At 57.7% G+C, this 115633-nt stretch overlaps 6 protein-coding genes across 17 annotated transcripts; 2 read left to right on the top strand and 4 right to left on the bottom strand.

Moving 5' to 3' along the window:
- The first annotated feature begins 4781 nt into the window (after positions 1 to 4781).
- Positions 4782 to 20404, top strand: PLXNA3 (plexin A3). Its single transcript, XM_077889719.1, has 33 exons — positions 4782 to 4831; positions 6458 to 7080; positions 7372 to 7911; positions 8358 to 8540; positions 9524 to 9652; positions 9723 to 9823; positions 10185 to 10308; positions 10392 to 10548; positions 10628 to 10727; positions 10851 to 10965; positions 11134 to 11334; positions 11448 to 11544; positions 11683 to 11873; positions 11953 to 12098; positions 12169 to 12289; positions 12387 to 12523; positions 12634 to 12804; positions 13133 to 13226; positions 13325 to 13564; positions 13639 to 13782; positions 14867 to 15101; positions 15186 to 15328; positions 15418 to 15674; positions 15780 to 15846; positions 15947 to 16093; positions 16182 to 16341; positions 16492 to 16595; positions 16813 to 16909; positions 17168 to 17358; positions 17579 to 17748; positions 18176 to 18388; positions 18569 to 18719; positions 19537 to 20404. The coding sequence occupies exons 2-33, from the start codon at positions 6484 to 6486 to the stop codon at positions 19630 to 19632; spliced, it is 5619 nt and encodes a 1872-aa protein (XP_077745845.1). The 5' UTR covers positions 4782 to 4831; positions 6458 to 6483; the 3' UTR covers positions 19633 to 20404.
- Positions 20405 to 35185: 14781 nt separating this feature from the next.
- Positions 35186 to 36267, bottom strand: UBL4A (ubiquitin like 4A). Its single transcript, XM_077887439.1, has 4 exons — positions 36137 to 36267; positions 35875 to 35980; positions 35482 to 35696; positions 35186 to 35371 (listed from the first exon to the last, which is right to left on the bottom strand). The coding sequence occupies exons 1-4, from the start codon at positions 36182 to 36184 to the stop codon at positions 35261 to 35263; spliced, it is 480 nt and encodes a 159-aa protein (XP_077743565.1). The 5' UTR covers positions 36185 to 36267; the 3' UTR covers positions 35186 to 35260.
- A 467-nt stretch (positions 36268 to 36734) lies between these two features.
- Positions 36735 to 40737, bottom strand: SLC10A3 (solute carrier family 10 member 3). Of its 3 annotated transcripts, none has more exons than XM_077890204.1 (2): positions 40713 to 40737; positions 36735 to 38546 (listed from the first exon to the last, which is right to left on the bottom strand). In XM_077890204.1, the coding sequence occupies exon 2, from the start codon at positions 38406 to 38408 to the stop codon at positions 36975 to 36977; it is 1434 nt and encodes a 477-aa protein (XP_077746330.1). In that variant the 5' UTR covers positions 38409 to 38546; positions 40713 to 40737; the 3' UTR covers positions 36735 to 36974. The 3 variants fall into 3 exon arrangements, with proteins under 3 accessions (XP_077746330.1, XP_077746329.1, XP_077746327.1); XM_077890203.1 differs by lacking the exon at positions 40713 to 40737 and adding an exon at positions 40544 to 40633; XM_077890201.1 differs by lacking the exon at positions 40713 to 40737 and adding an exon at positions 39872 to 40347.
- A 3992-nt stretch (positions 40738 to 44729) lies between these two features.
- On the bottom strand, positions 44730 to 52268 carry FAM3A (FAM3 metabolism regulating signaling molecule A). The gene is made up of 9 exons (XM_077887966.1): positions 51806 to 52268; positions 49982 to 50095; positions 49424 to 49447; positions 47578 to 47701; positions 47393 to 47451; positions 46832 to 46882; positions 46419 to 46503; positions 46215 to 46341; positions 44730 to 45465 (listed from the first exon to the last, which is right to left on the bottom strand). Exons 1-9 carry the CDS (start codon positions 51816 to 51818, stop codon positions 45370 to 45372), a joined length of 693 nt encoding a protein of 230 aa, XP_077744092.1. The 5' UTR covers positions 51819 to 52268; the 3' UTR covers positions 44730 to 45369.
- A 52-nt stretch (positions 52269 to 52320) lies between these two features.
- On the bottom strand, positions 52321 to 71756 carry G6PD (glucose-6-phosphate dehydrogenase). 4 transcript variants are annotated; one of them, XM_077887954.1, is made up of 13 exons: positions 71349 to 71756; positions 70346 to 70473; positions 63171 to 63208; positions 62977 to 63085; positions 62183 to 62400; positions 59977 to 60135; positions 59759 to 59884; positions 59286 to 59379; positions 58793 to 58979; positions 58306 to 58541; positions 58153 to 58229; positions 57925 to 58017; positions 52321 to 52588 (listed from the first exon to the last, which is right to left on the bottom strand). In XM_077887954.1, the coding sequence occupies exons 1-13, from the start codon at positions 71458 to 71460 to the stop codon at positions 52357 to 52359; spliced, it is 1809 nt and encodes a 602-aa protein (XP_077744080.1). In that variant the 5' UTR covers positions 71461 to 71756; the 3' UTR covers positions 52321 to 52356. The 4 variants fall into 4 exon arrangements, with proteins under 4 accessions (XP_077744080.1, XP_077744081.1, XP_077744082.1 ...); XM_077887955.1 differs by lacking the exon at positions 71349 to 71756 and adding an exon at positions 71062 to 71220; XM_077887956.1 differs by lacking the exon at positions 52321 to 52588 and adding an exon at positions 57070 to 57821 and having other exon boundaries at positions 71349 to 71746.
- IKBKG (inhibitor of nuclear factor kappa B kinase regulatory subunit gamma) lies at positions 71631 to 93292 on the top strand. Of its 7 annotated transcripts, none has more exons than XM_077887965.1 (10): positions 71631 to 71983; positions 75664 to 75865; positions 79068 to 79279; positions 85080 to 85198; positions 87104 to 87256; positions 87781 to 87877; positions 89002 to 89145; positions 89407 to 89549; positions 89937 to 89998; positions 90206 to 93292. In XM_077887965.1, exons 2-10 carry the CDS (start codon positions 75679 to 75681, stop codon positions 90346 to 90348), a joined length of 1260 nt encoding a protein of 419 aa, XP_077744091.1. In that variant the 5' UTR covers positions 71631 to 71983; positions 75664 to 75678; the 3' UTR covers positions 90349 to 93292. The 7 variants fall into 7 exon arrangements, with proteins under 7 accessions (XP_077744091.1, XP_077744089.1, XP_077744085.1 ...); XM_077887963.1 differs by lacking the exon at positions 71631 to 71983 and adding an exon at positions 71999 to 72450 and having other exon boundaries at positions 85083 to 85198; positions 87781 to 87856; XM_077887959.1 differs by lacking the exon at positions 71631 to 71983 and adding an exon at positions 72000 to 72450 and having other exon boundaries at positions 85083 to 85198.
- The last annotated feature ends 22341 nt before the right edge of the window (positions 93293 to 115633 follow it).

Genomic DNA, 115633 nt, shown 5'->3' with positions numbered 1-115633 from the left:
TGCAGCTATTCCGAAAGTGCTGTCTATGTACCGGACAGTCAGGCAGAGGAGCGAATAGCTGCATGATGTTGGGAGCTAGGTCCCTGTCTCCCACTACTGGAGAAGGGGGATACGAATATAGACTGGAGAAAGCTTAAGACCTTTTTTTTTTCTTTAAGATTTTATTTATGTATTCATGAGAGAGAGAGAGAGCTCTGTGTCTCTCATGAAAAAAAATTTAAAAATAAAAAATAAAGGGGACTAAAGAGAAGTGACAACTAAATGCAATGTGGGATCCTACACTGGGTCCTGGATCAGACAAAACATTACCATTTCTGCTGCTGGCCCATACACGACGGCTGCTGCATAAGACACTACAGTAGTTATACCGTAATTTTACTGTAGTTATGAAATACAGAGCAAGATATTTAGGGGTAAAGGGGCGAGGTGTGTGCAACTTACCTTGATATAGTTCAGAAACATTATTTTTATGTAAAATAGTGGTTGCATACAATATATCTACACGCACACGTAGGAGAGAGGTGGGGGGATGGCAGGAGCAAATAAGCGAGGAAAGCAAATGGGGCAAAATATGAACGCTGGGCAAATGTGGGTCAAGGGCACATGAGAGCTCTCTGACCTCTTCTTACAACTTCCCCCATAAGTCTGAAATAATTCCAAATTATAAAATTAAAAGCAAAGCAACCCCTCCCAGCCAACGTTTAATTGGAAGAAAATTAAAGGCACCCAGATTGGAAAGGAAGAAGTAAAACTATATTTTTAGATGACATAATCTCATATGTGGAAAATCCCAAGAAATCCCCTAAAAACCAATCAGAGAAGGGACGCCTGGGTGGCTCAGCGGTTGAGCGTCTGCTTTCGGCTCAGGGTGTGACCCCGGGGTCCCGGGATCGAGTCCTGCATTGGGTTCCTCCCAGGGAGCCTGCTTGTCCCTCTGCCTATGTCTCTGCCTCTCTCTGTGTGTGTGTGTGTCTCTCATGAATAAATAGATAAAATCTTTTAAAAAAATAAAATAAAACTCTTAAAAAAAAAAAAGAAACCGGTTAGAAGTAACAAATGTGTTCAACAAGGTTGCTGGACAAAAGATCGCGGCAGAAACCACTTGGATTTCTACACACTAGCAATCAGCAGCCCAAACTGAAATCAAGAAAATTCTTTCATTTACAAATAGCAACAGGAAGAAAAAGACACTTGGGGAATAAATGCAACAAAAGAAGTACCCGGCTGGTACCCTGAGAACTACACAGTATCACTGAAAGAACTGGAAGAAGAGTAAACAGAAACATCTGCTTAGTCCGTGCTCTTCAGAGAAACCTAGCGGGACACACACAGCCTGTACGCTGAGGACTGGGCTCACCCGCGTGAGCTCACGCGAGTGTGGGGGCCGGCAATCCGGCGAGCCCAAGCTGCAGGGCAGGCAAGTGGCTGCAGACTCAGGCGGGATTCCTATGTTGCAATCTTGAGGCCGAGTTGAACTGCTCCAGGAAACCTTAACTTTTGCGGTTAAGGCCTTCGCTTGAGTGGACGGGACCCACACCAACTGCAGAGGGCACTCTTTTTTCTTTTTTTTTTCTTTTTCGGGGGCACTCTTTACTTAAGGTCACTCAGTTGTAGGTGTTGACCACATATGCAAGGTACCTTCACGGCAACCTAGATGAATGTTTGCTTAAATAACTGGGGGCTACAGCCAAGCCAAGCTGGAATCAATAAGCATCTAACATTAATCAACATCCCATGTTCATGGATGGAAACACTTAATCTTATTAAGATGGCAACACTCCCCAAATTGGTCTGCAGATTCAATTTCATCCCTATTGAACTCCCACTGGCTTTTTTTCCCCCCAGAAACTGATAAGGTCATTCTAAGATGCCTGTGGAGGTGTACAGGACACTAAATAGCTGAAACACTCTCGGAAAAGAGCAAATTTGGAGGATTCACAATTCTCAGTTTCAAAACAGTACACAACTACAGTGATCAAGACAGGGCGACGTGAGTGTAAAGACAGACATATAGGTTAACAGAACAGAATTGAGGGAGTCCAGAAATAGTCCCACATATGTATTGTCAGTTGATTTTTGATGAGGGGGCCAGGACCATTCAACGAGGAAAGAATAGCTTTTTTTTTTTTTTGCTTTTGGAATAGCCTTTTTTTTAAACAAATGGCTGAGCAGCCACATGCAAAAGAATGAAACTGGACCACAACCTCACATTATATGCAAAGACTAACCCTGACTGGAGCCAGAGACCTAAATTTAAGAGCAAAAACTATAAAACTCATATTACAAAGCAGAGCGGTAAATCTTTGTGACCTTGGATGAAACCACAGTTCCTTAGCTCTAACAAACACAAGCAACAGTGAAGGCTCCGGCAGATGTCCCCCAAATTCAAAACTTTTGTGCATCTAAGCACACTCTCAGGAAGGTGAAAAGAGAACCCAGGGGATGAGAGAAAATATTTGCAAATTATAAGGGATTAAGAACCCGAATACATATAGAGCTCGTACAACTTGACAACAGCACAGAGGGCCCAGCACAAGATGCGCAAAGACCTGGAGCAGACGCGTCACATTGCTCTGTGTGTCACAGGAGATCTACAAATGGCCAGCAAACTCACGAGGACGTGCCTGACGTCATTATTCATCAGGGAAATGCAAATCGGCACGAGGTATCACCTCGCACCCACCAGGAGGGTAGAAACAAAAAGTCAGATACTAAGGGTTGGCCAGAAATTGGAGAAAAGGGAACCCTCCTGCACTGTTGGTGGGAAGGTGACCTGGTGCAGCCGCTCTGGGAAACTGTGTGGAGGTTCCTCAGAGAGTTAAAAATAGACCTGCCCTAGACCCAGCAATTGCACTGTTGGGGATTTACCCCAAAGATTCAGATGCAATGAAACGCCGGGACACCTGCACCCCGATGTTTCTAGCAGCAATGGCCACGATAGCCAAACTGTGGAAGGAGCCTCGGTGTCCATGGACAGATGAAGGGATCGAGAAGCTGTGGTCTGTGTACGATGGAATATTCCTCAGCCATTAGAAACGACAAATACCCACCATTTGCTTCGACGTGGATGGACCTGGAGGGTATTATGCTGAGTGAAGTAAGTCAAGCGGAGAAGGACAAACATTGTATGGTCTCATTCATTTGGGGGATATAAATAATAGTGAAAGGGAATAAAGGGGAAAGGAGAGAAAATGAGTGGGAGATATCAGGGAGGGGGACAGAACACGAGAGACTCCTAACTTTGGGAAACGAACCGGGGGTGGGCTGGAAGGGGAGGTGGGCGGGGGGTGGGGGTGACTGGGTGAAGGCATTGAGGGGGGCACTTGATGGGATGAGCACTGGGTGTTATTCTATGTTTGCAAATTGAACACCAATAAAAAAAAAAGGGGATCCCTGGGTGGCGCAGCGGTTTAGCGCCTGCCTTTGGCCCAGGGCACGATCCTGGAGACCCGGGATCGAATCCCACGTCGGGCTCCCTGCGTGGAGCCTGCTTCTCCCTCTGCCTGTGTTTCTGCCTCTCTCTCTCTTTCTCTCTGTGTGACTATCATAAATAAATAAAAAATAAAAAAAAATAAGGAAAGCTCTCTGGCAGTTTTTCTCAAAATGTTAAAAATAGGTATCATGTGACCCAGAGATCCCACCCCTGGATGGAAGGGAAAGGAAAATCTGTACACAGGGGCAGCCCGGGAGGCCCAGCCGTTTAGCACCGCCTTCAGCGTGGGGCCTGATCCTGGATACGGAGGTTCGAGTCCCACGTCGGGCTCCCCGCTGCTTCTCCCTCTGCCTGTGTTTCTGCTTCTGTGTCTCTGTGTGCGTCTGATGAATAAATAATCTTTGCGAATAAAAACAGAGAGTCTGTACGCAAATGTCCCTAACAGCATTATTCACAGCAGGGAGAAGATAGACGCCCCCAGATGCCCAGCAGCCCCTGAACGCACCCGTGGAATGCGGTATGTTCATGCAGGGGAATATTATTTGGCCGTAAAAAGAAACAAAGCTCGATCTACGCTGCAACAGCATGAGCCTCGGAGGCACCGCGGCACAGGGAAGGGACGCAGCAGCGACACGCGCGGAATGCGTGGGTCCACGCGCATGACGTGCGCAGAACAGGCACATCCAACGTCCGAAAGTAGCTTACGGGGGGGGGGGTAGGGGGGCGGTGACTGCTGGGAGTCCGGGGGTACCCCCGGGGGGTGGCGATGTCCTCGAATTTGGCGGCGCGATGGTGGCCCGAGCCTGTGGATATGCTACAGGTCATGGAGCGTCTCGCTGTGACAGGTGCGTCGTAGCTCCACAGAGCTACTTGGAAGGCCCAGGGCAGGGCGGCCGCCCCGGTCCCCGCCGCACCTGGCGGCACCCCGCGAGCAGGCTCCGCGCCGCCCCGCCTCGCGCCTCCCAGGCCCCGGGGCGGCCGCTCCCGCAGCAGGTGGCCGGGCCGCGCCTCCGGCGCCGGCGGGGCGGGGCGTGTGCGCGGCGGCGCCAGCGCGCGGGGCCGAGGGGGTGTGGCGGGGCGCGCGGGCCGGGGGCGCGGGGGCGGGGCGGAGAGGCGCGGCCGCGGCCATTGTGCGGGGGGGCGGGGGCGGGGGCGGCGCGCCTCCGGGCCCCCCGCCCGCCCGCCGGCCTCCCCGGGCGCCCCCGCGCGGCGCGGTGGTACGGTCCGGGCTTAAAAGGCCCCGGCGGCCGCGGGCCTGCCCAGTGTGTGGGCGGCGGCGGGGGCGCGCGCGGGGCGCGGCGGCGGGGGCGCGCGCGCGGGGCCGCGGTGGGGCTCGGGGGCGCGTCCACGTGGCTGGCGGGCGGCCACCCGGAGCCGCGGCGGCGGAGGGACGGGCAGGTAGGTGGCCCCCGCGCCCCGCCGCCCGCGCGCGGCCAGGCGGCTCGGCGGCCCGGGGCTCGGCCTCGGGGTCGGGCCCTGCCCGTGGGGCGCCGCGGGCGCCGGCCTCGCCGGTGCTTCGTGCCCAGCGCCCCGAGGACGGCCGGTCCGAGCCCTGCTCCCGGCCCCATGGGGACCCTTTGTGGCCGAGGAGCGGCCCCTGCAAGGACTGCGGCGGCGCCTGCGCCCACTCGGCACTCGGGGCCCGGCCGAGGGCGCCCCTGCGCGGGCAGGGCTGCGGGCCGCGGCACGGAGGGCGCTGCGGGCGGGCGCTGCAGCCGCCCCGGGCTCGGGCCGCCCCCTCGGGCTTCCGCTTACAGGTGGACGTTGGGCCGGGGGTGCGCAGCCTGCCCCTGCCCCCCCTCCCGGCCTGCGTGCGCCTCCATCCCTGCGGGGCGTGCAGGAGGTTGGGGTGCGATGCGGCCCCCTTGCCTTGCGCCCCCTTTCCTTCCCTGGCCGTGGCATCGGGGGTCCAGCATGCAGACCCGACAAAAGAGCCCCGAGAGACGAGCAGCGTGAACCGGACTCTGCGGCCTCGAGCAGGGCCTGTTCCTTGTTCTAGCAAAGGCGTCTCCCGGCTCCTGTCTCCCGGGCCTTGTCCCTTCGCTGCCCTGCGCCCTAGCCGGTACCTGGGGTGTCCCTGGGGGCTGGCGCGCAGACAGGGTAGCACGAGCCCTGCCCCGCCGGTCGCCCCCGCCGGCTCCGCTGCCTTTGCTGCCTGGAGCCGCCGGGAGCTGGGTGTGGCCTGGGGGTGCCGACCTGGCCGAGCTGGGCACCCCGCACACTGGCCCCGGCCCCGCCCCCAAGGCCTCGCCTACTTGGGGACCTCGCATGCTCCCCGGGGCGCCTGGTGCCCCCCACGCCGCCCCTCCCGCCGCTGCCCCTGGATTTGAGGGAGAGGCGCTCGGCTGCCGGGGCCATCTGGCTGGTGCGCCTGAGCAGAGGCTGACTTCTGTGTCTCGGCGCGTGGCTGTGGGGACAGGCACAGCTCGGCTTTGTGTGGCGGTGCGTAGGCCACACAGCAGGCCCCGGGACGGCCAGCTCACGGAGGCCCCGCGGCGGCGAGGGGGACGTGCTGGCGCTGGGGCCGCCCCGGACCCGCGTGCCTCACACCTCGGGCCTGGGTCTCCCGGTGGCAGTGCCACTCTGCAGTGGTGTCCCCCCTCCCACCCAACACACACACTCGTGATTGTTCACTCTCTGCCTTTCCCCTTCCCCCGACTTGGGCGTGGGGTGGCTCTGTGGCCCGGGGCGCGCCCACAGCGGCTCTGGTGTGTGGCCGGCCACCGTCGCCTCCGGGATGTGCTGTCTGGGGTCTCGTTCTGGGCGGGCCTCCCGCCTTGCCTTCCCCAGCGCCTGGCTCTGCTGCCCCCTTGGGTGTGGCCCGGCTGAGGGGAGGCCTCCTGGCTCCCTTCCAGCGGGGGCTGGGGGATGATTGATGGCCCGCAAGCCTGCCTGCGCCCGCGGCTCGCTCCTGCGCCCTGGCGGAGGCCCGTCCCGCCGGCCGCGGCCACCATCTGGGACTCTGGTCTGGGGGCGGACGCGTGCTGGGGGCCGCTGATTGGCACTTGCTTTCTGCCCCGACAGGCCGGTGCCCGGCGCAGCTGCCGGCCATGCCTGCTGCCTGCCTCCTCCTGCTGGTGCTCCCTGCCGTGGCGGGGGCCGTGGGCAGCAGCAGGCCCTTCCCTGCCTTCTTGGTGACAGACACTACGCTCACCCACCTGGCCGTGCACCGGGTCACCGGGGAGGTGTTCGTGGGTGCAGTGAACCGCGTCTTCAAGCTGGCCCCCAACCTGACCGAGCTGCGGGCCCACGTCACGGGGCCCGTGGAGGACAATGCCCGCTGTTACCCGCCCCCCAGCATGCGCGTGTGTGCCCACCGCCTGGCACCCGTGGACAACGTGAACAAGCTGCTGCTCATTGACTACGCGGCCCGCCGCCTGGTGGCCTGCGGCAGCATCTGGCAGGGCATCTGCCAGTTCCTGCGCCTCGATGACCTCTTCAAGCTGGGGGAGCCCCACCACCGCAAGGAACACTACCTGTCAGGGGCTCAGGAGCCGGACTCCATGGCCGGCGTCATTGTGGAGCAGGGCCAGGGGCCCAGCAAGCTGTTCGTGGGCACGGCCGTGGACGGCAAGTCGGAGTACTTCCCCACCCTCAGCTCCCGCAAGCTCATCAGCGACGAGGACAGCGCCGACATGTTCAGTCTGGTGGGTGAGCCCGCGCCCCCGCACTCCCGGCCCCGCCGTCGGCGCCTCGGCCAGAGCCCCGGTCCGAGAGGGGGGCGGCTGCGGGGCACGGGCACGGCCAGGGTGTAGGATGGGGCCGCGCACCCTCTGTGGCCTTCCTGGCCCGGGCTCCCGCGACCGTCTGGGTGGGGGGGGTCGCGCGGGGAGCCCCGGGCAGCGGGGGCCGTGTTGTGGGAGCAGGGCTGGAGTGGGGCCGTGGGGGCCGCGAGGCCAGGCTTTGGGAGCCCATGCTCTCGTCACCCTGCTCCCCAGGTGTACCAGGACGAGTTTGTCTCCTCGCAGATCAAGATCCCCTCGGACACGCTGTCCTTGTACCCCGCCTTCGACATCTACTACATCTACGGCTTTGTGAGCGCCTCCTTCGTGTACTTCCTGACGCTGCAGCTGGACACGCAGCAGACGCTGCTGGACACGGCGGGCGAGAAGTTCTTCACGTCCAAGATCGTGCGCATGTGCGCTGGGGACTCGGAGTTCTACTCTTACGTCGAGTTCCCCATCGGCTGCTCCTGGCGGGGCGTGGAATACCGCCTGGTGCAGAGTGCCCACCTGGCCAAGCCCGGCGTGCTGCTGGCCCAGGACCTGGGGGTGCCGCCCGACGAGGACGTCCTCTTCACCGTCTTCTCTCAGGGCCAGAAGAACCGGGCCAGCCCGCCGCGGCAGACCATCCTCTGCCTCTTTACCCTCAGCAACATCAACGCGCACATCCGGCGCCGCATCCAGTCCTGCTACCGCGGGGAAGGCACGCTGGCCCTGCCCTGGCTGCTGAACAAGGAGCTGCCCTGCATCAATACTGTGAGCGCGCCCTCGCCCCTGGCCGCGGCCCAGCCTGGGTGCTGTGCGGCCTCCCCCGCCTGGCCGCGGCCCGAGCGCCCCGCGCCCCGGAGCTCCGGGCCTCGCTGGTCCTTCCTTCCCTGGCCTGCCTTCTCTCTGTTCGCGGCCTACCCTGGCCCCTCCTGTGCGCGGCCGGGCCGGGCCGGTGGCTCCGGCTCCCGCTCCCAGACAGCCCCGTCTTGCAGGCCTCGGAACTGGGCCTGGGGCCGCCTGCCGCCTCCCCCTCCCCTCCCCGCTCCTGCTCCTCAGCCCCTGCCTTCCCGTGAGGTCCCAGGGCGAGCAGTTGGTCTGGCTGCCGGGAAGCCAGTTCCTCATCCCGCTTCCTTCCAGAATATGGGGTCTCGTGGCCTCGGTCCTGCTGGTGCCCCGAAGCTCTGACTCTCACTCTATGCCTCCTATTTCACCAGCCCATGCAGATAAATGGAAACTTCTGCGGGCTGGTGTTGAACCAGCCCCTGGGTGGCCTGCATGTGATCGAGGGGCTGCCCCTGCTGGCCGACAGCAGTGACGGCATGGCCAGCGTGGCTGCCTACACCTACCGCCAGCACTCCGTGGTCTTCATCGGCACTCGCAACGGCAGCCTGAAGAAGGTAGGCCGGGGGCTCGGGCAGGATCGTGCACTGCGAGGCCCTGAAGGGGCCACGGGCCACGGGGGAAGGCGGACTTCCAGGCCGGGCCCTGGAGACCCGGCCACGCTGCACGGGCGGCTCCTCGGCCGTCCGCACTCACCAGCACCAGTGCCCGCCATGGCCTCAATTGCCGGCTGTGTGACAGCCCAGACCCATCTCAGGGCGTCCCCATTAAGCGAGCAGGGCCCTGGCTGAGCCATCATTGCCGAGTCCTCAGTTGCATGAACGAGGAAGAAGTTTGGCTGCAACCCGCTGTGCGCTCTTGTCCCCTCGCGGACACTGGGGCCGCTTCCATTCCCGGGCAGAGGGTAGCGGGGAAGGGAGAGACGCACGGGAGCTCCAGTGTCCAGCTCTGAAGGGAAGGAGTCAGGACGGCCTCCACGTGCTCACCCGCCGGCTCACTGGGCAGCTATGGAGCTGCCCCCCTGAGGTCTGAGAACAGTGGGGGGCGGGGGCAGGCTTGTAAAGGGAGCTGCTGGGTTCTTGGGGGCCTGGTCTGCTCCCCTCTCGGGCCCTCGTTGGGAGGCATCGTTCCCAAACCACACGCTGCTCCCCCTCTACAGTGTGCCTCTCCGTGCTTTCAGCAAGCTCGCAGGGCCGGGCAGCCCTCACTGCTCTCTTGTTCCAGGACGGTGTCATCCCCCTAAAAAGCCCTCCTGGAGCACTCACCCCTCTCTCCTCAACGTAGCGACATTAATCTCCCCGTCTCTCTTTCTTGGGGGCCTCTTTGAGTGGCTGAGTCACCTTCAACAGCCTCCAGGGTGGCCTTTGGACCCTCCTTTCCCTGCCTGTGGGGGCCTGGGGTAGTGGGCAGGTCAGGTGCCGGGCCCCGCGGGGCCCGGCTTCAGTTTGGTCGAGCCTGGGAAGGCCCCGGCTTGATAAGAGGACTTCCTGGGTGCGTGCGGTGGCGCCCTGGCCTCAGGCTGGCGTCTCTCGCGGCCCAGGTCCGGGTTGATGGCTCCCAGTATGCCCACCTCTACGAGACGGTGCCTGTGGTGGATGGCAGCCCCATTCTCCGAGACCTGCTCTTTAGCCCTGACCACCGGCACATCTACCTCCTGAGTGAGAAGCAGGTGGGCCCGTGGCGGGCGGCGGCGGGCGGCAGGGTGGGGGCAGGGTGGGTACTGATGCACCTGTCCCCAGGTGAGTCAGCTCCCGGTGGAGACCTGCGAGCAGTACGCGAGCTGCGCAGCCTGCCTCGGCTCGGGGGACCCCCACTGCGGCTGGTGTGTGCTGCAGCACAGGTGAGGGTGGCGGCGGGGGACCGGTGGGAGGCTGGCTTTGGAGCGGCCCTGCTCTGGGGAGGAGCCAGCGAGGCCGGCTGTTGCTTGGGGGGGCACTGCCTGCCCCCGCCCACGTGCCCGTTCCTCCCAGTCGTGCCCTTGTGGCCTCGTCCGCCTTCCCCTTCTGCTTCATCCGACTAATGAGCAGAACCCGCGTCCCCAGTGACAGCCCTTGCACTCCGGGGGATGAGGCCAAAGCGCGCCGTTGCCTGGCACTACGGGCTGGGCCAGGTGTCCCCTCTTCCCTCCAGAGCGCCAGCGCGCCCCTGGCCAGGGCCCTCCGGGGCAGCTGCCTAGCCGGCTCCGGCCCGATCCCACACAGGTGCTGCCGCCAAGGGGCTTGTCCGGGCGCCTCCGCCCCCCACGGCTTTGCCGAGGAGCTGAGCAAGTGTGTCCAGGTGCGGGTCCGGCCCAACAACGTTTCGGTGACATCCCCCGGGGTGCAGGTGAGTGGCGTGGTGGGCGAGCTGTGGCGGGGCGCGGCGGGGCGCGGGGGCGCCTCCTGCCCTGACTCGTGTGCCTCCCCCAGCTGACGCTGGCCATGCGCAACGTGCCAGACCTCAGCGCCGGTGTGAGATGTGCTTTTGAGGAGGCGACGCCGAGCGAGGCCGTCCTGCTGCCCTCCGGGGAGCTGCAGTGCCCCTCGCCGTCCCCGCAGGAGCTCCGGGCTCTCACCCGGGGGCACGGTCAGTGGGCTGGGGCTCTCCGGGCTGGGGGCGCCTCCGGTCCCCGGCTTGCTCACCGCCGCCCCTGGGCTCGCCGCAGGGGCCACGCGCACCGTGCGGCTGCAGCTGCTCTCCAGGGAGACTGGCGTGAAGTTCGCCGGCGTGGACTTTGTCCTCTACAACTGCAGCGCGCTCCAGTCGTGAGTCGTGGTCTTTCCCCACCCTGTCCCCACGTCGCTCTGTCCCTGTTCCTTGCTGCGTCCTCGTGCGGGCCTCGGTAGGAGAGAGACTTCTCTGTGACTCGTGAAGCCTCTCCCCCGCAGGTGCATGTCCTGCGTTGGCAGCCCTTACCCCTGCCACTGGTGTAAGTACCGCCACGTGTGTACCAGCCACCCCCACGAGTGCTCCTTCCAGGAGGGCAGGGTCCACAGCCCTGAGGTGAGGCGGGTGCCGGGCGCGAGGGGGCTGGGCTCCGCGGGGGCTGCCCGCTGGCTTTTCTGCCTTTCATCTCACTGGTTCCTTGGAGCCCCTTGAACCCGGGGCCGGCCCTGCTGGGTCCAGATGGCGGCGGCGGGCGTGCGGCTGACGGGCGCGTTCTCCCCTCAGGGCTGCCCTGAGATCCTGCCCAGCGGGGACCTCCTGATCCCGGTGGGCGTCATGCAGCCCCTCACCCTGCGGGCCAAGAACCTGCCGCAGCCCCAGTCGGGCCAGAAGAACTATGAGTGCGTGGTCCGGGTGCAGGGGCGCCAGCAGCGGGTGCCCGCCGTGCGCTTCAACAGCAGCAGCGTGCAGTGCCAGAACGCCTCGGTGCGGCCCGGGCCGGGCTGGGGGCGCTGGGGCGGGCGGGGGCTCCGGGGCGCCCCGCTCTCCCGCCGGGCGTCGGCGCGCCTTCTCGGGGTCACGCGGTCCCTCTCTCCCAGTACTCCTATGAGGGCGACGAGTACGGTGACACCGAGCTGGACTTCTCTGTGGTCTGGGACGGGGACTTCCCCATCGACAAGCCTGCCACCTTCCGAGGTAGGGGGCGGGATGGTCCTGGGCCGCAGTTGGCATGAGCTGGGGCGGGGAAGGTGGGAGGGGAGACCCTTCGTCGGGGTCCCAGCGCCCCCGGCTGCCTGCAGCTGCCCCCCCACCAGCGGCGCCCTCTGCCCGCAGCTCTCCTGTATAAGTGCTGGGCGCAGAGGCCCAGCTGCGGCCTCTGCCTCAAGGCCGACCCTCGCTTCAACTGCGGCTGGTGCGTCTCGGAGCACAGGTGCCAGCTGCGGGCCCACTGCCCGGCGCCCAAGACCAACTGGATGCACCCGAGCCAGAAGGGCACCCGCTGCAGCCACCCCCGCATCGCCCAGGTCGGCCGCCCTCGCCCCCGGTCTGTCTGCCGGGCGCCCGCGACTCTGGCCTCACCCTCTCGCCTCTCCTGCTCTGCAGATCCACCCGCTCATGGGCCCCAAGGAGGGAGGCACGCGGGTCACCATCGTGGGCGAGAACCTGGGCCTCAGCTACCGCGAGGTGGGCCTGCGGGTGGCAGGCGTGCGCTGCAACTCCATCCCCTCTGAGTACGTCAGCGCCGAAAGGTGAGTGCGGCCGTGCGGGTGCCTGGGCCCCGGGCCGCCCGCGCCCTCACCGTCTCCGATCGACCCCTAGGATCGTGTGTGAGATGGAGGAGTCGCTGGTGCCCAGCCCGCCGCCAGGGCCTGCGGAGCTCTGTGTGGGCGACTGTTCCGCTGACTTCCGGACGCAGTCCGAGCAGCTCTACAGCTTTGTGGTGCGTGGGCTGCCTGCCCTTTCCGCTGCCACCCCTTCTGACCCCCCACCCCCATCGGGCTGCCTCCTCCCTCCCCTCAGGGCTGCTTCTCCCACAGACCCCAGCATTTGACCGCGTGAGTCCCAGTCGGGGCCCGGCGTCCGGGGGCACACGGCTCACGATCTCCGGGAGCTCTCTGGATGCCGGCAGCAGGGTCACGGTGACTGTGAGAGATGGCGAGTGCCAGTTTGTGAGGTGGGCAGGGCCCCGTCAGCCCCGGCCTGGGCATTGGGCAGGAGGCCCCGAGGACGGGACGGGTCGTGGGCCCGGGCCGCCTGCCCTGAACGCCCCACTTGCCCACATAGGAGAGACGCGGAGGCAATCGTGTGTATCTCGCCCGTGTCCACCCTGGGCCCCAGCCAGGCCCCCATCACCCTGGCCATCGACCGCGCCAACATCTCCAGCCCCGGAGTCCTCTACACCTACACCCAGGACCCCACTGTCACTCGCCTTGAGCCTACCTGGAGCATAATCAAGTAAGACCCTAGGAGAGACGGGGAGCCTGGCCAGCATCGGTGGGCGTCAGGGACTGTGGCCCTGAGCTCCTGTCCTGGGGCCTTGCCTGGTGACCAGGGCCTTGGGCGCTGAGTTACATATCCGGTGAGCCCGAGCCCTCATCGCCAGAGGGGACAGAGTCTTCCCAACAACACAGCCCCTGGCGTTCACCTCGTACCCTAAGTGGAGGGGCCCTGGGCTCCCCAGCAGCCTTGATAACCCTCCAGAGGCATCTTGGGGGCAGTTGCAGGGGGCAGGGGGACATAGTTGGGGAGGGGGCCTCAGGCTCCCCTCCCCAACTGCCCCCAGTGGAAGCACTGCCATCACTGTGAGTGGGACCCACCTGCTGACAGTCCAGGAGCCCCGGGTCCGGGCCAAGTACCGGGGCATCGAGACCACCAACGTGAGTACCAGTGGCCCACACCCTGCCCTGCCCACCCCCCGCCCCGCCCCTGCCCCCTGTGCCCTCACGTGCCAGGCTGCTTGCCCTCGTTCCCGCAGACGTGCCAGGTGATCAACGACACTGCCATGCTCTGTAAAGCCCCCGGCATCTTCCTGGGGCGGCCCCAGCCCCAGGCCCAGGGTGAACACCCGGACGAGTTTGGCTTCCTGCTGGATCACGTGCAGACGGCCCGCTCCCTGAACCGGTCCTCCTTTACCTACTACCCTGACCCCAGCTTTGAGCCACTCGGGCCCTCTGGTGTCCTGGATGTCAAGCCTGGCTCCCACGTAGTGTTGAAGGTACGAGTGGGGCACAGAGACTGGGAGAGGCAGGGGGGTGGGTGCCCCCGGCTGACCGTGTCCCCCACCCGCAGGGCAAGAATCTGATCCCCGCGGCAGCTGGCAGTTCCCGCCTCAACTACACGGTGCTGATCGGGGGCCAGCCCTGCGCGCTCACCGTCTCCGACACACAGCTCCTGTGCGACTCACCGAGCCAGACAGGCCGGCAGCCTGTCATGGTGAGTGGGGTGGGGAGGCCGCGGGGAGGGCACGGGGGCCAGGAGGGGAGCAAGGGTGCGCGGGGAGGGCCCGGGGGCCAGGGAGGCCGGCAGGAGTACGGCGGGGTGGGCCCAGGGGTCCAGGGAGGCCGGCAGGGGCACGCGGGGAGGGCCTGGGGCCCGGGGAGGCCTGCAGGGGCGCGCGGGGAGGGCCTAGGGGTCCGGGGAGGCCGGCAGGAGCACGGCGGGGTGGGCCCAGGGGTCCAGGGAGGCCGGCAGGGGCACGCGGGGAGGGCCCAGGGCCCGGGGAGGCCGGCAGGAGCACAGCGGGGTGGGCCCAGGGGTCCAGGGAGGCCTGCAGGGGCGCGGGGAGGGCCCAGGGGTCCGGGGAGGCCGGCAGGAGCACGGCAGGGTGGGCCCAGGGGTCCGGGGAGGCCAGCAGGGGCGCGCGGGGAGGGCCCGGGGCCCGGGGAGGCCTGCAGGGGCACGCGGGGTGGGCCCAGGGGTCCGGGGAGGCCAGCAGGGGCGCGCGGGGAGGGCCCGGGGCCCGGGGAGGCCTGCAGGGGCACGCGGGGTGGGCCCAGGGGTCCGGGGAGGCCAGCAGGGGCGCGCGGGGAGGGCATAGGGGCCGGGGAGGCCGGTAGGGGCGCGCGGGGAGGGCCCGGGGCCCGGGGAGGCTAGCAGGGGCACGCGGGGAGGGCATAGGGGCCGGGGAGGCCGGCAGGGGCACGCGGGGAGGGCATAGGGGCCGGGGAGGCCGGCAGGGGCGCGCGGGGAGGGCCCGGGGCCCGGGGAGGCTGGCAGGGGCACGCGGGGAGGGCATAGGGGCCGGGGAGGCCGGCAGGGGCACGCGGGGAGGGCATAGGGGCCGGGGAGGCCGGCAGGGGCACGCGGGGAGGGCATAGGGGCCGGGGAGGCCGGCAGGGGCACGCGGGGAGGGCATAGGGGCCGGGGAGGCCGGCAGGGGCACGCGGGGAGGGCATAGGGGCCGGGGAGGCCGGCAGGGGCGCGCGGGGAGGGCCCGGGGGCCCGGGGAGGCCGGCAGGGGCGCGCGGGGAGGGCCCGGGGCCCGGGGAGGCGGGCTCACGGCGAGCGCGGCGTGCAGGTGCTGGTCGGCGGCCTGGAGTTCTGGCTGGGAACCCTGCACATCACGGCGGACCGGGCGCTGACCCTGCCGGCCACGGTGGGCCTGGCGGCGGGCGGCGGCCTCCTGCTGCTGGCCATCACCGCCGTGCTGGTGGCCTATAAGCGGAAGACGCAGGATGCCGACCGCACGCTCAAGCGGCTTCAGCTCCAGATGGACAACCTGGAGTCCCGCGTGGCTCTGGAATGCAAGGAAGGTGCCTGGCACGGGGGAGGGTGCAGGGCGGGGGGCCCGGGGCCCCGTCCTGCTCTGCTCACTCTCCCTCCTTGGCCCTCCACAGCCTTTGCTGAGCTGCAGACGGATATCCACGAGCTGACGAGCCACATGGACGGGGTGCAGATCCCTTTCCTGGACTACCGGACGTACGCCGTGCGTGTGCTCTTCCCGGGCATCGAGGCCCATCCGGTGCTTAAGGAGCTGGATGTGAGTCCCTGCCCTGCCCTGCCCGCCCCGTCCCCCGTCCCCCGTCCCCCGGGGCCGGCCCGCTGTCTGAGACCCGCCGTCCCTCCCAGACGCCCCCCAACGTCGAGAAGGCCCTGCGCCTCTTCGGGCAGCTGCTGCACAGCCGCGCCTTCGTGCTCACCTTCATCCACACGCTGGAGGCCCAGAGCAGCTTCTCCATGCGGGACCGCGGCACCGTGGCCTCGCTCACCATGGTGGTCCTGCAGAGTCGCCTCGATTACGCCACCGGGCTGCTCAAGCAGCTGCTGGCCGACCTCATAGAGAAAAACCTGCAGAGCAAGAACCACCCGAAGTTGCTGCTGCGCAGGTACCGCGAGGCCCGGCCCCGCCCCCCGCCGCCCCCACCCCTGCCAGAGCACATCCCACCCGGGCCCCTGCTCTGCCCGCCGGCCCAGCGCCCTTTCTGCCCTAGGACCGAGTCGGTGGCCGAGAAGATGCTTACCAACTGGTTCACGTTCCTGCTGCACAAGTTTCTGAAGGTACATTGGGGTTGGCGGGTAGAGGGTCAGAGGGGGTGGGGGGAAGCCACAAGCTGTGTGCCCGACCCCAACCCCACCCCGACCCCCACCCATGCCGCAGGAGTGCGCCGGGGAGCCGCTTTTCCTGCTCTACTGCGCCATCAAGCAACAGATGGAGAAGGGCCCCATCGACGCCATCACGGGCGAGGCCCGCTACTCCCTGAGCGAGGATAAGCTCATTCGGCAGCAGATCGACTATAAGACGCTGGTGAGTGGGGGGCCAGGCGGGCAGGGCTCCAGGCACGGGGGGGGGGAAGCTCCGCCCGGGCCCCAGCCTATGCTCCCCTCCCGCTCAGACCCTGCACTGCGTGTTCCCGGAGGGCGAGAGCAGCGCGCAGGTCCCAGTGAAGGTGCTCAACTGTGACAGCATCACCCAAGCCAAAGATAAGCTGCTGGACGCTGTGTACAAGGGCCTCCCGTACTCCCAGCGCCCCAAAGCCGAGGACATGGACCTAGGTGACCTGCCCTTGCCTCCTGGTCCCCACCCTGCAGCCATATGACATTGTCGGGCCTTCACACCCCCACTCGGGCTCTGTCCTGTGAGGGGAGCGGGTCCAGGGACCGGGGACCCTGAGCTGCACCTCAAGGGCTGTCTGTGGCCTGCAGAGTGGCGTCAGGGTCGCATGGCCCGCATCATCCTGCAGGACGAAGATGTCACCACCAAGATCGAGTGTGACTGGAAGAGGGTCAACTCGTTGGCCCACTACCAGGTGAGGGGCTGGGGGCCTTCCTCCACCTGGGAGCCAGGGCCCTGCCCTGAGGACAGAGGAGCTGGGGCCCCGCTCCTCCCTCATCTTGCCCCTGCATTCACGGTCCCTCCTCGGGGACCCTCGGGTGCCTCCCCACGTGTGCACCCCTGGACGTTGGCTCAGGCTCCTAGGCCTCTCAGCCTCCCGCACTGCTTCCCTCTGTCTCTGGGGCTTGCAGGTGACAGACGGCTCCTTGGTGGCGCTGGTGCCCAAACAGGTGTCCGCCTATAACATGGCCAACTCCTTCACCTTTACACGCTCGCTCAGCCGCTACGGTACGTGCCTTTGGTGTGGCTGCCTTTGCCAGGCCCGTGCCCTTCGAGGCCGCGTCACCTGTCATGGGGAGCCCCCTCTCCGAATGGCGGGCTGGCGCCTGGGGGTGCTCGCAGAGTGTAGAGGCGGGGAGGGAGGGCCAGTGAGAGCAGGCAGGTCCCCCTCGGCCTGCTGGGCTCCTGGAGCAGAGTGGGGCAAGAGCTGAGGTCGTGGCCGCCGGGACCCTACTGGCCTGAGTGGCGCGCTGTTCCCCGCCCCAGAGAGCTTGCTGCGCACGGCCAGCAGCCCCGACAGCCTCCGTTCTCGGGCACCCATGATCACGCCCGACCAGGAAACGGGCACCAAGCTGTGGCACCTGGTGAAGAACCACGACCACGCCGACCACCGCGAGGGGGACCGTGGCAGCAAGATGGTCTCGGAGATCTACCTGACACGGCTGCTGGCCACCAAGGTGTGGGCCCGCCCTGGGCCGCCCTGGCCTTGGCCCCGCGGATGGCCCGGCCCGGGGGGAGGCCACGGTCGGTCAGACCCAGCGGGCGGCTCTGAGGGCCTTGGGAACTCCCGGCCGGGCTTGAGGCGGTCCCTGCAGGGGAGCCCTGCGTCCCCCGTGCGCTGCGGGGACGTGCCCACCGGGCGCCCTCACGGCCTGCGCTCTTGCTGAGCCCCCGCAGGGCACGCTGCAGAAGTTTGTGGATGACCTCTTTGAGACGGTGTTCAGCACGGCGCACCGCGGCTCGGCCCTGCCCCTGGCCATCAAGTACATGTTCGACTTCCTGGACGAGCAGGCCGACCAGCGGCAGATCAGTGACCCCGACGTGCGCCACACCTGGAAGAGCAACTGGTACTGCCCGGTGCTGGGCCGCTGCTGGGGGACGGGTGGCGGGAGGAGACCAGTGCTTTGGCGGCACTCGGGGACTGCGGGGGTAGCGCGGCTGACGGGGGCTGGAGTGGGCGTCCGGGCGGGAGGGGACGTGCGTCAGTGTTGGCACAGGCGGAGAGGAGTGAGCGTGACGCCGAACGTGGGCTCTGTGGGGCACGTGGGACACTGGTAGCGGGGCCAGCACGGGGCAGAGGTGCTGTGGCGGCTGTGGCGGAGGGGGAGTGCAGCGACGCAGAAGGCTGGAGGTCCGGCGGACGCTGAAACACAAGCCCGCTGACGTCAGTGGGTCACCCTGGCTGCCCGTGGGCAAGACGTGCCCGGGCCAGCCAGGAAGCCGAGAAGGGAGCGGTGACGGGAGGGCGCGTCGGGGGCTTCTTCCTCTGTGCAGCCTGCCCCTGCGCTTCTGGGTGAACGTGATCAAGAACCCGCAGTTCGTGTTCGACATCCACAAGAGCAGCATCACGGACGCCTGCCTGTCTGTGGTGGCCCAGACGTTCATGGACTCGTGCTCCACGTCGGAGCACCGCCTGGGCAAGGACTCGCCATCCAACAAGCTGCTCTACGCCAAGGACATCCCCAACTACAAGAGCTGGGTGGAGAGGTGCGCCCTGCCCTGCGGCCCCGGCCGGGTGGGGGAGCGGGGCCAGGCCGCCCGGGGAACCCGCTCCGCACCCCCTTCCCCGGGCTGGGTCCGCTTGAGGAGACAGGCCCAGGACTGGCCTGGCAGCCAGGGCAGGGGCCTGGGCACACCTGCCTCTGTGACGCCTCAGGGTTCCGGCAGGTACTACCGGGACATCGCGAAGATGGCATCCATCAGCGACCAGGACATGGACGCCTACCTGGTGGAGCAGTCCCGTCTCCACGCCAGTGACTTCAACATCCTAAGCGCGCTCAGCGAACTCTACTTCTACGTCACCAAGTACCGCCAGGAGGTGCGTGCCGGGCCCACAGGCCCTGACGACACAGTTGGTGGCAAAGGCGGGGCCTTTGGTGGGCTCAGCGAGGGTGAAGGGCGCTGCAGGGTGGAGGCGATGGGGGGACACGCAGCCCACCTCGTAGATTGCTCCCGACGCCTCGCCCAACCGGCCCCCGGCTTTCCAGGGATGCTGGGGTTTGAGGGGCCTAGGCGACAAGCCGCTGGGCAGGGAACGGAGCTGTGGTTGGTGGAAGTGCAGGTGCGGGGGACGGATGGGCTGCCGGGTGCGCTGGGGCGGGGCGGGGGGAGGCCGCAGGGTCGGCGGGCCGAGCCCTAGAGGGCCCCCGGGCGTGTGGCGCACACGTGTGCACTGGAGGATGCCTCCTTACCGGAAGCGAGGACCTGCGAGCCCGGCCCGGCCCTGGCAGCCCCGAGCCCCCCCAGCTCCCCTCGGGCCGAGAGCAGGGGCAGAGGGAGAAAGCCCCACGCAGCCGGCGCGGGGGACACTCGGCAGGGGGCGGCGGAGCGGGCGGGGGGGGGGGAACCCCGAGAGGGCGGGGGGCCTCCTGGCACGGGAATGAGCCCCCCGTGCCCCCCCGAGGGAGGCGGTCAGGAAGCCGGGGCGCGGGGCGGCGCGGGGGCCACTGACGGTCGAGCGCCAGGAGGCCCGGAGCAGGGGCTGCGCCCGGCACAGGAGAGGTCGGGGTGCGGGCCGGAGGGCCGTGGGGGGAGCACACGCGGGGCGCGGGGCGGGAAGGGCTGGGGCCGGGGCGGCGGCGCCCCGCTCGGGGAAGGCCGGGGCCCTCGCCAGCCCGGCTCGCGGCCCCCCGCAGGTCCTGGCGGCGCTGGACCGGGACGCCGCCTGTCGGAAGCAGAAGCTGCGCCAGAAGCTCGAGCAGATCATCGGGCTGGCGTCGGGCAACGGCTGACGGGGCGGCCCCGGCGACGGAGGGGGCGGCCGGCCCGGCCCGCGGTCCTGGGCGGCCCTGGAGCGGGGCGGCGCCGGCCAACAGCCCCCGGGGACGCGCGGGCCCCTTCCTGAGTGCCTTCCTTCGGGCCCTGCGTGGGGCAGGGGGACGGGACCCAGCCCTGAGCCCCGCGGCAGCAATACCCCCCCCGCCCCGCGTCTGCCCGCCCCCCCGCTATTTATACCCCAGCCACCTATTTATTTAATTTATGTCCCCCCCGGCCATCTGCGGGCGGCACCGCGGCCTCCCCTGGGTTGGCGGCAGCCTCCCGGCTCCTCCCGAGTGCTCCCCGCTCCCCCTCCTCCTCCTATGGGCCCAATGGGTGGGGGGTGGGGGCCTGGCTGGGGGAGCAGCCCTTCGGGTGGGGGTGCGGGGCAGGGTGCGCCCGGGGCCCCCCGCAGCCGGGCCACAGCGTCCCCTCCGCGCCCTGTGGGGGCACCGCGTTCTGAGCACCTGCGGCTCGGGGGACTGGCAGGGGGGCCTGAGCGGGTCTGGGGGCCCGGGTGCGCCCTCCCCTCCCCGGCCCCCCTGCCCGCACCCTCAGCCGCCCTGTGGGGGGGGGCCCAAGGCCGAGAGGGGCCGTGCCTTAGGCCTTGGCTCTCCCTCGGAGGAGGAGGAGGAGTCGGGCCCCGTGTCCTGGGCCGCAAACCGGTCCCCTCCTCGTCTCTGGCATGAACTTTTGCGTTGTTGCTGTTCGCGGATTGTTCTCCGAATTAAACGTCGGGAACGTGGAGTCGGGGTGTGGCCTCATGCTGGGGGCAGGTTGGGGGAGGAGGTGTCTTGGGGCCAGGTGCGGGAGTTGGGGGGCGTCGGCCTCTGCACGAACAGGAGGCAGGGTCAGGGGGTGCAGGGTCCAGGATCCGGGGAGGGTGGCCGTGGCCACCTGTGGTCAGCAAAGCCCTGGGGGCTCCCCCTGCCAGCCCCCCAAACCCATCAGCACCCACACCCACCGGCCCGGTCCCCCTGGGCCTAGCGCCCCTCGGCTGGGGTGCGGGGTTGTGTCCCCGCTGCTGCCCCACCTGCCCTCATCCACCCTCTTCTCCGCGCAGCAGGTCTGGGGACCTGAGAGGACATTCGGGGGGACCTCGTTGGGCTCCGTGCCCGGCTCCTCACTGTCCTTGGGGCACCCACATCTCCCCGGGGGGGGCTGGGCGGTGTCTCCGTTGGGCCGCACCTGCCTGCTTCCTGCCCATAGGCCTGCTAACGTCAGGGGGTGGCGGTGAGCCAGGCGGACCGGGGCAGAGAGTTCCCACAGCAAAGAGCCCTGAGGGGGCCTGGGCCTGGCCTGTGGCAGACGGGGGAGGAGGCCAGTATGGCCGGGTCACAGGGACCAGCTGAGAGGACGGGGAAGAGCCCAGTGTGGCCGGGTCACAGGGACCAGGTGGGAGGACGGGGAGGAGGCCGGAGTGGGCAGGTCACAGGGACCAGGTGGGAGGACGGGAGGAGGCCAGAGAAGATGTGGGGGGCGAGGGAGGGTCACATCCAACCGCGTAGGCCACCGGAAGGGCCAGGTGCTGCTCTCAGAGGGACAGGGGAGCCCAGGGAGGGTTTGGAGTGCAGAGGTCAGGGGCCTGACCGGTGTCGCGCCCCCAGCAGCTTCTGCAGCCCCGCGGGGGACCCAGGCAACGGGCTGTGGTGGTGGCAGTTCCAAAACTGCATTTGCCAAAACTACTAGACTTGGACACCTAAAAGGGGGGAGGTTTACAGGATGGAAATTGAACCTCACTGAGCCGGACTTCAAACACAAACGAGAGAGGTGAAGAGAAAGCTGCTTGACCCAGAGTAAGGATTGAAGCCCAGACCAAGGGCAGTGGTCGGATGGCGGCTCCGCAGGCAGGTGGCCTGGGGGGAAGTACGTGGGAAGAGACCGCGGAGGCTAAGGAAGATGGTTTTAGAACATTCGCATTGTGAGATCACAGAAACTAAGCCAATGAATGACTAATCGAAGCAATTTTTATCCTTGGGGGGAAAGAAACCCCAAGTGAATAGGAGAGAACCATTTTGGGAGAAGGAAGAGGGGAGGTGAAGTGGGCGGTGGGATAAAAGTGAAATTCTCATCTCTCAAAAAAGTCATAAAAATGATTTTTAAGGGGTGCCTGGGGGGCTCATTCTGTTGAACATCTGACTCTTGGTTTCGGCTCAGACTGTGATGTCAGGGTCCTGGAATCGAGGCCCACATCGGGCTCTGTGCTGTGCAGAGTCTGTTGGAGGGTCTCTCTCTCCCCTTGCCCCTACACTTTGTTCTCTCTTCCTCTAAAATTAATAACATCTTTTAAAAAGTGATTCTTAAAAAGAAAGCAAGGGAACAAAAGAAACTCTTGCTGAAGCCACTTCAACTGCTGCCTGCTGTCAGGGGACGGTCTTCATTGTCATTACCATCACGACAACCGCCCCCCCAAGCACCTCTGTCTCTCCAGCCTGCAACAGGAGCAGTCTCCTTGGTCCTCAATGACAGACTCTCTGTTCTGTCATATGACCGAACAGGGAATGGATTGACCCTGCCACTTCCTCGAAAGAATCCCCCAAACCAGACACAATAGATGATGCCTGTGAAGAAACCGGGTGTCACGCACAAAGGACAATGGAAGGACTCAGCCCTGCAATTGCCCCAGCTCGGTGTCTGGAGAGGGAGTTTCCCGGTGGAGCCCAGCGGACACCCCCAGTTTAGGAGATGGAACTGAAACTCCGAGGCCCAGAGTTGGCAGGGCGGAGGGCCCGGGGAGCGGTGCAGGGAGAGAAGCCTCGAGTGAGCAGCCGGCCTCAGCACAAGTGCGTGAGGAATCTACCCAGGGTGGGGGTGAGGACCATCTAGACGAATGAAAGGGAACTTTGTCCAGTGCTCAAGCAGGACAGTGACCAGTATCTGGCCCCACCACCAAGAGGGCAAACCTCACAATTCGGGAGGCATCAGGCAGGCCACCTACAAGGGTGTTGCCTCAGCAAGGTGTGGGGGAGAAAGGCTTCCCACATTGAGCCGTTCTGGGCCCATCCCATGCAAGAAATCTTCAAGGACTCAAAAGGATCAAACCGTTCCCAGTAATTTAACAACATCGCAGAATAAAGCTCACAAACCTATCTAGGAAGACAAAGGTATCCGACCGCCAAAGAAAATCCTGCCTGGCATCCAACCTAAAATTACCAGGCATGCAGACAACCAGGGAAATCCACCCTACAAGCAGGAGACAAATTCTTCACTAAAAGGCACCCAGACTGGAGGGCACGTGGGTGGCTCACTGGTTGGGCATCTGCCTTCGGCTCAGGGTGTGACCCTGGGGTCCCGGGATCGAGTCCCACGTCAGGCTCCCTGCATGGAGCCTGCTTCTCCCTCTGCCCGGGTCTCTGCCTCTCCGTGTGTCTCTCATGAATAAATAATCTTTAAAAAATAAAAAAAGGTACACATATTGGAAAGGAAGAAGTAAAATTGCCTTTATTGTGAGGAAACATGGTCACCTACGGAGAAAATCCCACAACATCCACCGAAGAGCTGCCAGGCATCCTGGGCTTGGTAAGTCTGCAGGACACAGTATTTTAGAGGGAGCACATTCCTTCCACCAAAAAGCTCCAACAGTTGTCACAGCAGGCTTCTTCACTCGGCTAAGCCCAGTCAGCCAGAAAACTCTGATTTTACTGTTTCTGAGTTGTTTGCTCTTTTCATGCAGACTATGTATTTTAGATAATTTTAGAAATATTTTACATATTTGACAGAACATGCACACAAGCAAGGAGAAGGGGCAGAGGGAGAGGGAGAAGTGGACTCCTCTGAGCAGGGAGCCTGAGACATGGGGCTTGACCCCAGGACCGAGATCATGATCTGAGCCGAAGGCAGATGCTTAACCGACTGAGCTACCCAGGCGCCCCTATTTATTTTTAAAGATTTTTATTTATTTGAGGGAGAGGGAGGAGTCCGATGCCAGATCCATCACAGGACCTGGAGATCATGACCTGAGCCAAAGGCAGTTAACCCACTGAGCCATCTAGGTGCCCCTCATGCAAACTAATTTTTTAAAAAAAATTGGCCAAAGGGCTAGTGGTGACAGGTGTAGGAAAACCAGCATTCTGGTGAAGGTACATTTTCTGGAGAGTAACTTTGCTCTCTTTTTAAAAATATTTTATTTTTTATTTATTTTAGAGAGAGTGGGAGAGTGCAGGAGCCGAGGGAGGGGGCCAAGCACACTCCATGCTGAGCATGTAGCCTGGTGCGAGGCTGGATCCCAGGACTCTGAGATCATGACCTGAACCGAAATCAAGAGTTCAACACAACTGACTAAGCCACCGAGGTGCTGCTAATTTTGCACTCGAGTGAAAGTTTTAAAAAATAGTGGGGTGCCTGGTTGGCTCAGTCAGCTAAGCATGACTCTTGATTTGGCAGCGTTGTGGGGCGGAGGCCAAGCTGCACTCCATACTCAGCAGGGAGTTGGTTTGACATTCTATCTCAACATCTGCACCCCCCCCCCACGTGCTGTCAAATAAATAAATCTTTTTTAAGATCTTATTTATTCATGAGAGACGCAGAGAGAGGCAGAGACACAGGCAGAGGGAGGAGCAGGCCCCATGCAGGGAGCCGATGTGGGACCCGATCCTGGGTCTTCAGGGTCATGACCTCAGCTGAAGGCAAACGCCCAACCAGTGAGCCACCCAGGCATCCCTGAAATAAATAAATCTTTAAGAAATAGTAAATATTTAAGCAAATAATTCTATTAACCTATCTTAAGGAAGCGTCATTCATGCCAAGACTCACACGCAAGAGTTGCACTGAGTCCTTACTCTAATCTGGCAAAAAGTCGAAGAGAACGTAAACGTTCAGTCAAGATAGTGCATGTTTCACGCACCCATTCAAGGTTTTCAAAGAGTTTTTACCGAGAAGTTTACGTTGGACGGAGACTCTCCGGGGACACGCACACAGTACACGCCGCGTATTCCTGTGGGCGTGGGTATAGCGCCAGGGGTAAAACCAAGGGCGCGTCCCAACAGGTCGGCAGCCGCCGATACTCAAGGACACAGCCCACGGGCTGCCGTTTCCCCGAAACGGTCTTTTTAAAGAGATTTACTTATTTGCGAGGGTCCGCGCCTGAGCGGAGAAGCCGAGACGCGGAGCTCCCGCTAAGGGGCGCTGGACCCCGGGACCCCGAGACGGGGACCCCGGGCCCAGGCAGCCGCTTCACCCACGGAGCCAGGCCCGCCCCGCCCCAGCTGCGTCCCGTCACCTTCGGCTCCGGGGTGTCCCGCCTCCCAGGGGCTCCTCCGAACCCTGAGGTCAAAGGGAGGTGTACCCGGAGGCGGGGCCGCAGCCCAAGGGACACTGCGCGGATCTTAGCAAACATCACATTTATTTTGTGCAGTCACAAACACTGGGGCGCCCAACGAAACAAAGGGACCCCGCGGGCCGCGGGGGCGGGACGAACAGAAGGGGGGGCTGCTCTGGCAATGGCTGCCCCAGGAAAGGGCAGCAGGTGAGGCCCCTGCCCCGGCCCCTCGCGGGCTCAGCGGGTGGCCGGAGGCCCGAAGCGCTGCATGGTCCGCATCACCAGGGAAAGCTGGTCCAGAAAATTGATGATGGAGATTCGGAGGAGACGGGGGTTCGTAGCTCTCCAGCGGCTGGAAGCGCAGCAGACACGGCCTGTGGGACCTGGAGGCGCCGCCCCCCGCGCCCAGACACCCCCCGGGCGCCCCCGGCCCAGGCCCGCACCGCAGCCCGGTCCCCGGAAGAAGGCGGCACCCAGGCGGGGTATCCGCGAGTCCAGCGGCGCGCCCGTCCTGGGGACCCGTCCTGGGGACCCGTCCTGGGGACCCGCAGCCCGCTGCCCCTTCCCACACTTACACCGCCAGGACGCTGCCCCTCACGGTGAGCTGCTTCTCGACGGCCCCTCCGTGGGGCTCGGCGTCGGGGGCCAGGGACCCGCAGGCGATCTCTGCCTCCACGGCCGACGGGAAAGGCACGCAGAGGGCACTGGGGGCATCAGTCAAGGGACCTCCGGCACGACCTGGCGCCCCGGACCCTGCTCGGCCGCGACCCCTGCCCTGGGCCACCCCGCCCCCTCCTGCCCCTCCCCCCGCCACGCGATCGCCCCCCCCACTTTCCCTCCTCCCCTCCCCCCACCCCTGCAGCCACCTCGTGGGCGTCCCGCTCGCAGCTCGGCCCCCCGCGCGGCGCCCCTGCGCTCCCACGTGCTGGGCTGGCTCCCTCCACCGCAGCCCCGACCCGGCCGCCCCGTCCGCCGCTCAGGCACCGCCGCCCCCCGTCCGCCGCCCCCGGCCCGCTCGGGCAGGATACAACACGTAGGTGGGGCCGCCCGTCCTTCCAGCCGTGGCGGCGGCGTCTCCGCCGGGCCTAGGGGCGTGCCGGGGCCGCGTGACAGGCGGGGCTCTGCCGAGGGCAGCAGCAGTCGCCTCGCCCGCCCCGCCGGGAGAGCCGGGGCCGTCCGCGCCATCGTCCGCGCCTTCCGCGCCGCCTCCCGCGCCTGCGTCTGCCGCCTGCATGGCCGCCGCGCCCCGCCTCCGACTCCGCCCCGAGCGCCGCGCCGCGCCGCCTGCCCGCCCTCGACGCCGCCGGCGACGGACTGAGGAGGCTCCCGGGCCCCGCCCCCGGCCCTGGCCCCGCCCCCGCCCCGCGCCTGCGCACACCGGCCCAAGGGGCTGCGGGCGCGTGGCCGTTTCCCGCCAAACCGAGGCAGCGGGGGCGGCGGGGTCGCCGCGCTCCCTCCCGCAGCCCCGCCGCTCGCCGCTCGCCGCGGCCCCGGGGCGCCTGCCCTCCCCGCGGGGCTCGGGGCCCGTTGCCCCCCCGCCCCCGTCCCCGTCCCCGTCCCTTCCTGGGGTGCAGTGCCCCCGGACAAGCGCTGTGCAGGGGGCTGGCAGGTGCCCCCCTGAGCGGTCGGAGGCCTTCTGGGGCTCCCCCCCCCCGGAGGCCCACGGTGACCTGCCAGCACGTTCAGGGCTCTGGGGTTCCTACGGACGCTCTACCCCCGACGGGGGCCCGAACCTCAGCGCCCCCAGGCCAAGGGTCACATGCGCCCCCCCCCTCCCCCGCCAGCTGCCTGCGCGCCCCTGCCCGGCAAAACGGCTGTGTAAAGGGACACGAAACGGCCCTGGCGGAGTGTTGCGTCCGTTTTCTGTGTTCCTCCTTGGGGAATCCGGACGGGGGACACGCAGCGGACCTGTATCATCCTGCTGGATGGCCCCACCACACAGCCTGGACGGCCACCGCTTCACCCCTCTCCATTGCAAGCCCCGAGTGGAAGCCACGATCTTTCCCTCAGTTCCTTCAACAGCTTCCTGACTGCTTTTCTACTATTTTTGCTCCTCTACAGCCTATTTTCTACGCAACAGAATTGCCTCTTAATTTTTTTAAAAGATTTTATTTATTTATTCATAGAGACAGAGAGAAAGAGAAGGGCAGAGACCCAGGCAGACGGAGAAGCAGGCCCCACGCAGGGAGCCCGACGTGGGACTCGATCCCGGGTCTCCAGGATCACACCCTGGGCTGCAGGTGGCGCTAAACCGCTGAGCCCCCGGGGCTGCCCTGCCTCTTAATTTTTGATATAAGTCACAGCACATTGCGTTCTTGTTTAACATCCTAAAATGATGTCCCATTACTCTTGGAATCACATCAAAACTCCTTGATGTCATTTAGAAAATCTCTCTGGGGGGCTGCCTGTGTGGCTCAGTTGGTTAAATGGTTTCAGCTCAGGTCATGATCTCAGAGTGGTGGGATCCAGCCCGGCGGAGGGCTCCACGCTCAGCAGAGAGTCGGCTTGCCATTCTGATTCTCTCTCCCCCTCCCCCGCCCCACCCCCTCTCAAAAATGAATCAGTAAATCTCCAAAAAACCCCAACTCTGTGTGACCTGAGTTCCCAGCTTGTCCATCCTCTACCCTCAGCTGTCTGCTCCCACATTTTCTATACCCTCTGTGGCCTTTTCTTTGCTCCTGACCAAGGGTGGCCTACCCCTCCCTCTTTGCATTTTGTCTTCTATTTGGAGGACTCTGTCCACAAACTTTCCCATAGCTGGCTCCTCCTTGTCATTAGGATCTTGACTCCAGTGTCGCCTTCAAGCAGACTCCCTGATGAGCAGGGAGCCCGACATAGGGCTAGATCCCAGGACCCTGGGATCACAACCCGGGCTGAAGGCAGACCTTAACTGACCAAGCCACCTAGGTGCCCCAATTTAGGTGACTTTTTAAAACATTTTTTTTTTAAATTTATGATAGTCACACACAGAGAGAGAGGCAGAGACACAGGCCGAGGGAGAAGCAGGCTCCATGCACCGGGAGCCCGACGTGGGACTCGATCCCGAGTCTCCAGGATCGCGCCCTGGGCCAAAGGCAGGCTCCAAACTGCTGCGCCACCCAGGGATCCCTCAGGTGACTTTTAACTCATCTTTCTGCTTGTATATCCCTTCAGGGGCTATATTCTAAGGCCAAAAGAAGGCCTTCTGGGTCACCAATCTAATATATTATCCCCCGGTACCATTCAGTACATTTGCCCATTTCACTCTACTGCATAGCATTCATCATAATCTGAAATGATAATCTTGTTTTCTTCTTTATCGTTCATATATCTCTCTGGTTCCTTTTTTTGTTGTTCTATGCAGTATCTTTTTTTAAAGATTATTTATTTTAGGGAGAGAGAGCCCAAGCAGAGGGAGGTGTGGACACAGAGAAGCTGACTCCCTGCTGAGCGGGGAACCCCCACCCCAACGTGGGGCTGGATGTCAAGACCCTGAGATCAGGATCCGAGTGGAAATCAACAGTATCAAGAGGCAGATGCTTAACTGACTGAGCCACCTCAGCGCCCCCATGAGTGCAATTTCTGTGGTAGGTGGTTTGTTGTTTGTTTAATGAAAGACAGTCCTAAGTAAACATAAGGCATCACTGTCTGGACCCAGCAATCCTACATATAGGCAGCTACTTCACAAATATGGAACAGCATATGCACAAAATCACTCACTGTAACACAATTAGTCCTAGAAAACTAATGGACAAAATATACATGCCCATCCGCAGGGAACTGGTGAAATCAACTATGGGGCATTCATACAATAGTCCTAGGCAGCAGTAAAAAAAAAAAAAAAAGAAGGAAAATCCCTAATGAAAAATGAAATGATTTCCAGGATATATTGTGTAAAAAAAAAAGGCAAAGTGCAAAGGAAACAGACACACACTTATTAGAAACTTAAAAAAAGGAAAAAAGAAATTAAAAAAGGAAGGAGAAACCTGAAACTAATGCAAATAGTCACCTATAGGGGGTTAGGATAGGGTAGGATTTCTTGGATCACACCATTTTGTATAGTTTTGGTTTTGGACAGAAAGTACATTAGAAAGAGTTAAAAAAAATCAGGGATGTCTGGGTGGCTCAGTGGTTGAGCGTCTGCCTTCAGCTCAGGGTGTGACCCCTGGGTCCCGGGATTGAGTCCCACATCGGGCTCCCTGCATGGAGCCTGCTTCTCCCTCTGCCTGTGTCTCTGCCTCTCTGTGTGTGTCTCTCATGAATAAATAAATAAAATCTTATAAAAATCAAATGTGAAAATTGAATAAAACCAAAACCAAATGAAAACAAACAAAACAAAACAAATTAGCCAAACTACATATTGAAATGATAATAAAACTACACAGAGAAAATAATTCAGGGATGCCTGGGTGGCTCAGCGGTTGAGCATCCGCCTTCAGATGAGGGTGGATTCATGAGATACCTAGAGAGAGAGAGAGAGAGAGAGAGAGGCAGAGACACAGGCAGAGGCAGAAGCAGGCCCCACGCAGGGAGCCCGACGTGGGACTCGATCCCAGGACCCTGGGATCACAACCCGAGCTGAAGGCAGACCTTAACTGACCAAGCCACCAAGGTACCCCAATTCAGGTGACTTTTAACTCAGCTTTTTGCTTGTACATCCCTTCATGGGCTATATTCTAAGGACAAAAGAATTGACCTTATTCTTCATAGGTTTGCTGTTAGAAATGATGGTGATGAGGCTACAGCAAAGCTACTTGGGGTGTACTTCCAGGTAGACTATCTGGTGCATCAGATGAGAAATATATTGATGTTGTCAAGAACCAGAATTTTCACCATTGAAGGTGAGGAAGGATTGTGATATTGGGTTGGAATTGAGGATTGTGGTGTGAACTTCAAAAATATGTATTTCCTAGTTTTGTCTGGTAGAAGAGTCTAGAAGCAGCAACACTTCGGTAGCAATGAACACACCTTACACCCAAACCTTGGCTTCTCAGTACCATCCTCTAGTAAAAGGAACCAGAGTTTCTTGGAGAAATGGCTGATGGCAGAGCCGGGGCAGGAGAAAATACAAGATAAGCCCGGAGCACTTTGCAGTGCCAAAAAGTAACTTTCTTACTTTAAAAAAAAAAATGTTTTTTTGGCTTAAAACCCAAAAGGATGAGGCATGGCAAAGGACACAGGAACCGGGATCCCTGGGTGGTGCAGTGGTTTGGCGCCTGCCTTTGGCCCAGGGCGTGATCCTGGAGACCCGGGATCGAATCCCACGTCGGGCTCCCGGTGCATGGAGCCTGCTTCTCCCTCTGCCTATGTCTCTGCCTCTCTCCCTCTCTCTCTCTCTCTGTGTGACTATCATAAATAAAAAAAAATAAAAAAAAAAGGGACACAGGAACCAAGTAGGAAGAACCACACCTAGAACAATGTGATCATCCGAAAGAATATTAGATCTTTCAAGGAGGAGTGTGACTGGGAAGGGGGCACCAGGGAAGGTGCTGGAGTGCTGGCGATGCTCTATATTTTGATCCGGGTGGGACAGAAAATGGGTGTATTTACTTTAAATTCCATTGAGCTGTACACTCATGATTAATGCACTATAGTCCAATAAAATTGCCCCCCAAACCAATATTTTTAGATTCTAAGGTTTTTTTTAAAGATTTTATTTATTTATTTGAGAGAGAGAGAATGAGTGGGCACAAGCATCAGGGTAAGGGGCAGAGGGAAATGAAGAAACAGACCGCCTGGCTGAGCAGGGAGCCGGACGTGGGGCTCGATCCCAGGACCCAGAGACCATGACCCGAGCCGAAGGCAGATGCTCAACTGGCTGAGCCACCCAGGTGCCCCCTAAGTTGTCGAATAAAGAAACATAAATAAATAAATAAATAAATAAATAAATAAATAAATAAATAAATAAAAAGGGGGATCCCTGGGTGGCGCAGCGGTTTGGCGCCTGCCTTTGGCCCAGGGCGTGATCCTGGAGCCCCGGGATCGAGTCCCACGTCGGGCTCCCTACTTGGGGCCTCCTTCTCCCTCTGCCTGTGTCTCTGCCTCTCTCTCAATCTCTGTGTGTCTTTCATGGATAAATAAATAAAATATTTAAAAAAATAAAAAAGGAAACCTGATGCACCCACCATGATAATGAAGAAAAGAGAGCAGGGAAAGAGGAAAGTTCTTGAAAGAGAAATGCTGCCCACTGATAATCACAGGAAGCAAGCAAGCATCAGCAAGCCCCCCATCGTGGAGCCGTCGGGGCGATTCATCCTTGCGTGGGAAAACCACTAGACTGAGGTTGTTGGGGACTAAGAGAGTCCCCCACAGATGGCCTCAGGGCATTACCCCAGACTGACTACTTGTGCTTTAGGAAAGAAAAACGCAACTTTGCGAGGCGCGACAGACAGGGTCTTGACCATGTGACCAATGTGAGCCTCCCCAGCAGGCCTGACCCCAGTGCCTCTTGGAGGTGCTGGAGCGGGGAGGGCAAAGGACCCAGCAGCTTGTCAGAGCGCTTAGGCTGAATCTAACGAGGAAGGAATCAGGGAAATCTAGACTCTGGAACATTCTACAAGGAAAGCCCTTTGGACTCTTTCAAAAATATTGTTGCTTGATTGCTTATGGAGAAGGGACAGTTTTTTTTAAAGATTTTATTTATTCATGAGAGACACAGAGAGAGAGAGAGAGAGAGAGAGAGGCAGGGACACAGGCGAGGGAGAAGCAGGCCCATGCAGGGAGCCTGACATGGGACTCGATCCTGGGACCCCAGGATCCTGCTCTGGGCTGAAGGCAGGCGCCAAACCGCTGAGCCACCCACAGATCCCCCGAAAAGGGAGAGTTTTGAGAGACAACGGTGGTCTCCTGCTTCCTGTTGGGAAGTCTGGCTGTGCGCTATTGCCATCCGCTGAGGCAGGCTGTGGGGCCAACGTGCTCGCTGAGGGGCTGCCGTAAGGGCACCGGGGAGGGCCCTGCGTCTCCCGGGGCCCATGTTGCCAGCACTTGGGCCATGCTGGGTGCTCAGGAACGAGTACTGAAGGGATGGAGGAGGTGTCGGCCAGAGGGCCAGGAGCTGCCTCACCCTACAGATGCGGTGTGGAGCTCGGCAGAGGGGGTGACGCACAGAAATGGGAACGGGGGTACGCAAGCTCCCGTGGGGAGTGACACAGAGAGGAGTGGTCTGGGGACAGGGCCCTGGAGCCCCCCACATTAAGAGGTCGGGTGTATGGGGGGAGGAAACCAGCAAAGGAGCAGAGGAGGACTGAACCCCGAAGGGGCGTGCAGACAGGGCGGCTCCCCGGGAGCCGGGAGGTGGGCAAGGCTGGCTGTCGGGGCCCGGAGGTCTGGGGCTGGTCACAGGGTCAGATCTAGTCCCAGGAGCGCCCGGCCCAGCTGAGCTGCACCCCTGTTGGACCTATCAGAGCTGGCGAGGCCCAGGACTTTAGCCAGGCCTGCGCAGGAGGCCTGAAGGCGCCAGCAAATTGTGGGGACCGCCCAGTTGCTGGGGTACCTCCAACTCCGCGAGCCCCACCCCGGAGCAAAGGCCGCCGTCCTGAATCTGCCCCTAGTCCCGTGTGCCCCCTGGGAAAGGGCCCCACAGACATCGGAGCCCGGTGCCAGAGCATTTCTGTCTGAGAGGCCCCTCGAGCTGGGCCCCTCAGGGCTCCTGCGCTCCCCTGGTGTCATGTCACCGCAGGACGACACCGGCGCCCCCACCGCGCCCCAACCTGGGGGCAGGCAGCGGGCCTCGGGCCGGCCGCAGTGGCCAGGGTACAAGCCCAGCGGGCGGCCGCTTCCCTCCTCCTGGGCGGACGCAGCGGAGCCTGCAGGTGCGCACGGGCGAGGCAGGGGCTTTGCAGGGGTTCAGCAGGACTCCCCGGCTCCTCTCCTGACAGCACAGGGCCCTGCCCCCCGCGCCTCCCACTCCCAGCCCCGCAGCACCCACCCCGCCGCCCTCCCTCCCCAGCCTTCCTGTCCGGCCCAGCCACAGCTACCCGCCTCTGCGCAGACAAGCTTCCAGAACGTGGGTCCCGGGTCACTGTCACCACCTCCTCCCCTCCGCACCCTGCCGCCACCTCTTGCTCCCCAACATCAGCAACGACCTTCTTGTTATCAACGCCTCTTGGCAGTACCAGACACCCGCCCCCTTCTGGAGGGGTGCTCTTGGCTTCTCATACGGGGCTCCCCTGTGGCCTAGTGTCAGGAAGCTCCTTGCCTTCTACCGTGTCCCCAGCAGGCAAACTGCCTCCAGGCCCAGTCCTCTCTTCTCTTTCCTGCACTCCCGGGGAAGCCACCTCATCCGCCCTCAGAGATTCTGGGACATCCCGTGCCCACCCAAGTCCTGATGGTCACTGTAGAGGCTGCACAGCGCTCTGGAACTAGCCGGGCCGGGGGCCCAGTCAGCTCTCCCATCAGGCTCCCAGCACACCCTGAACACCCCACTCCTGTCTCCACGTCCGTCCTCACCTCCACGTCCAAGTGGCCCATGGATGGCTCCTCATCACCAGAGGGTTCTTGTCACTCGTGGGCCAGGAGGCGCTGGCACAAGGGACTCGACGACCGTGTCTAGGGCCTGTCGGATGCCCATCTGTGTCACTCCCCTGCAGCTAACGGTTGCTGCCTGGGGTCGCCACTGGGTCCTGGCTTTTGCAGAGAATCGCCCTCTCCTCCCTCCCGCCCACCACCCACCGCAGCCGTGGCCAAAGTGACTGGAGCATGAGCTGATTCCGACCAGTAAAAGGCCAGCGGTTATTTGCTGGGGCATCAGAGGAAGGAGCCACACTCCAGGACGGGAGGCCTAACCTTGCTGGCTGTGACCCAGGGAAACTGCAAAGAGCCATCTTTTGATCCTGAGGCAGCGGCCCGGGACGGAGGGGACACTTCCGAGCGCCACGGGAGGTAGGAAGAGACTGGGTATTTGGTGAAATGGTCCTTCTGCTGCCAAGACCCCGGGACTTCTCAGTTTTGTAAACCAATGTTTCCTTTATTGTTTAAACCAATGTCTTTCATGGTCCGACCAACTATTGGAAACCAAAAGCTGCCTGGCTAACAAAGTTCCTTTTGGATCGGAGTCAGTCTCACATTCACCTTCAGTGGGATTCAGAATTGGAGCAACAAAAATTCTCCGGACTCAAAATAAAACGAGCGCACGGGCGAGCGTCACGTACATTGGCACACACATCAGCTCCCGGGCGCGGGGGCCGAGCACTGCGTTCCCCTGTTCACAGTCTTCTGCCCACGAGGCCCAGGCGGGAGGGCAGCCCGAGGTGTCCCCCGCCAGGGAGTAGGCGCCTAGATGACCTCTAGTGCCCACGCGCCAGGCGAGGTGGGAGGATCGGTGCTGGCAGCCCATGCCCCCCGCCCCAGCACTCTGACGCCTCCTCTCAGGCCGTGAAGGGTGTGCGGCGTGAAAGGCTGGTATCCATGTGGCAGGGGAAGGGCCCACTTCCACACTGTGGGTGAACGCAGGGTGTGGGGGCCCGGCCAAGGCTGAGCGACCTCGACTCAGTCACCTGTCATCCCTAAGAGGTGAGAAATGCCCACGCCCAGAGGGACACAAGCAGGCGGAGTACCCAAAGAGCTGTGACGCGAAGGGCCAGGAATCGCCCTCTGGGCCATGCTCGCTTGGCCATTCATCAGGTTTTGGCCTGTGTGCTTATGGATCACAGGGGACGGGTGCTGCAGACTTGTCACCCGGGCTGGGTAAGGATGAAGGAAATGGGAGGTTTTTTTTTTTTTTTTTTGAAATGGGAGGTTTCAAGAGTGATCCCCACTGTGCAGAGTGAACCAGGGACCAACGTGGCACCAGGAATTGCCTAAGGTCATACTGCAGAGGTCCCTGACCCCTCAACCTGCTTTCCCTTGTCAAGTGCACACTGGCTGCAGCAGCCGGGAGAGGGGGCCCAGGGTTTGGCTGTCACTTGGCATCCACCAATGCCAAACCTGTCAGAGGTCGGGTGACAGGACTGGGCAGCAGGGCCCAGCTGCTTCCCCTTTCAGGCCTGAAGAGGAGGTGCTGGAGGGCTGATTCTCAGTGCGCTAAACATGATATGCCAAAGGCCGTCTCTTGGAACCCGACCAAACAGCCCCCTTTTTCCTTTGCACCCTGAGGCATTTCTAGAAGGTGACTGCACTCAGATGCTGGCTCCCCCACCTCACTGCTGGGTACCTCGTTGTCTAAGCTTTTGCGGGAGGCATGGGAGCAAACCCACGTCAAATGCTCTGAGCTGTACCTGGCACCTAGCAAGAACCAGGTATGGGTACCCAGGTACCTGCCATTACTATTATTATTATTATTATTATGAGTCAAATTGCAACAAGAGAACACATTTAATGCTACATGCAGCTTGCAGCCTGGCCAGGCTCCTCCCCACGCTCTGAGGATCTTATTTGGAGAACCCCTTCTCCATAGCTTCAGTCACTTCAGGGTGCAGAAAGCGGCTCGCCAAGCGTTCGATGTCATCCAGCGTCAGGCGATTCAGGGACCTCTCATAATCCTGCGGACAGAAGGCCAGAAGGACTCAGGGGGGTGCAGCTGGGGGTGCACTCTGCCGCAGGCAGGGGATGGGCGCGGCTGGGCGGGGATGCCCCCGGCTACCCTTCTCACCCTCTGTAGCTGGTCGAGGACTCTGCTGGCATCCGCCGCACTGAAGTGGCGGGCCAGGACTTTGGAGACCAGCTGCCAGGCTGGGGCGGCTGGAGGCGGCGCCTCGGCGAGTCTGCGGGCAGCGCTTTCTTCCAGTAACACCTTCTCCAGAGGTTTGACCACTAGGTTCAGCTTGGAATTGGGCCCCACGCTGTAATCCGAGAGTCTTTTCCCATCTGCCAAAGAAAGACCGATGGAGGCGTTCCCCGCGGCGGGGTCTGCGGCGGCCGTCCGCGGAGGCTTCGGTCAGCGCCCCGAGGGCGGAGCGGCCAGCGCCCCATCCATCACCCGGCCCAGGCACCCCGTCCCCCGAAAAGCTGCGGGGCTCCCTGGGCGGCTCCGCTTCCCGGGTACCTGCCAGGGCCTTGCCCTTGAACAGCAGCCGCTGCTGGCGCACGGGGACGTTGAGTTTCTCGGAGACCAGGTGCTTCAGCGTGGACACGGGCTCGTCCTCCGACACCTGGCCGGGCCGAGGGTACGAGGCGGGGGTTGAGTCCGCGGCCCCCCCCCGCGAGGGCGGCTCTCCCGGCCTCCCCCTCCCCGGCCCGGCCCGGCCCCGCGCCCGCCGGTGGGGAGTGCGCAGGCCGGCGGGGCGGCGGGGGCCCGGCGACGCTACCTGCAGGCTGCACTCGCGGCCCTGGAGCGCTTTCACTGTCAGCTGCATGGCGTCCACTGCGGCGGGCGCGCACCCCAACCGCCCCCCGCTGCGCGCCGCCGCCCCGGGCGCGCGCCGGAACCGCCCGCCGCCGCCGGAAGCAGCGCGAGGGGCGCGCCCGGCCCCGCCCCTCGGCCCCGCCCCCGGCCCGGCCCCGCCCCCGGCCCGGCCGGGCCCCGCCCCGCCCGCCCGCCGGCTGCCGCGGAGGAGTCACCTTGGAGCCCGCATCGCCGACGCCCGGGGCCCCCGGGGCCGCCCGCCGCGGGAGGGGCGGGGAGCGAGCCGGGCCAGGTTGGTCGCTCGGGAGTCCGCATGATGGCCCGGCCCCGCCAAGCCAAGCCCGCTCACTGCCCCCGCGGGATCGACGGAGCCGCCCTGCCCCTGCCCTCCTCGTCCCACGCCCATTCTAGAAGGGCAGGACAGCGGATGCATGGGGACGGGGGGCTGAGACACTGTGGTGCAGAGGTTGCCAGGCCTGCACCCCAGTCCTCCACGCCGGCCCGCGCCTTCCCACCCCACCCCCAGGCCCCAGAGGGCAAAGACTGCAAGGCACCACAGCTTGCTTCTCTCTTTTATTGAAATATATTTTCTGAGCAGTGCCCACCTACCTAACTCAGCATGGCCTCTTTGGCACTGAAAGCTGGAGAATAAAAAACGAGTAAAAAAAATAAGCCTGGATTTTTTCGTTTTTTCTGAGTGCATAGTGCATGAGAGCTGAAGGCCTTTGGTACACAAGAACTGTGGGGACAGTGGCTGGAGGCTGGGGGGCGAGGGGTGGTGAAAGCTCGACCCAGCGGCCTCAGGGGACTGAGCACAGGCTGCTGTAGATGAAGTGGCCAATCACCAAGGCCAGCATCTCCGAGGTGCCGCTCAGTGCTACAATGAAGGGGGCCTGGGAGGCGTAGTCTGCTTGAAGGCGCCGGAGGGACAACTGCAGCATGGCCAAGGCCAGCAGGCTGTTCTGCACCCCTACCTCAATGCTCACCGTCCGCCGCTGGGCCACTGGCAGCTTCAGGCAGGTGGCCAGACAGTAGCCCACCAGGAGGCCAACCAGGGGCACTGTGAGGCCCACCAGTACGATGGGCAGCCTGACGCCAGCCAGGATGAAGACCCCCATGCGGTAGGCCAGGAAGAGGCCACCCAGGAGAAGCACAAAGCTGAAGGGCTTGATGACCTGCAGCAGCAACTGGGAGAACTTGGGGAGCTTGGACTTGATCACCACGCCTGCTGCTATGGGGATAGCGATGAACAGCAGGGTCCCCAGGATCTTGGAGATGGGCACGTGGAGGGTTTCGTGGATGCTGAGCAGATGGCTGTAGATGGCAGAGGACAATGGCAGGAAGCCGGTGGCAGCCACTGTTGAGATGAAAGTCATGGAGATGGCCAGGGTGACGTCCCCTCCAAGGAGGAGGCTGAAGAGGTAGCTCCCCCCGCCGCCGGGCGACGAGCAGGTGATGATGAGGCCTAGAGCCAGGGCCTTGGGCAGCATGAAGACCTTGGCCATCAGGAAAGCATAGAAGGGCATGACCAGGAACTGGCCCAGGAGGCCCAGCAGCATAGGCTGGGGGCTCTGCAGGAGCCCCTTCAGAACCTCGAGTTCTACTTTGCACCCAAATGAACACTTGTTGACAAAGATAAGAGGCAGGAGCAAGTAGAGTATTGGGTTCTCCGAGAAGTGGACCATGTCAGTGCCAAGGGCGGTAGGGGTGTCTTCGGCAGGTGACACCTTGATGCAGAAATCTCTCCGTTCCTCAATTAGCACGGGCGGAGTCTCACGGGGGTCCATGAGCTGGATGTGGAGTGGGGCTAGCCCAGGCAGGCCTGAGTGGATGCTCACCACAAAGCCGCCCCCACCGCCCCAGGTTATGGCACTCACGTTCTTGATGGTCAGCACCTCTGTGTCCAAGGAGGTGACCTTCAGCACCGGCCTGGGCCCTGTCCTGTTGCCCTGGCCCGGGTACTGGCTGGAGATCACGATGATGCCCTCGCTCTCCTCTGGGAACTCAAACTCCAGCACAGAGCCATCCCCAATGCTCAAGTATCGGCCCCCTGGCAGTGGCACCGTCTGGCTCACAGCTGTGCTGAGGTTGGCACTGGCTGTTCCCCGGGCCCCCAAAGGCAGGCTGACAAGCAGCAAGGAAGCCCTGAGCAGGCCTAGGGGGCCTGGGCAACCTCCCCCGACTCCCAGTCCAGGCCACCACCGACAGCTGCCCCTGCCCCTCCTGAACACCATGGCTCCTCCCAGAGGACCGTGTGTCCAGGCCCTCTGTGGCTCAGGAGAGCAGCCCTGCTGGTGCTGTCCGGTTGCCCAGAGAAGGGTCCATGGGCTGGGCTTGGCCCTGGGCTGTGTTCTCAGATGGCAGAGCTCTTCCTGAGGAGAGAAGGGACACAGAAAAGTGGCTGGTAAGGGTGAGCACCTGTTGAATGCAGAAGCAATGGGATCCGCAAGCCCATGGCTGGGAGCCCCAGCAGAGCCCGTCGGCCTCCCAGCAGAGCCCCTCGCCCCAAAGCTGGGAACAGAAAGGCAGTGCCTAGTGCTGGCCCTTGAGAGCCATTTGGCTGTCCCCTATCCCAGCACATCCTCCTCGTTTCCCATTCCTGACCCGGAGGGGCCGCGGGCAGGCCGGACCTCCAGGTCAGGCCACTGGCACCTGCCCCTCTCCCTGTCCTTTTCCAGCATAGCCAACAGGCACCAGTGTTCTGATACCGAGAGACTGAGGAGATCAATCTTTCCAGTCCTGTCACCACTAGCCTGCCCCCCACGGGCTCTGAGGGAAGGACACAGAAGGGCCACGGTGACACTGCAGCCATGATGACATCTCTGAAAGGCTGCATGGGAATGGCAAAGAGACAAGCCTGCTGAGAGCTGGGTGCTGAGGGCCGCTGACACCCTGGCTTGGGCCTGCTGTGAGAGGCCAGCAGGGCGTTTGGGTGTCCTCGGCCAGGCAGAAGGCAGCTGGCAAGGCAGTGTGGGCAGCGGGTAACCATCCGGCCGGAGGCCTCGGGGGCTGACCTGTAGCACCGCCATGCAGTGGTGAATGGTGCTGCTGTGGCTACCTGGCCTCCCCCGCCTGCTGACAGTGTGAGGTAGGGGTCCTGGGCGGGGAGCAGGTCCTCTCTCCCCAGGGAAACTGCTCGAAGGGGAAGTGGGAGGTGGTTCAGATGGGACCATGTGTTTGCTGCGTGCTTTTCTTCCTCCTGTCCGAGCTCTGCCTCCCCTGGCAGCCCCTGGAATGTGAGCTTCTAGAAGCACTGTGTCACACGTGAGAGGCTCTGCTTGGGGTCCAGGGGCTCCTCCCCATGCTCACATGTGGCTCTACCAGAGCCCAGAACTTCCGGTGGGACCATGAGTGTTTGTGGTGTGGGGAGGGTGCCTCAGAGGTTCGTCCGCTTCCACTTGTCAATCTGGGCAGCCACCGTCAGCTGCTGGGCCTGGGGCCACCAGGACGGGGACACAGCAGTTTGTCATCGCCACTGTTGGCTGCCGCACAGTGCTTGTCTGCAGTGTCCCAGTGCTGGAGGAGGCCCTTGCCTCTCCGGATCCTATCAGTCTTTGGTCCTGTCCGCCTCACGTGAGACTGGAGGGCAGGGGAAGTAGGGGGTGGAGGGCAGGTCAAGCCATAAGCTCAGCCCTGGGAAAGTTCTCTCACGCCCGCATGCCGTGGCCTCTGCTGGTTTGGAGTTCGGGTCACTTACCCGGGAGGCCTTGGTCCAGCTTTGCATCCCACCGCTGAAGAGGGAGGCAGGAAAACCAGAGGGAGTATGAGAAGCAAAGCGGAGGGGAGTCACAGGGAAAAGATGACAGCGGCCGGGCCTGAAGCCGCCGGGGTGGTGAGAACCAGTTCAGAAGGGAGAGGAGGCTAGGGGCCATCCACCCTGTCCTTGCAGTACGGCTGGCGGCTTTGAGTCACTGCCAGAGGGTTCTGGCCCAGATCCCACACCGGTTCTGCTTCGGGGGCTGGAAGAGTCTGAGCCGATCCGCCCCCAGGCAAGGGACGGAACCCCGGGCCGGCCGCTTTCGGCAGCGCGGCCGCGCGTTCGCGGTTAGGGCAGCGGGCATGCCGGCCCCGGGGCTCCTCCCCGCCCGGGAGTCCGGAAGTTGCCGGGCTGGGCACGGGGCCGGGGCGCGAACCGAGGAGGGAGGGAGCGCCGCACCGCCGCCGCCGGGCTCGTGCTGCCGTCCTGCGGTCGCGGGCGGGCGGGCGGCCCCCGAGGTCCCCGGATCGCGCTCGGGGCCCTCACGCCACTCCCAGGCCCCGCGGCCGCGCCCGTCCCCGGCCGGGCCCCGCCGCCCGGGCAGGCGAGCACGGCGCCGGGCCGGGGCCGGAGGCCGCCTTCCGCCCGCCCTTTCCGGCCCCACGCTCTCACCTGCCGCCTAGGCCCGGGAGCTCGGCGCCGCGGCCAGCGCCTGCCCGGCCGGCGGACGCCTGCGAGCTGGGCCGCCGGGGCCCCGCCCCGCCCCGCCCCGGGGCCCCGCCCCGTCCCCCGCCGAGGCCCCGCCCCGCCGAGGCCCCGCCCCCCGCGGGAGCCGCCTCACCTCTCGCCGCGGGGGCCGGTCCCGAGCGGATGTGACGGCTGCGGGAGCGGAGCGTCGGGGACCCGGAGCTCGATGCCTTCCGGGTCGGGGGGCGGGGGCGGCTCCCCTCGCGCGGCGGGGCGTTCCGGGGCGCGGCGCCGGTCGTGCGCGCTCTGCGGCCGCGGGACGGTGCGGGCAGCGGCTGAGCCGTCAGCAGGGCCGGGGGCCCGGGCTCGGGCTCCGCCTCGGTCCACGTTCCTTCGCTCCGGCCTTGACCGAGGGTCTCTTTCCACACCGGGGCACACGGGTGGGCGTGTGCGCCTTTCCCAAGTGGCGCCGCTCGCACGGGGTGCAGGCCTCCCGGAAAGGGGTGCGAACGGATGGCACGAGCTGTGCACACAGGCGCTGGGGGTGTGGACGGGACACGGGGAGACAATAAGCGACGGCTCGGTGTAAGGGGACGGGCATGTCCCGACCGTTCGGCCGCAGGGCAGGTGCCCGCAGTGCGCCCGCGGGGACGGTGGCCGCCCGCTGCTCGGCAAAACCCTGTCCCGGCTGCAACGGGGACTCGTGGTCCTGAGTCACAGGCACTGGCCCGCGGGAGGGGCTGAAGACGCCTCCCTGCGACCGAAAATGAAACAAATTAGCACGTGCAGCGTACTTCACTTTTCAGACACATAATAACTAATAAAAGCCTATTAGATGAACCTTAGATATATTTTGCTTAAAAAAAATGGTTTTATGGGGGATCCCTGGGTGGCTCAGCGGTTCAGCACCTGCCTTCAGCCCTGGGCATGATCCTGGGGTCCCGGGATCGAGTCCTGCGTCAGAGCCTGCTTCTCCCTCTGCCTGTGTCTCTGCCTCTCTCACTCTATCATGAATAAATAAAGTCTTAAAAAATTGTTTTATGAAGTTCACAGGAATGCGTGCATGTCATACATAAGCACACAGACACGCAGCGGGGGAGTATGTGCAAGATGCTGATTGATGTCAGTGATGAAACAGAGTCAAGGCCCTAGTTCTAGGCTCTTCTGTAGCCTCAGAGGGCAGGTAACGCATAAGCCATCAGTGTGTGTGGACTCTGGGCCTCAGAACATCCCCCTTACTACCCCTGCCAAATGACATTGGGGGGGTCGGAAGCAGCCTGGCACGGGCGAGAGGCCTGCGTTGGGCACAGCACAGCAAGGAACAGTGCGGTTTGCAAAAGAGCAGTGCGGGTGTGGCTGCGTGAGGACCAGCTACTAGCGGCCACGTGGAGAGGGGAATGGGTCACCCGGAAGAGCTGGGAAAGGCAACCCTAAAAAATTGGCCCTGGACAAACTTCTGTTGTAATCAGCTAAATGGAAACTGGTGCCAGGGGTCAAAGGGAGCAAATGTACTTAGGAGGCTGCTCCCCGTTACTGCCAATCACCTCTGCCCTCCCTGAAAAGCCACACTGGGCTGCTGAGGTGTCTGGCATGCAGGAATTCGGGGGCCCCTTCAGGAAAAAAAAAAAAGGACGGTGAAAATTAAAGGGAAGAGAATGTTCCTAGTTGGTTTAGGGGACTGATCATTTACCCCGGAGGAGGAGGAAGGGCTCTACAAATCAGTCAAGGATTCCCACTTCCAGAAGAAAAGTCATCTGGACAGAGGGAACATAGAGAACAGATGATGGTGACAGCCTGAACAGAGACACAGTTCAGAAGGCCGACCTGCCACTGGACCGCGGAATAGGGACACAGTGGTGACCCTGGGACGTACGCTGACCTCCTGGTCTCCAGGACTTCTACGTGATAATCGGCACACGGAGGGCAGGTTCTATACGAGGGTGAGTATGGCACACATTGGGTATTGACTGAGAAGGAGTGACAACTGTCATTTTGGCCTGCCCAGCATCAAGTGACAGCACCTCAATTTTGGTGGCAGGAACCGACCCTCCTCCACACTCAGTACACAAGCTTTGCCTGTGGATCACCCCGCACGGGCCTCGGGGTGGGCACACACCTGGGGTAGCCAGTCAGAGCCAGCCACGCCGATACAAGGATCGGCCCAGATGCAGTTGGACCAACGAGACTCCGTTCCCAGGGCCCTGTACGAGGACTGTCGCGAAGGTGGGGGCTCTTTCTTCGCTGAATTATTGCTCCCCCTCTGTGGGGGAGACAGCATGCTAGAAATGAAGCGAATACAGGCAAAAGTAGAGCCAAGAAATGGAGAAAGCCCATGTCCTGATAATGTAACTGGGGCTAGAATCACTGGGGAGCATTGGGGTCCCCTATGGGAACGCTGAGGGCCCCCTCCTCTGTCATTACTTATTTTTGCTTAAGTCAGTTGGAGTTGGGATCCTGGCATCCATGACCAAAGGTGACAGAACTCATAGAGGGGGTGTGTGTGTGGGGGTGGGGTGGGGTAGGGGCACCTCCCTGGTGGATGGGGACGCAGGACAAAGCTTTATTTCTGCTGGGAAGGTCGGGCAGCCCGCGCCACACCACCACCGGCTTCCTAGCCCGGCTTGGGCCGAGTGGACCATAGAGCTGGCTTGCTGTTTCCATGTGTGTGACTGTGGCGACTCCCGGTGAGGGCACAGCCCCCCGAGGAATTAGGGACCGTCAGTGGGGCTCCCTCTTTCACTCCCAGTATGTAACCCAGTCCAGAGCCGGCCCGTGGTGGAGGTTTGGGGAAGGCCGGGCGACGGTAGCAGTAGTGTGAGAGGCACAGTGGAGCCCCCGCCTCCCAGCCTCGCAGTGTGGACTTTCAGTGAGGTTCTGTTTCACTGGGGACAGGCTACCAACCTTGGGGAACCCCACTTACTGGCTTCTAACCTTCCGGTCCCAGGGAAATTCTTTTGAACCCGCCAGGGACTTTGATCTGTCCCATAAATGGGGATGGGGAGAGGCCTTTCCTGCTAGGGTCATCCTGAGGCCAGGGGAGGGAACGTGTGACGGGAATGACAGTGGCAGCATTAAGGTGAGAGGTGCCGTGGGGGGTGCAGATGGAACAGGGGCCACATGGTGGTCTCTGTGGCCCAGTAGGTACTGTTGTAACTTCGGGGGACGCTCGAAATGTTCTATAATAAAAGGTTTAAAAGGGAATACACGTAGGATTCCGCAGTCGTAGACACATGTCATTAACCATTTGTCAAACCCACAGACTGCGTAATGCCAGGAGGGGACTCGAATATCAACTCAAGTCTGGGTGATGACAATGTGTCGGTGTAGGCTGGGGACGTGGGACCTCTGTACTTTTTGCTCAACTTTCTGTGAACCTAAAACTGTTCTAAGAAAGTCTATAGGTAATGAATGTGCATAAAGCCCTCGGGTCGGGGTGAGGCTGGGACTTGACCTCTACGACCACCAGCTCCTGGGCAAGCACCTGGGCCTTCCTCGTGCCTCCGCGTCCCTGACCTCTGGGGGCCCGGCGTCATGCCTGCAGCCTCTCCTCCCGGCCTGGCCCTGGGCCTCTCACTCCTCCTCGGCTTCCCCCCTCGATACTCTCCTTTCTTGACACTTCGTTCACACGCTGGCAGCACTGGACTCCCCACATCGAGGGACTTCCAAGTGGCTGCCTCCTTTTTCTGACCGCAGGCCGGCCCTCTGCCCCTGGATGTGCCTCTCCTGCAGCCTGGTTTCTTGCTGCTTCCCACTTCATGAAGCGAAACAGCCAGAATCTTCAAGAAATGCCAAGAAGCTCGTATCACTTGAGCTTGGGAGCCCTGATCTCCTGATCTCTAAGGCGTCGGAAGCCAAGTGTTGCAGGTAGACCCCCGAGCTCTTGGGGAGGCTGTGGGGAGCGGGGGAGCACCCGGGTCGGTGGGAATCCTCACCCCTGTCTCCGCCGGCCTTGGAGGTGTCTGAGGGAGTTGGTGGGTCTCCTGCATCCCTGGAGGGCAAAGGCCTCTCTCCCGGGCAAGGCCATGGGAATGCCAGCTGGGGAGTGTCCCCGTGCCCGTCCGTGGCAGGAGCCCTGCAAACGATGGCTGTGGGAGCAGGTCCGCCAAGCCTCCAGGAAATGTCCCGCCCCGCCAGGACAACGCCACCCCACTCCCCACTGAACGCACTTGACTCCATTGGGGCCACTCATTTATTAAGAGGTCATCTAGAAGGCGGGCCCCCTGGCAAACTGCAGGAACCGTCGTCTGCTGCACTAAGGATGGTGATGAGGCTCGCTGCTGGCGCCGAGGCCCCTCCGTGCGGAGCCAGGCAGGAGCCGGGCAGGAGCAGGCAGGAGCAGGCAGGAGCCAGGCAGTCGGCCGGCTTCCCGACGCGGCCACCGGGTGTGGCGCATCGGAAGGAATCACACTGGAAACAGGATCAGCCCAAAGAGCAGCGGGTGGCTCTGGGATGGAGAGATTCTGGAGGATGTCCCAACCTGCCGCAGAGCCGCTACCACGTCTGTGCAGCGAGGCGGGCGAGCACCCCGGGCCCCGGTGCGTGGCTGCGGGGGCTTGGGATCAGGTTAGGGCTACCCCCGGGGAAGCAGCTTTGGACAAAGGAGATGGGTACCCGGCTTCCCCTGGCAAAGTGAGCCGGGGCTGGCCCCTGCAGCCCTCAGCACCTGTCACACTTGGTCCCCGGTCACTGCCTCGAAGCCCCGATGTGGTGGAGCAGGACGGTGCTCCCGGCTGGGCGTGGGCTCAGGCCTCAGCCGTGCACTGGCCCTGGCACACGCAGCCTCCCTCAGCCTGGTCCTCGCGCTCGGCCAGCTAGCCGGCCACGGTCCTCCTCGGGATGCAGCCTCCCATCTCCAGCGCCTCGGGCCATCCTTCATACTTATTGGTGTGCTTACTGTTCTTCACGTGCTGTGGGGTTTGGGGAGCGGAAGTCATGGCCTCAGCCCTCGGGTGTGCGGGACGGACAGAACTGTCAGTGCCCTTGCGCTGCTGTCACGCAAGCCTGCGGGCCCGGGGCACTCACCCTGTCTGCCCCAGCACCCAGTTTTCTCATCCGCACAACGGCGATCGCCGCACAGGCCTGTGTCCCTCACGGGTGGAGTGTGAGCACGGCACACACCGGGAAGGTAAGGAGGGACCGCGTACGTTCCTGCCCTACTTGGCCCTCAGGGAGCGCTAGAAGCTTCAGGGAGAACCAAGCCAGAGGGAGCATTTATTCTCAGGGTGCTGAGTTGCTCTTTGTGACAGAGCACAAAAAACGCCTTCCAGAAAGCACTGGAACAGCCTATTTGCCTGGTTCGGCTGTGGGGGGTGGGGCTGAGGGGGCAGCATGGCTGTCACCAGGCTAGGAGGCTCCCAAGCATGAGGATGGTGCCTGGGGCTCCCCAGCCCCTCACATGGGGCTTGACAAGTGTGGCTCCGGAGGAGCAGTGGACGAGAGGGCAGCAGGGGCTGGTGAGAGAAGGAAGTGCAGTGTGAATCGGGGCACTGGGTGGCAGGGAGCGGGGACAGGATGGAGCGTCTTGGGGGTGTGTGGGAGAAAGCTTTCTTAATTGTGAGTCTTGCCACCGTGAAAGCTCTGCCATTTACAGACCCTGGAGGGGTCCGAGTTACTGGTCTGGGTTGGGAAGTGGGGGTGCCAGGCTCTGCACCCGTACCTGCTCAAAGGGGCTCTTGTTCTGCACGCCCTTGGCCCCCACAAACACCCAGCTGTCCCGGAAGGCCAGATCCTTCACGTTCTTGCTGCCCAGATCGCTGAAAAGCTTCCTGGTCTCTTCGTTCATCCTGCCACACAGAAGGAGGAGATAGAAGCAGTCGCCGTTGGGAGGGTGAGGCTGAGGCTGGCCTTAGCAGTCACTTACTTGGTGGCCGGGTCGTCGTAGGATGCCACAAATACCAGGGTGCCTTCATGCAGTGGCCGGATAAACTTCAGCAGATCGTTGACATCTGGGGCGACAGGTCCCACGGAACATGGAGCGTCAGGCACCACAGAGCACCCCTTCCCCATCAACCCCTGTTCTCCAAACAAGGAAACTAAAGCAGGGATCGGGCCAGGGACGCACCCACCAAGCGTCACCAAGTAAGTGAAGGGACCGACTGGTGTAAGAGGCCAGGGCCATCCCTCTGACCACATGCCTGTCCCTCTCCCTGCCTTTCCCAAACCCAGGCAAGTGCTCAAGCCACAGTGAATGGACAGAGGGCGGTGCTTCAGGGGAGAGATGCTCGGTCATTCTGCTGCACAGGCAAAAAGCAGGAGGCCATGGCGGCCACTCACCTCCTGCCCACATGTCGAAGGCCCGGGCCTCGATGAGCTCACCGCTGACCCCTGGGTTGAGAGGGAGAGAGGGGTCCTGCTGGGCGAGCCGCCAGGGCAGCTCCACCCTACCACCTCAGCCCCCTGAGGTGAAGCTAAGGACACAGCGGTGGCCACTGGTGCAGACCTTCTGGAAGCTTTTCAGACACGCCTCCATATTCCTGCCCACTGTGCCCCCTTCTTCGGACGGCTGCAGCCCACCCAAGGCTGTGCCGGTTCTGTGTGCCATTGGAGGCTCTCCAGGGGCTCCCTAGGAAGCACCTCCAACCTCTTGGAAGCTGCTGGTTCTTTAGGGATACTGTGCTTTTGTTTCTTGGGTCACTTCTTCTGGGGAAACTTCTGCTGGCACAGACAGTTTCCCAGGCCTCCCTGGGCATTCCCAGCAGGGAGGCGGGGGGAAGACCAAGGCAAATATCCAGACACCTGCTCACGGGGAGAGCACGGGGCGGGGGCAGGGTGGCAGGTCACGGGCCGGCTCTGCTTCTGTGCTCTGAACCTTGATCCCACGTCACAGGGACTCACCATTCACGAGGGCGATGTTCAGTCCCCGGCCCACGTTGTCCTTGACACTGCTCATGAGCCTAGCGGGGGGAGCGGGGAGCGGGGAGGCAGGGCCCTCAGATGGCACATTCGCTCCACTCTCCCTCACAGATCCAGCTTCTGGTGCCCCCCGCCCCGGCATCCCCCGTCCAGCCCACAGAGCTCACATCCTATCTTCGAGGCAGATCTTTGGTCCGATGACATTGGCAGCTCCGCTGACCATGCGGAAGGCCAGGTGCTCCTCGGGACATGGCTGGGGCAGGCCGCATTTGTACTTCCGGGCTCGTGGCTCTGGGCAGGGACAGCAGGGGTGACCCATGGGCCTGGCCCCGGGTCACCTGAGATCTGAGGGGGGGAGGTCAGGACCGGCCCACAGGGGGTAAGAGTGGCCACAGAACAGGGATACTTCCACCGACACCGCATCCTCCTGGGGCTGGCCTCAGGGCAAGGCGACAGGACCTCAGGGGGGCTTTTCTGCCACTGGCGGGAGACAAGAGGTAGGAAGGCTGGCCTTGGCTGTGGCCCTGGCAGGAACAGAGCAGAGGTGGGGAAGGGAGCAGCTGGGAGGGTGACCGCAGGAATGCGGTGACGAGGAGAGCACCTGACCCCCATGGGCAGAGGTGGCAGGGCAGGAGGAGGGTGGCCTCCGTCACAGGTTGGACTGTGACCCATGAAACACGTGTTGAGGTCCTAATTCTAGCACCTACGCATATAACCCTGTTTGGAAATAGAGTCACTGAAGATATGATTTGTTAAAATGAGCTCATCCTGGATCAGGGTGGCCCGAAATCCAATGACAAGGGTCCTTATAAGAGGCAGAAAAGAAGACACCGAGACAGAGAGGACTGAGCGCAGACAGAGGCGCAGACGGGAGGGATGCAGCCACGAGCCAAGGATCCCCCGGGGCCCCCGGAAGCCCGAAGAGGCAGGAAGGACCCTCCTCTGGAGCCTGCAGAGGGGCTGTGACCCTCCAACAGCTAGATTTCAGGCTTCCAGCTTCCCGAACATTCCTGAGACAAGAAATGTGTGGCGTTTAATCCATCCAGTGTGTGGTAGGTTATCCCAGCTGCCCCAGGAAACGGAGACAGATCTTCACCGCAGGTGTTGGGGGCTGCTGCCGTTACAGGTCCCCCACGTGGGAAATGGCTGCAGGATTCCGAGGGGCAGCTAGGCCAGGCCGAGACTGCCTCACGGGACTGCCGGTACAATACGGACGGACAAGGCGGGCCTTGTCAGAAGGGGGCCAACGACTCGGCCACATCCTATTCCAACGTTCTGTGTAGAACGGGACTTGTAAGTGCGGACCTTGGATATTTAGGTGAGGACACCTCCCCACGCAGCGTTGAGGGCACAGCCTGGTTTCTCCCGCTTGCTCCCAGGAAGAGCCGTTGAAAACAGAATTGCCAAGCACAGAGGAACCAGAATGTGAACGCTTGGAAAATACTCGGTCTAGCGCTAGTGTGAAACGCGAGAAAGCAGGCTCTGGATAGAAGAGCAAGGCTGTGGTTGGAGGGCCGGGCATCGAGCGGGAGCGTCCAGGAGAGACCTGCAGGGCCCTCCTGTCTCACGGCTGAGCGCCTCATGAATCGCAACAACACAACAACAAGGTTTTTGAGGATTTTATACCGGCGGAAACGCTGCCATCGTGGGCCGACAGGGACAGAAACAGGATGGAAAGAAGCAAGGAGTGCTCTGAGGGCAGAGCAGCGGCTGCAGAGGGCAGGGACAGCACGGGCCCAGATGATTCTTCTCGGGCCCTGAATCCTGATGGCATTGGTCCTGCTGGGTTTCAGACTGGTGGGGACCGGTGATCCCTTCATTCCTCCCAGGGAATGTCTATCCTACACTTGTCTCATCAGTGTATCCTGACAGCAGGTAACTGGTTTTCTAGGTTCACAGCATGCCAGCAGCTCCAGTGGGCTGTGATGGCCAGTGTGGGGAGGGACGAATGGAGAGCAGCGGCGGTGTGAGGGCTAGGTACGGGGCGGGGCGGGGAAGTGGCAGGGGCCTTACCTGGGGTCGCTGAGTTGTCTGGGCCTGTGGGAAGAGAGTTGTTTGTGTTAGGGTGGAGGCTTCCAGGGGCTGGCCCCATACCATGAAGTCAACGTGGAGAGCCGGTCAGGCCCAGGGCCCAGGGCCTAAGCCAGACGCAAGCCCCTGCTCCAGGAAAACGGTCAAGTGCAACTGTTAATAGTACTTGGCCAAAGTGCTACTAACATCAAGGTACGGAGTGCCCTCCCCATCCCAGAGTCCACCGAGGCCTGCAGGGAACAGCTGGGATGTCGCCGTCCCTAAAACTCAGCAGAACCCCCCTGTCCCTCACTCAGACTCTGACTCCAACGGGGCACAGAGTCCTATTCAGCAGGGATGGGAGTTCCCAGCTGATGCAACAGGGTGGGAGGGGGAAGACCAGGCCGGGTGCCAGGAGGCAGACTGGGGGCAGCTAGACGTGGCCTGCCAGGAGACAGAAAACCCAGGCCACCCCCACTGCACTCTGAGCCTCTGACCAAAGGCCTGCAGTGCCCACGCTGGTGGCCTCCGCAGCAGAGCAAGGCAGTGTCCCACACTCACTGATGAAGAGTTGCTGGATGCGAGGAAAGCCACTGCCAGGTCCACCCAGGAGGATGCTGACCACGATCCAGGTGAGGCCCACAGCGACAATCAGGGCCACAATGCGGAGGGGGCCTGGAGGCAGACAGACAGGGGCAAGGCCACTTCGGTTGCCAGTGAGTTCCCGGATGACCCTGGGGCCTCTCAGGACTGAGTCTCTCTGCCGCTTGGGAAGAAGTGAGCAGAGAACAGGAAGGTGGCGACTTGCCAGGCGCCGTCCAGCAGGACTGAGAGGGGGATGTGAGCTCCCAGGTAGGTGGAAGGGGGACACTGAATCCAGGGCTCTTGGCTTGGTCCTCTGTGGCAGATGCGGAGGAGCCTTCCAGACCTCACTGCTCGAGATGCACCAAGCATCCTTCAGGAGCCCCCTAACTTCCTGCCTTTGTGGCTACCAACCTAGGCAGATCCCACCTGGCCTGTCCTCTCTTTGTCCTGCTGGGACGGAGGACGGTATCCCTACTTCTGAAGAGCAGTTCCGGCAGCTTCTGTGAGCTGGACCCCGGGCTCTCCTCCCAGGAATCACCGTCCTCTCTCATTCGTTCGCCTCTACCTGCAACACCTCCCATTGTAAGAAAGCACAGGAGCGGCCCTTCCTCTAATCACATCCCCATGCAGCCACTGACCCGTCTCCTCTCCGTCTGCCGCTCCCAGTGTTCCCATCACTCTCTGCCAATGTACTCCAGTGTGGCCTTGTGTCCATCACCCCACTGAAGCAGCATGTGGCCAAGGCCACGTCTGACCTTCTTGGGGCCAACTCCCTGGGTCACCTGTTGGCCTTCCTGATCTCTGTTGGCTACGCACGTCCTCCTGCTGGAAACACTTCCCCAGTGGCTTCTGTGACAGCAGGTTCTAACCCCTTTGGGTGGACAGTTCCGTTTCCTCCTTGCTTACATCGTCCTCCTCTATTCTCCCCTGAAAAGTTGGATGTGCCCTGGCTTCCATCCCAGGCTGCCTTGTCTGCGTGCAATGTGCTCTCCCTATAGGTGATCTCCTCTGCTCCCGGCCTGGAATTCACCCACAGAGCAGTGAGGGTTTTCTCGCTCCAGCCCTCACTGACTTTTTTTTAGATTCTATTTATTTATTCATAAGAGACACAGAGACGGAGGCAGAGACCGAGGCAGAGGGAGAAGCAGGGTCCCTGTGGAGAGCCCGATTTGGGACTGGATCCCAGGATCTGGGATCACGACCTGAGCGGAAGGCAGAAGCTCAATCACTGAGCCACCCAGGTCTCTGAGCCCTCACTGATCTTGAGGCCACATCCTCGTAGCCAGTTCCTCGTGGGTCAGCTCTACTGGGATACGTTTTACAAAGTGCAACATCAGCAGGTGCAAACCGGCAATTCTTGAGTTTTGCTGTCCATCGTCCACCCGCAGCTGTCCCGCCCTAGCCCCGCCGTCTGTGGCTGTGGAGCGGCCGCGGGTTTGGCCCCGGTTCTTAGCCAGCCCCGTCCAGCCACTCGGGTCGGCTTCTCCTCCGAGACCACGCCCCTCCGCCACACCCCGCCCCCCTGTCCACCTCGTCGCCGCGCTCCCAGGAGCCTCCCCCACAAGTCCTTTCCAGACAGCCGCCGGTTATCCGACTTGGCAAATACCGACTGCGGGAATCCTCATTTCCCAGCTGTGCAAGTCCTGGGAGGTGAACGGGTTCGCTCAAGGTCACAGAGTGTGTGAGCAGCGCCCCCCGTTCCAAACCCACTCTGTGGTCCACCCGGGCCCCCGCGGCCCCCTGGGCCTCCAGTGCGGTCCGCTCTCCAGCTGCCTCCCGTTCGCCGTGGAAGTCACTCACCTGCCAACCTCATGTCCACTGCTCCCGGTGGGTGGGGGCCGCCGGCAGGTGCGCTGCTTGGGGACGGTGCGCTCCGGGGCCCGCAAAGCAGCAGCGCAGCGCTGGGTGGGACCCAAGGATGCGCGGGGGCTTGGCGATCGCTGCGCCGCGAGCTCGGCCCAGCAGCGGGCCGGCCCTCGGGCACGCGCACAGGGGCGCTGCCAGGACAGGACGGTCCTCGGGAACCCGTCGGCTCACGGTCGTGCCCACCGGAGCCTCCGGGCGGGGAAGTGAAGGCGGTTCTCCCGGACGCGGGCCTCCTCCGAGGGCGCCCTGGGCTCGGGCCGGCCGTCACCCCGCAGGCCTGGCTGGTGGAGCGCTGCCCCGGCCGTGGGGGCGGGCGCAAGCTGGGCTGGGGCAGCCCCGTCAGGCCGGCCGCCCGGCTGCGCTCGGCGAGGGGACGCGACGGAGGTGCGCAGCGCTGCCCGGCAGGCCCGGCAATGGCGGCCCGGGCGGGGCCACGGCCCGCAGGCTCCGCCCCCGCCGTCCGCCCGGGCCCCGCCGCCGGGCGCTCAGAGGACGGGACGCGGCGAGGCCCCGCCCCGGCCCCGCCCCGGCCCCGCCCCGGCCCCGGCCGCCGCAGGGGAGGGGCCGTGCGCCTCCGGCCGGATCCCACGTCGGCTCCCGCGGGGCTCCCTCCGGCTCCCCCAAGGCGGCGGATGCCGGCCCTCCTGGGCCTCCGGGCCTGCGGCTGCGCTCGTGGCCTGCGGTCGGGGTTCTGAGGCCTGGACGAAGTGGATCGATCTGGGGGCGTAATTAGAAAGTGATTGCAAATTGAGAGGTGTGTACTGTAGACACTGGGAGGCTCGGGTCGGGTGGGGGGACACAGGGGCAAACGGGAACGCGACGAGCCCGAGGCGACAAGCGCGGCCTTGTGACGCCTTTGCTCACACGTCCACAAGGTCCCCCTGCCGCCCCCGACGCGCCGTCACGGGGGCCCACCGTTCTGTCTGGAGGGCGGCTCCCGTGCCCTGGGACCCAGCGATCCTCCCACAGGGACCTTGTAAGGAAAGAGTCTAAAATACAGAGAGCTCTAGCGCCACGACGGCTCCGCTTAGACTCCAGGAGCCTCCCCGTTGGCAGACGCAACTTCCAGATCGAGGTAACCGGTTTCAGGTCTCTACTGCTGCAATCGGGGCTTCGTTTTTTTTTTCTTTTCCTCTCTCTCTCTCTCTCTTTTTCATGGGGTTTGGGATGGGAGATTAAGCGGACCACCCGTCAAACTCTTACACGCTCGTGGCTGCGGTCCGCGCGCCGCACCGGCGGAGCCCAGGAGAGGGAGCCGCTGCGCGCACACGGGCCGCCGCCGGACCCGGACCCGGAGCTCGGAGCTCGGAGCTCGGGGTGTTTACATCTGGCTCCGAGCAGGCAATTCGGAAAGATCGGCTTAATGAGTCCTCCTGAAGGTCCACTGGCACACCCCGCGTCCCCACAGGCAGCACAGAAGTGATGGGATCCAGTGCCAGGCCTTCTGGGCCCCACCTGCACGACTCCCTTATTGTCCCTGGGGCTGTTTTCAATGAGGACGTAGACAGGATCACGGCCTCAGGTCCCTCCTGCCTGCGCAGCCTGAGGTGGCACTCGTCTCTGCCAGGCCCACGTACACCCCGTACCTCAGCTGCCACTGGCTGTCCCCAAAGGATCTCATCTGCCTCTCTCAGCGTAGACACTGAAGCGGATTGTCAGTCAAAGGGGATGGTATAGGCCCGCATGCCTCTGCTGAGTAGGCCCCCACACGGCTTGCCTCTACTCTAGGCCACCAAACCTCAGGTGACAATTGGTTTCTCCCACCTGGTCTATCATGCCTCTGCCTTTCACGGCCCACAGCTTAAATGACAGCTGGAATGACCTCAAGGACCCCTCGTCCTGCTTTCCAGGACAGGCACCAAAATGTCGTTTTCATGTCACTGTCGTCATCAGGGCCCTCGTGTGTCTACCTAGTGCCCCATTCTCCTTTCTGGCCTTCCAATGGGACCCGGGCCCCAAGGCCCTCATGTCTGGGACTCATGTGCCACATGGGGCAGGGGAGGCCCGAGTGCCCTGTCATGTGGCTCCAGCCTCTGCTCCCGGGGAGCTGGCGCCGCTGCAGCAGGTGGGCGCAGTGGCCTGGCTTCTGGAGGATCCCAGGTCCGAACTCAGTCGGAGGCCCTCACCCCTCCGCCTGAGGTGAGGCACCAGGAGCTGACACCTAAGGGAACGCTCCCCTCCCGGCCCCAGGCCTTGCCCTGGCGTTGGCATCCAGGGGTTACATGTTAGTTGAATGTTGAACCGGGCCCAGAGCCTCTACCCCAGCTTGGGCACCCAGAGCTGAGGGGACTGTGGGCTGTCCTCGCAGGGGCCCTCCTGTCCCGTCCCCATGCAGGGATCTGGAGCCAGTTCAGAGCCCTCATGCCTCACAGCTGAGGTGACAGACGTCTTTCCTCACCTGGAATTGGTTGCATCTGCCTGCTGTAAACACAGGGATGCGAGGTGACAGACGTGTCTCCTCACTGGGTCTGTAGGACTCCAGAACTGAGGTGTCACTTGTCTCACTTCAGCGAGGCCCTAAATTGTGTGTCAGACTGTATTCACTGAGAGCGAGCTGAGGTGACAAGCCACTGTCCTCACCTGGCCCCTCACGCTTGTACTTCATCGTGGAGGGGACAGCTGATCATCATGACCTGGGACCTCATGCCTCTTCTCCACCATAGGTTCCTAGAGCTGACAGCTGACTGTCCTCATCGGGTCCCTCTGTCTTTGCTCCTCAGTCACCCAGGGGTCAGGTGACAGTTGAGTGGCATCACCAGGGCCCTTATGTGTATGCCCCAGGGTGGCACCCAGTTCCAAGGTGTCAGCTGACTACCCTCACCAGGGTCCTTGTGCCGGCCACAGTAGGGACCCTCAGAGCAGGACACGGGGAGGTCCCAACCCTCCTCCCTCCCCACTCACACATGGTCAGTACGTGTCAGGCGCCCCGGGGGAGCTGGGTTCCTCTCCTACTTTGGGCTCCTGCTGCCCCCCTTACGTGGATCTCCCCACAACTTCAGGGGCATCCTCCCTGGTGAGGCCACGCCAGCAGGTTCCCTGGGGACCCGAGACCATCCCCAGAACACAGCCCTGCTGGGTCCCCAGGGCCCACGAATGTCTGTGGGGCTCTGGAAAGGACTCTAAGCTTGAAGACACCTGCCAGGGTCAGTAAGGGCTCTTCCCGAACCCCAGGGGATTGAAGTCACCCTCTGGTCCCCAGCCCGAGGATGGGAGGTTCCAGGACACAGGCCACAGCTGCTGGGAATGGAGGCGGCCCCCAGCCCGACGTGGGCAGAACAGCACCCTCTGGTGGCAAGCAGGGGATGGCGTGGCCACTTCCGCAGGGCCCCCCCCCCCCCCCCTGCGACCCCACTCTGGGCCACCATCCCCTTGTGTTGTCCAGGGCATGTAGCCGCACCACAGTCAAGGGTAAGCCCCTCTGCAGCTACGCAGGGGGCCCGGGAGTCCCAGGCTGGTCCCACCGGCCCCTGGGGGCATCTGCCGCAGGGCCCTCCCCAGAGGCCACGGGCACCAGGAAGGACCAAGGCTGCTGCCCCGGGGCCGAAGCCCGGCCTCCCATCCTGGCCACGCGGGATCCTGAGTCCACATCCCACCGAGCAAAGTCCACACTCGAGGGTGTGGGATGCATCCCTACCCCATCAAGCTCCTTCCTTCCCTCTTCAGGTGAACTTGGTCCTCTCCCTCCTTCCTTAATCTGGGGGCACCACCTCCCCTGGCTATAGGAGGGGACGGGGAGAATGGAGATGGCACCCAGGGGTGCAACTTGTGTGCACAAGGGTGACACCTGCCGTTAGTCTCTCCTCCACCTACGTATTGCTCGTGGGTGGGACCCCACCTCACCCCCACAGCCGGCGCTCAGCCAGCCAGGCACACCCTGGCCTTCGTCCCCCTAGCCAGGCCCCCCAGCTGTTGCCATCCCAGCCCAGAGGGACAGCGCAGGAGCCCAGCTGGTGTTCAGTGGCGGGCTGAGGCCTGGATGGCTGGAGCAAATAGCTCTGGGCAACTGGTTCCCAAGCAGGGGTGGGGGACCAGAGGGGCCCAGGGACAAGCTGGAGGGAGGACTCGTGGCGGCCAAGTCCTTGCTAACAGCCCGGGCTAAGTCGCCACCTCGCCGGGAGCAGAGCCTCCCCACCCTGGTGATTCTCTGGGTTGCTGGTCCCTCCGTAAAATGTACCACCGTCTGACCATTCTGGTGCTGGGGGGCTGCGTCTCCCAGGACCCAGGCTCCTGCCGTGTCCCCAGAGCTCAGCTGAGCAGAGCTGGGGGACGGCAGGACAGACACTCAGGGGCTGCTGCCTTTGTTGGGCTGTGCTGGGGTGAGCAGTGCCCCCCATCTGTGTGCGCCCAGGTCCTTGGAGCGTGGCCTTATTTGGAAATAGACTTTACAGAGATAATCAAGGTAAGTTAGCCTGACGGAGCGGAGCGGAGCGGGCCCCTGATCCACCGTGACTGGTGTCCTGAGAAGACAAACCAGGAGACACGCGGACAAACAAGGCAGTGCGTGCAGACGGCAGACAGAGACCGGGGTGCTGTGTTTACCAGCCAAGCAAGGCCAAGGACGCTGGCCACGACCCGCCGCGAGAAGAGGCAAGCAGGTCCCCAGAGCCTTCGGAGGAGCTCCGCCCTGCCAACACCTGGGTTTCTCACCTCTCGCCTCTGGAGCTGGGGGAGGACGGACGACTGTTGCCTTAAACTCCCTGTCCCCCGCACGCGGTGCCTTGTCACAGCTACCCCCCACCCTGGCGCCAAGGTTGGTCACAAAAGCCCGCTCCCTTTCCTTCCTAAATACTTCTTGCCTCCACGGACCCTCCACGGCAGGGAGTGTACCTGGCCCTCAGCGATTCTGTGATGTGACCTCGCTGTGGCAGGGTCGGGGCTGGGGTGGGGGCCCACGTGGGCAGCGCATTCAGTGGAAGCAATGCTGGAAGGTGAGAATCAACGTGACCCCATCTCGTACCCCTACGTGGTCTTGTGCCCAAACCCCCCCCCCGAGTGGAGCAGAGTGAAGAGCCCACGTGGGGGGCGGGACTCAGTGGTGCCTAGATGTGGGGTCAGGGTGAAGGCAGCCTGGACTGCCACTCCCAGCGGGTGAGGGATGGGTGGTCAGGGAGTCAGGTGGCCACGGGCCGGCCTCAGGCGCAGGCGGCCTCCTCCACGGTTACAAGTGGCAGGAAGGAAACAACCAGGGAACAGGCGGGTCTGTTTGTGGATTTAATGGCAGGGGGCTGAGATGGGGTGTGCCACTTGCTGTTTCTGCATTTCCGGTGGCGAGGGGTCCCCTGTAGGTGCGCTGAGGTGGGCGGGCCATGGAGTGCAGAGCTGGGGTGGTGGGGGAGCTGGTGGGGCAGAGGGACATTCAGGGGGCTCAAGACACAGGGGACTGACTGCTGGGCAGCATGGAGGTCCCTTCCAGCGGGTGACCAGGAATGTCGAGTGGCACAGAGACTGCTGTGAGAGCGCTTGACCCCTTCCCCCCAGTTCCGAGGTCCTTGCCCACAGCCAGCAGGAGTGTGGGGTGGCCACTGGCCCCCTCCCCGCCCCCAACGTCACCCCTTCTTCCTGTCCTAGGTGGAGGAAAAGTGGAGAAGCCACTCTACTTGCTTCTGTTGGGGTTCAGTCCTGGGGGCAGAGGCTGGCTCAGGAGGGGCCAGTGGCAGCTAGGGATGGTCACGGCGCGAGTCTCGAGTGCTTGGCGGTTGCGGAATGTAGCTAGGCCCGGGGTGACCAGGGACCAGGAATGTGACACTAAGGCCTATGGTCCTGAAGCCCTCCCGACGTGGGGTTAGGGTGGTAGGCAAGTGGGACGAACAAAGACGGATGGGGCCAAGGTGGGTGGGGTGGGGACCTGGGGCCCGGGGCTCAGAGCTTGTGGGGGTTCACCCACTTGTAGGTGCCCTCGTACTGGAAGCCCACTCTCTTCATCAGCTCATCTGCCTCCGGGGGGCCTCGGCTGGGAGAGTGACAGGCAGAGGGGAGATGTGAGGGAGGCCCTGGGCTCCCGTGCCCCCCCCGCCCCCAGGGTCCCGTCCTTCCCTCCCCACTCGGCCCCTCACCTGCCGTAAACGTAAGGGATGGGCTGTGGCTTCTCGCGCTCGATCTTATGCAACAGTGGCGTGAAGATCCGCCAGGCTTCCCGGAGCTCGTCACTGAGGGGGACATGGTGTGGCTTGGGGGGGTGCTTCTGGGGGGTATGGGGGGAGCGAGGGAGGGAGAAGACTGCCCCCTGACCTGGAGCCCAGCTCGGTCCCCCCGCACACCCAGGGCACACAGGTGCCCCTCACCTGCGTACAAAGTGCATCTGGTTCCCACAGAAGACGTCCAGGATGAGGCGCTCGTAGGCATCGGGGAGCTTCACGTTCTGCAAGGAGGAGGAGGGGTGAGGCCGCCTGTCCACGCGGACCGCAGCCACCCCTACCCCGGGGCCGGGTGCCCACCTTGTATCTGTTGCCGTAGGTCAGGTCCAGCTCGGACTCCTCAGGGTTGAAGAACATGCCGGGCTTCTTGGTCATCATCTTGGTGTACACGGCCTCGTTGGGCTGCACGCGGATCACCAGCTCGTTGCGCTTGCACTGCTGCTGGAAGATGTCGCCGGCCACGTCGCGGAACTGCAGCCGCACCTCAGCCTTGCGCTCGTTCAGCGCTTTGCCGCAGCGCAGGATGAAGGGCACCCCTGGTGGGGAGGCTGGCGTCAGGCCCCACGGTGCCGCCCCGAGGGTGGGAGGGGCAGGGGACGGAGCGTGGGGACGGGCGTGCAGGTGTGTGCACGTGCACGTGCGTGTGCAACGCGTGGCCACGTCCCCCTGACCCGGGGCCTCTCCTGTCCAGCATCCCTTCCTGGGAGGGGCTCGGACCGGAGGGCAAGGGCTCCACGGGGCCCCCGAGGCCCTGCCCGCCAGGCCTGGTGGCGTCCCGTCCACATACCGTCCCACCTCTCGTTCTCCACGTAGAGGACGACGGCTGCGAAGGTGGCAGTGGTGGACCCGTGGGGCACTGTGGGGTCATCCAGGTACCCTTTGGTGGACTCCCCCTCTCCACTGGGGTTCCCCACGTACTGGCCCAGGACCACGTTGTCAGCCTGCACCTCCGAGATACACTTTAACACCTTGACCTGGAAGAGGATCAGGAGACGGGGTCCGTGGGTAACCAGGTGGAGCAGCCACGTACGGGACCCAGCGGGGTGGGCTTCCTGGAGGTGGGCGACGGGTCAGCACAGGCAGGGGGCGGTGGCCAGTCAGCGTGTTCACCCTCCTGAGGGTACGGCCACGGCCCTCCTACCCAAGGGCTCTGTGGGGCCACCTGGAACCCCCCCCCACGAAGGGGAGGCTGAGAGCTAGACGCCATGAGTCTGCCTGGGGTCCCCCAACAGCCACCGCAGGCCTGGCAGCAGGGCCCAGGAGGGTGCGCCTCTGCCCACCTTCTCGTCGCGGACGTCGTCTGAGTCCGTGGAGGCAGGCTTCTCCATGGCCACCAGACACAGCATCTGCAGGAGGTGGTTCTGCATCACGTCCCTGCGGAGGGAGAAGTGGGTGGAACTCGGCTCGGGGGGCATTCGGGCGGTGAGGAAGGAGCGAGGAGGGCTCACCTCGGCCCCGTCCCTGTTGGCCAGGCTCTGGGGACTCAGTACCTCAAGTGGGGCTTTCTAGCGACAAGCTGTGAAACCTGCTTCCTGAGCCGTGTCTGGCCCCGGAGGTCCCCTCGGGGAAGGCAAGGGCCGGGACCCCTTCCTTCACAGCCTTCACAGCCACCACCGAGCACTCACACCCACCCACGAATCTGAACCTTGGCGTGGAAGGAGCCCCCCAGAACAGGGAGGGGTGACCCTGCAGAACGGGAGGATGGCACCCGTCGCTCGTGCTGACTCCCCAGGAAGGGGACACAGGCTCTCACCGGATGATCCCAAATTCATCGAAGTAGCCCCCGCGGCCCTCGGTGCCAAAGGGCTCCTTGAAAGTGAGGATGACGCAGGCGATGTTGTCTCGGTTCCAGATGGGGCCGAAGATCCTGTTGGCAAACCTGCAGGAGGGGCAGGGCGGAGGGTGCTGCCGGGCCCCCCGGGCCCCCACCCCGGCCCCAGCCCCTCTGCCCGCCGCCGGGCCGGGCCGCACCTCAGCACCATGAGGTTCTGGACCATCTCCTTGCCCAGGTAGTGGTCGATGCGGTAGATCTGGTCCTCGCGGAACAAAGACGAGATGTGGTTGGACAGCCTGTCGGAGCTCTGCAGGTCCCTCCCGAAGGGCTTCTCCACGATGACACGGTTCCAGCCTCTGCGGGGGCCCAGCGCTGTGTCACCCCACACCCTCGCTGGGCAGCAGGGCCCCGAACCCCGTAAGTCCCCCTCCTCGAGAAGAGGCAGCGCCTTCCCTGCCCCTGCGCCTCCTGAGGTGCCCAGCAGAGCTCCCGGCACCTCGTGTCCCCCAGAGCCGCGCAGACAACTTGCTCAGAAGCCTCCCTGCCCGACCCGCTGGTGCCGCCCCTGGGTGGCCCCACTCCCTTCCAGCCCCGTGCAGGGTCCTCAGTCAGAGGTGGCCTGGGTGCGGGCGGGACAGCTGGGGAGCCTTTCTCTGCTGCTCCCCGCAGGCAGTTAATGTGGCATTTTGCCTTCAAAACCAGGACACTCCTGATTCTAGGAAGCAAAGGGTTGCAGAAAAGGAGGTGGTGGGGGGCTGGGGTGACTGGGTGACGGGCACTGAGCACGGCACTTGATGGGATGAGCGCTGGGTGTTAGACTGTATGTTGGCAAACTGAATTCAAATTAAAAAAATGTAAGAAAACAAAACGTGGGACAGCTCTTAGTCCCGCGGCCAAGATGACCAAGAAAAGAAGGAATAATGGTTGTGCCAAAAAAGGCCGCTGCACCAACCGTGCCTGTTGTGTGCTCAAGGACAAGGCCATTAAGAAGTCCGTTATTTGGTGGGGCGGCCTGGGTGGCTCAGCGGTTTAGCGTCGCCTTCAGCCCGTGGCGTGATCCTGGAGACCCGGGATCGAGTCCCATGTCGGGCTCCCTGCATGGAGCCTGCTCCTCCCTCGGCCTGGGCCTCTGCCTCTCTCTCTCTCTGTGTCTCTCATGAATAAATAAAATCTTAAAAAAAAAGTTCATTATTCGGGACATAGTGGAGGCTGCCACCGTTAGGGACATTTCCGAAGTGAGTGTCTTCGACGCCTATGTGCTTCCCAAGCTGTATGTGAAGCTCTATTATTGCGTGAGTTGTGCCACTCACAGCAAGGTAGTCAGGAATCGCTCTCATGAAGTGCGGAAGGACCAAGCCTCCCCCCACTCCGATTTAGACCCGCGGGTGCTGCTCCACGACCTCCACCAAAGTCCATGTAAGGAAGTAAGTCCTTAACGACTGGAGAAAAAGTGTTCTCCAGAAAAAAAATAAATGTCGATGATACTTTTAAAAAAAGAAAAAAACCCCCCAAAACCTGAGGCAAAGTGAAACATGACTGTGGCTTTGAGAAAAGCACGGCCGAGTAATATTCCATTGTCGGAAAAGAATAAACATTATATGGTCTCATTCATTTGGCGAATATAAAAGTTAGTGAAAAGGAACTAAGGGGAAAGGAGAGAAAATGAGTGAAAATATCAGTGAGGGTGACAAAACATGAGAGACACCTAACTCTGGGAAACGAACAAGGGATAGTGGTAGGGGAGGTGGGCGGGGGGTGGGGGTGACTGGGTGACGGGCACTGAGGGGGCACTTGGTGGGATGAGCACTGGGTGTTATGCTATAGGTTGGCAAATTGAACTCCAATAAAAAAAAGAAAAAGAAAAAAAAAGAAAGAAAAAATAATGAAAAAAAGAAAGAAAAAAGAAAAAAGAAAAGAAAGAAAAAAAAAAGGAAAGAAAAAAGAGAAAAGAAAAAAAAGAAAGAAAAAAAGAGAAACAAAAAGAAAAAGAGGAAAAAAAAAAAAAAGCAGCAGCAGGGCCAGCAGGGCCAGGGCTGGAGGAGGCGGAATCCCGCGAGCGCCGCCGCCACCTCGCGGCCGCCAGGGCACCCAGCGCCCCCGAAGGACCGAGAGCGCCGGCAGCAGGTTCCAGGGTCGTGGAGCAACAGCGCCCCCCCGTGGTCGTCGCGGGAGCAGCTGGGGGAAGGGGCACTCCTGGCGCAGGGGCCGCAGGATCGCCAGGAGGGAGCCGGGGAGTGGGGGCGCGTCCCCCCACGGGGACCCCATCTGCGCCTCGGAGGGCTAACGCAGGTAGAGAGCAGACGGGTCGCCACCTGCTGCGGCCTCCGCAGACGCGCGCCCCGGGGGCCCGACAGGTGGGGCCAGGGCCGCCTAGGAGGCAGGAGGGCAGAGGACAAGCCTTACGTGTGGCTCATGCAGGTCTCGCGGATGTTCTTGGTGACCGCCTCGTAGACCGTGGGGGGCAGCGCCAGGTAAAACAGGCGGTTGGTGTGCGGCCCCTGGTGGAGCGCGTTCACGTGGCTGTGCAGGCGCTCGTAGGAGGCCACGTCGTCATACTGGCCGGCCACGTAGGAGTTGCGGGCAAAGAACTCCTCCAGCTTGGGCTTCTCGTCTGCTGTGGCCTGAGACAGTGAGAAAGGTGGACACAGGGACGCGGCCCGGCCCTCCCTCCCGCCCCACAGCCCAGCCCCCTCCCATCAGCTGTGCGCACCCACGGGGATGGCGGCGGCAGCACCACGCGGGACACGGGCTCCAGCACTCCCAGGCTGGGCCCTCGGCCTGCAGTCACCCCCCGGGGGGCCTGGGGCCCTGACACAGCGGTGGCACTTCAGGAGGTGTGACCCGGCGGGACTCTCTGAAGTCACACCACCAGCCTCTGGTGTGTGGGCAAGAGGCAGCTCTGTGATTTTTGTGGGATGATGCTGTTTCAGCTCCTGGCCCTGGCAGGGGTGACGGTGTGGGGGGCACGGCAGGGAGGACCCTGGGAGCGCTGGGGAACGGGGCCTCAAGCTGGCAGGGTCCCTGCGCCGGGCTCCACGACACTTGGGTCATCAAAGTGGCAGGGGCGGGCGGCGCACGGCTGTGTGGGTTGTGGGCAGCGTGCGTGGGGGGGCGGGGGTGAGAAGCGCCAGGGCGGGAGCACCTCCACCAAGGCAGGGGAGGGGCGCCCCTCACGGACACCCCCGGAAGCCGCTCACTTTGAAGAAGGGCTCGCTCTGCTTCCGGATGTCGGCCACGGTGAGGCGGGAGCGCGCGAAGCCCACGACGTAGGTGTCCTCAGGCAGGAGGCCGTCCCGGAAGAGCCACCTGAGGGCAGAGCGTGACTCGGGCCGGCCGGATGGGGAGGGCTGGGGACACGGGGACACGGGGACTCGGGGCGGGCGCTGCTTACCAGATGGTGGGGTAGATCTTCTTCTTGGCCAGGTCGCCCTGCAGCAGAGGGAACGGGGTGCTTAGGAGAAGCGTGGGCACGTCCTCGACGGTCTGCTCCCTTTCAACCTGGGCACTCGCCCAGGGTCCCTACTGGGCCGCAAGCGTGCCTGTCGTGCCCGTGCAAGCAGCAGGAGGAGCTCGAATGGGAGCCTGCGCTGGCACTTCACCCTGACTCAGGTGACAGCGCCCGCGTCCCGCGGTAGCCACCTCGAGGTGAACGGACCTCATGCCAGGAGGCCTGTTGCCCGACCTGCAGGCCCTGGGATCACGCGGACCACGGTCTCTGGTCACAGTGTAAGCAAGGAAAGCACAGCCAGGCCCCAAAGCCCACCTCCGAAGGCCCACGGGCTGAAGAGAATCTGAAGGAAGACTCTAGAACTGAACGGCAACAGAAATAGCAAAGAGCAAAACCTATGCGGTGTGCCCTGGGCTGCTGCCTCTAGGTCGGGGCCAATGACCTTATTAGTGTCCGATTTAAGAAGTCACAGAGGGACGCCTGGGTGGCTCAGTAGTTGACCATCTGCCTTCGGCCCAGGGCATGATCCTGGGGACCGAGTCCCACGTCCGGCTCCCTGCGTGGAGCCTGCTTCTCCCTCTGCCTGTGTCTCTGCCTCCCTCTCTGTGTCTCTCGTGAATAAATAAAATTCTTAAAAAAATTTCAGACAAAAGAGTAGGATTAGAAAGCCAAAGCCAAGCAAGTTACAAGGCAGAAAATGATGAAAAAATATAAATTAATAAAATAGAAAATAAGCCAAAAGAAAATAATCAAGAAATCCAAAAGCTGGTGTTTGAAAGAGCTGAAGAAAAACCGACAACCCTCTGGCGAGACTACTTTTTTAAAAGGTGCCAGGAATTAGGGGTGCAACAGAACACAAGTACAAGCAGGAAAACACAACTTCAATGAAATGGGCAAAATTCTAAAAAAATGCCACCTACCCAAACAGAGACAGGGACCCGAGTGGGCAATGGTCATGAAGGAAATTGGATTGTGACCACAAACCTTTCCACCAAGGCAAGGGCAACACTGACCCTGGCACTAGATCGCTTTCCCAGGGTGGGGGTGGGGGGGCTACCACAAAGCCAGAAAGATGGAACTCCGTTCTGAGGCCGAGTCCGTCTGCAACCTGGAAACATAACCTACTCCTGCAGCAAAATTTAAAAACCCACTTAAAAACTGATCAAATAAAAAAAAAAAAAAAGAAAAAAACCTGATCAAATACTTTGCGGGGAAGAGAAACGAATGGCTAACTAACAAACACACGACAAAGTTTTCAAGATCTTCAGTTGTCAGGAAAATGCAAACGAAAGCAGCACACCTAGTGTTGGAGGGGATGCGGAGCACACGTCTACACATGCACGTGCACAGCAGCCTCAACTCAGTGTCCCCGCGGGGGAGACAAGCCAAAGGCTCCAGGTAGGTGGACAAGCTGTAAGTGAAGCTCTAGGATACGCAAGACGAATCTATTCTGGTAGAGATGACATCGCTGGTTGTCTGGGGTGGACTGACTGGGGTGGCCGTCTAAGAACTTTCTGCAGAGATGAAAAGTCCTATGTTGATTTTTTTTTAATTTAAAAGAATACATTTATTTGAGAGAGAGAGGAGAGACACGGAGAGACCGCGCACGTGGAAGGGGCAAAGGGAGAGGGAGAAAGGGAATCTCAAGCAGACTCGTCACTGAACGTGGAGCCCGACGCGGGGCTGGATCCCAGGACCCTGAGATCGTGACCTGAACTGAAACCAAGAATCGGATGTTTAATCAACTATGCCACCCAGGTGCCCCAAAAGGTCCTATGTTGTGATAAAGGTGTTTAACCTGCACCATTAGGATTCGTGCATTTCAACACATTTCAGTTTTGTTCAAGAAAAAAAACCCTGAAAAACAAAAACAACAGTTGAGCAGAGAGTGGGGAGTGGGCGAAACAAGAGGCGGAATGTCGTGGGAACTGGGTAATGGACGGCGGCCATTCATTGTACTTTCTTTTTCTTTTTTTTTTTTTTTTAAGAGTGAGCAAGTGAGCGAGCAGGGGGTAGGGGGAGAGGGAGCGAGAGAATCCCAAGAGGCTCCACACCCAGCACGGAGCCGATGCGGGGCTCGATCCCACGACCTGAGATCACGACCTGAGCCGAAACCAAGAGTCGGAGGCTCAACCGACTGAGCCGCGCAGGCGTCCCTCATCGCACTATTGTGTCAACTTCGTGGATGTGTGAAATTTCCCAAAATAAAAGGGTGTGAACATATGGCAGCTTCTAGTGACAACGCGGCGGAGCCCACAAATTCAACAGAGGACTCCCTCGAAAGAGTCACAGGCTTCCTTCTCCCCGAGCTCCAGTTCGGTCACTGCAGCCATTGCAATATGCTGTAATTTTGCAACCTGACAAAGGCACTGTACTCCAGGTGGAAGAGGACGGGGCGGGAGAGGTCACCGGCTGCTGAAGAACAGGAGGCCGGGGCCCTTTCATCTGCCCACCCCGTAACTAGAGCGTGGGATGGGCCTGGGGTGCAAGCCCACGCGCGGCGCCAAGCTCTGCCAATCGGCGGGGAGACAATGGGCCGGGCTGGGGTGGACTGGACTGGACTTGCCGTGGGCAGAGCTCAATCCACAGATGAACCTGAATGTTCAACATGAAGTGACCTTTCGGAAGCAATGTGACCCCTGGGTAAGTTCGTTTCCATGAACGACTGCACGACGGAAGCCTCGTGACCAGAATGAAAGCAGCTCCTGCCTGGTTCAGTGCCCCCCAGAGACCAGCACTTCGGACAGCACCAGGGGGCTCTGGGATGGGAGATCCCTCCCCTGGGGGGTGCAGGCTCGGGGGGGGCCCTGTGCCTTGAACGCTCGAGCTCCCTCCTGTCGTCTGCTTCACCTCGAGTCTCCCTGGGTGAGCCCATGTTCCCCCGGGGCTATAGGTGGGGACCCACAGGGGGACCCCTCCAGGAGTCTGTCCCTGCCCAGACCCTAGTGAGCACTGGGCCCACACAGTCAAGTGTCCGCTGGTCATCTCCAGGCTCCCCTGGGACCCTGGATGCCCGAAGCGGGTGGTTTCCAAACTCGGGTCCCCTGGCTCGGCGCCCTGGCTCACTCTGCTGTTCACAACTGACCTCCCAAGGACCCGGAGTGGGTCCCTGTGGTAACCACCACCTTCACAGGGCTGCCCTCCTGGCCCTTCAGCATGACTCCAAGCCTCAGCCTGGGAAGCGAGCTGGCTCCCTGCCCGCGACCCTCACTGTCCAGGGGCCCCCACTACGGCAGAGTGCCAGTGCCCGCCTCGGGCTTCTCCCATCGCGGGGCTGGAGGGAGACCCCTGCTCAGGGCACCTCAGCCCCGCAGCTCCAGGGAGGACAGGCCTGCTGGGGACAAGCACCCCGGAGAAACCACCAGAACCGTGGCCTGCAAACACGTCCTCACCTCCCTTGTGGCAGGTAATGTTTGCTTCCGATCACATTCCAGGGGCTCAGAGGACCCGTAGCAGGGGCCTAGTGTCCCTCTGCTGAGTCACGGAGCCCAACACCCCAGCTGTTTGTTCTGCTCCCCTCGGGATTAACTACCGACAGAACCTGCTTGCCTTGTTCAGCTCAGCGCCGCCGCGGCATCCCCGTCATCGGGGGAGGGGGATGTGCACCCCGGGGCGGTGGGAGGGGGCCCCTGGGAGGGGGCTGCGCTGCTGCTCCTCCAGTGGGGAAGTGGGGCGGCCTGCCTCCCACCAGCCTACGCCAAACACTTGCAAGAACCAACACGGAAAGACAGGGAGCAAAGCTGAGGGCGGCAATCCAGGAACAGCGGGCGACACGCAGGCGACATGCGAGTGGGACGCCTCCTGACTTTGTCTGGGGAGCACAGTGGGGAAGAGCCGCGGGGGACATGTGACAGGCAGGAGAAGCAGGACCTCAGGAAGACCCGAGCCGCTGTATCCCTCCCGGCTGGGGCAAAGGGCCTAGGGCCACCGCCTTCCTGTCGCCGCCTGGCTCTGACCTCGGCTGCCAGTTGTACAAGCCCCAAGCACTGGCGACACCTTTGTGTGAGGATTTCAGGGCGTCGGAGGCTGGCGGCCAGCTGTAGGCCTGGGAGGGGTGGGCCAGCCCAGTCCCCCGAGGGTCACGGGGTCAAGGATCTGCCCGGCCTCCTGGGGTGGGGCCTGGGCCCTGGCTGGGGCCCAGCTGGCTCCTGGCAACTGGGGAGAGAGAGCCTGGGGGCTGCTGATGTAGGCTCCCTCCTCCACCCTGGGGCTCATGAATCATCAGGCCTTTGGGGAAGTGCCAAGGTCATCATGACACAGCAAGAATCTTATCGACCCAAGGTGGGAAAAGTGGCCCTGAAATATCCCCAAAAAAGTGAGGGGCCAAGACAGCTCGGTCACCCCTTGTCTGGGCGCAAACTGGGAGGAGGCCTGAACACCCATCAAGTCCATGGCCCTTGTGCTCCAGGTGGGGAGACTGAGGTCCAGGGGGGTGAGGGGCTTGCTGAGCAGCCTGCAGCGAGCCCATCCTGCCCCCCCCCACCAACTCCCCATCCTAGTCTCTGCCCAGCCCTCCCCTCCTTCCTTCACTCCCTGTTGGGGGAGAGTCCTTCAGCCCACCCGAGGTCCTATAAGATGGGGGAGGCCAGGATCTGCCAGGATCTGCCAGGCCCAGGGTGGCCCCTTGCCCCCAACACTGGTCTGTAAGGAGAAACTGGTTTCTTTAATTCCAGAGCTTTCCAGATGGGGACGGTAAGTCTCTCTACTCCTTTCCTGGCTGGGGGCAGGAGTCCCGAGGAGGTGGTAAGTGGCCACATAGGAGGAACAGAGAGCAGCTCAAAGCCTATTGGGCAACCATGAGCCAGCACCAGGGCGCTCTCAGGGAGGAAGCTGGGCCTGAGAACGAGGCTTAGGTAAGCAGGTGAGGAAGGAAGGAGGGGCAGAGGAGGGCCATGTGGGCCCAGCCTGCCCCGGGGCATCTGCCAGCCACTGAGGGCTCTGAGTCTGCTCTGCTCTTTGCACGGAATGCTCCCTGACCCTGGCTCTGCACATCTCACTCCGCAGGCTCTCCTCGTGGGACCTGTGTGCTGGAGGCGGCGGGGCCCAAGGGCCCGGTTCTGTTTTCTGTCACATGTGCCACTACGAGCTCTTATTGGGTGACTGACTCCCCTTGGGTCCCTTCCCTCACCACCCAGATCACACAGGGAAGGCAGGGCCGACGCTCACCAGCTTGCAGAGGAGGCACTTGATCACTGAGCGTTGGACGAATGAGCAGTGAGCTTGCTGGGTTCCCAGAAGGGTAGGTTCTGGGACAGTGCACCCTCAGCACCACTGTGCCTACCTCCTAACAGGCAGGAGCAAGCCTCAGGGGCTGGAGGGTGGGAGCTGTTCCAGATGCTGCCTGAGGACGGGAGGCCCACCTGCCCACCTGCCCACCTGCCCACCTGCCCGGCCCCAACCCCCTGGAGCAAACAACTCCTGGACAAGGGATCCTCCCCCACCCCACCCTGCTGTATGAGCACTTCCCATTTCTGCTCTGAGCATCTGGTTGTCACTCTTGGAGCAGAGGAGAGCAAAGGGGAACCCTACCAATTGCAAACAAAAGTTGCCCAACCCCAAGCTGGCCACAGGCGAAGGCAGTGAGCAGTCACAGAATCAGCTCAGCCCAAGGTCCCTTGGCATTTGTTTCAAAAGTCCTCATTGGCTCCTTAGAAAAGCTGAGGTGCAGAGAAGGAAAGACACTTGCCGGTCACACAGCAAGCTTGGATGCTCTCAAGAAAGTACCTGACAGTTGAGATCCTAGGGTCCTAAGTCATTTATTGTGGCCTGGGCTTCTCTGGGGGAGCATCCTCTGACGGCCTGCTATGGGGGCGGGAGGAAGAGGAGTAATAATCCCAAGTAAATGTCTCCTCCAACCTGTTTCTTGGAACTCATGGTCAGAATCCTAGGTATGAGGGTTTGTGGCCAACACAGGCATGGCTCCTCTGAAGAGAACATGCTGGGGCCAGGGTAGAGACTAAGCCCGCTTTCCCTCCCCCATGTCCCTGGGTCCCTCTACTCTCGGGATTACGGAGTCAGAGGACAGCGCTTGGGGTGGCCCGCTGTCCCTGCCTCTGGCAGAGCCCTATCTGCACCCCCAGCACTGTCTCCAGCCTCCTGCTCTCCTTTGCAGAGTTCTGATCAGACTCCCAACAGCTGGCAGAGAGCAGGCTATGCAAAGGCAAAGGTAGTGGCACCTTGATGCACAAAGAAGCAAGTTCCTCCAAGGCTAAGTGCACCTTGACATGGGTGCAGAGACACGATGCCTCCCCTGTCCACAGATAGCTAGTTTTGGTGGAATTCTTCCTTAAGATTATACAGCAAGTTACCAGCAGAGACGTCACAAGACAGTTAACAGGTTGTTGGTCCTGCCCAGGGTGAAAGCAAAGAGCGAAAGCTTTTACTTGGAGACAAAACCCTGGCAGCTCATCTTGCCGCCCCACAGATCCTGTTTCCATGTGGCGCACCAGCAGGCTGCTTTAGTCCGGGGGTCATGGCTCCACTAGGACTCACTCTCCCTCTCCTGTCCCACCCTCCTTCACCTCTGGTCCATGTGCTATACCTCTGCTTCTGCTTGTACCCTTTGATCTTCTAGAACGTGGCAGTTCCCCAGGGTATATGGTGGGGTGGGACAGGTCATAGCTCCTGGGCAGGCCTTGGAAGTTGGGGTAATGACATGGTATTCACAGGAAGGTTGAGTGTTCCCACGGAACTTGGGGTAGAGACAGACAAGGTGGAGCTCACACCTCAGATCCTGTCTTTGGAATTAATCAACGTGTAATCTACCAAATTACAAACAAATTTGAAAAAGATACAGTATTTCCTTTTTTTTGCAGTTTTCCCTGTGAAAGAAGAAGTCCAACCAGATAGTCTTGACGGCCCTCCCAGCTCCAGGACATGGGTCTACAATTAATGGCCACAAACAGATTTCAGAACGGCCTGGCAGTGCACGTATACTGGGCGGTACTGGGATGATAGTGGTGCACAGGCAGGACCAAGAGGGAGAGACCAACCGAGCGGGGCCCTTGGGGCCCCAGGACAATCAGTTGGGAAAGTCCAGGCACCCAGCAGGAACGGACGTGATGCAATGGCACACTCTGAGCTTGGCTCTTGAGATGTGGGGCCTGGGGGAGACTCACCGATGCACCCATGATGATGAAGATATGGGTATCAGATTGATGGAAGGCATTGCCCTGGTACAGCTCTTCCCGCAGGATCCCGCACACCTGGGTCCGGCTCAGGGCCACCTGCTCTGCCATGATGCTCTCTGGTTAAAGAAAGGCTTGTTGACACACCAGAACAGGAGAGCATGGGGAAGTTGGCCTCCTTTTGGAGGGGTCCTTTGGGGTCTCACCCAGTGATGCCTGCTTATTAAAACCGCTGAGTGGCCGGGGAACAGGATGGTTGGGAGATTAGGAACTGCAGGATTTGGGCTCCCACCATACTCTCTAGGCGGCTTTGTTGCACGGCGTACTTTACGGAGTTACTCAGAGCACTAGTGGACTCCGGCTGGAGGCTCTGCAGGGCCAAGTGGAACTGCTGGAGCATTGCACAACCTGCCCAGGACCACCTCACCCCAAACTCCAGCGCAAACTCCACAATGAGCTGGAGCACGTTAGACCGGGCGATGACGGAGGGCAGTTCCGGCGCTCCTCCTGCTAAGCTGGGAGTCGCCGGCAGGTCGCGGCCCCTCTGAAGGGTCTCAGTCCCCCCAGGGGGTCAACGGAGGGATTGGGGGGGACATTGGGATCAGGTAAGCGCTTTCGATTTTGCTCCGCTCCCAAGCTGGGCAAATCAAAGGGCCTGGCGGGACCGCACGCCCCTCCGCTGGCCCGGCGCCTGGCCACTACGTTACCTGCGCCCCGCCGCCGACGAACGCCGCGCTCAAAGCCCCGGAATTCCCGGCAGTTTCCGGGGGCTGCGCCCCGCCGGCTCATTTAACCAGCGGGGGCGGGCGCCTGGGCTGAGCTGACCCGCCTCAGGCGAGGCGCGTGGGCGGGGCCGCAACAGGCCCCACCCCGTGGGCGGGGCCGAGCCCAGGCGCGGGGAGGTGCGCGCGCAGCCCGCGCTGGGGCGGAGGGGAAAGCCCGCCCTCCCGCCGCGCAAAGCCTCCACCCTCGGCCCGCCCCGCCCCTTGGGCACCTGCGCGGGCAGCTCGGCCGCCGGGTGCCTTCTGTTCCCGCTCCCTCTGCGCCGCGTCCTCGGTGCCTCGCGCGTCCTCGTGCAGCTCTGCATCGTTCGCCCGCGTACTCATCGCTGGCCTGGCCCAGCCCTACGGTCCAGCTTTCTAGCCCGCCCCGGGCGGCCCTGCGCCCTCGCGGAGGGCTCCACTTCCGCCGGCGGTGTGGCCACGCCTCCTCGACCCTGTTCCTGGGCGGGGCCTCCCACAGCCCGTGCGCCTCTCTATTAGCTCCTCCCCTGGCTGGGGGCGGGGCGGCCTAGCCCCCGGGAGACGAGTTGGAGATTGGGTCGCGACGCCCCCGAAAAGTAGCAGGTGCTACAAATCACTAGGAACGTCCTGCGGGCCGCCCAGGGCTGGCGGGCTCGGGCTCCCCTCCGGCACGGCCTCTGGCACGCCTCCGCCGGTTCCCGTACAGGGGCGGGGCTTGTGTGTTTTACTTCCGGATCTCACAGCTACGACACCGGAAGCCGGAAGTGTGGGTTTCGGCAGCGGGACAAGGGAAGGGTTCTCGGACTTTCTCGGAACGCCAGGGTCCGAGGAGTGCTCGAGGCTCGCCGTTCCTGCCCTTTTCACGTCGGACCGACGCTGCTGACAGGTGTGGTCTTCTTCCCGAAGACAGGGTACTATTGGTGGGCGTTCCGCCGCCTCCGACACTCGCTCGGACGTCCTTGCTTCCCCCTCTTGTTGGGCCCCGGCTCGTTTCTGCCGCCTGCTTGTAGAGCCCGCCTTGGCCCGATGCAGGAGCCGGGTTACCTTGGGGCTGTTTCTGCCCCTCCCGCCGCCGTCGCGGAGTCTGACCACACCCTTGCTTCGTGGGTGACTCTTCTATAGTTTGGAGACATTTTCTGTTCATCAAACTTGACTGCATAAGAGCTTGTTAAATTCTTTTAAAAGGTCTCAGATGTAGTTTGGCAATTACATATCTTCATGTGCCTCAGTTTACTCACCTTGCAAAAATGATTAATGTTTACCCGAGCTCAGACCTTTTATGTGACCCGAGGATGGATGAGCCCTCCTGGCATGTTCGAGGAACAGCAAGGAGACCACTATAGCTGGAGCAGAGTGAGTGAGCGGAGAATACTCGGAGAGGAAGCAATGAGGGACAACTTCGTTCAGAGCTTGCGGGCCATTTTAGAACTTTTGGCTTTTACACGCGGGGCAATGAGGAACTGTGGTAGGGAACAGTGTAGAGGACGGACATGATCGGAATTCCCTTTTAGGCTGATCTGGCCCTTGTGGGGAGAACAAACTATAGGGGACAACGATAGGAGCAGGGTGACCTTTAAGATGTCACTGCAGTAATCCAGATGGGTGGATGCTCAAAATGCTTTGACCATTTTATTATGAAAAATTTCAAAGATGTTCGAAAGTAGAAAGAATAGTAGGGTGAATCTCATGTCCTCACTCTCCAGCTTTGACAGTTGTCAACTCAATGTTAATTTTGTTTAATTTGTACCCCTTACAATCCTCTTCCTTTATTATTTTCAATAGCTTTATTGAGATCTAATTCTTAAACCACACAGTTCACCCATGTAAAGTGTACAGTTCATTGGTTTGTAGTATATTCAGGGTTGTGCAGCCATCACTACTCTCTCATTTCAGAACACTTTCAGGACTCCAAAAAACCCGGTGTCTCTTTAGCTATCACCCCATTACCCCATCTCTCCCAGCCCTTAAGTATCCACCAATGTTTCTGCCTCTATGGATTTGCCTCTTCTGCACATTTCATGTAAATGGAATAATATTATATGCGGGCTTTTATGACTTGCTTTTGTTTTTACCATAATTTTTGCAAGATTTGTCCATCTTGTAGCATGTGGATGTACTAGATTTTGTTTACTCATCAGTTGATGGGCATTTGGGTCATTTCCATGCTTTGGCTGGTGTGAATAATGCTGCTACGAGCATTTGTGTGTACACATGTGTTTTCGTTTTTCTCAGGTACATACCTAGGAGTTCCCACATTATTTGAAGCAAGTTCCTGACACCATATCATTTCATCTGTAAATATTTCAGCACGCGTCTAAGAAAGAATTAACAAACAACCACAACACCACTGTCACACTTAAAATACTTAACAATAATTGCTTAGTGTCATCAAGTAGGTTCTGGGATACATTTTGACAGGATTTCCTGATGCATTACATGTGAGCTGAGAGACACAGGAGTCAAGAGGAGGCACAGGAGTCTGAGGTTTTTGTCCTATAGCTGGACATCAGCTGACAATAAGGAGGGCTGTGGGTGGAACTGGCTTTGGGGGGCTGTCAGGAGTGTGATTTTAAGGTTAGTTTGAGAGCAATGCCAGCTAACCAAGTGGAGATGTTGAGTTTGCTAGGTGTCTGGAGTTGAGGAAAGGTGTAATTTGGAGCATCGTCAGCATCATTACACCTTGAAGAAAGGTGTAATTTGGAGAGTGGGGGGTTAAAGCTGTGAGGGTGTGAATGAACTGTGTACTGGAGTGACTCTAGGTAGAGGAGAGACCCCAGAACAGAGCTTGGGGGGCACCACAACATGATGGGCTGGGTTAGTGAGGAAGAGCCAATGAAAGGGTCTGAGCAGGAGCAGCCAGTGAGGCAGGGGGAGAACCAGGGAGTGGGCTCTTCTGGAAGCTCAGAGAAGGATCAGTGGCTCCCCAGATACCGCCGATGGGTTCGTGGGGGGAGTTCAGTGGAATCCAGTGGAGCAGTATAAATGTAACAGTTTATGGCATTAAAGCCATCCTCTCTCAGCTCAGGGCCTGCTCCTGCAAGCTTGTCTTAGGATCGGCCTCCTCCTCCAGGTAGTCTTCTTGGGCAGAATTTAAAAGGCCTTTAGGCTAGTGATGTCCCTCATGGCCAACTTCTGTACTTTATAGGACAATGCAAACAGCTCTGCATGTGTCTTTGCCCTGCTGTCTTAGGCTGGGCAGCTCCCACTTTCAGATTCCTTTTTATTTTTTTTTATTTTTTATTTTTTAAAATATTTTTTTAAAGATTTATTTACTTATGATAGACATAGAGAGAGAGAGAGGCAGAGACACAGGAGGAGGGAGAAGCAGGTTCCATGCCGGGAGCCTGACATGGGACTCGATTCCGGGACTCCAGGATCGCGCCCTGGGCCAAAGGCAGGCGCCAAACCGCTGAGCCACCCAGGGATCCACCAGATTCCTTTTTAAAAATATTTTATTTATTTATTCATGAGACACACACAGAGAGAGAGAGAGAGACAGACAGACAGACAGACAGTGACACAGGCAGAGGGAGAAGCAGGCTCCATGCAGGGAGCCCGACGTGGGACTTGATCTTGGGTCTCCAGGATCACACCCTGGGCTGAAGGTGGCCCTAAACCGCTGAGCTACCCAGGCTGCCCCACTTTTAGATTCCTTGGCACGCATCAGATACTATATATCCCCTTCAGGCCCTCAGTTCCAGCAAACACTCATCAGGTTCTGAGTGGTGTCCTTGAAGCCCCTCATCCTACGTGGATTAATTTCCTAAAGCTGCTGTGAGAGATGAGTGTAAGCCGAGTGGCTAAGACAACAGACCTTTATCCTCTCCAATTCTGGAGGCCAGAAGTCTGAAATCAACGTGTCTTCAGGGCCACACTCCCTCAGCGGACTCAGGGGGAGGATCCTTCCTGCCTTTTCCAGCTGCAGGTGGTTCCAGGCCTTCCTTAGCTTGTGGCCACTGTCAGTCTAATCTCTGTGGTCATGTGGCCTCCGTGTTTGTGCCTCTTCTAAGGACACTTGTCATTGGATTTAAGGCCACTCTAATCCAGGATGATCTCATCTCAAGATCCTTCACTTACTTAGACCTGCAAAAAAATCCTTTTTTCAAATAAGGTCACATTCACAGGTTTTGGAGGTCAGGATTCAAGGTACTACAGGAGATGGGGGCTAGCATTCTTCACTCCAGCTTGGAGGTGTATGTAGCAGGTAGGATCCACAGCACACTGACACCTCCCTACGAAAATAACCCTCTCCCTAATTTCTGTTCTCTTGTGAAATTCTTAATTTTAGTTTGCAGCCTGGAGACTGGTGCTTGGTAGTTTTTAACAAGTGCTGCAGCATGGCCTTTCTGACCCCACGTATGGGACTGCAACTCCCTTCGGAATGAGAGTATATGCCACCTTGTGGACTGAAAAAGCCTGTTTTAGCTTTCTATCACACTTGATAAAGTGCTCAGCATTCTGCTTAAAGTGTAGCCCCAGAACTCCACAGACTGCACCCCTTGTCCTGCAAGGTAAGAGAATTCTGCGGGGGTGTCATGTGAATTCTCTGCTGCCTTTCTCTTCTAGACCCTGACTTGTTGGATGAGCAGGGCCCCCTGGAAGAGTCAGCCAAGTGAGATGGTGCAGCCCAGTGGCGGCCCGGCCGGGGACCAGGACGTGCTGGGTGAAGAGTCTTCTTTGGGGAAGCCAGCTATGCTCCACCTACCTTCCGAGCAGGGCACTCCTGAGACCTACCAACGCTGTCTGGAGGAGAATCAAGAGCTCCGGGGTGAGGAGGGCAGCAAGTGTGCGGGGTAAAACGTCAGAGATCCCAGCCCTGTTGGGTGGGGGGAGGCTTAGTCTACTCATCTGTGTCTGCTTTTGCTGGGTCTGGGTGGGGGTGTACCTGAGAGCCAGCTGGTGATTCAAACTCGACCACCTTCCCGCTTGTTTCAGGTGAGATTCCCTGGAAATGGACTCTGAGGTATAGATTGACGTCCAGGAAGTTTTTATTTAGAGTGCTCTCAGACCCCCACTGGGGAAGGGAAGGGAGGGAGAGGACAGGGAAGAAGCGGGAGTGGGCACAGGGAGAAGCGGGACTGCAGCGCCCGCCGACCCTGCAGGGAGCTCAGGGGCTGCAGCGAGCCCTGCGAGTTGCCCCAGTGGGGCCACCGTGGCCGGGCTCTTGTGTCTCCATCCCGGTCCCTTAAGCGCCAGGCTGTCCTGGGAGCGGCCCAGCGGCTCCTGGGGGGCGTGGCCGGCCCTGGGAAGGGGCGTGGCCTGTCCTGGGAAGGGGCGTGGCCGGCCCTGGGAGGGGGCGCGGACTCAGGGAGCTCAGGGGCTGCAGCGAGCACTGCGAGTTGCCCCAGTGGGGCCGCGGTGGCCGGGCTGTTGTGTCTCCATCCGGATCCCTTAAGCGCGGCCCTTCTGGGAGCAGCCGTGTGGCTCCTGGGGGGCGTGGCCGGCCCTGGGAAGGGGCGTGGCCTGTCCTGGGAAGGGGCGTGGCCGGCCCTGGGAGGGGGCGTGGACTCAGGGAGCTCAGGGGCTGCAGCGAGCACTGCGAGTTGCCCCAGTGGGGCCACCGTGGCCGGGCTCTTGTGTCTCCATCCCGGTCCCTTAAGCGCCAGGCCGTTCTGGGAGCGGCCCAGCGGCTCCTGGGGAGGGGGCGTGGCTGGCCCTGGGAAGGGGCATGGTTGGCCCTGGGAAGGGGCATGGTCGGCCCTGGGAAGGGGCGTGGCCGGCCCGGCAGGAGGCTGGGTCAGGGGTTGCGTGCCCGTGGTGCTGGGGCGAGAGCGCGGCCAGGGGTCCCATTTCCGTCCCCACCTCGACCTCCGCGCACTCACCTGCCTTGTCCTCACGCGGATGGGGCGCGGGCAGCTTCTCCTGTTCCCAGGGGGGCGGCTGGCGGCCTTTGCGTGGGCCACATTTGTGCCCACCTTCACCCGCCCCCCACCTTGTCATCATGCTTAGACATCTACGGCTGTCCTGGCCACTGCATGGTGTTGAGCAGCATCCCTGGCCTCTACCCACTAGATGCCAATAGCACTCTTCCGGTTATGACAGCCAACGGTGTCCCTAATGTCAACTGTCTTGGGGTCACATAGAGCTGGGAGTCAGGCTGGAGGTGGGGAGGGCGCACACTTTCAATGACTGTGTGTGTAGCCTCTGCTGTAAGAGAGGGTACTCTGGCAAGGGAGACTTGGGGACAAGAGTGTGGCAGGTTGGCTGTAGAGGGATCACGGCACCACCAGCTCCCCATGCAGGGAGCTGAGGCTTTAGTAGTCCATGGAGACCTTGAAGCTGCATGGCCTCCAGCTGCGCTACCTGATGCTCGGTTGTGCAGTGTGTTGCCCCCACACAGTGTTGGCTCTGCACATCTCTGTCAAATGGGTGCCATGTGTCAGGCCCTGGGTTAAACCCCCCGGGGCCCTGAGGGTGTCCACCCCCAACAATGCTGATGATTGTGCCTAGGGAGGAGGGGGCAGGGGAGTGGATGTAGACTTTGCTTGCAATATTTCGGGGGGACGTTAGGAAAGAAGTTGCATGTACCTAGTACAGGAGTCTGTTGACGAGATGTTTCTAGGAGAGGCAGATCCGGAGAATCCGCTAAGTGGATGCCAGAGGCTGGGGGTGATGAGGAAGTGACTGCCACTGGATTCAGGTTTTTTTGTTGGGGGGGTGATGGGAATGTTCTGGAACTAGCTAGAGGTGATTGTGCATAGCTTTGTGAGTACACAGAAACCCCTGAATGACTGTGTACTATAAAATACTTAAAATGATGAATTTGGGGTTATGCGAATTTTACCTTGATAGAAAAAGAAGTTGCCTATGAGTTGAGGCTCGGTGGGGGAGGGTGGAGGTGGGTGGCAGAAGCATGCCTGAGGCAGGAGACCCTGTTTAAGGGCCACACTCAGCTTGCCTCCCCTGCAGGGGGGGTCACATGGGGGTAGTAGAGTGAGCTGGGCTCAGAAGCCACTGCTACTGCCTTTTGAGTAAAAGAATATTCCGTCAACAGGCACTAGTTAGCTAGTGAAGGGTTTTGACTAGAGAGTGCCATGAAGCTACTGCTCTTTCTGATCTTACACAGTTCTGTAGTTGTGAGAACCTTTGTGTGTCACCGATCAGTTTTGTCACCCCTCGATGGTCTTCTGCCCAGGGTGTCCCTGAGTGTGTGGCTCTCCTTTCCTCAGCCTCTGCTGACTGCCTGGCCTTGGCACATACTCATCCTTCAGCCTGGTGATGGGGGGACTGGTGGTTTCTCGAACGTTCATTGTGCCCAGAGCACTTTGCTTTTTCATTTAACTCTTGTGATCCTGTGAGGTGGGTGTGATTATTTCTGTTGAACATGCAGGTGGGGACAGTGAGGCTCAGGGAGGCCACTCACTGGGGCACTTCGAGCCTTCTGGTCCTTCCAGGCTGTGGCCAGCGATGCCAAGGGGCCATTTGCCCTGGTGGCCTTCCCTGAGTCTGTGGGTAGCCTGGGGTTTCCTGATTCTGAAGGGGATGCCTGAGCGCCCCAGGGCAGGCTGGCGAGCCCTGGACCTGGCCAGGATACCAATGGGTTTGAGCCACTTACAAAGAAAGTGGCACTGGGCATATACTTTTATATTTTATTTGACTTGAAGATCTTATTTATTCATGAGAGATCCAGAGAGAGAGGCAGAGGGAGAAGCTGGCTCTCTGCGGGGAGCCCGATGTGGGACTCGATCCCAGGACCCCGGGATCACGCCCCAAGCTAAAGACAGTCGCTCAACCACTGAGCCACCCAGGTGTCCCATTGGCACACACTTGTAAACAAAGCTGTTGTATTCAGTCTCTCTGGAGAAACTTAGGGGCTTTATCAGTGCCATAAATAACTTTGAAAGTGTTATGCAAAATAGGAAGAAGTGTTTCAAGGCCATCTCTGTGTGAGGCTGCACAGCGCAGTAGGGAGGGCGCCGTGATGGGCCCACCTTCTGAGTCTGACCTCCCTCCCATCTCCTCTGCCACAGATGCCATCCGGCAGAGCAACCAGATGCTCCGGGAGCGCTGTGAGGAGCTGCAGCGTTTCCAGGGCAGCCAGAGGAAGGAGAAGGAGTTCCTCATGCAGAAGTTCCAGGAAGCCAGGAAACTGGTGGAGAGACTGAGTCTGGAGAAGCTCGACCTGAGGACGCAGAGGGAGCAGGCCCTGCAGGAGGTGGAACACCTGAAGCGATGTCAGCAGGTAGCCAGAGGGGCGGCCTGGGTCCCTCCCCGGCAGCCAGGGCTTCTGGCCGCCTGTCACACCAGCCACCTACATTCTGAAAACCACGGGGGTCCCAGTACGCTCAGGGCTCTCCGAGTGCGCCCTGAGGCTCGGTGCTCCACCAGGGGGGCTCCCAGGACTCAGAAGAGCCGTAGATCGGCTCACAGTTATGGTGGTTATGGTCACTCACGGTGAAAGCACACGAGTTGGAACCAGCAAGGACGAAAGGAGCTCAGGGCAGGGTCTGGGAGAGAGCAGGGACGGCGTCTCCCGCAGTGATGTGTGACAACCTGCACGGGGTACTGGTTCCCGGGGCCTTGGGTGTGGAGTGGGTCCCGGAGACCCGGAGCTCCTGCGGGTGACCTTGGATACCCAGGCCCTGCCCCCCAGACGTGAAGCCCAGAGGTGTGTCCCCCCCCCCCGCCCCCGCAAGGAATTACACCTTCTGCACTTGGGAGGCTCCTGGTGAGTGTGCCAGGTTCCTGGGGTTGCCATAACAAAGGATCACAAACTGGGTGGCTTTGAGAAACAGAAACATATTATTTCCCAGTTCTGGAGGCCAGAGGTCCAAGAGCAAGATACAGGCAGGGTTGGTACATTCTGGATGCCCCCAGGGAGAACCTGTTCCTGAGTAAAAGAATGCTCCCAGCCTGGGCTCTGCCTGCCGTCTTTGGCCTCCTCTGGCTTGTAGATACATCGCTCCACCTCCGCGTCAGTCATCCCAGCGCCTTCTCCCTGCGTGTCCCTCTCCGTGCGTCTCTCCTTTTACAGAGACGCCAGCGTTGAAGAGAAATACAGCTGGACATAGTTACCGTGGTGAGAAAAGGTCTTATTTGGTAATTACTGACAGCAGGGGAAAGAGCTGAGCTCCATGTTGACATACGTGTATTCTCAAGGAGGAGAGGGGGAGGAGGGGGAGGAGGAGGAGGAGGGAGCAGGTGCTGAAGCGAAAACTCGCAGAGGGTCGGTCAGGTCAGCGTCAATGCGGAGGCGAGCTGGCTATGGAAGTTAGGGTTCCCTCTGGCATGGGGCCTGGGCTTCTGAGGCTCTGTCCTTCATGGGGAGTCCAGCTCAAAGGAGGGCTTCACAGGTCCTTGAGAAAGACCCTCCTGGGTTGTAGGAGGTGCATAGACGTTTCAAAGGCGCAGAGAAGGGTTCGAGTTGGGAGCCCTCTTAGCAAATGCTCTGGGGAAGGGGCGGGCCCCTGTGTCCAGTGGTGGCTGAACCGGTCAGATTTGGCATCGTTGAACTTTGCCAGGTAGACATGCCTGTGGGGGGCTGGGTCTCCCAGGATGGCAGCCTTTGGCTGCTAGAAACCGTGTTCAAGCGTGGTCAGGTCACCGAGCGCAGGGGTTTGGAAGGAATCCAAGTCTTTTGTGCGGATTTCTTTTGTAATTCTCCACAGTCACTGTATCTCCCACCCCCGCCTCTTCCAGCATGACTGGTCGTGACCTGACTGCATCTGCAAAGCCCCTGTCTCCAGATCAGGTCCCATCTATGGTACTGGGGGTTAGGACCTGGACATATCTTTTGGGGGCCACCATTCGGCCCATCCCAGCCTTGAACAGGTGGACTCCGTGCTCTCTGCTAAATGCCTTCAGGGCATCTGTCCGTGCGGCCCGGGATGGGATGCTGGTTTCAGAGCAGAGCAGGGATCAGGACCGCTGCCGCAGTGCTCTTTCTTGGCTGACACGCCTGGCAGTAGCGGCTATTGGAGGGGACCTGGCTTCATGTTGCTGGTGGCAGTGGCAGTTGGCGCCACTACTTTGAAAAACTGTTGAGCATTTTGTCTTCAGGTTGCAGACTCAGCAGCCTCACCCCAGGTGCACCTCTAAGAGAAGCTCTTCCATGTTGACTGGCACAACAACCCAGGCACCAAGCAAGTGCCCATCACTTGGAAGCCAGTAGAACCATAGGTTGGAGTTTATTTTATTTTTTTAAAGATTTTATTTATTTATGATAGACATAGAGAGAGAGGCAGAGACACAGGCAGAGGGAGAGGCAGGCTCCATGCCGGGAGCCCGACGTGGGACGTGATCCCGGGACTCCAGGATCGTGCCCTGGGCCAAAGGCAGGCGCTAAACCGCGGAGCCACCCAGGGATCCCCTGGAGATTTGAAAAAAAAAAAAAAAAGGTTTACTGAGATAGAATTCACACACCATAAAATAACCCTTTTATTTATTTATTTTTTAAAGGGATCCCTGGGTGGCGCAGCGGTTTAGTGCCTGCCTTTGGCCCAGGGCGCAATCCTGGAGACCCAGGATCGAATCCCATGTCGGGCTCCCGGTGCATGGAGCCTGCTTCTCCCTCTGCCTATGTCTCTGCCTCTCTCTCTCTCTCTGTGTGACTATCATAAATAAAAATAAAAAAAAAATTAAAAAAAAAGATTTAATTTATTTGAGAGAGTGAGAGGGCACAAGCAGGGGCAGGAGCAGGGGGAGAAGAAGCAGGCTCCCGGCCGAGCAGGGAGCCGGACGTGGGGCTCGGTCTCAGGACCCTGGGGCCATGACCTGAGCAAGGAAGACACTTCACTGACTAAGCCATCCAGGTGCCTCAGAATTCACTCTTTTAAAGTATAGAATCCGGGGGCTTTTTAGTATATTCATAGACTTGTATAACCATTGCCACTCCCTAGTTCCAAAACATCCACCCCTGCCCCCACCAAAGAAAGTGCATCCTCATTAGCAGGCACTCTGCGCCCTTTCCCTCAGCCCCTGGCACTCTCCACTCTGCTTTCTGTCTGCGGGCTTCTTATTCTGGACATTTCGTACCAGTGGAATCATACAGTACGTGCCCCTCGCATCTGGCCTCTTTCATTCAGCGTAAATATCTTCGAGGTTCATCCATGTTGTAGCCTGTAGGAGTACGTCCTTCCCTTTTATGGTGGCGTCCTGGTCCAGTGTATGGAGAGGCCACGTTTTGTTTAGCTATTCACCAGTTCGTGGACATTTGGGTAATTTTCTTTAGCTGTTGCAAGATTATGCTTGTTAGAGAGTGACCGAGCATGGGTGCATGAGCAGAGGGCAGAGGGAGAGGGAGAAGCGGACTCCCCACTGAGCAGGGAGCCTGACTCGGGGCTGGATCTCAGGACCCGGGATCATGACCTGAGCCAGAGGCAGACTCTTAACCAATCGGGCCTCTCTATTTCTTTTTTTAAGTTTTTTTTATTTAAGTAATCTCTACACCCAGTGTGGGGCTCAAACTCATGACCCCGAGCTCAGGATTCTCCTACCTCTCCCACTGAGTCAGCCAGGCGCCCCCAGTAATGCTATGAATATTTGCGTGTGGACATGTGTTTTCATTATCAGGTAAATATCTAGGAATTCCCCCTTTAATTTTTTCCCCCTTTAATTTGAAGCAAGTTCTAGACACCATGATTTCATCTGTGAAAATTTCAGCGTACATCTCTAAGAAGGGATTTAAAAAAGACTAACTGCAAAACCGCTATCTCACCTTAAACAGTTAACATTAATCATTTAGCGTCATCAAATGGATACACCATATTGTGCCATCAGTATATTTTGACAGGATTTCCTGATGCGTTAGATGTGAGCTGTGAGATACAGAGAGGAGTCAGGAGGGACTCCGAGGTTTTTCTCCTGGTAGCTGGACGATGGATTTGCTCTCAGCTGACAAGGAGGGCTGTGAGTGGAACTGGCTTTTTGGGGGCTGCCAGGCTTGCAGTTTTTTTAAAAAAATATTATTTTTGAGAGACACACAGAGAGAGGCAGAGACATAGGCAGAGAAGCAGGCTCCCTGCAGGGAGCCCGATGCAGGACTCGATCCCAGGACTCTGGGATCATGCCTTGAGCCCAAGGTAGACGCTGAACCACTGAGCCACCCAGGCGTCCCGGGCATGCAGTCTTGAGAGCACTGCTAAATATCCAAGTGGAGACATTGATGTGACAGGCCAGGTGCTGGGTGGTATTTGCACTAGTCAGTGGGGAGACCTTTGCTGAAGTGCATTCTAGTAAGGACCAGAACACAGTGAGGGGTATCTGGGGGCAGCATGTTTTAGGGGATGGGAAAGCATATGCAAAGGTCCTGAGGCGGGGACACGCCTGTCATTTTCAGGGAACACCAAAGAGGCAAACGTGGCTGAAAGCCGTGTGGAGGTGGCTAAAGAGTGGGTGGGGAGAGTCATGGTAGGAGCTGGTTATGTGGGCTTAGTAGGGCCAGTGGAAGGAGTGAGGCTTTGACTCCAGCGTGCCAGGGACCGTGGGGGCTGCTGTGATAGCGTGAGACCTGATGTGGTTTCCTGTAGGCTACAGAGTGTGCAGGGGTATTACGGGATTAAATGGTGTCTCACGAAAAAAAAATGTCCACATCCTAAACCCCGTACCTCAGAATGTGTTCTGGAAAGAGAGTCTGCAGAGGTAACGAAGTTGAGATGTGGTCGTAGTGGATTAGCCTGGGTCTAAATCCAGCAATTGCTGTCCTTACCGGAGGAGAGACAGACACAAAGACACACAGGGAAGACAGCCACATGATGATGGAGGCAGAGGTTGGGGTGATGCACCCATGAGCCAAGGAGCGCCAGGGACTGCTGGCAGCCTCCAGGAGGCTGGCGGAGCCCTGGCACAGACGTCCCCCCACCGCAACCCCTCAGAAGGCACCAACCCTGCCCACACCTTGCTCTCGGACTTCTGGCCTCCCAAACCGGGACGTGCTATGTTAGTGTCTCGAGCTCCCCACTCTGTGATTCTTCATAGAAGACCCAGGAGTGGATGGGAGCCCAGGTGGGAGTCACTGCAGCTCCTGGCGAGGGCCTCTGAGCAGGGTGGGCCCGCACCCCCGGGCCTGCTGAAGGCACAGATGTGGAGGCAGGGGGCAGGTAGCTGCATAGCTAGGCCGGGGCGCACGGCAGGAATCTGTCCTGGAGGTGTGATTTTGGAAGCTGTCAGCCTGCAGGGGATGGTAGGCGTCGAGGGCACACCCAGGGACGTTGGGGCACGAGGGCCCGGGCCTTGGGACTGCGCTCGCAGGGCAGGGAGTGGCCGGCATGGTGTGTGCGCGCACAGGAGGCCGCGGCAGGGGCTCGGGGGCCGGGAGTGGCCGTTGCTGCCGAGGGTTCTGGATATGGAGGGCTGGGCGCCAAATCTGGGCCGAGTGGCCGGAGGTCGCCAGGGACCTCGTCTGGATGGTTGGATGAGGGGGACCGGGCATCGGGGAGTTCGGACAACTCTTGAGTCTTGTCACTGCTAGAGAGGCCTTCTGGAAGGTGTCAGGCTGGCTCTCTCCTGGTGGCCTTGGCCTGCGGAGTGGAGCGTGTATTTATTCATGAGCGACACAGAGAGACAGAGACACAGGCAGAGGGAGAAGCAGGCTCCCTGCAGGGAGCCTGATCTGGGACTCGATCCCAAGACCCAGAATCCCGCCCTGAGCCAAAGGCAGACGCTCGACCACTGAGCCACCCAGACGCCCCTGGAGCGTGTGTTTAGACCCATGAGGTCTAACCTCCCTCGGCACCACGTCCTGCTGGACTCCCTCTTCACAGCCTGCTCGTCAGCCTCATAGGACTCGAGGCAGCTCTGCGCCCCTGTGTCTGCAGGCATGAGGAGGGCTTGGGGAGTGTGGGGTCATGGGACGGTTCCTTGTGGGGGCCTGGGAAGCTTCCAGAGGTGAGTGGTGAGACGGGTGGTGGTGTTGGGGGCAGGACAGAAGCCCTCAGGTGACATGTCTTAGTACCTGCCAGCTGCCCTGGGGTTCGGGGATGTCGGGGGTGGGTGGCAGCTGGCAAGAAAGCATCACTGACAGGAAGTGGCTTTTTTTCATGCAGCAGATGGCTGAAGACAAGGCTTCCGTGAAAGCCCAGGTGACGTCCCTGCTGGGGGAGCTCCAGGAGAGCCAGAGTCGTTTGGAGGCCGCCACCAAGGAGCGGCAGGCTTTGGAGGGCAGGTGAGTGGGACGGGAACGCCCCCCGGGGCTGCCGTTGGGGTGCCCGAGAAGAGAGAGGCAGCTGAGGGGCGTCTGGCGGCCTCGTCCGCGAGGGCTCAGCTGTAATGATCCCGGGAAAGGGTTTCCCGCCTCCCACGGGAGAGCAGGCGCTGCACAAACTCTCCTGTCGTGCGAGCAGTCCGGGCACAGGGACCATCCTTTGCGGTATGGGGGTCACGTTGGCGTAGGGGACTCGCCGCAGCCCGCAGCCCGCCGCCCAGGTGCCCCCCGAGGGCCAACTTCGCAAGTGGCCCGCTGAAGCCAGCGGCCGGCCAGTTGCTCTTTTCTGCGCGGCGGGGTTCCCGTAAGCGGCTCCCCGGGTCTGAGGCACCAGTGCTTCCTCGGCTCTCACGGCCCCGGGTGCTGCCCTCCAGAGAGAAAGGTGGACCCCCGTGGTGCGGCAGGGCTGCCTTCCCCCCAGGGGAGGGGGCAGGATGGTGTTGGCCGTCGTCCACGCTGGGGGGACCTTGTGGACGTGCTTCCATCTAGAAATCGGAGTGTGAGCAAAGGTGTCACAAGGTTGTGCTTGCTCGCCTTGGGCTTGTCGCATTGCTGTTTGCCCCTGTGTCCCCCCACCCCGCCCCGGCCTCCAGGTGTCTACAATCCCATGTGTCGTTTTTAGGACAATTTGGTGTCCTTTCTGCCTGTTTTCTGTGTACGTGAAAGAAACCGCTGGGGTGGGGCGTCCGGGTGGCTCAGTGGTCGAGTGTCTGCCCTTTGGCCCAGGGCGTGATCCCGGGGTCCTGGGATCGAGTCCCACATTGGGCTCCCCACAGGGAGCCTGCTTCTCCCTTTGCCTGTGTCTCTGCCTCTTCTATGTGTTGCTCACGAGTAAATAAGTAAAATCTTAAAAAAAAAAAAAAAACCGCTGGGGGCAATTTTGGTCCATTAGCGACCATGCACAGACGTCAGCAAGTGTGGGCTCCCAGGCAGTGTCCTTCTGTGTCCTATCCCCTGTGGCTGGCCATATAGATGGTAAGCTGGACAGCTCGGCCTCACAGCCCTGCTGGTGTCTCAGGTCCTTCCGTGTGGCCCTTTGAAGAGCTTCACGCCTCTGACACACGGAGGTCCCCCGAGCCTGGGGTCTGTCCTGCGGGAATGGCACTCACCCTTGCGCCGCGCCCCGGGCAGGCAGCGGGCCCACCTGGTGATGACCACGTCAGCTCACAGATGGAAACGTGCTCAATCTGTTTGGACAGGTGTGGAGAAACAGCGAGACCAGCGATGATCCCCAGCAGGCCCCACCCCCTCCCGCCCTAGCAGCCCCTGTCGCCTCTGCGGTGGGGTGGGGACCGTGCAGGGCCTGGGGCCAGCAGGATGACATGGTTAGAGATCTGGGGAGCTGTGAGAAGATAGGAGACTGGAGATGGGAGATTGGGGGCTAGGGGGTGCTAGGGCTTAGAGCATGGAGGGCCTGGTGAGAAGAGACGAGCTGTGGCACCATTGCTGTCACCCAGCCAGGCTGGGGAGGCTCCTCTTGCAGGCGGATGCATTTGGGACTGCAGCTGAGCCATGGAGGTGGGTCAGCCGCCTTCTTGCCGCTTCTAGAACAGTGACTGGGAGGGAAAGAGTCGCCCCCAAGCTGGCTCTCTGTGGTTGTCCCATCTCTGGTAACCGTGTGTCCCCCCTGCCCCCCTGACATCCGAGAGCCACGTCCTTTCTCACGGCAGATCGGCTGTGCGTTGGCAGGATGTTCTGAGCAACTCCTGCCCCCGTGACGGCGCTCTGCCTGCAGGCCGCAGAGCTTCCAGGGCCGTCGGGCTTCGAGCTCCTCCTCAGTGCCGCGGGGATCCTGTGAATGCCCCGACACCCTGCCCCCCACTCCTGCCGAGGCCCTCCCGTGACCTCCCCCTTCCCCCGTGCCAGGGCCCGGGCTGCCAGCGAGCAGGCCCGGCAGCTGGAGAGCGAGCGGGAGGCGCTGCAGCAGCAGCACAGCGTGCAGGTGGACCAGCTGCGCATGCAGAGCCAGAGCGTGGAGGCGGCCCTGCGCATGGAGCGCCAGGCTGCCTCAGAGGAGAAGTGAGTGGCTTCCTGCCCCCGGGGGGACAGAGACCAGAGGGCCATCGGGGGCTTTCTGCCTGTCAGCGAGCCCGTCTGCGGGCCGTCCCTTACCGTCATCACACATACACGATCCATCTCTGATGCGGTGGTATGTGCTCTTCAGTCCACGTCCGGACGCCCCCTTTGGGCCCACATGGCAACAGCATCTGGTCCCAGGCCCTGCATTGCATCCGTTGGTGTGCCTTGGAGTCTCCATTAATCTAGAACACTTCTCCCACATCTCTGTGTTTTTCACAGAGTTCACTTTTTTGAAGAGCCCAGGACTGTTCCACCTTATTATAGACGGTTCTTATTTTTAAAAACGTTAGCCTTAAACAAAGGGATACTAAGCATTTAGTAAAGCCTGTCTTAGGGCTGCTGGCCTTGAAGGCACAAACGCACCCTGCAAGCAAGCCCCTTTCTGGTCTGTGGACATGAGGAGGAGGACCGTGGAGCGGGGTCAGGACAAGGTGGTTTCTCCAGCAAAGGCTCCTCTTCCTTAGGCGGAAGCTGGCCCAGCTACAGGTGGCCTATCACCAGCTCTTCCAGGAGTATGACAACCACATCAAGAGCAGCATGGTGAGCAGCGAGCGAAACCGAGTGAGTATGGTGGGGCTGTCGCGGGGACTGTAGGACTGACTTTGCTTCGCTTCCTCTCCCTGCCGCCTAGAAACAGCAGAGCTTGGGACCTGCTGCCACTGATTTAGGGCCATGGGAGCTCAAGTTCTTATTTGAACACTTGCCAGAATTTGATTTTGGGGGGGATGTTTGACTTGTCCTAGACCTTTGTCAAGGTCGCAGTGTGACAGCTCAGCCGCGGGTGGTGGGAGACTGGGATCCTAGGGCTGTGCTGTGTGTGGCCTACGGTCCCCTGGGCCGGGCCTCTGGCGGCGCTCTGTGTGGCCTGGGAACATGCTTGTCTCCGTGGCCAGTCCTTCCCACCAGCTTGGCTCCTGGCTCAGAGATCCCAGAGCCAAGGTGAGGCGTGGGACACTTCATCACACTACTGGGAGTGGTGCTGGGAGCCCTTTTCTGGTTGGTTTTCATCAGACCTGTACTGGGTGCAATGTCAAGTGATCGCGTTTTAAGAAGGATGCTGTCAAACCCAAATGTACCCAGGGGACATCTCTAAGGCTTGTAAGGGTAACACCTGACACCGACCACACCAGGAAGAGTTAGTTACACAACTGTGGCCTTTCGATCTGCAGGAGGAAGGCTTGCTGGCATGTGTGGTTGTGTCTGTGTGTGCATGCATCTGCGTGTGTGCATGGGGGGCTGAGGGCATCTGGGGGGGAGCAGCAGACCTTTGTAGGATGGCAGGGTGGCAGGACCCACAGGTCTCAGCTTCGTGGCGGCATGTGGTGGACTGTTAGCATGGGAGAGCAGCTGAGCATGGAGGGGATGGCCTCAGGAGGGAGGATGGCCCTGTCCGCTGAAAGGTTAGAGGTGGGCTGTCCGGCTGGGGATTCTGGGAAGGGAGTGTTGGCCTGGGTGGGAAGTTGTGCCACATGATGTCAAAGGTTCCCTGTAGCCTCTGCCTTTCCTGTGCCGTGCACGCCCTGTCGTCTTGTGCTCTCCACCACTCCAGGGTTGGCCAGCCAGGGCCCATCTTTCATTGATTCCTTTTGGTTCTTCTCACCTGGAGCAGCAGCCGGCCTGGTGGCGGCCTGGTGCCTGCCACGGGCCAGTTTGGGCTCCCGCAGTTCCCCCTTGCCCGTTCCTAGGGAATGCAGCTGGAGGATCTCAAGCAGCAGCTCCAGCAGGCCGAGGAGGCCCTGGTGGCCAAACAGGAAGTGATCGACAAGCTGAAGGAAGAGGCCGAGCAGCACAAGATCGTGATGGAGACCGTCCCGGTGCTAAAGGCTCAGGTGAGGGCACTTCTCTGTGGCCCGTGTGCGGGTCAGCCGACTGGGCCTGCTGGGCCCTGGGCCCTGGTATGTCCCTGGTGTCATTTTGCGGTGGCTTCACGGAAGCCCTTTGAGCCCCTTGCTCTTCCTTGATCTGTCTGCGCTTGGCGGTGACTCTCTGTGCCCCGGCTCTGGGAGGGTGGGAGCCGGCTGTCCCCGATCCCCCAGCAGGCAGTGAATGGCCCACAGCTGGCGGGCGTGCCCCTCTCTTGGCTTTGCCAGGCGGATATATACAAGGCCGACTTCCAGGCCGAGAGGCAGGCCCGGGAGAAGCTGGCTGAGAAGAAGGAGATCCTGCAGGATCAGCTGGAGCAGCTGCAGAGGGAGTACAGCAGGCTGAAGGCCAGCTGTCAGGAGTCGGCCAGGTGGGCCTCGGAGGGCCCGCCCCACGGGGGGTGGGACTGGGTGCGGGGGTCCCGGTGGTGACCACGTGCGTGTCAGGTTAGGCTGAGCCGGCCCTCCCTCTCCGCTCTCCCTCTCCTGCCCTGTCCTGCCCCATCCTTCCGTTGGCTCCGTGCATACTTTTTTTTTTAAAGATTTTATTTATTTATTCATAAGAGAGAGAGAGAGAGAGAGAGAGAGGCAGAGACACAGGCAGAGGGAGAAGCAGGCTCCATGCAGGGCGCCCGACATGGGACTCTGTCCCGGGACTCCAGGATCAGGCCCTGGGCCGAAGGCAGGCGCCCAACCGCTGAGCCACCCAGGGATCCCCTCCGTGCATACTTTTGATCTGACAGTTTCTCTTCTCAAAGGATTGAAGATCTGAGGAAGCGGCACGTGGAGGTCTCCCAGGCTCCCTTACCCGTCACCCCAGGTGAGTGAGCGGTCGGAGAAGGGATGGAGAGGGCAGGGTGCCAGAGAAGGGCCCATCTCGCCTCCCCAGAGTCACTGTCCCGAGTGCAGTCCCCTCCTGGGGACGGGGCGGGCTGAGAGGGAAGACGCAAGCGGCGGTGACCCCAGTGGCCGACCCGACAGGCCTAGCAAGTCTCAGTCCTCTCTGCTGCTTCCTCTCTTTCTCCAGTTCACGCCTCCTTTCACGTGCCCGTGTCCATCCAGAGGAGAAGCCCCCCCGAGGAGCCGCCGGACTTCTGCTGCCCCAAGTGCCAGTATCAGGCCCCTGATATGGACACCCTGCAGATACACGTCATGGAGTGCATCGAGTAGGGCTGCCTGCCAGTAAGCAGCACAGGACGGCCCGGTGCGAGCTCTCCTGCCGCACGGTCCAGAGTTACGGGCTAGGTGACACAGAACAGGCCACTTCTGTGCGCCCCACGAGCTAGCTCTAGGACCTTATGCTTCAGCTCCCCCATCTGCTGGTTTGCCTCTTTTAGGGCCCGTGGAACCCCGGTTAGGCCTGATGCTCTGCTCCTTTCGCTCGTTCTGTCCGCTTGAACTGCTTGCCCTGGGGCTCCCTCTGTTTCCACGTCCACTGGGGAACTCAAGAATCAAGGCCAGGGCTCTCAGAGAACTTCTCAAGCCAAGACGGGCAGAAGCCTTGCCTCCCGCCCACGCTTCCACACACCGTGGCCCCAGCACCCTCGTGGGCCGCGTGGTATTCCATTTGGAGGCTGCACCGCCGGCCCATTTTACCAGTCAGCTTCGGATGAACACTTGGGCCCTCGCCACTCACTGTCACAAACGATGCTGCACTGAACATCCTTGGGCGTCACTTACGTGTCTCTTTGGGTCAGGGTCTTAGAAGCAGCACCGCTGAGCATCGAGCCCTGCCCACACGAGGGGTGCCCGGCCTGCGGGCTTTTGCCATTTGTCGTGCACGGCGCTCTCTATTGAGCCTGAGCGTGTTTGCGGAGCTTGAAGGACCTTTTCGAGTTCTGCTCTTAATGGCTCATTTGTACGTTTTGCCCATTTTTCTGTTGGGCTGTAAGTCTTTTGTTCCTCAGTGGGTTTGAGCTCTTTGGTCACTGGTGGGATGGGCTCTTGTGTATGATAGAAACTGCCACTGTCTTCTCTTCCTCTAACTTTGTGTGAGTGTGTTTTGGGCTTGAAGTTGGTCATCCTTGCGTGGCCACGTCTGTGCACCTTCCCTTCCCTGCTTTGGGTTTACCATTGTTGTGACGGGCTCATGGTTTGACAGGGAGGTGCTTCCACATGCGCACTTTTCCTTTCCTTTTCTGACCGACCACCACTGCGTGCTCTTGTCCTCCCAGAGAGTGTTGCTGCTCTGTGTGGTGGCTGCCTTTCATCACGTTGCAGAAGCTTGTGATGCTGCTCCCCACACCAGCCCCAAATGCCCCAGCCTTGTGAAGGGAAGCCACTTGGTGACAATTGGCAGGTTCTGAACGCTAGAGGGCCCCTTACTGTTGCTTTGCAAGATTTCTGGCTGTTTCCTCGGATGCCAAAGCCAAGGGCTGCCAAAGCCAAGGGCGTTAAGCCCGCAGTTGTCAGCAAAGGACATCAGAAGTGGAGGAAGAATGCCCTGGCCTCCCCTGGTTGGGAATGGGGTGTCGCCGAAGACAGCCTGGCCGGCAGCCCGTTCTGGAGACGAGACTGGCCCGGGGGGCGCCTGGCGTGTGCAGCAGCGGGAGCACCTTTTCCAGTTCCCGGAGCCCGGGTGTCTCCTCGCAGATGACTGAACTTTGGGAAGACGTTAAAGGCGCAGACAGGCTCCCCACTCCCGGGTGCTGTGTTTCAGTCCTGACCTGCAGTTTTCTGCATTAGCACTTCAGTTTCGGGGGATATATTTATTTCCCGTGGCCACTGTGACAAATGACCAGCTTGGCTTAGAACAACAAGAATTCATTCTCTCATGGTGCTAAAATCAGGGTGACAGCAGGGTTGGTTTCTTTTGGAGGCGCTCAGGGAAAGATCAGCTGCAGGCCTGTCTCCCAGCCTCCGTGGGTGGTGGCCCGTGGCATTCTGGGCCGGTAGACGTGTCACTCCGTTCTCTGCCTCTGTGGTTACGTGGCCTCTTCTTTTTCCTGACTGCATCTTCTCTTCTTGTCCCTTACAAGAACACCAGTCACTGGGTTTAGGGCCCACCTCCATCATCTAGGTTAACGTCATTTTGAGGTCCTTATCTTCATTATATCCACAAAGACTTTTCCCAAATAGGGTTGTAATCACAAATTCTGTGCATTAGGACATGCATATGTCTTTCGGGCCACCATTTGGCCCGGCACAGGGATATCTCCTGGGGCCCACAGACTAGGGCAGGTGCAGTTGAGGACCGGTGTCTCCAGGACCAGCAGCTCCGTTGCGGGGGCTTGTCCCCTGGGGTGAGGGTGGCCGCTGGGCTGCAGAGGCACTTGGCGCTCCGTGGGAAGGAAAGCTGGTGTGGTGTGGGGCAGGCCCTTGCAGGTGTGGGGACTGCCGCTCCTCGGGACATCTCGTCTCCTGCTGGACACCGCGGTTAGGGCCGGTGGCCGCAGGCAGAAGGAAGGGTGCAGGCTGCCTGCAATAGGACAGAGCAGTCGGACTGACTGGGGCCCTGGGTGACAGCCACCAGCGGTGTAGGGCTGGGCTTCGAGTCCTCCTCTGGCTTCCTCCTCTGAAAGGGAGTTGAAAGGACGAAGATGAGATGCAGGTGCAGTGAGAGGCAGATGGTGACTTCCTGGGGAACTTTCCTGGGGTTCCGGCTGTGCGTCCACGCGGGCCACGCAGCAGCAGCCGCCAGGAGCTGTGCAGCCTTTCGTGCCTGGGCCCCGGGCCGGCGGAGCCACGCTCTGGGGGCAGGGCCTGGCAGCGGCTGGGCGCCACGGGTCTTCAGAAGCTTCCGTTCCTGGGGTGCGCTTGCTCCCTGCCTGCTGCTGATGGCACCCCGTGTGACCCGGTGTGCCTCGGGCGGCGTGGGCTTTAAGCCAGACCTTTCAGTCTGAAGTGGGGGGTTCCGCTTTCTTCCCTTCTGGCTTTCCCTAGATCGGGCTTCCAGAATAAGCGTCTGGATGCCTCCTGCGGGGGAAGCAGCCTGCCTGCCTCCTTCGCTGTGGCCCCTTGACCCTCCTGGCCCTGGCCTTGCCGATAGAGACAGCTAGAAGCACCTCCTGCTGTACCTGTGTCCCCTCTTGTTGCTCGCACACGCGTGCCCTCTGTTACCCGCTCGTCGGTGCTTAAGAGAAACCCAGGTGAGCAATAAAGTCGCCGATGAGAACGCTTCCGGCCCTGACCTGTACCTGAAACACGCAAACCAGGCGAAAAGGGGTGTGAGCCAGGAACAGAGGGAGACCTCTGGTGGGCCGGGGGGCCGGCGTGGCAGGATGGAGGGCGTGGTGGCCACCGGGGCCTGGGGTGACCGTGGTGGTGCCTGCGGGTTCTGCTGATGTGCGGCCGGTGCGGGAGCCCTGCTCGGGGGAGCCCTGCTGGTGGGGGCCCTGCTTGGGGGAGCCCTGCTGGGGGGAGCCCTGCTGGTGGGGGCCCTGCTCCGGGGAGCCCTGCTTGCGGGAGCCCTGCTGGTGGGAGCCCTGCTCGGGGGAGCCCTGCCCGAGCAGCTGTGCTGGTGGGAGCCCTGTTTGGGGGAGCTCTGCTCGGGGGAGCCCTTTTGGTGGGAGCCCTGCTCGTGGGAGCCAAGCTCCGGGGTGTGCCGCCTGCGGCCCGCAGACACAAACCTTGCGAAGTGTGGCTGTGCAAGAACGGCAAGGGCCGCGCGTGAGTGCACGTGGGCGCCAGCCTTGGCAGCAGTGACGCGGCGCTGGGCTGCACGCGAGTGGCCTCGACCTGGCAGGCGGCGCGGCCGCGGGGGGTGGGGGGCTGCCGTTGCCCAGCAGGGAGCGCGGCCGCCTCGCTGTCCAGGCACTGCGCGAGCATCGGCCGGGGCGGCTGCGACACCGGCCGAGCACCTCCGGGGCCGCGGGGGTCTCCGGGCTGAGAGTGAGGCGGTGCGGGCCTGGGTCCCTGGCTCGTGGGTGGCGGTCCTCGCCCTGCGTCTGCCCGTGGCCCTGTGATGTCAGGAGGCGGGCCCGTGGGACCGGGGCGCAGCCCCCCGACCTCGGACAGCAGGCCCCTCGGGAAGGCCGGGGCTCCCAGGAGGCCCGGGGGCGTGGGGGTCCGCAGTCCCTGGGGAGAGAGGGACACACGTCAGCCCAATCCCCTTGTACACTAGCCCGGCTTTACAGGGGGCCTGACACGGTGGGCGGCTGTGCCCCAGCGGCCTTCAGGGCAAAGGGCTGCTCTTGCTCCCTGACACGTGGACGCGGGGCGGGGGGGGGGGGCAAGGCCGAGCAGCCGCTGACCAATGACTGGGAGCTGCAGCAGGCGGCAGCCAAATGCACGGGGCTGCCACCAATCCTATGCGCTTCGCCGACCCACCGACCCACGGACAGGAGCTGCCAAGATCCCCCCGGGAAAGAGAGCACTAGGCTGTGCCCTGTGCGCGGAAGCGCTGCCTCACGGGGATGCCTTACGGCGATGTGCTTTCTTTTTTTCTTTTTATTGGAGTTCACTTTGCCAACATATAGCACAACACCCAGTGCTCATCCCATCAAGTGCCCCCCTCAGTGCCCGTCACCCAGTCACCCCCACCCCCCGCCCTCCTCCCCTTCCCCCACCCCTAGTTCGTTTCCCAGAGTTAGGAGTCTTCATGTTCTGTCTCCCTCTATGATATTTCCTACTCATTTCTTCTCCCTTCCCTCCTATTCCCTTTCACTATTATTTATATTCCCCAAATGAATGAGACCATATAATGTTTGTCCTTCTCCAACTGACTTCCTTCACTCAGCATCATACTCTCCAGTTCCATCCATGTCAAAGCAAATGGTGGGTATTTGTCGTTTTTGATGCCTGAGGAATACTCCATTATATACACAGACCACAGCTTCTTTATCCATCATCTGTCGATGGACACCGAGGCTCCTTCCACAGTTTGGCTATTGTGGATATTGCTGCTGTGAACATTGGGGTGCAGGTGTCCCGGCATTTCATTCCATCTGAATCTTTGGGGTAAATCCCCAGCAGTGCAATTGCTGGGTCTTAGGGCAGGTCTATTTTTAACTCTTTGAGGAACCTCCACACAGTTTTCCAGAGTGGCTGCACCAGGTCACATTCCCACCAACAGTGCAGGAGGGTTCCCCTTTCTCCACATCCTCTCCAACATTTGTGGTTTCCTGACTTGTTAATGTTCTCCATTCTCACTGGTGTAAGGTGGGATCTCATTGTGGTTTTGATTTTGATTTGTATTTCCCTGTCCATCTCCATTTTATTTTATTTTATTTTATTTTAATTAATTAATTAATTAATTTATGATAGTCACAGAGAGAGAGAGAGAGAGAGGCAGAGACACAGGCAGGGGGAGAAGCAGGCTCCATGCACCAGGAGCCCGACGTGGGATTCGATCCCGGGTCTCCAGGATCGCGCCCTGGGCCAAAGGCAGGCGCTAAACCGCTGTGCCACCCAGGGATCCCCTAGCCAGTGTTGATAATAAATTAATACTCACGTCATGTGACTTGAATAGAGCTTCGAAAACTAATTCACAGTTCCTTCTGAAAGATTATCACAATACAGTAAGTGTGTACTGGGGGTTAGGCTCCTTTTTTGTTTGGGGCCAAATTTTTCTAATAGACAAAGCTAGTCTGCTTTAGGAAATCTTTGCCATAGTGAAATATAAACTTCATTGCATTTCTTTCCAAAGGCAAGTTGCCAAGGGAAGATGCCACCCCTTGAATTAGTCATGTTATTACCTGTGTGACATGTTACCAAGGTGTTTATAAGTTGAAACAATATTTTCTCTGACATTAAAGAAGTCTGTAAAATTTATAGGCCCTAGCTGAGGTGGATTTATTTTGAACTGACCAAAGCTTGAACTTCAGGGCACCTCACTTCCATAGGCCCCTTCCAAGGTCTTGAGAGAAGTCCTAGCAATTTTTATACTCATGATTTTGCATGGTTTTATTAGGATTTTCCAAAGTAGATGAGGTTCAGGCCCCACAAGACCTTGATTCACCCTGGGTTTCAGGTAATTATAACTCAGTAAGCTTCTTGAATGAAGCCTCTAAGTTATTGATAAATACCGAGTGAACAAGTTAGCAGTGTGGTAAGGTCTATTTTGAATCTGAAATCCACCTCAAAGACATGCCAAGAGCTTATTAATAAAGTACCACCTTTGGGTTTTTTTTTAATAATAAATTTATTTTTTATTGGTGTTTAATTTACCAACATACAGAATAACACCCAGTGCTCATCCTGTCAAGTGCACCCCTCAGTGCCCATCACCCAGTCACCCCCACCCCCGCCCTCCTCCCCTTCCACCACCCCTAGTTCGTTTCCCAGAGTTAGGAGTCTCTCCTGTTCTGTCTCCCTTTCTGATATTTCCCACACATTTCTTCTCCCTTCCCTTATATTCCCTTTCACTATTATTTATATTCCCCAAATGAATGAGACCATATAATGTGGTTTATGTATACAATGGAATATTCCTCAGCCATTAGAAACGACAAATACCCAGCATTTGCTTCAACGTGGATGGAAATGGAAGGTATTATGCTGAGTGAAGTAAGTCAATCGGAAAAGGACAAACATTGTATGTTCTTATTTTATTTATTTTTAAAAGATTTTATTTATTCGCGAGAGTCACAGAGAGAGAGGGGCAGGGACACAGGCAGAGGGAGAAGCAGGCCCCACGCAGGGAGCCCGACGCGGGACTCGATCCGATCCCAGGTCTCCAGGATCACGCCCTGGGCCCAAGGCAGCGCTCACCCGCTGGCTCCCCGGGCGCCCTGAGTGCTGTTTTATGCCGTCGCTCCGCATTTCCCGAGCTGCCTATTATATGCCATGTGGTTCCGTAGGAGAAACCATGTGTATGAATAGACATCGCGCAGGCTCCGCCCCTTTTCTTTCTTCTCCTTTTCTCCTTTTCCTCTCTCATTCATCCTCTCCCTGTCATTTACTGGAAGTCTTCGTCGAGGAGGGAAACTACCCGTCGTCCTGTTCTTGCCAGTATTAACCAGCCCGGGGCGTCAAAGCAAGTGGATCGGAATTGCTCAAGTAAGTGTGGTGGGGTAGGGTCGGGATGCACTACGGATTCAAGGGAAGGGTGTCACAAGGCTTCCTTAAACCATCCCGGGGAGCTCGGCTGGTTCAGTTGGAAGAGCACGCGACTCCTGGTCTTGGGCCGTAGGTTTGAGCCCTACATTGGGTGTAAACATCACTTAATCGTAAAATCTTGGGGGGCACCTGGGGGGCTCTGTTGGCTCAGTGTCTGCCTTCGGCTCAGATCAAGATGTCAGGGTCCTGGGATGGAGCCCCGCAGTGGGCTCCCTGCTCCGTGGGCTGCCTGCTTCTCCCTCTCCCTCTGCCTACACCCCCCACTCATGTCATGCTCATGCTCTCTCTCTCTCAAGTGAATGGATGGGATCTTTAAAAAGAAATAAAACAGATTCCTGGGACACCTGGTGGACTCATTTGATTGTGCAGCTGGCTTGGTTTCTGCTCAGGTCATGATCTCATGTGTTATGACATCGAGCCCCATGCCTAGCTCCATGCGCAGGGTGGAGCCCACTTAGGACTCTGCCCCCGCTACTCAAAAAATAAATAAAAATTTGAAATACTCTGATTCTTTAAAAAAAATGCCCTGATTCCTTAGAATGTATTATGTTGGCAGTGGAAGTGATGTGATGTTTCCATGATCTATTTGATTGAAGATCAGTTTTTACCAGTGAATTTACATTTTACAGCAATTTTTACTTGTGAGCTTCAAGATGCAGTTGACAAATTGATATTTCGGAAGGCACTACGAAGGACGTAAAAGCCATGACAGTCTGTGCTTCTGGATGACCAGCTACCAGTTAACATTTAATTGGAGTATATATACAAGAGGGAATGAAAAGCTAGGAAAATACTTGAAATCTTTCCCTATCAGATGTTCCCTCCTAAGCTTCAATGTTCCTCTTTCAACAAAAGAAATATCTTAGGAGAATATTTATGCCTGGACCAGGAGTTAGAGGAGTCTGGGATTTTTTTCCTGAAATCGAGTAAATTGTATTTTCTTTTTAAATGACTTTGTGAATTTCCAAGACTCTCGAAATATCTTTGTATCTCTTCCAATTTGCTGTCATTTCACCTGAAATCCAGTTGGAATGCTTTTATTTCAGCTTTATCCCATTACTGGTTTTCTAATCTAATAGTTCATGGTGACCAAACTTAATTTGAGACATGGTTCCTAGGACATTGGGACCTAATGCCGGATGCTGGAAGTCCACATTGTGCTCTGTCCCAAAAGAGCATCTATTAGGGCCTCACTCTGGGCTATGTGGAGCCACCTGAGTGTGGTGTGGATGTTGGAGAATTGAGAAGACATCACTGCAGACCCTAACCCTGTTACACCTGAGAGAGAAAAGTTGTGAGAGGGGTGCCTGGAGGGTTCATTCAGAGCACGTGGCACTTGATCTTGGGGTTATGAATTTGAGCCCCAGGTTGCTTGTACAGATTACTAAAAAAATAAAAGAAAAAAAAGAAGAGCTGTGAGAATATTTATTATTGCCCCTACATAATGCACAACTCTTATTATTGAGATCTTAATCTCTGTCTCAAGCCTTTTCTTTCCTTTGAGAATATGTCTTTTTTTTATATATCTGCAGTGGTATTAAATTATCATCCTTAGGATATGTTTATTGGTAAGCTATGAACAATGTGATTATTAATAAAGTGATCTCGAATTCCCCCATTAAAAAAAGAGTCCTAACAGAATGTGAATAGTTGTATGCCAACAAATTAGATAACTAAGATGAAATGGACAAATTCTTGGAAACACAAACTACCAAAATGGATTCAAGAAGGAATAGAAAATCTCAACAGACCTTTCATGAGTAAAGAGATTGAATCGTTGCTGTGATCTGAATGTTTGTGTTCCCCTAAAATTCATATGTCAAAATCCTGACCGGCACCGCCCCCCAAAAAAGAAAAGATGGGATTCGGAGGTTGGGCATTTGGGAAGTGATTGGGATGGGATCCATGAATGGCATTAGTGCCTCTTGGCACCAGGGAGTTTGCTTGCCCCTTCCATCATGCCCCTTCCATACCATGAGAAGTCCGCCGCCAGGAACAGAGGTCTCACATGACCATGCTTATACTGTGGTCTCAGATTTCTAGCTTCCAGAACAAATTTCTATTGTTTATAAGCCACTCATCTGCGGCTTTTTGTTAAAGCAGCTCAGATAGACCACAGAAATCAGTGATCAAAAACATCCTAACAGACCAGTCTTGGACTAGATGGCTTCATTTAAAGAATTAACACCAATCCTTCCTAAACTCATTCCAATTATAGAAGAGGAGGAAATACTTCCTAATCCACTCTAGGAAGCCTGTCTTTACCTTATTCCATGAGCATCACCTTGATACCAGAGCAAGACAAAGACATTACAAGAAAACTAGACCAATATCCCTTTTGAGTGTGGATCCAAAAAATTCTTGACAGAAAAAGCATTTCACAAAATCCAACACCCTTTCATGATAGAGCACTCAGAAATCTGGGAATAGAAGGTAACTTTCTCAACATGTTAAAGAGCATTTATGAAAAACCCATGACTAACATTGTACTTAATGACTTTCTCCCTAAGATCAGGAATAAGGTAAGGATGCGCACTTTTACCACTTCTATTCAACATTGTACTGGAAGTTCTAGCCACAGCAATGAGACCCTAAGTAAATAAATAAATAATTTGGCATATATATATATATATTCGAAAGAAAGAGGTGAAACGATCTCTTTGCAGATGGCATGATCTTATATGTAGAAAATCCTAAGGAATCCACAAAAAACTGTTAAAGGTAATAAATGTATTCAGCAAAGTAGCAGGATACAAGATCAACATGCAAAATTAGTTGTTTGTAGACACTAGCAAAGAACAATTTGAAATGAAACTAAGAAAACAATTCTATTTAAAATAGCACCAAAAAGAGCAAAAATACTTAGGAATGAATTTAGCCAAGGAGGTACAAGCTTCTCAGCTGAAAATAACAAAACATTCCTGAAAGAAACTAAGGATGATCTAATTAGATAATTAAATAGCAGCTTCGTTTATCATAGCCAAGGGCTGGAAACTATCCAAATGCCCATCAACAGCAGAACGGATAAATCGGAGCGATATAAAACCCAGCCATAATGTCAGAGAGAGCTTGCAAGAAATTCAATCACATAAAATGTGAAATTGTGTCATTATGGGATTAAGAACATGAATGGGGAAGCCTATTGGGCCACCCAAAACTGTTCTGATCCTGGCTGGGGTTTGGCGCCATCGGGAGGCAGGTGTTGCTCTGGCATCAAGATCCCGGCTTCCATGGCAGGGACTTCCAGGACAGGGGCAGTAATCCGGAATCTCCCAGATAGTTGGGACTTTTAATGACTTGATCTGGGGATATTGGGTGTGGAGAATACGGGGCAGACCCTCCCTCCATCTGGCTTCCTGATGGAAGGAATATGTGCCTCGACTCCTGGCTTTCCCCTCCCTTCCATGAGCTCGTGTCGAAAGTAAAAACCTCAGTCCGCCTCTGTTGGAGACTGGAGGCTGCACAGAGGAGGAAGGGCAGTGACCAGTTGGGTTACGTCTGACTTTCAGCTGCTTCAGGTCTAATTGTGTGATCAGGTTGTGTTTCCTGTTTATACTCCTGTGCTATCAGTTTCTGGAGTGTTGTGCAGCAGTGAAAATAATGAACTAGAGATACACACACCAGCTCGGCTGTTTCTTTCTTAGCCTTGTATTGTGAAAATATAACACACAGCCAGGTGCACGAACATAAACGTACAACTTAATACATTATTATAACACCAGTGTAACCCTCACCCAAGGCAAGAAAGAAAACATTGCCGGAACTCCAGAAAGCTCCTTGTACCTTGTCCCAATCATGACTCCACTTCCTTCCTAGAGGTAACCATCATCCTGAGTTTTTTTTAAAGATTTTATTTTTTTATTTATTCGAGAGAGAGAGAGAGAGAGAGAGAGGAGACAGTGGGAGAAGCAGGCTCCACGAAGGGAGCCCGACACAGCACTCGATCCTGGGACTCCAGGATCACGCCCTGAGCCAATGGCAGGCACTAAACCGCTGAGCCACCCAGGGTTCCCCAATCCTGACTTTTATGTTACTCTTTTTTTTTTTTTTTTAGTTTTGCTCCTGTTTTAATCACCTACTATTGTGTAATAATTCTTCATTGTTGTCTTTTTCTCCTCTTCCTTCTATTGCCTTAAAAAAACACTGAAGTATAATTGACATAAAAGCTGTACGTCTTTAATGTATGCAACCCATTGAGTTTGAGGACTAGTATACTTGTGAAACCATCACCATAATCTGTGCCGTAAAGTTTCCTCCTGCCATCACCATCATCATCATCATCATCATCATCATCATCATTGTGTGTGTTGACAACTTAACATAAGATCTACCCTCTGAGCAAATTTTAGGTGTATAATACAGTACTGTCAGCTATACTCTAGGATTTTTTGAAAATATTTTATTTATTTATTCATGAGAGGCACAGAGAGAGAGGCAGAGACACAGGCAGAGGGAGAAGCGGGCTCCCTGCAGGGAGCCCGATGAGGGACTCAATCCCAGGACCCTGGGATCTCAACCACTGAGCCACCCAGGCGTCCCTAATATCTTACATAACTAAAACTGTATCCTTTAAACATCATCTCCCCATTTCCCCCCTCCCCCCAGGCCCTGGCAACCACTGTTCTACTCTCTGCTTCTATGAGTTTGACTATTTCAGATCAACATATGAGGTCAGATAGTAATTGTCTTTCTGTATGTGGCTTATTTTACTTAGAATAATGTCCTCCAGATCCACCCGTGCTGTTGTACATTGCAAAATTTCCATCTTTTTTTGGCAGAGATTGTGCTGAAACTTCTTGAGCCCAACACACTTTCTCTACTTGCAGATTGATCTGTGAGAGGGTTGGGAGTGTGGTGTCTAAATGTGGTGTCCCTTCCGATTGGATGGGGGCCCCCAAATGTGGGGTGATAATCAGATGGAAGCTGGTGCCGGGGATGGTGAAAAGAATTCACCTGAAGCAGAACAAAAGAAATAGGAGTTTATGTATATACTGTAAGGGAGCTTTTGGGCAGGACAGCAAAGGAGACGCTGCCTGCAACAAGCCAGTGGGTAGTGGTTGTTTTTAAAAGGGGAAGGTGGGGCAGCCCAGGTGGCTCAGTGGTTTAGTGCCACCTTCAGCCCAGGGCCTGATCCTGGAGACCTGGGATCAAGTCCTGGGTCTGGCTCCCTACATGGAGCCTGCTTCTCCCTTTGCCTGTGTCTCTGCCTCCCTTTCTGTGTGTGTGTCTCTCATGAATAAATAAATAAAATCTTTAAAAATTTTGTTAAAAAAATTAAGGGGGAATGTGAGGAAGTATGGTGACATGGAATTCTTCCTTTTTTGGTAACTGCCTGGTTGTGAGTACCCCACTGGATAGTTAGGGCCCATGGATATATCTTGACATGGGTCAAGATGGGCCTGTCTGTTCAGCTAGGTGGTTTCTGTGGACTTTAATTAATTAATTCACTACTATTATTTTCTTCCAAGATTTTTAAAAACATTTTATTTATGTATTCATGAGACATTCAGAGAGAGAGGCAGAGACACAGGCAGAGGGAGAAGCAGACTCCCTATAGAGAGCCTGACGCAGGACTTAATCCCAGAACCCCAGGATTACATCCTGAGCCGAAGGTAGACGCTCAACCACTGAGCCACCAGGTGCCCCTCTTCCAAGTTTTTATTTAAATTCAGGATAGTTGCTATATAGTATAGCATTGGTTTTAGGAGTAGAATTTAGTGATTCATTACTTACATATAACACCCACCCAGTGTTCATCACAAGTGCCCTCCTTAAGGCCCATCACCCATTTAGCCCACCCCCTGACCCACCTTCCCTCCAGCAACCCTCAGTTTCTTGTCTATAGTTAAGAGTCTCCTTTGGTTTGCTCTTTCTACATCCCATTGCTCAAGCCTGTTTGCCTAAAAGTGGCCTCTACAGGGAGTGCATTCCAAGTTTACACAGCTTTCACAACCTTTTTTTCTAAAGTAGGCCCCATGCCTAATGTGGAGCCCAGTGAGGGGCTTGAACTCATGACCCTGAGATCAAGCCATGACTGAGATCGAGAGTAGGACGCTTTACCGACTGAGCCACTCAGGTGCCCCTTAGACAGCTTTCAAATCTCCCGTAGCTTTCACTTTCTGCTGGGCTCCCTTGGATCTCCCCGGCTCATGTACGTAATTTCCTAGTCAACTAGGGATGAGTGAAATCTTATTTTGACCTTTTAGGACTGTTAAATATCTGGGTGGCTCACTGCTCATCTAACCCATGATCACAAAGTTATTCAAACTCTGGGTTTTCCCATTGGTTTCCTATCAAATTCTCCACTTTCATCCAATAAAACCTTGACTTTTGCTCCCTTCCCCCAATTAAGACCACCACATGTGATACCACAACTGCCTAATTAAAGGGATGAGAGATTGAGAGTGGCCCTGGGCAAGAAGGCTGCAGACTCCTCTGTTTGTAACTGAAGTCCTAATAGTTTGTTGTCTACCTTTGGTTGCTTTTCAGAACCCTGCAATAGTTCGGGCAATATTTTTGATAATATTGTCTAGTTTTGTACTTGATTTTTGTGGACAGGATTTGTCAACCTCTTCATCATACTGGGGATTCCACATACATCACCTTTATTTTTAAAGGATATTTTCACTGAGTCTATAGAGTTCTAGGTTGGAAATGATTTTCTTTTAGCACTTTGCATGATTTTCTTGTTTTCTGGCTTCTTCTGTTTCTGTGCAGAATTCAGCTGTTCATTTTAGTGTTATTTCCCCTTCTTTTTTCATCTGGCTCCTATTAAGATTTTCTCTTTGTCTTTGTATTTTATTTTTAAAAATATTTTATTTATTCATTCATGAAAGACAGAGGTAGAGAGAGAGAGGCAGAGACACAGGCAGAGGGAGAAGCAGGCTCCATGCAGGGAGCCGGACTTGGGACTCAATCCCGGGACTCCAGGATCACACCCTGGTCTGAAGGCAGCGCTAAACAGCTGAGCCACCTGGGCTGCTCTTTGTTTTTTTTTTTAATTTTTTAATTTATTTATGATAGGCACACAGTGAGAGAGAGAGAGGCAAAGACACAGGCAGAGGGAGAAGCAGGCTCCATGCACCGGGAGCCCGACGTGGGATTCGATCCCGGGTCTCCAGGGTCGCGCCCTGGGCCAAAGGCAGGCGCCAAACCGCTGCGCCACCCAGGGATCCCCTCTGTCTTTGTATTTTAGCAGTCTTAGTTCAATGTGCCTAGATATCATATTCTTTGTATTTATCTTGCTTGACCTTCACTGACCTTTCTTGTATCTGTGACTTGATATCTTTCATTAATTTGAAAAATTTGAATTCTTTTTAAAAATTTATTTATTTTATTTATTTTTAAGAGATTTTACTTATTTATTCATGAGAGACACACACAGAGAGAGGCACAGACACAGGCAGAGGGAGAAAAGCAGGCTTCATGCAGGGAGCCTGACATGGGAATCGATTCCATGTCTCCAGGATCATACCCTAGGCCAAACGTGGCACTAAACTGCTGAGCCACCCAGGCTGCCCTCTTTTTAAAAATTTAAATTCAATTAATTAACATTTAATGTATTATTTTCAGAGGTTGAAAAATCTGAATTCTAATATTGATGCTGCTCCATTATCTTCCTCTTCTTCTGTAACTCCATTTACATGTATATTAGACTTCTTAATCATGTCCTACATGCCTTTTATACTGTTCAGTTTTTCCAAAATCAATTCTCTGTGTTTCAGTTTAGATATTTTCTTTTGGCCAGTCATCCATTGACTTTTTAAAATATTTATTTATTTTAGAGAGAGAGTGTGAGCAAGGGGAAGGACCTGAGAGAGAGAGCAAGGGAAGGACAGGGAGAGAGATAATCCTCAGGCAGACACCCCACTGAGCACTGAGCCAACACAGGGTCAATCCCAGGGCCCTGAGATCACAACCTGAACTGAAATCAAAAGCTGTACACTCAACGAACTGAGCCACCCAGGCGCCCCAAACCATTGGCTTCAAATTAAAATATTGGCATTTTCAGTTCTAGGATGCCCACTTAATTATTTTATCATCCAACTCTCTGTGAAAATCTCCTTCTTCTCTATTTTTCTGAACATATTAGTGATAGTTATTTTAAAGCCATTTTTCTGCTCATTCTAATACCTGGGTCACTCTAAGTCTGCTTCTCTTGGTTATCTGTTTTTCCTCTTGGTTATCTGGTCGTGTGGTCTTGTCAGTTCTCATGGCTAGTAATTTTAATTGAGTCTCAAACATGTATAAAAATACTATAGATGCTCAAAATGAACTTATATTTCACCAGAAAGGATTAAGCATTTTTTTCTCCTAGGTAGATAGAATTTGGGGGCTGATCACCATACTCTAATTAAGACTGGTCCATGTTGATGCCAGGTTGCAGTCTACTTCTGGTTCACTAGGGCTTGCAATTGACAGCCTTAGTGGGTCTAGTGGGTATGGATCTTTGACTACACAGTACTGACAAGACTGTAGGAATTTCTACTCGGATACTTTTTTTTTAAAGTTTTATTTTTTTAAAAAATTTTATTTATTCATTCATGAGAAACACACAGAGAGAGAGAGAGGCAGAGACACAGGCAGAGGGAGAAGTAAGCTCCATGCAGGGAGTCCTATATTGAGACTCGATCCCGGGAATCCAGGATCACACCCTGGGCCAAAGGCAGGCGCTAAACCACTGAGCCACCCAGGGATTCCCAATAAAAAAGTTTTATTTTTTATTTTAAAAAATTGTATTTATTCATTTGAGAGAGAGAGAGAGAGAGGGAGAGAGAGCGTATAAGTGGCAGGATGGGCAAAGGGAGAAGCAGGCTCTGCTATTTAAAAAAAAAATTAGCCATTTTACAGTATACAATTCAGTGGCATTTAGTATACTCATAATGTTGTGCAATAATTACCACTCTCTACTTCCAGAATTTCTTCATTACTCTAAACGGAAACCTTATATCCATTAAGCAGTTACTTTCCATCCTTTCACCTGCCCCCCAGCTCCTAGCAACCACTAATCTGCTTTCTATCTCTATGGATTTATCTGTTCCGGATATTCATTTAAATGGAACCATATACTATGTGGCCCTTTGTGTCTGGTTTCTTTCACATGATGTTTTCAAAATCCATCTATATTGTAGCATATATCAATACTCTACTCTTTTTATGGCTGAAGAACACTCCATTGTATGGATATACTACATATTGCTTATCATTCATCAGTAATTGACATTTGAGGTATTTTTACCTTTTGGCTATTGTAAGTAGTGCTGCTATGAATATTCTTATACAAGTTTTTGTTTGAGTATCTATTTCCAATTATTTTCAGTATATACCTAGGAGTGAAATTTGGGGGCCATATGGTAATTCTGTGTTCAACTTATTGAGAAACTGCCAAACTGTCTTCCATTAGTGGTTGCACTATTTAATATGCCTACCAGCAATGCATGAGGGTTCCAGTTGATCCTTATCCTAGCTAACATTTGTTATTGTCTTTTTGAAAAATTTGATTTCTTTTTTTAAATAAGCTCTACTCCCAACATGGGGCTTGAACTCACAACCACAGGATCAAGGGTCCCACACTCCCCTGACTGAGCCAGCTAGGCACCCCTAAACAACCAAATTTTTAAAAAGATTTTATTTATTTATTCATGAGTGACACAGAGAAAGAGAGAGGCAGAGACATAGGCAGAGGGAGAAGCAGACTCCCCTCAAGAAGCCTGATTCGAGACTGGTTCCTAGACCCCGGGATCAAGCCCTGAGCCAAAAGCAGACGCTCAACTGCTGAGCCACCCAGGTGTTCCACAACCTAATTTTAAATGGAGGAAAAAGTCTGAATAGACATTTCTCCAAAGAACCTACAAATGTCCAATAAACACATGAAAAGATGCTCCAAATAACTAGACATCAGAGAAATGTAATCGAAAACCAGAATCAGATACTGCTGGAGACCAGCTCCAGCTGTGGTGGGTCTCTTGAAGGAAAGGACAGTGTTGGTGAGTGAGGAGATGCACACACACAGTCAGGGTGCATACATCTCCTCTGGATCATTTCAGAGGGGCTTTATTTCTATCATTTTACATTGCCTTGTTTTTCCAGTTAGTAGGTAATTACAGTTTACGTTTTATCGCAAGCATCTTAGATCATTCTAAACCTCTTTTTCATACGAAATGTTTTTCCTTTCAGCTTCTACTGCTATAATTAACACGACCTTTATTGATTTCTTGAGAAAGCAGTGAATGCGACACAAAAGACAAAGGTGCTAGACAGAGCGTGACCTACTCTAGTGGAAGAACAAGTCTATGGTACTATGGTTACATGAAATGGGTTAGTATAGTCTAGAGGTTATATGCAGAAGTGTTTAACTTTCTTTCGTCAGTTTACAATACCTACAACCTACCATAACCTATTTTATTAAATATTTGTTCCATTGGTTAATTAACTTCATCTCCTTGTCTTGACGCTTAAGAGGTGCCTGAAGGACTTCTTCCGTGACAGCTTTAACTGGGCTAGGTTCCCAGATCTCTTTTAACCTTAAGTAATTAAAAAACTCAGCATTTCTCATAGTAGAGAAATTACAGAGCCCGGGGCATTGGGTTTTATTCTAAGAAGCCTGTTAGAGATTTTGATTATTTTTAGACTCCATATTTTTTATGAAAATTCCCCGATAATATTATAATGATGCTGAAGATGGCCCAAAACAAAGTGAAAGGAACCAGTGGGAGCCAGCTGTGGCTTCTCCTGATTTTTCAGGATTAGCCCTTTTGCCTGGATTTTGTCAAACAGCATGAGTCGCTTGGCTCGCATCAAGATACCACTTCATATCCATCGAGATGCCTATATTTTAAAAGACGATAACAGAAATACCTGGCTGGCTCAATCAGTGGCCTCACATTGGGTATAGAGATTACTTAAAATAAAATACTAAAAAAAAATTAGGTCATTTTCTTTTTTTTAAAGTGAATTGTAATAGTTCTTTATATTCTGCATAGTAGACCCTTATTAGATATATGATTTGCAAGATGATCCACCATCCTGTTGATTGTATTTTCATTTTTTATGATGTCCCTTGAAGCAGAAAATTTTTTAATTTTGATGATGTTTAGTTTATCTATATTTCTTTTTGCTTGTACCTATGGTGTCATATCTATGAAACCATCATCCAATCCAAGATCATGATTTTACACTTTTGTTTTCTTCTAAGAGTTTTACAGTTTTGCCCCTTAAATTTTTGGTCCAAAATCAATTAGGATTTAATTTTTGTGCATGGTATGAGGTAGGGGTCCAAGTTCATTCTTTTGTATGTGGATATTCAGTTACCCCAGTACTATTTGTTGAAAGATAGTTCTTTCCTCATTGAATTGTCTTGACATCCTTGTTGAAAATCAATTGACCATAAATATGATGGTTTATTTCTGGATTCTCAATTCTGTTCCAATTGATCTTCATGTCTGTCCTTATGCCAGTACCAAACAGTCTTGATTACTGTACCTAGTCCTCTAACTTTGTTCTTTTTCTTTATTTAAAAAGATTTTATTCATTTATTCATGAGAGACGGGGTGGGGCAGAGAGAGAGAGAGAGAGAGACAGGCAGAAGGAGAAGCAGCAGACTCCACGCAAGGAGCCTGACACAGGACTTGACCCTGAGACCCCAGGATCACGCCCCGGGCGGAAGGCAGGTGCCAAACTGCCGAGCCACCCAGGGATCCCCACTTTGTTCTTTTTCAAGATTGTTTTGGATATTCTCAGTTTCTTTATTTACCATATGAATTTTTAAAAACCTTTTACTTATTTATTCATGAGAAACAGAGAGAGACGCAGACACAGGCAGAGGGAGAAACAGGCTCCATGCAGGGAGCCCAATGTGGGACTCGATCCCAGAACCCCAGGATCATGACCTGAGCCTTGCTGGATAAAGGATTCTTGGCTGCAGGTTCTTCTCATTTAGGACCCTGACTATATCCTGCCAGCCCTTTCTGGCCTGCCAGGTCTCTGGGGAGAGGTCTGCTGTTAATCTAATATTTCTCCCTATAAAAGTTAGAGATTTATTGTCTGTAGCTGCTTTAAGGATCTTCTCTTTATCTTTGGAATTTTCAAGCTTCACTATTAAATGTCAAGGTGTTGAGCGGTTTTTATTGATTTTAGGGGGGGAATCTCTCTATTTCCTGGATCTGAATGCCTGTTTCCCTTCCCAGATTAGGTAAGTTTTCAGCTATGATTTGTTCAAATACATATTCTGGACCTCTGTCCCTTTCGGTGCCCTCGGGAACTCCAATTAAACATGGATTTTTGTTCTTGCAGCTCTCATTTATTTCCCTTAATCTATCCTCATGATCTTTTGATTGTTTTTCTCTTTTTTCCTCAGTTTGGCTCTTTGCCATCAACTTGTCTTCTATGTCACTCACGCGTTCTTCTACCTCATTAACCCTCGTTAGGACCTCTAGTTTGGAATACATCTCATTTAATTGATTTTTAATTTCTGCCTGATTAGATCTAAATTCTGCAGTCATGAAGTCTCTTGAGTCCTTTATGCTTTTTCCTTGATGCACCAATAGTTTTATAATTGTGCTTCTGAATTAGCTTTCCGACATTGAATTGTAATCTAAATTCTGTAACTCTGTGGGAGAGAGGACTGTTTCTGCTTCTTTCTTTTGAGGTGTTTCCTTCTAGTCATTTTGCTAAGTGCAGAGTGGCAAAAACAAGTTGTATTGGGAAAAGGAGAAAAAGAGAGAAGAGAAAGAAGAAAAGAAAAAAAAGAAGGAAAAAAAGAGAAGAGAAGAAAAGAAAAAAGGGGGGGGAAGCAAAGAGAAAACAAAAAACAAGGGGGAGTATCCTCTGATTCTATATACTGTAAATCCCTCGACTTCCCCTGGAACTTTCCAGTGCTGCGTGGTCAATAACTTGCTTTTCCCTCAACTGTCTAGCTGGTCACCCCTGGGGAGGGGCCTGCTGTACTGATTCTCAGGTGTGAGCACCTGGGGGAGCTGCTCAGCCTCGTGCCTGGTGGACGGCTCATGGGAGTTGTTTCTTCTGTTTATCCTTGAGGTCACTGTGAGGCTCAATGGGGGTTGTTTACCCCGTGAGGCTCCAGGAGGAACAACCACAGTGGAGGCGGCCAGCTCTTCAGCCCTAGAGTCAGCTCCCACAGCAGCTACAGAGCTCTCTGTTTGCAGGGCCTGGAGGCTCCAAGGCGGGGCCGCTGATCTGCTCAGCTCGGGGCAGGAGTGTCCTTGCTGTCCTGGGCCCTCCCGGCCTCTGCCTGTCCCCAGGGGAGGCCGGATCCTGGGCTGTGTCCCTGGCGCCCTAAACTCCCGGGCCTGCGCTGTTGGATTCCCGCTCCCGGCTGGGCAGCCCCCTCTGCGGAGCTGCCGCCTGAACCCCTCCGAGCTGCTCCTGGGTCCAGCCGGGCACGTGCTGCAATCCCTATCAAAATACCATGGACTTTCTTCAGAGAGGTGGAACAAATTATTTTAAGATTTGTGTGGAATCAAAAAATACCCGAATAGCCAGGGGAATATTAAAAAAGAAAACCATAGCTGGGGCCATCACAATGCCAGATTTCAGGTTGTACTACAAAGCTGTGGTCATCAAGACAGTGTGGTACTGGAACAAAAACAGACACATAGATCAATGGAACAGAATAGAGAACCCAGAAGTGGACCCTCAACTTTATGGTCAACTAATATTCGACAAAGGAGGAAAGACTATCCACTGGAAGAAAGACAGTCTCTTCAATAAATGGTGCTGGGAAAATTGGACATCCACATGCAGAAGAATGAAACTAGACCACTCTCTTGCACCAGACACAAAGATAAACTCAAAATGGATGAAAGATCTAAATGTGAGACAAGATTCCATCAAAATCCTAGAGGAAAACACAGGCAACACCCTTTTTGAACTTGGCCACAGTAACTTCTTGCAAGATACATCCACGAGGGCAAAAGAAACAAAAGCAAAAATGAACTATTGGGACTTCATCAAGATAAGAAGCTTTTGCACAGCAAAGGATACAGTCAACACAACTCAAAGACAACCTACAGAATGGGAGAAGATATTTGCAAATGACCTATCAGATAAAGGGCTAGTTTCCAAGATCTATAAAGAACTTATTAAACTCAACACCAAAGAAACAAACAGTCCAATCATGAAATGGGCAAAAGACATGAAGAGAAATCTCACAGAGGAAGACATAGACATGGCCAACATGCACATGAGAAAATGCTCCACATCACTGGCCATCAGGGAAATACAAACCAAAACCACAATGAGATCCCACCTCACACCAGGGAGAAGGGGAAAATTAACAAGGAAGGAAACCACAAATGTTTGAGAGGATGTGGAGAAAGGGGAAGCCTCCTGCACTGTTGGTGGGAAAGTGAACTGGTGCAGCCACTCAGGAAAACTCTGTGGAGGTTCCTCAAAGAGTTAAAGATAGAGCTGCCCTACGACCCAGCAATTGCACTGCTGGGGATTTACCCCAAAGATACAGATGCAGTGAAACGCCGGGACACCTGCACCCCGATGTTTATAGCAGCAATGTCCACAATAGCCAAACTGTGGAAGGAGCCTCAGTGTCCATCGAAAGATGATGGATAAAGAAGCTGTGGTCTATGTATATAATGGAATATTCCTCAGCCATTAGAAACGACAAATACCCACCATTTGCTTCGACGTGGATGGAACTGGAGGGTATTATGTTGAGTGAAATAAGTCAATCGGAGAAGGACAAACATTATATGGTCTCATTCATTTGGGGAGTATAAAAATAGTGAAAGGGAATAAATGGGAAAGGAGAAAAAATAAGTGGGAAATATCAGAGAGGGACACAGAACATGAGAGACTTCTAACTCTGAGAAACTAGCTAGGGGTGGTAGAAGGGGAGGTGGGCGGGGGGTGGTGGTGACTGGGTGACGGGCACTGAGGGGGGCCTTGATGGGATGAGCGCTGGGTGTAATTCTGTATGTTGGCAAATTGAATACCGATAAAAAATAAATTAAAAAAAGTTTCCCACTGGAAAAAACATTGTTTTTAAGTGTTTTCCTTAGATTTTTCCACATGTTGGATGATGTCATCTACAAATAGAGATGATTTTACATCTTCTTTTCCATTATGGCTGACTTTTACTTCTTTTCCTAGCTTTACTATACCGGCTGGAACCTCCAGTACAATATTTGTCTTTTGTTTGTTTGTTTGTTTTTAGTTTTATAAGTTCTTTATAGATCTTAGATACTAGCCCTTTATTATTTATTTATTTTTTATTGGAGTTCAGTTTGCTAACACATAGCATAACACCCAGTGCTCATCCTGCCAAGTGTCTCACCAATCCCAATGTGGGATTTGAACCTGGGACTCCAGGATCATGTCCTTGGCCAAAGGCATACACTCAACTGCTGAGCCACCCAGGTGTCCCTCCACCTAGGTTTTAAAAGACAAGGTTATCCGGCACAACCTCAGGCATGCAATCCCTGCCCAGGAGAGCTTCAGGGCCCCAGCAGAGAGCAGCTTCAGGGCCATCCCACCACGTTACGTGGTGACACTGCCATCCCAGTGGACATGGAAGACAGAGCATCAGGCCAAAGAAGATTATTCTTGAGCCTTAAGGTCTACTGGAATTTGCCCCATTAAGCTTTGGACTTACTTGCGATCTGTCAGTCTTTTCTTCATTCCTATTTCTCCCATTTAGAATGAAAAGGTCTATTTTATGCCTATCCCACCATTGTATTTTGGAAGCACACAACATGTATAGTTTCACAGGTTCACAGATGGAGAGGAATTTGCCTCAGCTCATACTTTGAGTCTTACCCAATCTGATTTAGATGACATCTACATAAGACTTGGCCTTCGACTTTAGAGTTCTTGCTGTAACTGGTTAACATTTTTGGGGCAACTACAATAGAATGAATGCACTTTGTGTGCAAAGAGGGACATGAATTTCGAAGAGTCAGGGTAGAATGCTATGGTCTGAATGTTTGTGTCCCCCCAGAATCCACATATTGATCCCTAACAAGCAGTGTGATAGTATTAGGAGGTGAGGTCTCTGAGAGATGATTAAGTCATGAGGGTGGAGCCCTCATGAAAGGGATTAGCGCCCTTATGGAAGAAACCCGAGGGAACACCCTCGTCCCAGCTGCCATGTGAGAACACAATGAGAAGATGGTCATCTATGGACCAGGAAGCAGGCCCTCGCCAGGCACGGAATCTGCCAGCACTTGATCTTGGACTTCGAGCCTCAAGAGCTGTGAGAAATACACGTCTGTTGATTATCAGCCACCCAGTCGGTGGTATTTTTGTTATAGCTGCGTGAACAAACTAAGACAGGGAGAAACGTTTAGATATGAGCTGAGGAACTGCAGCTGCTTTTTGCTTAAGGATATGCTGGCTCTAGTTGAAGGATAGATGCTGAGAATCTGAACTTGACACATACAGAAACCTACTGGTAAGGGTCAGAAAAAACATGAGACTCTCGGGTCCTCAAACCAATAGCTGCTCTCCCCCAAGACATGTGCATAGTTCTAAAGCTGCACAGGGTTAGAGGCTACAGACCTAAGCTGAGCAGTGGTAGGCATTTTCTGTAGTCTCACTGTGCTTGGGAAACAAAGGCCTGCTAAATGAGAGGCCCTGGAAACACAACAAACAAAAGTGAAAGCCCTAGAAGCAGTGATGATTTTACACTGTTGATCGGCAACCACTTTTTCCCCAGGAAAAATTTCAGATCTCAATGCAGATAGAGGCTGATGATTGATGTTAGTGGGTAGAAAAATCAGCAGAACTTTAAGTGGTCAAGTGCAACTAAAGTGACAACATTGGAGAGTTGGGGGATATGTTAGTTTGCTAAGGTGCCATGACAAAGTACAAGGAGGGCAGCCCGGTTGGCTCAGTGGTTTAGTGCCACCCTCAGCCCAGGCCCTAATCCTGGTGTCCCGGGATTGAGTCCCACGTGGGGCTCCCTGCATGGAGCCTGCTTCTCCCTCTGCCTGTGTCTTTGCCTCTCTCTCTGTGTGTGTGTCTCTCATAGATAAATGGGTAAAATCTTTTTTAAAAAAGATTTATTTATTTTTTTTTCGAGAGAGAGAGAGAGAGAGAGAGGGGCAGAGACACAGAGGAGGAAGAAACAGACTCCATTCCGGGAGCCTGAGGCGGGACTCGATCCCGGGACTCCAGGATCACGACCTGGGCCAAAGGGAGGCGCCAAACCGCTGAGCCACCCGGCTGCCCTTGAACAAATCTGTAAGAGTAAAGAGATTAAATTGAATAAAAGATTCCCCAGTGAATGAAAATACATGGCCGAATGGCTTCACTGGAGAATTCTACCAAACATTTAAAGGAGAATTAACAAATTCAAAATACAGAAGAGGAGGGAACAAGTAACCCACTGTATGAGGCTAACATTACCCTGATCCCAAAGCCAAATCAAAGACCACAAAAAACTACAGATCAACATCCCTTATGAATATATATGTGCAAAAATCTTCAACACAATCCTAGCAAACTGAATCCAGTAACATATTAAAAGAATTGCATACAGGGGTACCTGGGTGGCTCAGTTGGTTAAGGGGCTGACTTGATTTTAGCTCAGGTCAGGTCATGATCTCAGGGTCCTGAGACAGAGCCCCATGTCAGGCTCCCAGCTCAAGGATTCTCCCTCTCCCTCTACCCCTCCCCTCAATCCTGTCCATGCTCTCATAAATAGATAGATAGATAGATGAAAGATAGATCTTTTTAAAAAAATTTTTAAAAATTTATTTATGATAGTCACAGAGAGAGAGAGAGAGGCAGAGACACAGGCAGAGGGAGAAGCAGGCTCCATGCACCGGGAGCCCGATGTGGGATTCGATCCCGGGTCTCCAGGATCGCACCCTGGGCCAAAGGCAGGCGCTAAACTGCTGCGCCACCCAGGGATCCCCTAGATCTTTTTTTTAAAAAAAGAATCACACACAGAATCACCAAGTGAGATTTGTTCTACGAATGCAAATGTGGTTCCATATGTGAAACCTACCAGTGAATCAATAAAACAAAGGAAACAACCCAATCATCTCAATTGGTATAGATACATTTTTTGACAAATTCCAACACCCTTTCATGATAAAAAACATTTAAAATCCGTAAGAATTTAAGAGAACTTCCAAGACATGATAGAGGGAATGTATGAAAAGCCCACAGCTAACATCATACTCAGTGGTAAAAGACTGAAAGCTTTCCCTGTAAGATCAGTAGCAAGAAAGGATGCCCACTCTTAACACTGATTTTCTTTTTAAAAATTTTTATTTTATTTAAATTGGACTTGCCAACGTATAGTACAACACCCAGTGCTCATCCCATCAAGTGCCCTCCTCAGTGCCTGTCACGAGTTACTCCATCACCCCATCCACCTCCCAGCTTCTGCAACCCTTTGTTTGTTTCCCAGAGTCAGGAGTCTCTCATGGTTTGTCTTCGTCTCTAATTGTTCTCCACTCGGTTTCCCCTCCTT

This window comes from Canis aureus, chromosome X (genome assembly GCF_053574225.1).
Source record: "Canis aureus isolate CA01 chromosome X, VMU_Caureus_v.1.0, whole genome shotgun sequence".
Classification (NCBI taxonomy): domain Eukaryota; kingdom Metazoa; phylum Chordata; class Mammalia; order Carnivora; family Canidae; genus Canis; species Canis aureus.
The sequence above is the reverse complement of the archived record's forward strand: the minus strand, read 5'-3'. Positions and strand labels throughout refer to the sequence as shown.

Bases quoted from the DNA above. Each gene is read 5' to 3' on its own strand.
- PLXNA3 (XM_077889719.1), top strand. From the start codon at position 6,484: ATGCCTGCTGCCTGCCTCCTCCTGCTGGTGCTCCCTGCCGTGGCGGGG. The intron at 9,824-10,184 runs GTGAGGGTGGCG...GATCCCACACAG, and splicing joins TGGTGTGTGCTGCAGCACAG to GTGCTGCCGCCAAGGGGCTT. The intron at 16,342-16,491 runs GTGACCTGCCCT...TGTGGCCTGCAG, and splicing joins AGCCGAGGACATGGACCTAG to AGTGGCGTCAGGGTCGCATG.
- IKBKG (XM_077887958.1), top strand. From the start codon at position 72,352: ATGTTTACCCGAGCTCAGACCTTTTATGTGACCCGAGGATGGATGAGC. The intron at 85,199-87,103 runs GTGAGTGGGACG...CCCCCGTGCCAG, and splicing joins CGGCAGGCTTTGGAGGGCAG to GGCCCGGGCTGCCAGCGAGC. The intron at 89,550-89,936 runs GTGGGCCTCGGA...CTCTTCTCAAAG, and splicing joins AGCTGTCAGGAGTCGGCCAG to GATTGAAGATCTGAGGAAGC.
- G6PD (XM_077887954.1), bottom strand. From the start codon at position 71,460: ATGAGTACGCGGGCGAACGATGCAGAGCTGCACGAGGACGCGCGAGGC. The intron at 58,230-58,305 runs GTGGGCACCCGG...TCCTCCTTGCAG, and splicing joins CCTACGGCAACAGATACAAG to AACGTGAAGCTCCCCGATGC. The intron at 52,589-57,924 runs GTGAGGGGCCGA...TTACGCCCCCAG, and splicing joins ATCCCTTACGTTTACGGCAG to ATCGATCCACTTCGTCCAGG.
- FAM3A (XM_077887966.1), bottom strand. The intron at 49,448-49,981 runs GTGAGTGTGGGA...CTCTTCCCACAG, and splicing joins CATCCAGCAACTCTTCATCA to GCCCAGACAACTCAGCGACC. The intron at 47,702-49,423 runs GTAAGGCCCCTG...GTCCCTGCCCAG, and splicing joins AGACAACTCAGCGACCCCAG to AGCCACGAGCCCGGAAGTAC.
- SLC10A3 (XM_077890201.1), bottom strand. From the start codon at position 39,898: ATGCAAAGCTGGACCAAGGCCTCCCGG. The intron at 38,547-39,871 runs GTAAGTGACCCG...TTCTCTCCTCAG, and splicing joins GCTGGACCAAGGCCTCCCGG to GAAGAGCTCTGCCATCTGAG.
- UBL4A (XM_077887439.1), bottom strand. From the start codon at position 36,184: ATGCAGCTGACAGTGAAAGCGCTCCAGGGCCGCGAGTGCAGCCTGCAG. The intron at 35,981-36,136 runs GTAGCGTCGCCG...CGGCCCGGCCAG, and splicing joins GCCGCGAGTGCAGCCTGCAG to GTGTCGGAGGACGAGCCCGT. The intron at 35,372-35,481 runs GTGAGAAGGGTA...TTCTGTCCGCAG, and splicing joins TCCTCGACCAGCTACAGAGG to GATTATGAGAGGTCCCTGAA.